General features: G+C 51.6%; 15 protein-coding genes across 15 annotated transcripts; 6 read left to right on the top strand and 9 right to left on the bottom strand.

The window, feature by feature from the left end:
• Positions 1 to 61,666: 61,666 nt before the first annotated feature.
• On the bottom strand, positions 61,667 to 63,282 carry MIND_00765100 (ATP-dependent DNA helicase; the record flags this gene model as incomplete). The annotated part of the gene is made up of 4 exons (XM_037364346.1): positions 61,667 to 61,670; positions 61,714 to 62,446; positions 62,495 to 62,557; positions 62,610 to 63,282. 4 exons carry the CDS (start codon positions 63,280 to 63,282, stop codon positions 61,667 to 61,669), a joined length of 1,473 nt encoding a protein of 490 aa, XP_037219990.1.
• A 16,482-nt stretch (positions 63,283 to 79,764) lies between these two features.
• On the bottom strand, positions 79,765 to 83,387 carry MIND_00765000 (Nuclear elongation and deformation protein 1; the record flags this gene model as incomplete). Its single annotated transcript, XM_037364345.1, has 8 exons — positions 79,765 to 80,920; positions 80,968 to 81,110; positions 81,158 to 81,340; positions 81,386 to 81,713; positions 81,762 to 82,488; positions 82,532 to 82,618; positions 82,666 to 83,128; positions 83,178 to 83,387. The coding sequence occupies 8 exons, from the start codon at positions 83,385 to 83,387 to the stop codon at positions 79,765 to 79,767; spliced, it is 3,297 nt and encodes a 1,098-aa protein (XP_037219989.1).
• Positions 83,388 to 83,617: 230 nt separating this feature from the next.
• On the bottom strand, positions 83,618 to 85,118 carry MIND_00764900 (Glycoside hydrolase family 18 protein; the record flags this gene model as incomplete). The annotated part of the gene is made up of 6 exons (XM_037364344.1): positions 83,618 to 83,794; positions 83,845 to 84,257; positions 84,308 to 84,606; positions 84,658 to 84,737; positions 84,787 to 84,874; positions 84,925 to 85,118. The coding sequence occupies 6 exons, from the start codon at positions 85,116 to 85,118 to the stop codon at positions 83,618 to 83,620; spliced, it is 1,251 nt and encodes a 416-aa protein (XP_037219988.1).
• Positions 85,119 to 85,780: 662 nt separating this feature from the next.
• On the top strand, positions 85,781 to 87,433 carry MIND_00764800 (Peptide hydrolase; the record flags this gene model as incomplete). Its single annotated transcript, XM_037364343.1, has 6 exons — positions 85,781 to 86,497; positions 86,546 to 86,858; positions 86,905 to 87,007; positions 87,054 to 87,211; positions 87,256 to 87,344; positions 87,389 to 87,433. The coding sequence occupies 6 exons, from the start codon at positions 85,781 to 85,783 to the stop codon at positions 87,431 to 87,433; spliced, it is 1,425 nt and encodes a 474-aa protein (XP_037219987.1).
• A 143-nt stretch (positions 87,434 to 87,576) lies between these two features.
• On the top strand, positions 87,577 to 88,663 carry MIND_00764700 (WD repeat-containing protein 61; the record flags this gene model as incomplete). Its single annotated transcript, XM_037364342.1, has 6 exons — positions 87,577 to 87,579; positions 87,629 to 87,665; positions 87,713 to 88,015; positions 88,071 to 88,225; positions 88,277 to 88,417; positions 88,469 to 88,663. 6 exons carry the CDS (start codon positions 87,577 to 87,579, stop codon positions 88,661 to 88,663), a joined length of 834 nt encoding a protein of 277 aa, XP_037219986.1.
• Positions 88,664 to 91,354: 2,691 nt separating this feature from the next.
• On the bottom strand, positions 91,355 to 92,783 carry MIND_00764600 (C2H2-type domain-containing protein; the record flags this gene model as incomplete). The annotated part of the gene is made up of 5 exons (XM_037364341.1): positions 91,355 to 91,538; positions 91,587 to 92,215; positions 92,268 to 92,318; positions 92,364 to 92,411; positions 92,451 to 92,783. 5 exons carry the CDS (start codon positions 92,781 to 92,783, stop codon positions 91,355 to 91,357), a joined length of 1,245 nt encoding a protein of 414 aa, XP_037219985.1.
• Positions 92,784 to 92,858: 75 nt separating this feature from the next.
• MIND_00764500 (Heat repeat containing protein) lies at positions 92,859 to 96,432 on the top strand (the record flags this gene model as incomplete). The annotated part of the gene is made up of 13 exons (XM_037364340.1): positions 92,859 to 92,862; positions 92,909 to 92,981; positions 93,030 to 93,351; positions 93,398 to 93,729; positions 93,776 to 94,077; positions 94,123 to 94,200; positions 94,247 to 94,914; positions 94,979 to 95,257; positions 95,309 to 95,413; positions 95,464 to 95,585; positions 95,631 to 95,710; positions 95,757 to 95,916; positions 95,967 to 96,432. The coding sequence occupies 13 exons, from the start codon at positions 92,859 to 92,861 to the stop codon at positions 96,430 to 96,432; spliced, it is 2,991 nt and encodes a 996-aa protein (XP_037219984.1).
• An 83-nt stretch (positions 96,433 to 96,515) lies between these two features.
• On the top strand, positions 96,516 to 98,546 carry MIND_00764400 (uncharacterized protein; the record flags this gene model as incomplete). The annotated part of the gene is made up of 8 exons (XM_037364339.1): positions 96,516 to 96,735; positions 96,785 to 96,852; positions 96,903 to 97,268; positions 97,314 to 97,433; positions 97,481 to 97,825; positions 97,878 to 98,349; positions 98,396 to 98,462; positions 98,507 to 98,546. 8 exons carry the CDS (start codon positions 96,516 to 96,518, stop codon positions 98,544 to 98,546), a joined length of 1,698 nt encoding a protein of 565 aa, XP_037219983.1.
• A 13-nt stretch (positions 98,547 to 98,559) lies between these two features.
• Positions 98,560 to 99,783, bottom strand: MIND_00764300 (TYR-PHOSPHATASE-2 domain-containing protein; the record flags this gene model as incomplete). The annotated part of the gene is made up of 8 exons (XM_037364338.1): positions 98,560 to 98,728; positions 98,776 to 98,927; positions 98,974 to 99,115; positions 99,168 to 99,181; positions 99,235 to 99,268; positions 99,323 to 99,414; positions 99,469 to 99,539; positions 99,594 to 99,783. The coding sequence occupies 8 exons, from the start codon at positions 99,781 to 99,783 to the stop codon at positions 98,560 to 98,562; spliced, it is 864 nt and encodes a 287-aa protein (XP_037219982.1).
• Positions 99,784 to 101,186: 1,403 nt separating this feature from the next.
• On the bottom strand, positions 101,187 to 101,938 carry MIND_00764200 (uncharacterized protein; the record flags this gene model as incomplete). Its single annotated transcript, XM_037364337.1, has 6 exons — positions 101,794 to 101,938; positions 101,728 to 101,745; positions 101,658 to 101,675; positions 101,529 to 101,604; positions 101,242 to 101,478; positions 101,187 to 101,193 (listed from the first exon to the last, which is right to left on the bottom strand). The coding sequence occupies exons 1-6, from the start codon at positions 101,873 to 101,875 to the stop codon at positions 101,187 to 101,189; spliced, it is 438 nt and encodes a 145-aa protein (XP_037219981.1). The 5' UTR covers positions 101,876 to 101,938.
• Positions 101,939 to 102,954: 1,016 nt separating this feature from the next.
• Positions 102,955 to 104,596, bottom strand: MIND_00764100 (uncharacterized protein; the record flags this gene model as incomplete). Its single annotated transcript, XM_037364336.1, has 10 exons — positions 102,955 to 103,000; positions 103,055 to 103,174; positions 103,224 to 103,341; positions 103,391 to 103,512; positions 103,560 to 103,636; positions 103,693 to 103,734; positions 103,784 to 104,009; positions 104,061 to 104,197; positions 104,255 to 104,482; positions 104,534 to 104,596. 10 exons carry the CDS (start codon positions 104,594 to 104,596, stop codon positions 102,955 to 102,957), a joined length of 1,179 nt encoding a protein of 392 aa, XP_037219980.1.
• A 4,245-nt stretch (positions 104,597 to 108,841) lies between these two features.
• Positions 108,842 to 111,769, top strand: MIND_00764000 (MFS domain-containing protein; the record flags this gene model as incomplete). Its single annotated transcript, XM_037364335.1, has 25 exons — positions 108,842 to 109,085; positions 109,133 to 109,157; positions 109,212 to 109,239; positions 109,291 to 109,344; positions 109,440 to 109,514; positions 109,564 to 109,591; positions 109,642 to 109,704; positions 109,755 to 109,782; positions 109,834 to 109,893; positions 109,944 to 109,951; positions 110,001 to 110,364; positions 110,419 to 110,460; positions 110,512 to 110,536; positions 110,585 to 110,598; positions 110,658 to 110,718; positions 110,766 to 110,793; positions 110,843 to 110,854; positions 110,905 to 110,932; positions 110,983 to 111,077; positions 111,128 to 111,149; positions 111,193 to 111,252; positions 111,305 to 111,408; positions 111,463 to 111,538; positions 111,588 to 111,612; positions 111,668 to 111,769. 25 exons carry the CDS (start codon positions 108,842 to 108,844, stop codon positions 111,767 to 111,769), a joined length of 1,671 nt encoding a protein of 556 aa, XP_037219979.1.
• Positions 111,770 to 117,775: 6,006 nt separating this feature from the next.
• On the bottom strand, positions 117,776 to 121,513 carry MIND_00763900 (HATPase-c domain-containing protein; the record flags this gene model as incomplete). The annotated part of the gene is made up of 11 exons (XM_037364334.1): positions 117,776 to 117,887; positions 117,941 to 118,121; positions 118,160 to 118,588; positions 118,636 to 118,753; positions 118,806 to 119,034; positions 119,073 to 119,473; positions 119,517 to 119,660; positions 119,695 to 119,890; positions 119,952 to 120,208; positions 120,258 to 120,990; positions 121,038 to 121,513. The coding sequence occupies 11 exons, from the start codon at positions 121,511 to 121,513 to the stop codon at positions 117,776 to 117,778; spliced, it is 3,276 nt and encodes a 1,091-aa protein (XP_037219978.1).
• Positions 121,514 to 124,552: 3,039 nt separating this feature from the next.
• Positions 124,553 to 128,835, bottom strand: MIND_00763800 (uncharacterized protein; the record flags this gene model as incomplete). Its single annotated transcript, XM_037364333.1, has 12 exons — positions 124,553 to 124,763; positions 124,806 to 125,389; positions 125,435 to 125,470; positions 125,516 to 125,902; positions 125,950 to 126,091; positions 126,151 to 126,428; positions 126,475 to 126,580; positions 126,742 to 126,794; positions 126,851 to 127,085; positions 127,131 to 127,357; positions 127,407 to 128,576; positions 128,623 to 128,835. The coding sequence occupies 12 exons, from the start codon at positions 128,833 to 128,835 to the stop codon at positions 124,553 to 124,555; spliced, it is 3,642 nt and encodes a 1,213-aa protein (XP_037219977.1).
• Positions 128,836 to 131,792: 2,957 nt separating this feature from the next.
• Positions 131,793 to 133,956, top strand: MIND_00763700 (HATPase-c domain-containing protein; the record flags this gene model as incomplete). The annotated part of the gene is made up of 9 exons (XM_037364332.1): positions 131,793 to 132,038; positions 132,073 to 132,312; positions 132,365 to 132,537; positions 132,611 to 132,649; positions 132,695 to 132,938; positions 132,979 to 133,070; positions 133,144 to 133,572; positions 133,630 to 133,791; positions 133,845 to 133,956. The coding sequence occupies 9 exons, from the start codon at positions 131,793 to 131,795 to the stop codon at positions 133,954 to 133,956; spliced, it is 1,737 nt and encodes a 578-aa protein (XP_037219976.1).
• Between the last annotated feature and the right edge of the window lie 6,073 nt (positions 133,957 to 140,029).

Below are 140,029 nucleotides of genomic sequence, written 5' to 3'. Positions count from 1 at the left end.
TCCTCGTAATCGAGCATATAGAGTCGAAGGGCGGCGCGCGCTGTCCATTGACAGAGTACCCGGAGAACAACGGCTTCACAGGGATGGGTATCACTTGGATATCGACCCAGGTAACGCAGAGCTCCACGCCACTTTAATCGAGCACCGTCATATGCTTGCTGTCGGATGCGAAAGATGTCTTTCTCGTCGCGATGACCGTGACCCTCGGCGATGAAGTCGTGAATTTGTTTGCGAAGCATGGCCTTGCTTTCATCTACTCCTCGCGAGTGGATAGCATGCAAGGCTACCTCGATGGCCTTTGTAGTATCGTTGGATGCTGTAGACGTGCAGTCCAGTCCGTTGTCATTTGTTTCGCATGGTATTGCATAGGGGAATCCAAGCCAAGGGAGGATTTCGTTATCCAGGCTCGACCTTCTGACCTCGATATCGAGGTCAATTGCATCGAACGGTCGCACAAAATCGTTCAGATAATAGAGGAAGCCAGGCTCGTCATACGGAATGGCAAAGACAGCCTGAGTTCGCAGCAGAGGTGGTAGCCTGAGTTCAGGTCCCAGTGGATGAGGCATCTTGCGTTTGTTTCGTAGGCTCGAATTAGCAGCAGTTACCAGTTGACCTCTACCTAAGAGCATCAGACAGTATTGAGAATTCAGAAGATATACGCACTGTACACTCTTGGCATACCTTTTTTGCTGCTCCTGACGCACCAGTTTACGCTCCTCGTCATTCTGGTATATACGTTTTGCGGGCATAATGAGAGAAAGTCGCAAGATGGAAGTGTGACCCAGACTCACATTGTAAGTCATAGCACGGCTTTGGTCGCTTCGAAGCAGCATGAGAAATCCAGCTCTGAAGTCATGCCAGATATATTCAGATTCTGAATGGGGCAGCTCGTCTGACTATGTGTGATAATTTATTGTATTTTATTTCCTTCATTTGGAGACTCCTTTTCGAGCTCTACTTTGTTATGACAGTTTCATGAAGGACGAAGCGCCCATTAAGCGCCCATTAAGCGCCCATTAAGCGCCCATTAAGCGCCCATTAAGCGCTGGTTAGGCACGCGGCAAAAGTCGTAAGCGCCCGTGAGACAGGGCCAAGCGCCCTTTCCATGCTTGTAAAATGAAGCGAAAACAAAGGCAAATGATACATTTTAGTGGTCAATACATGCGAGTATAGTAACACGATTCGAGCGACAAGGTACGAGAGGATACGAGTGACATCAGATACGAGCGATACGAGCAACGAGCAACGAGCAACGAGCAACGAGCAACAAAAACATAGCAATAAGCAAGGGGGGGGAGAGGGGGGAGTATAGCAATGAGCAAGGGGGCAATGAGTATAGCGATGAGCAAGGGGGGCAATGAGCAAAATGAGGGGGAGGCAAGACTCGCTATCCATCTACCAAGAAAAGTATGCGTCGGGCACACTGTCGATTAAGCATTCTTCATCGAGGGAGGCATCGTCGTGGAGCTTTTGCAAATTCTTCCGCTCCTCCTCCAAACTTTTGATGTGTTGTGCACATAGGCGTTTTTCCTCGTCGTCATTCGTGCACGTAGCTGCAATACGTGTGCGACGAATGAATAGAGCAATATCTTGTCGTTGTCGCATTGCATCCTTCTGACGTCGCCACGATTCCTTCAAGAGATAGGAATATGCTGTCCCAAGATCAGTCAGTTAACGCTCATCGCGGGCTCAAGACTTTACTCACTGTCATGCAAGATCTGCTCCACCTCCGTTTTTGCCTGGGGAATGTGGCGAGAAGACTGTCCCGCCCGTGTTTTCGGTGCCACGTCTAATGCAGCCAAGCGTCTCTGGGATGTCTGTGTCGTGCGTATCGGTCTCTCCGTGGCCGGGCTCCTTGTTTCGTCCAGTTCCTTCCTTTCGTTGCGAGCTCTGAGTCTCTGCGTTCGCCCTGAAGATACATGTAAGTAATGGGGGCTATATGGTCAACTCTGGACTGACCGGAGGCGCTCGACATGTTCCCCGTCGCTGCGAGGATGGAAGCGACAGGCGATGTCGTAGGAGTGGTGGAGTGCGTGGAGCCGAGGAATCGACTCGAGCTCTGATTTCGAGTAGACCTCCGTGGAGTGGTGGGGTTGAGATCTGCAGGACATGAGAGAAAGAGTTGTGGGCACTGCTGACGACGTACTCTTGTCCACCATCGGTTGCTGGCATGTGGTGGGAAGGGAAGAAAAAAGTGAAATGACTCATATCGATTTGATCGGCTTCTTGCGTCGCTGATTCATTATCACACGACTGCTTCTTTCAGTATGGCCCTCCTAACTCCTACCAACTCGCTTCAAAATCGCTTCCTTGACCCTGCCGCCATGGCCTACTTGCGCCTTAAACCCGCATCGCACTTCACCTTGTCCCCTCCAACGACCATGCGCGGCTACTTCGTCTGCATCCCCGAATTCTACTCCTCCTCCCCCGACGAAAAAGCCTCCCGCTGATCCCAATTCACTTCACTTCTTTGCCTTGGTCATTCGAGGCATTGTTGTCGGGGCCTTTGCTGATAGGTTCGTTATCCTGTCGACCTGACTTATTACCCGCTCACTGTCCGTCGGTCTTTGCAGCGCTCATGCACATCGCCTCAATATCAGCTCTCCCGACACATACCCGGAGAAGTATACTTAGATACCTTGCACGTCGTGGGCCGAGCTGCTTTTTGAATGGGCCCGCGTTTGTGTCCATGAACATGACCACGACTCCACTCCAGGAAGTCGTTTCCTTCTTGTCACCACTCGCACGCTAGAACCACCAGTTCCCTCCTCGCCATTGCCTTCCCCCACGCCGTCGGAATGCGACCAAATCACCTCTGCTACCATCGCAGAGCGGCCTAGCTCCCCCACACAGACCGACTTCTCCTCCTCATTCGATGTTTCCGGCTACTCGGAGGGGGACGAGGCTATCGCTCCTGAAGACTCTTCCAAGGACAAGGCGGTCAAGCCCGAGGCAATGGACGTCGAGTTGTCGCTCCAAAACACAAAGCCTCAGGCCGTGTACTGGTGCATCGAAGGTCTCGAGTGCATTTTTAGTACCATGTCAGTGGCCTCGTCACAACTGCGATACTACTCTTACATTCTTCTAGCGACGATCTCGCTTGTTTCGTGGAGCAAGAACGCGGCGGCTGGTCGTGAACATGGGGCCATGCGCATCCGTTCCTTGGCAGACGTTCACTACATCGCGTCAATTGCATGTGGCGATGGCCCTCGGAAATAGCTGGAAGTGCAGGCTTGTCGGAAGCGCGGGCATTGGTGGGCGAAAAAAAAGTGTATCATAAGCTTTGCTGTCTAGTGTTGTCGTTATCTTGCTTCCTCAATTTAGCATTTTAAAGTCTGAAGTGGATCGATATATTTGACGTGAACTATTGACGAGCAAGAACAAGCAAGAACAAGAAATAACGGGGACTACGACGAACTACCACCCTGTGCGACCGAACTACCAATACGGGCAAGGGAAAAGGTGTCTGCAGGAAGAGGCCCAGAAGGAACGACGCCCAAACCCCACCTATGAGTAAATAAGAAACTAGTTGAGTAATAAAAAAGAAGCGCACTGTTGCACAAAGTCATCGACCAACTCGATGTCGTCCTTTTCGAAGTTGAGAAGTTGTGTCGTCTGGAACGACATAGGCAGCTGCGCATCGTCTGCGTGCTTGACCACCACCAGTGTTCCCTCGACTGGGCAGTACCCATTGCTGTAGAGGGATGCGACGGCTGCGTTCCCGGTCTCGTCATTGAAGTCGTCGTCGCCTCTATTATGCTTGCAACACTCCACAATAGTGAACGTGAAATTTTTGTTTTCGCCACGTAGGGATGTTCGAGAGTAACGACACTTTTCGCAGTTGAAGCCATGCACGTCCCAACAGCCTTCGAGTAAGCCAGTAATACAGTAGACGTCGAATGGGCGGGCAATAACCGGGCGACTGGGACGGAGCATGAGGCGCCCACGTCGACCGTTGATATAATAAACGTAGACGTAAGCTCCGCGAGGCTGCGAAATGAATGATCAGCGAGGGAGTTGTGGGCGTGCACTGAGATGAGACTTACCCAGTCGTTGGGTTCGATGAGCGGGGCATTGGCCATGTGCTGCGAAGTGGCCATGGTGGTTGAGGGAGAAGAAAGAAAGGATGAATAAGCAAGGCGAATATGGCGGAGCAAGAAGGTCAGGTAAGGTGGCGGATATGGTGGAGCAGGAAGCTAAGTTAACGGGACACCCGTAGAGTTCGCTTCCTCTCTTCTTCCAGAATGGCTGGCACCAGCCGTGGTTCACAGTCGTTGTCGCCATCGCCGCCACCCGACCTCGACGATTCAGACGTTGAAACCAAGGAAGACGCTTCCAAGGGCCGAGGCAACAAGAAAAGAGGCAACCAGGGCAAGTTCCACGGAAGACGCCGCGAGTATCTGCAGGGTTTCTTGCCCACATACTTGGAATGGACGAAGAAGAAGAAGAAAGTCCGTCGAGGGTCTGGGAAAAGCATCTGGGATACCATTCTGCCTGGTTATTGGGAGATATCCCCGTGGCGAGCCGATTTGGCGAAAGAGCTCCCAAAAGACTCCGATGAGTTGGAAGAATTAGGTCGGGACCCAGTGGACGAGGACGAGCGAAAGTTGAAGGCCAAAACAATGGAGCAGACCGAGCAGGTGGGAACAGTATCGGTTTTGGAAGGCGCATTTGCTGATTATTGAAATAGTCGATAAAATCGTGGTTTGCTCGTCAAAAAACAGCCCACACAAAAACCAAATCCATTTCAGCCGCTGCTTCGATCTCTTCGAGGACCTATTGGGCCAGCCCCCCGCCCTCTCCGAGACCACGAGTTCTACATGAGCCACGACGACTTCAAGGGAAAAATTGACGACGAATTCAAAAGACGCGAGTATCATCTCGCCCCAGGAAAAGAACAGATAAATCTTCGTGTTACGTTGGCCAAACGTTTGCTGGCAAGTGAGCCCGACGAGGTCCAAGCGAGAGTGAAGAAGGAGGTGGAATGCGACCATAGCGAGACGTTGGCGGCTTATAACGAAGCAAAGGAAGGCGATGTCCCAATAAACGAAGAAGGCCGAGATGAGTATGCATTTCCACTGGTGTCCTTGCAGTTCTGAATCCATGCTCAGGGCTCGTCGTTGACTCTCCGAGGTAGTCCAGCCGTTATTGAATGGCCTCGAAGAATATACAGGCTGCAAGGTGTTGTTGATATTTGGTCGTCTGGTTGACGATGCATCAGGTTTAAACTGCTGGGTTCGAACGTGGGTCAACTCGGCTTAACTCGTCTGCGTGGAAGGTTAACAGGATATAGCGTACAATCTGGAGTGGATTCATTCACACTTGCTCATCGGGACTTTGCGAGGTGCGAGCCGGCATCGTACGTGGCAGCGATTGAAGCTTTTTCGAAGTTCTTGGCGAGTTCTCGTATGCGAAGCTCTTGCTGAGGAAAACAAATGGCGCTAATGATTTGGCAGGCGAGAAAGATATGGTGTTGTCCTCTGCGGCGCCTGTAGTCGTGCCTTACCCCCGTCAACGACGTGCTCGATACAAATCCCCCTGCTCCCTCCCCGAACACCAACATTACGCCCGTGGATGTAGATCTACAGTCGCAATTGGATAATGCCCGAGGTTGGGGTGGTGCCGACTTGGTCGTTGATGCCCGCGGTAAAAAACGGAAGCATCAGGTAGCTGTGGAGAATGTGGCTGGTACTGGGAATGGCGAAAGTGGGGATTCTGATATCGACGACCCACAGAGCAACAGCCACCGAAGGAGCCGGTGCCGAAGAAGAAAAAGAAGAAAGTTGTTGAGGAAAACAAGGAGGGGGCGTCGATATGGTTTGCTCCAGCGTTGGAGAGCGTCCAGTTATCTTCGAAGAACACGCAGCGCCTGGCGCTATGGCAGCGCTTGCTGTCGAAATGGGACGATTGGGAAGGTCTCCACCAGTATCTGAAGTTGGTTAGTGGATTCGGATGAAGGAGGAATATAGGACTAACCTATTGATAGTCCGGCTCACATGCGACAGCCAAGCGACCTGTTCAAATTGCACAATGGAACAAGGTCGCTCGAGCGGAGAGCTTCGATCCTGGTATTTCGAATGCTGCAAGATTTGGCGCGCAAGTGTCGGACTGGTGGCGTGCTATCAATCCACAGTGGCGTATCGAGGGTCGCAAGATGAGGAAGGATGTCGAAGGGGGCTGGTTGGCACTGGATGTCCCGGGGAAGAACGGCTTTTATAATGTTGTCATTTGCCTGAGATGGTGGGCCGATGCTGCAAAGGGGTCTCCGGCCCCAGAGTGGAGCGAGCTTGTGGAAGACGTTATTTGGGCTATCGAACAGCTTACACAGTCAGTACTGACGCACCCTGGTGTCAATAGGACTTACCTTGGAATAGGTGGAAAAAAGCGCGCCTGGCCGCGGTCACAAGCTCCGACGAAGTGGGCAGCGGAGAAGCAACCAGTGAGGACCATCAAGGGGGCAACCCGGGCGGAAGTAGAGGTAGAGGGTGTCACGGATAAGACCCGGCCCGTCCGCTCCGGGCGCTGGTGTCGGGCCATCGCGGGCCCGTAACACGCAGCACGTGACGACGGGGAACATGCGCCCCAGTAGGAGGAACACACATGTGGGAAGCACGTGACCGAGAACGACGCGTCGAGCCGTCGCCGAGCCCAACTCGACACCAGGGGACTGGGGAGGAGTGCTAGGAGGTCAGGAGTAGCGCCTGGCCCGCAAGGGATGTGCGATCGTCCCCTCTGCGGCCAGGAACGGGAGCGAGGAGGAGGAGGAGAGGCCAGGGTGTCCAATCACCCCCTTTGCGGGCCCGCGTATATAATGCGCGATAGTGTACCTTGTACTCTATCGCTTAGATCGTCTGAAGAACTACCTTACTCCGTGCGAGGAGACGCCATCGACTCATCGGGCCCGACACGACCCGATTCGAACCTTCGACCACCGACTACGGCAAGGGACCGAGTTCACGGGCCCTTTCGGTTTCGATCTACCCCGCCCGCCGTACTTGCGGGCCCGATTATCCGTCTGTTCTGTTCCGGGCGCGCGTTCTTAGGAGAAGTCCTTGCACGGCCCGACCCGCAGTCTGACAGAATCTAAGCGATCCCCCTACACCCGCAACAGAATGGACACTACCACCGTCATTGCGCTCCCGGCATGGGCCACGATAGTGGCTATCGTCATCGCCTCCCTTGCCTATCTATACGGGCGCACCCTCGAATCCCAGCCCGTGGTCTTCGACCGCGTTCTTTATGGGAGACACTGCGGGCAATGGAGCATATTCTGCCCTGGAATATGTTGAGAATATTATGAATATTACAGGGTGTATTCATTCCATTTTCTAGGCTGGAATATAACAGGAATATCCGTGGAATATTCTTAATTTTCTCACCATCTGCCATGTATATGACAGCCCGGAAAATGTTGGGCAGATCCGTGGAATATTCTTAATATGCCTCATGTTTTCATTCCATATTCCAGCCTGGAATATACCACATGTTCCAGGCTAGAATATTGTGATCAGATTCTGGGACTATCATTGATTGGGATTCTGATTAGGATTCTATATATGCTACTATTTAAATTCATCTCTCCATACTTGGACAAGTACAAACATTCTTTCATGTTACAGTCAAAGGCTACTGTCTACATAACCTACAGAGATAGCCAATGCAGCCCATGACAGCCCACCAAGACGTGCCGGGACTGCCCGCAGTTCTTTGCGGACGTGGCCGACGCACTCCGGGGGCATTGTCTGGCTGGGATGACAATCAATGCCTACGCCTCAAGCTAACACCTAGGGAGGTAGAGCGAGGGAAACCAAGAGGATGTATGCCAAGGCGAAGTCATCCTATGGACACAACCATTGCCTTATCTCCAAACAGCAACTCGGCGGAGACTGGGCAAATGAGCGCAAGGACAACAGCAGAAACATTCCAACTTACCATTCTCTTTCACTTCTGACCACGCGATATTGTTCTTCGGGACTCGATTGCGATACTGGCGCCTGGCTAACGACTCAAGTCCCACGATCTTTGCTTTCCATGCCATTGTTGCCGGATGACGACTGCAGCAACAACCAATGAGCAAGATCATGAGGAACACAAGGACACGACTCATCTTGTCCATTAATATTTGTGGCAATCAACAACACCCAGAGCACGTTCGACTGGAACGGTAAGGCGATGTCTGAAGGGAAAGGAGCCACAACTCACTCGCAAAAAGAACAAGGAGTACTAGTGCGCACTGCGGCCATTTGGGTCTCTCCTCTCCAACCTGCAACTCGACGTGGACTGGGTAAAGTGTCCCGAACGCGTCACCGCTCGCCCTAAGTATTTGAATGCTTGTGTCCCCGCGCTGGCCCGCCTGAGTACGTGCGTGGGCCGAAGAGTTGCTGGCGCCCGAACGCCACAACTTGCTCTCCAGCGCGGCTCGAGTGCATATCTGTGGCTGCTGTTGGGACGACCTGACAAGTGTCCAGGTCCCGCCTTCTTGGCCTGCAACACGCTCTTGGTCAACATGTCTGTGGATGCTGGGGCTAGCGAAGAATGGGCGTGTCAAACTGCCAAAGGACGTCAGAAGTTGAAGGGAGCGGGAGTCACGACTCAATGTGCAGCTCAAGAAGTCGCTGTTCCTCATGTTTTTGAAGGTGTCGAATACAGCGGCGAGCCGGGCCTGCGAGAAGGCCCCGAACCATGAATGCCAGCGCGGCGTTCCGTGTTCACAAGCTCTAGTAAACGTGAATGCTGGTTGACGACCGCAGGGACTGCCTCAATCGAGTCGATGGTGCCTTGAAATATGACACGGGCAAAGACACTTGCAAATATTGCTCGTTTCTTGAGGTCAGAGCCGTATGCCAGGGGCAAACACTGCTTGAAAGTTGAAACCATGCTCACCGTGGCAAGGGCGATCGTGGAACCGTCTGTGCGCGCCGAGATTTCATCTTCTGATCGTTGACATCGTAGTCCGCGGGCGGTTTCTGGTGCGCGAACGGAAGTAGACGCCTTAGAGAAGCGGTCTTGGCGATTTGAGGCCGGAAAGTAGCTAGGCTTGGGGAGGAACTCCCAGTCCACCGCACGTGCTATGGAGTATCATTAGATATACCACGTCTGAATAGCAAGCACGCACGATACGGTCGAGCACTTTCAAGTTGGGTGTCGCAAATGTTGATTCAGAGTTGCTGGGTTCAGCTGGCAACTGGTCGCTTGGATTCAAGCTGAGTGTAACTCGGGGGTCAAGTTCAACACCTAGAGTGATACGGCCGTCTGCATGGTGTATGTCCTGTTCTGGAATTGACAGCGCAAACCAGAGCGCGATGAGGGACGCTAAGTGGTGTCTTTCTGGGGGAGATGATGGAGCACAGCTGGCGACGTCCGACAGTAGGAGGGCGCGGTGGCCGAGGGCATCGCGATGCGCTAGTAAAAAAGGTCACGGGTGTATGCTGAATTGAACTGTGGACTTACTGTCTTCAGCGATACGGAAGAAAGGATAGGCAAAGAGAAGGCCGAACCGAATGTCGAAGTCAGCCCGGAACTTCAGTGGGCAGACGGGTTCCGAGACAAGGTGCTGCAGTAGCTCCATCTTGGTGGCGAGCTGGGAGAAGTGAGACAAGGGTTACGAGGCGAGGCTAGAAAATTGTAAGCCTGGGGCTCACATCATTGATGGGATCATTCTTCTTTCTTCACTTGCTTCCATCGTCTGTATCGATACATACCTCGAATCACCCACAGACGGGTTCTATCGTCTCTCGGTCCCCGCATCGACACATCCTTAGTGTTTCCGCCTACCCTAGTAGGCCAGTTTCCACTTTTTTGACGATATCAACCACTTCTGTGCCCCCACACACACTTCCACGCCTCAATTCTCACGCTTGAGCGTCTCGCCGTCTACCAACGGCCTCGCCAAGACCAAAGGAAGCTCGCCCGAGACCTACAAGGCTCACCGCGCTTCACACGCACGCCCTCACCGTTCCATACACCAGCGGGAGACGCCACCCCGCGGTAAACGCACGCATCACTTCACACACGTCATAGCGGCGGTCATTATACCGTCATCACCGCCGAGATCACTCCACTTGCCCAATTTGGCCCCGTAACGCCGGCCTCACGCCACGTATCTTCTTGCCTTCACTCCCTCACGCTTCACAACCCCATCCCTTTCTCCCGCGCCCCCTCACACACACACGACGCGAATATGACCTCCAATACCCTCCCACTCACGTCTTACAACCAAGTCCACTTTGCGCGGCTCGAAGACAACCGAGCGCCGAAGCTTGTGCCTCACCTAACTGGCGGACGACACACGCTCCCCGTCCTACGCGACTGGGCCATCGAATGCCGCGAGTATGGTGATTACAACAAGATTAAGGAGAAGGACTTGGTCGGCAAGGTGATGAATGGCCTCAAGGACACCTTTCTCTCTGCCTGGGTACGCACGCAAGGCGAAACTCTGCGAGCTCTCGAGTTTGACGAGTTCGTGGAGCTGGTGAAGCAACGCGCAATGGGCAACAACTGGGCCTCCGAGCAGATGCGCCGTGTCCGCAACACTCGCATGAGTGATCACGAAACTTGTGAACGCTTCGTCGTGCGCTTATGCGACGAAAACGACCCTCTTGCGCGGCCACCAACTCTGCATGGACGACGACGCTCTTCACGCCCACATCTTCACGAACATCGTCCACGACCTGCAAGCGATCCTCGACAAGAATAGCATAGAGCTCGCAGCAGTCGTCGAACTCGTTGACTGGCTCAAGCTGGTCTATAAGTACGACCACGAGCGAATTCAAGAGAAGGAGCGCATCACGGCCATCCTCCGTGCCCAGTACGGACCACCACCTCGCATTCACCTCACGAACAACGCCTCAAACAGGGTCGCGAACACCGTCCCGATGGGTCCGTCGACTAACGCCAACGGGAAGCGCCCGCGTTTTGACGACCCCAACGAGAGCCCACGCAAGCGTACCCATAATGCGGACTTCCCCTACTACGGACGCCAGCGCGTTGGCCCGCTCGACAAGACGCAAGGCGATCTCATTCGGGCAAACGCGGGCTGCATGAAGTGCCGCCGCGTTTTCGTTTGTCATACCGCCGGCGAGTGCCAAAACGGCTTCCCTGACCCCAACACCTATCGCATGGTCACGCAGGGCCTCATCGACCAAGAACGGAAGAAATTGTCTTCCTCAGACCTCGCTTCGCATCGACGCGTTCATGCGCACTCACGAACCGAAGCCTCTTTCGTCTGGCAACAACGCCAACCGTTACAATCAAGGAGGGAACGGCAACGATAGAGGAAAGGCACGCGCCGCGCACATTCCGGCTCGCGCTGTCGAGAACGTATTCGACTCTGACGATTCGGACGACGACTTGACCACGACGTCGGTGAGTAATTTCTCACCGTACATGCCCCGTATAGCGGCCACGATCAGTGAAACTGACGCTGTGTTATCAGCGCCAAGTTCCTCGCGCTCCGCCGCGCCGCCTGTCCCAGATCGAGAGTCCTACACCTCGGGTGGGGATCCCCTCATCTGGCCGTGTGTGATCGATGCGCCGAAGTATGAGTTCCCCGTTGTCATTGACGCACTGATTGACAATGGATCAGGACTCGATATGATTGACGCTGCTGTTGTTTCCCGCCTTTCATTACCCACATACACTCTTTCCAAGCCAGTTCCCTTTGGCCTCGCACTCAATAAAGACTCCGAATACTCCGCGACACATTATGTCAAATTACGATTACACTCCCGCGATAACTCTTATTCCTCTCGTTCCACGCGCCTCCTCATCGTTCCGAACCTGTGTAAACCATTGATACTAGGCTTGCCCTTCCTGGCTCGTAATAAAATTGTTGTAGACCATGACTTGCGACTTGTGATTGATAAAACTTGCGATTATGATTTGCTGGGAACTAAACCAAATGCTCGGGAATCAAATCCGAAACCAAAGAAAAAACTACGGGAAGTTTTTAATGAGGTGCAGGCAAATCGTAAACAAGTTGCCGCAGAGCTCCGTGGTGTTTGCGAGAAGCGTAGACTGGACCTTGAAGAGAAAAATCTCTTCGAGTATGTAAAGCCAGTGAATGTCGTTGCGGCAGTTCAGGAACGGGTTCAAGTATTGGCGGAATGGGAAAGACTGAAGCTGAAAGGGGAAACATTGAAGGGCGAGTATCGCAAGATCTTTGAACCAATCCCACATGTGGAGGAATTACCCGCCGATGTTCTGTGCGAAATCAGTGTCAAGGAGGCCACACAGACACTGACGAAACGATCTTATCCCAATCCACGGAAGTACAAAGAAGCTTGGGGTGTTTTGATAAAGAAACACCTGGATGCAGGGAGGATTCGCCCCTCGAACTCTTCCTTTGCATCCCCTGCCATGCTGATACCCAAGTCGGATTCAACTTCTTTACCACGATGGGTGAATGACTTCAGACAAATTAACTCAAACACGGTCACGGATTCCTTTCCCCTCCCACGGGTTGACGACATTTTAAATGACTGCGCGAAAGGCAAAATTTGGTCAAAAATAGACTTTACGGATTCCTTCTTTCAGACACGTATGCACCCAGACTCAGTTAAATACACAGCAGTCGCGACCCCACTAGGACTTTATGAATGGTTGGTGATGCCTCAAGGGTTACGCAATGCCCCTTCCATACAACAGCGTCGTGTGACTGCTGCTCTTAGAGATTATATTGGAAAATTTTGCCACGTTTACATTGATGATGTGATCATCTGGTCCCAGACTGAGGATGAACACACGGAGCACATACGCTTGATTTTTGCCGCATTACAGAAGGCTTCATTATACTGCAATGAAAAGAAAACCCAGTTATTTTGTTATGAAATTGATTTCCTTGGTCACCATATATCACAACGCGGGAATTGAACCAGATAAATCTAAAGTCGCAAGAATCGTCAACTGGCCTACGCCCAAATGCTCAACACATGTACGGGCATTCCTGGGAATAGTTCGTTTTGTGGCGCAGTTTTTACCGGACTTAGCTAGACATACCGAGGTATTGACAAAGCTGACACACAAGTCGGCGGACAAGGACTGGCCGGGTTGGGAATCCCATCACCAATCGGCCTTTGATGCCATTAAACAGCTGGTGGTTAGTGCCGATTGTTTGACAACGATTGATCACCAAAACATGGGAGACAACAAAGTGTTTGTAACTACGGATGCCAGTGATACCCGCACGGGAGGGATACTTTCATATGGTCCTTCCTGGGAAACTGCCCGCCCTGTGGCCTTTGAGTCAATGACACTAAAAGGCGCGGAACTTAACTATCCTGTCCACGAAAAAGGAATTACTGGCTATCATCAGGGCTTTCAAGCGCTGGAGGACTGACCTCATTGGGATTCCAGTACAGGTTTACACTGACCATCGCACTTTGGAGAATTTTGCTACGCAGAGGGACTTGTCTCGCTGTCAGGCCCGATGGATGGAATTACTGTCCCAATTCGACTTGAAGATCACGTACGTGCCGGGAGAGATCAACGAGGGTGCAGACGCGCTTTCCCGGACTGAGTTTACAGAGAGATTACCAGTGAACTTTGAGCAGCTCGATAGATCTGAGCGCGACCGGGTGGTTGCTGCTGTCTTTCCAGTCCTGCAGGCCTGCCAGTCAATGGCCAGCACGCGGCTGCGAGGACTTGAACATTTGACAAGATCAAGTGCCGTCTTGAACATATCTGCAGACAAGGACCTGCTGGACTCGATCAGGCAGGGTTACGTGGTGGATGAATGGACTGCAAGGTTGCAAACAAAAATTGGTTCTCTCCCTGGGCTACGTGAAGATAATGGTTTATTGTACATTGGGGACAGGTTGGTTATCCCACGGGCCAATAACCTCCAGGAGACATTGTATAGGCTGACCCACGACTCCATGGGACACTTCGGGTTTGACAAGTCTTATGCATCATTGCGGAATGCCTATTATTGGCCTCGGATGCGAGACGATCTGGAGAACAAGTATATCCCAGGGTGTGCAGACTGCCAGAGAAATAAATCTTCCACAAAACGCAAAGCAGGGCCTTTGCACCCACTTCCGGTTCCAGATGCTCGCTGTGATTCAGTGGCAATTGACTTTATTGGCCCTCTACCAGAGGACGCAGGCTACAACTGTATTGTGACGATGACAGATAGGCTAGGCTCAGATATCCGTATCTGCCCTACTCGTACTGACATAGAGGCAGAGGACTTTGCCTCATTGTTTTTTGACAATTGGTACTGTGAGAACGGGTTGCCTTTGAACATTGTTAGCGATCGTGATAGACTTTTTGTCTCAAAGTTCTGGAAGGCTCTATGCAGGTTGACAGGCGTGAAGCTGAAGATGTCTACTGCTTACCACCCCGAGACAGATGGTTCTAGTGAGCGGACAAACAAGACCTTGATACAGTGCCTCCGGTATCACGTGGATGCCAACCAGCGCGGTTGGGTTCGATCTCTGCCTAAAGTTCGATTCCATATCATGAACTCCTTGAACGCTTCAACGGGATTTACTCCCTTCCAGTTACGCTTTGGTAGGGCAGCTAGACTCATACCGCCCTTTCACATTGATGAAAGGGAGGATCAATGCAAGGAAGCTTTCGATGCTGAGCGGTTTGTGCAACAGCTGGCGGACGACGTTGCTCAGGCGAAAGATAACTTACTCCTCGCAAAGTCACAGCAGATTGATCAAGCTAACAAATACCGCACAGAGGACCCTGATTATGAGGTGGGCAATAGGGTACTGGTGGACACAGCCAAGAGAAGAAAACACTTCCTGGGTAGTGGACAGGGTCGGGTAGCAAAGTTTATGGTTCGCTCAGAGGGCCCATACAGGATCACAGATGTTCACAAGGAGGCCTCTACTGTTACGATTGAGCTACCGGAGGGTTCAAAGCTCCACCCAGTTTTGCACTCATCTCAAGTTAAGATGTTTGTAGAGAACGACGGAAGCTTGTTCCCTGAGAGGGAACTTCCAGAGCCGGAGCCTATCAGGTACTCAGACGGTGTGGATGTAAGGGCAACCCTGGAGACTCCGACGAAAGCCTAGCAGGGGAGGATCCAAAGCGTGAATAAAAGCTACGGGAAATACACGGAGGGACCGACCTAGCAGGGGAGGATCCAAAGAGAAGAAACTCTAAGGGTCCGCCTGCTAGGGCGCCAACTATATACTGGTCGTCCGTAACTGCCGACGTAGAGCGCAGAAGGCCTGAGCGGCGTCGCAGGCTCTGTCCCAGGGTGATCGTTGGGAGGGTCTTGACGGATCGGTGATTGTGCGGGCGAAGGAGGCCGTGGACGATGGTCGGGGTGGGTCGGAGCGTCCGAGGGGCGCCGGTCGGATGCGCCTCGGATGCGTTCGGAGGGTCCGAAGGAGGCCAAGGCGGGGGTTCCCCTGACATCACCCCCCCTTTGAATGCGGCGTCCCGACGCATAATACGGAAGGGCAGCGAGTCGAAGGTTGCTGAGGCGATGTGCCGTGGTTTACCCGGGTATCTCCGATAGAAGTCCGCAATCTTGTCTGGCGCAAAGACACGGTCGAACCGAACCCACGAGTCGTGTGAAGCATCGTAGCCTTTCCACCTGACGAAATAGTTAAGACGCTTATACCTTATCCTGGCATCCAAGATTTCCTCGACTTCCCATTCGGGAACTCCGTCCTCTAGTTCGGGGGCGGTTCGTCGTAGCCGGGTCGTCCGTCGAAGGGGGTCGTCCTGAGCGGGCTCGAGCTTAACAACGGGGAAGACGGGGTGGAGCTTGGAGTAACGCGGGGGGAGGTCTAGCTTGTAGGCACCTTTGCTAACCTCTGCGAGCACCTTGAACGGTCCAAGGCGCTTGTGGGAGAACTTCTCGGAGGGCCGAGTCGTTCTAATGTCAGAGGCGTCCAACCAAACCTTATCACCAACTTGAATCTTCGGAGCGTCCGAACGTTTCCGATCGTAGTACCGTTTATACTCGTCTTTGGCTTTAACGAGTGCGGCCTTTGCCTCGGAGACGCCGTTAGCTATCCGATCGCGAAACTCGTTTACCGACTCCAACTCTGAGCGGGCGCCTGGCTCGAAACCCATTCGGGAAGCCGGCCAGTGTCCGTCATAAAAGGTACCTGTTGAGTGGAGGAGTGAACGTGGTTGTTATAGGCGAACTCAGCGGCAGGGATAAGCTCGTCCCCAGTCGTCTTGTTGGTAGTTGGTGAAGATCCGGATGTACTGCTCGAGCTCTTGGTTAACGCGCTCGGTTTGTCCGTCGGTTTGCGGGTGGTAAGCCGTGGAGGTAGCCGGTTTGACGCCAATTAAGCGCCAGAGTTCGCGCGTGAAGTCAGCGATGAACTGCGAGCCACGGTCCGAAATGTACTTCTCGGGGGTTCCGTGGTGCCTCCAGACGTTCCGATAGTACAAGCGGGCAGCTCCGACCGCGTCTATTGTCGTATGGCACTCAGTGAAGTGGGCGCGCTTTCCGAGGGCGTCGACCACTACCATAACCGCGTCATACCCATGGGCCTCGGGCAGCTCGACAATGAAGTCTACAGTGACAGTGTGCCAACGTTCGGGCGGGACTTCGGTCGGATGGAGCTCTCCATGCGGAAGCCTTCGGAGGGCCTTCGTGGCGGCAGCATAAGTCGCAGGTCGCGACGTAGCGTCCGATATGGCGAGACATCTGCGGCCACCAGTAGTTGCGCGAAACCAACTCTAAGGTCTTGAACCGCCCGGCGTGTCCGGCGACTCGCGTATCGTGGCAGAGCTCGATGATGCGCCTCCTTAGGTCCTTGTCTTTAGGGACTACAACCTTGCCGCGGAAGTACAGGAGGTCGCCGGAGACGGCCCACTCGTCCGAACGTGATGAGCGGGGGCCCCGAACTTGACCTCGGACCTTCAAGAGTTGCCGGGCCGCAAGCGCGACGGGCTCCTCTAGGTCAGGCTCACCGGATAGCGCTTCCTTGATGTCGCGGACAAGTTCGGAGCCAGGCCCAGAGACGGTGACGGCCTCAAGCGCGAACGTGGAACAGTTCGGGCGTAAGAGGGTGACATCCGAGTTGTCGTCGGAGATACCGTGGTCGGGCCGGGCGAGAGAGAGCATCGGGACGGCCCATCTGGCGACCTGGGACGTGGTGCAGCGTAAAGTCAAACCTGGAAAGGTACAACGACCATCGGGCTTGCCGACGGTTAAGGTGCTGTGCCTTTCGGAAATACTCCAAATTCTTATGGTCAGTCCAGATCTCGACCGGATGCGCGGCGCCCCGGAAATGCCGATACTCCTCGAGTGCGCGGATGATCGCGAGCATCTCCTTGTCGTGAATCTCGTAGTTGCGCTGGACATCATTTAAGCTTTTGGAATAGAACGCTACAGGGTGCCACTTCCCGTCCGGGGCGGATTGTTGTGAAAGAACCGCCCCGTCGCATAATCTGAGCTGTCTGCTTCAAGTCGGAAAGGCCGGGAGTCGTCCGGGATCGCTAAGACGGGCTCTGAGACGACCGCGTCTTTGATAGCTTGAAAGGCGGCGGCTTCGGCATCTCCCCAGGTCCATTTCTGGTCTTTCTTGGTGAGCGAAGAGGGGTTGCGCTAGGGCCGAGAAATCCCGAATGAACCTGCGGTAGAAATTAGCAAACCCCAGGAACTGCTGGACGTCCTTCTTGTTCTCGGGCGGAGGCCATGCGGAGACTCCGGCAACCTTAACGGGATCCATTTCGACGTGGTTGTGAGAGATGATAACCCCCAGGTACTCGATTGACGATTTCTCGAAGTCGCACTTCTCCTTGCGAAGGTACAGCTTGTGCATTCGGAGTCGCCAAGGACTTCGCGGACGATCTCGCGGTGCTTACGGAGGTCCGAATGCGCGATAAGGATATCGTCGAGGTAGATCATGACGTCTCCTGAGAGAATGAGATCCTGGAAAATGTCATTCATCATCGTTTGGAAAGTCGCGGGGAGTTCGTCAGGCCAAAATACATCACCAAAGGTTCGAACAACCCTCGGTTGGTCCGAAGGCCGCCTTCCACTCGTCTCCTTCTTTAATCCGGACGTTATTAAAGCCCCAGCGAACGTCGAGTTTGGTGAAGTAACGGGCGCCCTTAAGCCTGTTGATAAGGTCATTAATCAACGGGAGGGGGTACCGGTTCTTAATCGTCATTGCGTTGAGGGCGCGGTAGTCCTGGACAAACCGAAGTCCTCCGTCCTTTTTCTTAACGAAGAAGACGGGGGAAGCCATCGGAGATTTCGAAGGGCGGATACGGCCTGTGGCAAGTCCCTCCTCGATGAACTCGTCAAGTTCGCTGTTCAAGGGGGGAGATCGGATACACCTTGCAATTAGCGGGCTTCGCGTCGGGGACGAGTTCGATAGCGTGGTCCCAAGCCCTCCGCTCTGGTAACGTGTCGAAGGACTCCTTGTCAAAGACGTCTTGGAACTCCTTGGCCCAGTCCGGAATCTCCGAAGGCGGGGGGGCCGAGTTACGGGCGAAGGCCTCTGCAAGGCGTTGGGACACGGTGCTCCCAGCGCGAATCTCCTCGATTGGGCGAAAGGAGGTGTAGAAGATGCGGTCGCCGTCTTCAAGATGCTCGTCGTCGTCAAGGTCTGGTGAGCGCTCCGGAGGGTCCGAAGGAGCTCCGAGTTCGTCGTCGGCATCGTCTGGGCCAGCGATATCGATAGCGCAAACGGTGGGGAAGGCGCCCGCAAGTAAGCGCGATTTAAGGAGTCGGAGGCGGCGAACCTCAGCGCGCTCGGTCCGTTCCTCGTCGCGGCAGGTGGAGCAGCTCGGGGCAGCGACTCATTTTCACCTCCTTTGTTTCCCAGTTGATCTCGGGGTTATGCTTTTTGAGCCAGGAGTACCCGAGTATCAAGTCCTGTTTCCCAAGGTGGGTTACAGCCAGCTGAACGCGCTTCGAGTGTCCGTTGTATCGTAGGACCAGGTCCGCGATTTGGCGAATAGACCCAGCATCATTGGGGGTGCCGTCGACATTGTAGACCGGTATGGGTACTGAGAGATTTCGGACTGGCACGTTGTTTCGGTTGACGTATTCTGTGTCGATAAAGTCCGAAGTGGCTCCGCAGTCGACCAGACCCGAGAGGGAGAGCTTGAGCGCGTTCGCAGTGGACTCAAGTTCAAGGGGGAGGTGCAGCGAGTTAACGCCAGGAGCGGCAGAGATGGTATAACTGCCAGGTAGCTTTTTCTCCCAGGCAAGTCGGCGTATCCGAACGGGGGGCTTCGGAGGGGGGCAGGGGGTGCGTCTTTCGTTTCAGGCTCGTTGTAAGGCAAGGGAGTTGATTCATCATACAAACAAGTGAAACGATTTATGGACGCGAACGAGGGCACACCAGTCACTCGTCGCGGGGGACAAAATCCTCTGCCGGAGCCTCCGAATGCGCTTCTGCTAAGGCCGCGGTGTCGGACAACCGCGCAAGTAGCTCTCCTAGCATCTCATCGCCAAGTTGCTGGATCACCTCGTCGAGGATGTCCATATGGCGAACATCGGCGGGGAGCGGACAGTCCCGAGCCAAGTGATTGGGGTCGCCGCATCTGAAGCAGGCTCGACGAGGGGCGCCCCGAGCCCTAGTACGATCCAACTCCATAGGGACGGGAGCCGGAGGTACCGGGACGGGGGCGCGGGCCGCGGGTGGCGCAGGTGCGGCCACCGGGCGGATGGGGAACGGAGTTGCCGAACGAGTGATGGGGAAGGCGCCGCGCGGAGCTCCCGAAGCGGTCCGCGGGGTAGCCGTTCCCTTAATGAGCTTCGCTCGCACCAGGGCTTCATATTGTCGGAAAGCCCGAGTGCGCCAGCCTAGATAGTCACGAAGGTCTGGGGGGTCGTTCGAAGAGGTGATGCCGTTGTTGATCAAGGGGTCAAGTCCGTGGCGGTACTTGGTTACCTTAACCAACGCGTCTTGAAAGCCAGCGAGGTCCATCAAGTCCTCGAAGTCGTCGGTATATCCGTAGACATCCCGCGTTCCCATGTGATAACCCGCGCTTTCCAACTTAGCGAGCGAGGTCCTGTTCGTTCTCCTCGACGAACCGAAGGCGAAACTCGGAGAGGAACTGGCTCCACCGAGGGAAGGGGAAGGGGTTTTTGCTCCCATGACGCTCTGCCCATTGCTGAGCAGGTCCCTCCGCCATATAGGACATGGCGTAGCGGACGGCCTTTTCTTCGCTCGGCTCTCCGTTAACTACGAAGGCCTCCGGGGCAAGCCGAGCGTAGGTTTTGACCGCGTATAGGAAGGCGCGGCCGCGTTTGCGATCTCCGTTAAACGCAAACGGGGGGTTTGGTCGTAAGACCAGTTTTGAGGCGACAGTAATGTCACCAAATAACGCATCCGCGTCGGGGGCATTCGGAGATGCCGGCGGTTCGGGAGCTGCCGGAGGTGGTGCGGCAGCGGAAGCCTGGGAAGCAAGGTGGGTGAGGATATTGGTGAGGTTGTCTAGTTTCGCCTCAAGTGCGTCCATGCGCGCGTCAGCGTCCCGGAGCAGCTCCGGTAGACATAGCGGGCGTAAAGACGACAAGAGCAGAGGAGGAGGGGTCAAGTGGCAGGGGTGGTGACGAGGGGGGTACGGACTCGTACTCCGAGCCTGAGTCAGCACCAAACCTGGCAATCTTGACCGGTTAATCCCGTAGAGAGTTTCTTCTGCTGTAAGGGCAACCCTGGAGACTCCGACGAAAGCCTAGCAGGGGAGGATCCAAAGCGTGAATAAAAGCTACGGGAAATACACGGAGGGACCGACCTAGCAGGGGAGGATCCAAAGAGAAGAAACTCTAAGGGTCCGCCTGCTAGGGCGCCAACTATATACTGGTCGTCCGTAACTGCCGACGTAGAGCGCAGAAGGCCTGAGCGGCGTCGCAGGCTCTGTCCCAGGGTGATCGTTGGGAGGGTCTTGACGGATCGGTGATTGTGCGGGCGAAGGAGGCCGTGGACGATGGTCGGGGTGGGTCGGAGCGTCCGAGGGGGCGCCGGTCGGATGCGCCTCGGATGCGTTCGGAGGGTCCGAAGGAGGCCGGAAGCGGGGGTTCCCCTGACAGTGGAGGAGTACTATGTCGGCCGCATTCTGGATAAGAGAACACGTTACAGAAGGCTGCAATATAAGGTAAGGTGGTACGGTTATGGTAGAGAGCACGACTCTTGGGTGGATGCCACAGAACTTGAAGATTCGGATCACGTGGCGGCGTTTGAGGCTGGACAACCTCAGGACGACATTACCTCGGATTTCTTGCGACAGGCGACCAACACCCCTCAAGAACTCCATGTCCTGGACTCGACTACACCTCAAGATATTTTGCAAAACCAAGTCTCTGACGACAAACCGAGGCAAGAGCGAAAAAGGCTTGTGATGCCTCCGAGGGAACTTCCGCTGCGCAACCGAGGGATCGATGGGAGGGTGTCCACGTCTGCCGCATAACCAACTTAGGTTGTATGTGAAGTGCCCGCAGTTGGTCAAGGGGGGGGATTTTTTTTCTAAGAGGGGGAGGGTGTAAGCCTGGGGCTCACATCATTGATGGGATCATTCTTCTTTCTTCACTTGCTTCCATCGTCTGTATCGATACATACCTCGAATCACCCACAGACGGGTTCTATCGTCTCTCGGTCCCCGCATCGACACATCCTTAGTGTTTCCGCCTACCCTAGTAGGCCGGTTTCCAAAAATACCTGTTCAAGCGCATTTTGTGTCTGCGGGTCCACTTGCAAAACATGATCCTGCATACCATTCACTTCTTTTATTACAGCTTCTTGGAGGACGCCCGGGGGAGGAACACCGCAGAAAACCCACTGATTGCGATATGGTCGGCTTTCAAAGTCAAATCTAGGTTTGCCCCAGACACTCCCCTCGGGAAATAGAAGCCATTGAAGGAGAACTCGGGATGGATGTCTCTCTAGAGCGTGAAAATGAAGCGTGTGATTTCGAGAGCTGCGATGGAAACGCCGTGGCTCGTATCAGGCCGGGTGGAGGGCAGGTCTTGCAAAAGGAAGGTGTACTGTGTCTGAACAAACTCGGAGAATTCTCCAAGGTTATTAATCGATATAAAGCGATCCAAGCGACGGAGGAGGTCTTCTTCGAGATGGGCATTGCGTCTGAAATGGGTGGGGACAGGGGGAGTAGGTGCAGTGAATAGAGAAGCTGAATATGCTTCTTTAGCATTGGGCCGCTCGGGGATTTGTGGAAGGTGAATCTTCTGCAGGTCCCTCCAATTTGAGAGTTGGAAATCGTCGTTGAGGTAAGACATATTTTGCCTCCTTGCTCTGCGTCACGCACATCTATTGCATGATTCAACGAGCTCTCAGATCGTTGTTGTTCGCTCACAATGTTGTCAGCGTTGCTTTGCGAGTCGAATTGAAAGGTAATAGGCGGCGTTTTCGGCGGAGCGATTATGTTCATGGTGGTTGGGAGTAGAAGACGCCAGCGTGGCATTTCCCACGGGCTCCGGCCGGCCGGTCCGAACACAGGACGCCAGCTTTGCCACAACTGGCGGATACCTTTGCCACAACCCAGCAGGTGCATGAAACAGGCCTTGAGCTGGTGGTTGGCTGAGGCGGTTGGTGGGGAGGTAGGAGAACTCGAGCGAGGTGGACCAACGGCCGCGGCGGACGACTGGCTTTTTGGTCACGCTTAGTCACGAAGATTGAAGCTGAGGCGCGTGCTTCAATGGCTACGCGAGAGCTGATGGTAGCAGAGTTTTTTTGAGGCTTTCTGGGTGGCCATAGTCGATTCGCGGGCCATTGGCGGCCTTGCGAGTGGCCCAGGTCATCAGAAACTCCCCGGCCAGGCCCAGGTGAAAGAGAGGACTCATCGGACGAAAGTGATCCGCATTCAGATGCCAAACGCATCAAGAATTTCAGGTATCCGAAGACTTCAAAGTATGAATTCTGACGATTGCTGACCATTTCTCGTGCGTGGTACTGCTTATCTCTTGTCCCTTCGGTACTTACTCCTTGTCATGCTAGAGTAAACCCCATACGTAAGGGTTAGTTCATGCTAGTGCCAGTGGGCACATAAGTTGTCTCATCAATGGCTCCTTCAAGTTCCTGGCGCGATTGAACCCGGGCCATTGAAGACGCCGAGTTCAGTCTTCTGGGAAGCTTGGGCAACCCTCAAGCTGTGGCTGCTGTCGTTGATACTGTCAACCCACCAGAGTGGATTCCGCAGGACGACAACAAAGGCAAGGGCATATGGCGGCGGTCTATCCGGTTTGACTCGACACTTTCGATTGCCTACACGCCAACCTACAGCACCCAGGTCATCCAGTGGCAGGCAAGTTAGCTAACTGAGCTGTTTGTAGTTTATTGACACTGTCCAGTATCAACTCCGTCTTCGCGTCGAAGTTTCCGGGTATCGGGAACAACTTCAAGAAGATTGCCAGAGATACCCATAACACTTGACTCGTCTACGGCAGTGTGCCCGCCTTCACCGCTCGGAATTGCTCGCTCCAGTCCGGTGGGCGGGCAGACTTATGCCGACTCCTTCCTGTCCGTCGATAGGCAACACGCAGGATGGCAAGATCTCGAATGTCGAATTTGTCCCGAAATCTAACCCCAAGCCACGCGGCAGGAAAATAACACGTGATATGCATCAACCCGCCTTCGTCCGCACCCCCCACCACGGGTGCGGATCGAGAAGAGAAAACGGCAAAGATTTGTGGCGCGCACGGACCATGCTGTGCCGCACGTACATCATTCCCTTCCTTCTTTCTCGACCTTGCTCGACCTTGGCTCGACCACTTCAGCACGGGCTCTGCTGGCCGCGAACGCACGGTTGCTTGATGGCCTGCCCGCCGCTGGTCACGGGTAGGATCGGGGAAGACCGGAGGAGCTGTTTGGTGGGACTTGGGGCGGCAGGGGAGGAAGCTTTGGACTGTGTGACGGTGCGTTCTTGGTCTTCATCGTTGCATGGGTTGTACTTAGCTCCTTATTGCAGGCTTTTCATTGCTGTAGAAACTCCCGCACTGCCGCTCGATCCTCACCAGCGCCGGTCTGCGTTCAAGTTGTGTCGTCGATATCGCATGAATGTAGAAGACTAAAGCTTACCCTCACATCCTACGTCTGAGAGCCACCACCAAGCGAGACACCACTTGATAGTCGCTCTATTTATTCGCTGCCTCAGCCGACGCTGTTCTCTCGGGTGGAACAAGGAGGTCGCAGCCGAATCCGCCTCCGGAGCATGTCCAGCGTTTCCTGCTTCTCGATACGGAGCGGTCAGTCTATAACGTCGCGGCTTACTTTTCTGAGTATGGCTCAGAGAACTCCAATCCTGGTACACGGCCCTGGACTGAAGTCGGCACCCTCTTCGCTACTCTCATGAGCGATGTGTGGTCGGGAGGCATCGCGTTCAGCTACTTCCCTGCTGACAGAAACTGGGGCAAGATTAACAGGATCGTGTTTTTTGACCGCCACACAAACCCCGGCCCGGACCTTCAGAAACATTGCTACGGATTGTAGGTTGTAAATCAATAAAATTCAGGGGGGTTGACTCTCTTTTGAATCTTGAGGTCATAATTGAAGTGTGGCTCTTGGAGAGCGTGCTGGGTTTCGTAGTCGCAAAAGAGTGACTTTTTTACCTGATTGAATTTGAGCTAGTTTCACGGTCTTGATTCAGTTGTGAATACATGACCCTTGGCCTTGGTCATGCTTAGTCAGAGTCTTCCTAGTTAGACTCTGACAAATCACTCTTCGGATCACAGCACCAGTCACACTTTCTACACCCACGACCTTGACACGAGCTTGACGACAAGCTAGGGAGAGAGGATGGCGGATGCAGCGATGCTCAATGGGATCATGTGTTTGTGCTGCTACTATGCTGTTGCTGTCTGCAACCGCTGTATGAGGTGTGTAATTGTGGGTTTGGAGTGTGGGTGGGGCTGATGAGAACTTGAAGGCCTTCAGAGGTTATCAGAGTTGTTCAATCCAGAAGCAGAGTCTCGTGTAGAAGTGCAAGCAGCAGGTGCACGCGCTGGAAGACCTTTCTCAGTGCTTTAGCAACATGTACTTCATTCAACCCTATCCAGACCACTGCCTGCTCGCATCCAGTGCTATTAGTGGCAAGGTATGCTCTCTTGGCTTGCTTTGTTGTTCTGACCCTCACTTGAAGTGTACATTTGGGACTTCCACTCACCCGCAAAGCTGTCAACTTAATGAAATGAGCAGCCTCAGCTGCCACTCATCATACACTGCTGCTTGTCATGTGCACCGCTGCTAGTCACATGCACTGCTGCTAGTCACGTGCACTGCCGCCCTGCACATCTCTGGCAGTAGAGTGGGCTGGGCTTGGCATGAGCAAGCAAGTCAGGGTGCATGCATTGAGGAGGAGGTATGCATGGGCAGTAGCCAGTCCTACTATTCCATACTGATCTTTCTGCCAGCACAAACTGTCCTTATCTTCATCACCAAGCCCGCCAGAGCACGGCCTCAAATAACCAGTGCTGATTGCTGCCCTCACTGCAGTAGTTGCACTCCGCTGCTGTTGTGGCTATCACCAAATCTGCTCTTCTGCATGATGTTGTGGTCAGAGCCTGAGGCTCCCTAGCACTGAGCCAGCCAGACCATGGCCTCTCTCTCTTGTCCTCCCGGGCCATGCTTAGTTAACTATCTGATAGTGAGTTGCACAATCAGCTCTTGATAAGCTAATGCTCATTTGACACTCCCTAGTGTCTGTGGCTTTCTTGCTGGTTGTAGAGGGCTTGCCTAAGCATGACCGACAGTCTGGTTGTATATGGACTGGCCTCAGCACGACCGCTCTTGCTGGTTGTAGAGGGCTTTTCCACAGCACGACCGACAGTCTGGTTATATCGGGCAACGTCTCAGCACGACCGCTCCGCTGGTTGTAGAGGGCTTTCCCCTAGCATGACCGACAGTCTGGTTGTATATGGACTGGCCTCAGCACGACCGCTCTTGCTGGTTGTAGAGGGCTTTTCCACAGCACGACCGACAGTCTGGTTATATCGGGCAACGTCTCAGCACGACCGCTCCACTGGTTGTAGAGGGCTTTCCCCTAGCATGACCGACAGTCTGGTTGTATATGGACTGGCCTCAGCACGACCGCTCTTGCTGGTTGTAGAGGGCTTTTCCACAGCACAACCGGCAGTCTGGTTATATCGGGTGATGCCTCAGCACGACCGCAATTGCCTCAGTACTCGATTATGTGTTGCAGATGGCCTGGTCTATTCAAACTTCTCTAACAAGTTTCTCAGCTTCATGAATTTCCTTGTCTGATTCACTTTTTAGCCCTTCCAACAATCAAGAGCTTTTTCCTGCAATGGATCATTGGTAGTCATAGATAACCACTTTATACCAATACTTTTGGCTGACTCACAAAAATAGATTTACTAATCTGTGCTCATCATGGCAGATGTGTTGGGCCTGAGCAACAACTCACAATCTGACCAGGGGTAACTTTCAAAATCTATGTCATGGATACACTAACTACAGAAGGGCTCATTCCGCGTGGCAGACGGGCTGGAACGCTGCAAACCACCAAAAACGAAGGTCGGGCCGTGCAGGGCTGGCCTGTTCCACCTGAGGATTTTAAGAAATGAAAAGCATATTACCTGAAAGCTTCAAGCGGAACTTGAACGCGCAGGCATATTTCAACGCGCAGGAAATGTGCCCCCCACCTTCGAGCTTCGGGGTAGACACGGCCGTCGGCCAATGTCAAACCTGGCGGATGCAGCCCGCCGCAGACACCTGGGACACGCCAAACACGTCGGAACAAGTCCCCCGGGTCTTCCTCGACGTGGCCGGACGTGCCTCTAACTTGACGGTCAACCAGCAACCATGGCGGAAAATTGAAGATCGATTGATGGCCCGGCCCACGTCACACATGTCACTTAACGTCACTTAACACCAACCTGGCAACCACGACCACGACCACGACTGCCGTGGCTTTGCTGCTACTCGGAGCGCGCTGCGAACACCTGCGCTGCCGCCCGGGACAGCCTGCCCCTTCCGACATAACACGGCCCGCGCTTCCCTTGGCGCCCACGCGAGTTGGCACCAACAACAACCCAGCTCATTCGCCACTAGCTGGCTCAGCACTCCACACCAAACCCCGCGCCAATGCCTGTGGAATCTCACGGCACGGCCGCGGCTGACAACCGCAGGAGACTCCGCCCGAAACGACGAACACGGTGGGGTTTGCTCAGGCCGGGCGCGTGGTTAGGGCCGCACGCGGCATCATGATCTTGTTGGGGAGCGGAAGTGCTGGGGAGACAGCGGGGTCCGGGTCAAGGTACGTAAAATCTGGCTGAGGTAACGCGCAAACTCACACTTTGAAGCAGCGCCCCCCAACCTGCAGCGGAACCCATGTGCGAAGCTGGTCAACCCGTATTTTCGGGGCAGAAAACGGGATCGCAGGGGTGCAAGGCGATCGAGGACTTGCTACACTGGCCAGTTCAGATCGTTTTCCCTAATCCACTTACTTGAGTAGGTTTTCGCAGCCACGCGAATCGGTGAAGTGCTGGGCTGGCTATGGCAGTGGCGGCGAGCTTCAGGCTGGTGTCAACAAACATTGATACAGTGCGTGCATCGTCCCAAAGTGATATTTGCTCTAACCTTATTCAGCAGCACACCTTCAGGAAACTTGCAAAACCACTCGAGCCACCGACTCCTTGCGCGTCTATCCTGGGTCTCGACCGACTTGCTCAAGAAAAATGTGCAGCTGCAGCTGATGGCAACTCGGAAAGGAGCCGCAAGCGGCCTCGTCTCGATAATGGCCCGGAGCCTGTTTTCAAAAGTGCGTCGGGCAAATACTGTTCAAATTTGACAAACCTAGTCTCATGGGTTATATAGTTCCCAATCTACCGATTCACAACGACAATCAGCCTCAACGAGGACCAGAAACACCTTCTCATTCCAGAGACGGTCAAATCGTGACCGAGATCGAGGCTGAGAGTCTGAAAATCGGCAACAACAATCACAAAACCGCGGACAGGACCCCACACGTCGTTCTGTTCGAGGAAATGGTGATGCGCCAAGTGTTCGCGTGTCAGTTTGCGTGTCAAATGTTGGCTGAGATTCGGTTGTTCAGGGGATGATGGGTCAGGCTGGGGTAGTGCAGCCAATTGACGTTGGGATGCAACACCATGAAATGTTCGCGAAGGAAGTCCCGATAATGCTATTGGGCTAGATGCACGTGAATGGGAGAAGGAGCAAATCCGACTGGACCGCGACTGGTATTCTGGTGCCGAGGAGGGTGGGATCGCTGGAGACGAAGAGCGCAACCCTTTGGCCCAATACGAGGATTTGAGTGCGTTAAAGAATGCGGAGATTCCACAAAACAAGTGGTGAGCCTGAACTGCACGATTGGTTCATGCCAGCTTACCCCTCTCCAGAAACGAATATCTGCAAAACAAGCGCAATATAAAGATTTTGAATCAGAATCGACTGTGCATGTGATGGTACACGACTTCAAGCCGCCATTCCTCGATGGGCGCACCGTTTATACAAAGCAACTCGCGCCAATAAACCCTATCCGCGACCCGACGAGTGATCTAGCTGTCTTTTCCCGGAAAGGCAGTGCGCTGGTCAAAGAGAAGCGGGAACAAGCCGAACGAGCAAAGGCGGCCGCCAAAATTGCTGCGATTGGTGGGACAGCACTGGGAAATATTATGGGTATTAAGGACGAGGAGGTGGAGGCTGTTGGTGAAGGCGGAGAGTTGATGGAGCTGTGCGCGGGTGTGGTGTCTTCGAGGACAGTTCCCGGCTGGCAGGTGGTGAGGGGCTCGTCGTCTGTAAATCTAGTTGCTTACCTTTGCAGACAAGATTAAAGGTCTGCTATCTCTCTGAAACCACTTGCTGTCCTGGTTCCTGCACTTTTGCTTCAACTGCCCACCATTTGATCTATTCCGACTCCATTCGCAGCCTTGGCTTTGGGCGTCAATGTAGCCGGTACTTGTGTTGAGTATTTTGCTTTGACTCTTGTTATTGGCGCTGACATACTTGGACAGCGTTTTGTGAGCGGGGACACAGGCGTCACGGATACATTGGGGAGACGGTCATTTTGAGGTGGAGTTGCTGCTTTGACTGTGAGTTTTCGTGTTTGCTTTGTGCTCACACGGATGTTATTGTCGCTGCAGATTGAGCTTCCGCGCGCAGGGCTACTCAGCGTCAGTCACCAATCCTCTTGGTCCCGCATTCTAACCTAACTTTTTTTCTCAGTCCTGCAATATCACAATCCGAGACTGTGAAACAGCGTGAAGTCTGCAACTGCGAGCTTCCTAGTTTCAGTGAGCTTGCAACGATCTACTTTCACTGTAGCTTACTTTTTGTTTTTTCTCAGTCTTTAGGTGTTGCAATTCGAGACAGCGAAGCTACTTGGCGCGACTTTGCTCGTGTAAGTTTACTATATCCACCAAATCTAGCTTACTTTTTCTCAGTTTTGCGTTGCTGCGATCCGAGAGAGCGATTGGCGAAGACACGCCTGCTGCATCAACAAGCGTTCTCGGCAAGTTCTCAATGGATCTTGTTGGATTTTGTTGGAGGTGGTAGAGGGAGTGGAAGGGGACACGGGGATGTCGAGCCGAGGTGAAGCCGGTGGACGTCCGAGAGGTGGACGAGGCGCGTTGTCATACATATGGCACTAAACAAGCTCCGCACACCGTCCAGCTTATATGGGGTGCAGGCCCCCACATTCCTCGTCTACACTTGCTCGCTTTCTGAACGTGAGCACAGTCATGGGGCTGGAATACACACCCTCACTCTCAAGCGCAACCAGCTCGAGTGGCTCTTCAATCCCCAAAGCGAGGAACGGGTTGCCATTGCGGAGAGATATGACCTGTGCATTATCCTGTTTGACGAGGATAGCAGAGCAAGCAGTCTGGCCGCGGTCGTGCTGTGAGAGATCAGACTGTTGAACGCAACAGAATATAGTGGGCGGCTTTCATGCATGGATAGAGGCTGATTTGCCAGGAGATAAGGGAGGATGAAGATGAAATACATATGGAGCTGTCTGTAATTCAGATACTGGGTTGAATGTTGCACCTGCGTCCGAGCCCTCAGGCACCTCCATGTTTGATAATTTGTTAGTAGTATATCACAGTTTTATGGAATCCTAATCAAAATCCCAATCAATGATAGTCTCAGAATTTGATCACAATATTCTAGCCTGGAACATGTGGTATATTCCAGGCTGGAATATTGAATGAAAACATGTGGCAGATTGAGAATATTCCACGGATCTGCCCAACATTTTCCGGGCTGTCATATACATGACAGATGGTGAGAAAATTGGGAATATTCCACGGATATTCCTGTCATATTCCAGCCTAGAAAATGGATTGAATACAGCCTGTAATATTCATAATATTCTCAACATATTCCAGGGCGGAATATGCTCCATTGCCCGCAGTGAGAAAGGAGCCTGCTCTGAAGTGGGGCACCCCTCGGTGGGTCTCCCTGGACGAACACCATCGGCACATGGAACACACCTGCCCGGCCCATGGTGCCGGGCCCGCTGCGAAACGCCGGCGCCTCAATAACTCACCGCCCCTCCCCGCGTACGGCCGGACCCCGATCCGAATCGTCTCGGACCGCCCCGCGCCACCGGCGCATTCTGCTTGAGGAAAAGGAGCACACCCATTTCACACAAGGGCCCTGGGGGCCATCCTTATCCCTCTCATAATCTGCTCTACTTTACTTTTGGTTGGGCCCTGGACCCCTAATAATAAATCCCCCTTTTACTCATCACACGACACACGGACGCAAGACGACGGGTGGATTGCAAAAGGAAATACAAAAAAAACAAAGAAAAGCAAGGAAAGATACGAGGGTAGTCCGGAACACAGCAAAAAAGTCCTACGGAACCAAGACAAAGGGGGGCCGAATCGGCGGGACGCACGAGCAACGGAGCAGGAGAAGGGCAGCGGCACCCGAGTAGACGGGGAAGTTCCGGCTGACTTCGCCGTTCGAAGACGACCAACAAGCCGCCGAAGCCTAATCCAGGTCCATCATGTCGAAGCTCAGGCCGTCCTGACGGCACACATCCGCATACACCTCTCGTTCGGCGGCCCGACGTTCCAAACCCTCCGGCGTTTCCCAGAACCCCGACCTCTCGCCCTCGGACCAGTGTATGGCCAAGAGAATGGCACCCAGATAGCGGCACACGTCGGCGACATCCCGCGATGCTGTCAAAGACTCCAGCGAGTTTACCAATCGGAGGTCTGCGTCTAGAGAACGCATCGACGACAACTCCGCGAGATCCCGGGTCCGAGTATCCGGAAAGTCCCCGTCGGCCGAATGAACCGCCGATTGTTGCAGCACGCCCAACGGGCGACAAGCGCTGATCGGCGGGCACCGACTGATCCCCGTGCAACCGGCGGGACTCGGCAATAGCCCGATCCAAGTCCCACTCGCTCCCGAACCACAGGGAGACTCGAGGGAACGATGGCACCTGGAAACCCATAGTGGGATAAGAAGAGGGGCGGGTCTTACCCGCAGGAACGTATGGCCGGGACGATGCTTCTCCTAACGAGCGATCCGCGACAGGGGAGGCCGGCCGGCGGAAGTTGGGGCGAGGCCTCGGCGGGGGCCGACTTGACGATAGTGGGGGAGACGGCGAGCGGGTGCGAACTCGTTTCCGCACAGGAGACGGGGAGGAGTCCCGAGAAGACCCTGACAACAGGACGACCGGGCGGCGACGACGGCCTGAAGAAGGCCCGACCGACGGGGTCGGGCTCCGCCCGAACCGATCCTCGTTCGAACGGGGCAAGTAGGAGAACAAGAAGGATCGGTACGGAACCAATGCGGACAGCCCGACTAGATCGGCGAAGCGGGGATCGGGGCGTAGTAGCGCGAACTCGCCATCCTCGACCTGACGCTCCCAAAACTCGAAGGAAAAGTCGCGCAGATCCACGGAACGAGCTTTGTACGCATCCGCGAAAGACCGCCAACGCAAGCAAGCACGATGGAGCAGGCTGCACGCGTCACAAGCACGACGCACGGGACCAGGTAGCTTCTGAGGGGAACTATCTGGGACGTCCCACACGGTGCATAAACGATCATGGGCGATGCAATACTCGCAGCGAGGGGAGAGGGATCGAATCACGGTTCCCGGACGACGGGGGGGCTCTCCCCGGAAAAGCGCCAGCTGTCCAGTGGATTCTAGACGAGGGGCCAAGGGGGTGCCGAAATCCCGGTGCAACGGGGTAGGCGACGAGGCCGGGGAGAAAGGAGGATCAAGTTCGTCCCCTGCCGACTCGTGTTCCCGAAGGGTCGATCCCCAGCGAGGACAAGCGACGGGGGCCGGCGATGACTTCCACATCCGAATCCGAGTCCGGATCAGAGGGGAGGAACAGTAGGGTCGAAACCGGCGGGGCACCGTCATGCTCTACGTCGATCTCCATAGGAGGGGAGGACCGCGCCCGAGCCATGGGCGTAGGGGACACGTGCTTCTTCATCGGGGCCGCCGCCTCGGCACCTTCCGGATCACTTTCAGGACTCGGGAATCGATCGTCCAACCAAGTCGCCAACGGGAGAAAGCTAAACGAAACACCCGCTTCCGCCTCGTCCAACGAAGGGCCACCCGAGAACACGAACTCGTCCCAAGGATCTTGCAAGGAGACGATCCGGACGAAGGAGGACCACCGGTCAGCGTGGAGAAATGGCGGAATGAGGGACGGGGGGAGAGGGCCCAATAGCCGGGTCAACGCATCGGGGCGAGGCAATGTTCTCTTGGGGAAAAACGCAGAAGGCGGCCACGTGGGCTAGGATGAGGAATCGATCCGATACAAAGGAGGGAAGGCCGGCCGAGGAGGCGCAAGACAAGGCATGCAGGATAAGGCGCTGGGCGAAGACCATAAGCGCACGGCCGGAAGCGAGCAAGGAAAGAGACATACCACCCAACGCCACAAGCGGGGAAAGAACGAAGCACTGGGGGAAGAAGGGTCGGCAGAGAGGAGGTGGGCAAGGAGGCCCCAGCCCAGCTGCCCGAACAAGGGTCGGATGTCCTGAAGGGAACCGTCCTCGCGACGCCAGATGAAGGAGGAGGGAAACGCATCGAACAAGACGCCAAAGTAAAGGTGGTGGGGCCCAAAGACAACCGGCTGCCACAGACCGGCCTTCATCAGGCGGTCGAACTCGCCTTGCCACAAGATTCGACGGGAAGACGATGGCAGCAGAGGCGCGGTCGGGGGAGCTGGGGAAGCGGGAGCTCGATGCGAACGGACTACAGGGGCCAACCGAGGAAGCAGCTTGGAGGAATAGTCGGCGGCTTGAGACGGAGGCAAGTCCTCCAACGGGTGGAGGGGCTCGAACGACTCCCGGTACGACGGGTCTCGCCCTCGCGCGATGGGCCAGGAGGCAGGAAACTCGACGAGAGACATAGAGGCGAAACGGACGAATAGACGACCAGGCTCCGAGGACGGGGGAACCATCTGAGAGCCGAGGAGGGGCAATAACCCGGAGCGGTACAAGTTGGGGGACGACATGAAGAGGATTAGAAGGGGAAGTCCCGGCTTATATGGGGGAACGAATGCGTTCTATATCGAACTCGACCAAGGCGCGCAGCACAGCCTACTCGCAAGCAATAGGAACAAAGGACGCGCAACTGAATTGAAAAACACCTACGACGCACCGCACGTGACCGCGGTGAAACACTTGATGGACAGGAAGAATCGATCTGCGGACGCCACGAGGCAACAGAAGCCGCGGGAGATTAAAATGCGCAGCCGAAGCTTAGCTTGAGCTTATGGGCTGGATGGAATTTGCGATTGGAAGGACGAGCTAGAGTCAAATTAACCCGAGAAACCGGGGCGACCGAGCCACGCCGACTCGAGACGAGTCGTTCCTAGGGAGGGGGTGATGTCACGGATAAGACCCGGCCCGTCCGCTCCAGCGCTGGTGTCGGGCCATCGCGGGCCCGTAACACGCAGCACGTGACGACGGGGAACATGCGCCCCAGTAGGAGGAACGCACATGTGGGAAGCACGTGACCGAGAACGACGCGTCGAGCCGTCGCCGAGCCCAACTCGACACCAGGGGACTGGGGAGGAGTGCTAGGAGGTCAGGAGTAGCGCCTGGCCCGCAAGGGATGTGCGATCGTCCCCTCTGCGGCCAGGAACGGGAGCGAGGAGGAGGAGGAGAGGCCAGGGTGTCCGATCACCCCCTTTGCGGGCCCGCGTATATAATGCGCGATAGTGTACCTTGTACTCTATCGCTTAGATCGTCTGAAGAACTACCTTACTCCGTGCGAGGAGACGCCATCGACTCATCGGGCCCGACACGACCCGATTCGAACCTTCGACCACCGACTACGGCAAGGGACCGAGTTCACGGGCCCTTTCGGTTTCGATCTACCCCGCCCGCCCGTACTTGCGGGCCCGATTATCCGTCTGTTCTGTTCCGGGCGCGCGTTCTTAGGAGAAGTCCTTGCACGGCCCGACCCGCAGTCTGACAGAGGGCACAGCGGCCGGCGCTGGCCAGTCGAAGTAGAATGAGGAGACTCTGCGTGATTGATGTGATGGTGATTAGTAATGTGATGGCGTCACAACACACGAATATTCCTGTCAGTGATGGGATCAATCTTTGGCCTGAGGTGCCGAAAGGTCCCTGGCTGGCTATCTAATGCATAAGATATGGCTCGGCCACCACTGCTGGGTGGGCAGCCATATTCTATGCATAACACTCTCTGGACCCCACCCATATTCTATGCATAGATATAGGTATATGAGCTGAACCACGTCGAAATGGACCCCGTCAAGGTCGCAGGCGTCTCCGCTTGGCCGACTCCGGAAAACAAGAAGGATGTTCAGCAGTTCCTTGGGTTCGCTAATTTCTACCGCAGGTTCATTCGGGACTTCTCGGCCCTCGCGCGTCCTCTCTTTGCGCTCACCAAGAAGAACCAGCAATGGACTTGGGGCGACGCGGAGGCCTCCGCGTTCCAAGCGATCAAGGACGCGGTCACCTCGGAACCGGTCCTGGCGATTCCGGATGACGCACGGCCTTTCCGACTTGAGGCGGACAGCTCTGATTATGCGACGGGGGCGGTTCTTTCACAATCCGCCCCGGACGGGAAGTGGCACCCTGTAGCATTCTATTCCAAAAGCTTAAATGATGTCCAGCGCAACTACGAAATCCACGACAAGGAGATGCTCGCGATCATCCGTGCACTCGAGGAGTATAGACACTTCCTCGAGGGCGCCGCGCATCCCGTCGAGATTTGGACTGACCATAAGAATTTGGAGTACTTCAGGAAAACGCAGCACCTCAACCGGAGACAGGCCCACTGGTCCCTCTACCTCTCCCGGTTCGACTTCACGCTGCACCACAAGCCTGGCCGCGACATAGGCCGACCTGACGCCCTCTCTCGGAGACCCGACCACGGAATCGATTCTGACAACTCCGACGTCGTCCTTCTGCGGCCCGAACTCTTCCACGTCCGCGCGCTCGAAGGCGTTTCCGTTTCCGGCCCTGGTTCTGAACTCCTTCGCAACATCCGCGATGCCCTCTCCGGTGAGCCTGACTTGGAAGAGCCCGTTGCACTAGCGGCCCGGCAACTCCTTAAGGTCCAAGGTCAAGCTCGAGGCCCCCGCTCCTTGCGTTCCGACGAGTGGGCCGTCTCCGGTGGTCTTCTCCACTTCCGTGGGAAGATCGTCGTACCAAAGGACAAGGACCTCCGGAGACGCATCATCGAGCTCTGCCATGACACTCGAGTCGCCGGACACGCCGGCCGCTTCAAGACCTTGGAGTTGGTCTCTCGGAACTACTGGTGGCCCCAGATGTCTCGCCATATTGGCCGGTACGTTGCGACCTGTGACTTGTGCTGTCGCACCAAGGCACTCCAGAGACTGCCCCACGGTGAGCTGCACCCGACGGAAACACCCCCGGAGTGCTGGCATACCGTCTCCGTCGACTTCATCGTCGAGCTTCTGGAGGCCTATGGGTACGACGCGATCATGGTCGTCGTCGACACCCTTGGGAAGCGTGCCCACTTCTCGGAGTGTCACACCACGGTCGACGCAGTAGGAGCAGCTCGCCTCTACTACCGGAATGTCTGGTGCCATCACGGGACTCCGGAGAAGTACGTCTCCGACCGTGGCTCGCAGTTCATTGCGGACTTCACCCGAGAACTCTGGCGTCTAATCGGCATCAAGCCAGCCACGTCCACCGCATACCACCCGCAGACAGACGGTCAAACAGAGCGCGTCAACCAGGAGCTGGAGCAGTACCTGCGGATCTTCACCAACTATCAGCAGGACGACTGGGATGAGCTGATTCCGGCCGCGGAGTTCGCCTACAACAACCATGTTCACTCCTCCACGCAACAAGTCCCCTTCATGACGGACATGGGACGACTCCCGCGCATGGGCTTCGAACCCGGAGTCCGTTCCGCTATGGAGTCCGTGAACGAGTTCCGCGACCGGATCGCCACTGGTGTTGCCGAAGCCAAAGCCGCGCTCACTAAGGCCAAGGAGGAATACAAGCGCTACTACGACCGGAGACGCACTCCGTCTCCGGAGTTTAAGGTTGGCGACCGTGTTTGGCTGGATGCCTCTGACATCAGGACGACTCGCCCCTCGGAGAAGTTCTCCCACCGCCGCCTCGGACCATTCAAGATAGTCGCGGAGATCAGCAAAGGTGCCTACAAGCTCGACCTCCCTCCGCGCTACTCGAAGCTCCACCCGGTCTTCCCCGTCGTCAAGCTCGAGCTCGCTCAAGACGACCCCTTCGATGGACGCCCCGGCTACGACCAGCCCCCTCCGGACCTCGAGGACGGAGTCCCGGAGTGGGAAGTAGAGGAAATCTTGGACGCAAGGGTGAGGTATAAACAGCTGAATTACTTCGTCAGATGGAAAGGCTACAACGTGTCGCACGACCAGTGGGTCCGCTTCGACCGCGTCTTCGCCCTGGAGAAAATCGCGGAGTTCTATCGTAAGTACCCTGGCAAACCACGGCATATCGCCTCCGCAACCTTCGACTCGATCCCTTTCCAGTCTATGCGTCGGGACGCCGCATTCAAAGGGGGGGGGGGGTGATGTCAGGGGAACCTCCCTTTCGGCCCCTCAGAGGCGATTCCGATTCCGGTCCGACTCCGGTTCCGACTCCGGTCCGGCCCTCCATCTCGCGCGCGCAATCATCGATCCGTCAACGCCCTCCCAACAGTCGCCCTGGGACCTTGCCTGGGCCCTGCGACGCCGCCCAGGCCTTCTGTGCCGCTCAGCGGCAGCTACGGACGAGCAGTATATAGTCAGCTCCCTAGCAGGCGGACCCTTAGAGTTTCTTCTCTTTGGATCCTCCCCTGCTAGGACCTTGATCTCAGGCCTCCGGGGTTGCCTTTACAGGAGTGTACGGACGAGGAGGGCGTGTACGCCTTATTGGAGATGGACTCGCGGTTTGCGGATCTTCAAGCGGTGTCGGAGAATTTCCTATACCGGCGCTTCTGCTTCCGTTTTCTGCCTCGCTCTAATACCTTGCGGGCGCAACATCGGCGTCGTTCGGAGGACAAGGGGCACTCTACCCGTCCTAACGTTCTGAACCGGCATGCGGGCCGCCAACCGTCCCCGCGACGCCCCCGGGCTCGGTCGCAGGGTCCCCGAACTGGGTCGTCGCGTCGGCGCTCCCGCTCCCCCCCTCCTCGGCGATCGGCCTCTCCGGTCCGTTGGCCAGCGCCACCTCCCTGCGCGCGATCTCCCGCGCCCCATCGTTCCGCACCGGTCACCCCGATCCGTCCCCCGCCCACTGGGCCGCGTAGGGACGCGGGCCGTCCTGAAGCGGGGACCAGTTCCGGTCGTGCGGGCTCCTCAGCGATGGCGGACATGCCTTTCCGCCCGGAGGATTACCCGGACGTGCTGCTCTGGTTCGGCGAGCCGTCGCCGGTTCGGGCCGCCGCCGAGGCGCACTGCCTGTTGGACGACCCGGATGTGGCCCAATCGTGCCGATTCTCCGCCGTGGGGGTGACGCTTCTGCACCAGTTGCTCACCCGACCCCAGGACAATCCTCTGTCCCTCGGTGTCTTGTGTTCGATCCTGTCACAAACAACACCAAATCAGAGGATGCCAGTTGGCCAGTGACAGCTAACGACAAAATCGTAGGCCGACCCAAAAAAAATCATGATATCTCGGCTATGCCATCCAAGTGGCTCCAAGTGGCTGTTGGAGCGCATTGAGGGTGGAGCTGTGGGCGTAGTCGCCTCTGCCGCAAGAGGTGTCAGATCTGCCATCGGGCAGCACCGTGGATATAACCCCCCTTGGGGTGATGGGCAACCGCCCTGCACGGCATGTGTCACCGGCAGAGTGACGGGCCTCGGCCTCCCGACTCGGACTCGCGATGAGCAATGACGGTCAATGTGTCGCACGACTTGCGCGCAACATGGGTTGCGACTCGCGGCAGGTAATCTTATGGTTCTCACATGTAGGGTGACACAATGGCAGCTTTGAATGCATGAAGAGCGGCTGGCCGGTCTGAGACGCGAGGGCAGAAATGTTTGGACAGTGTAAGTAGGGCGGATTCAAGGCGTTGTTGCGCGCCTTGATGCGCACTCGGGCGACAAGGCACGTGAAGTGAGGACATTGACGGGTTGAAGCTGGTCGTCGGCATTGCGTCGACAACCTGTCGTAAACAACCTGTGGAGCTACATCCCCTTTTGGGGGGGGGGGGGTTGTGAGACTGTGTTGCCCGATGGCAGATCTGACACCTCTTGCTCTGCCGTTCCTCGGCGCTGTCTCGCCTAAGCTTTTTGCTCCAATGTCTGGATTTTTTGGGTCAGCCTACGATTTTGTCGTTAGCTGGAAGGCAAGCAAGAAGCACCGTGAAAAGGGATCGTAAAGATGATGGAATTCGAAGACTGGGGTACAAGACGAAATCTACTCTACTTATATACACTACTACCATGTGTTTACCATGCCTAATACGAGAGGCAATGACATCATACTTTAGCCATGCCTTTACGTGCTGTTTGCCTCATGTCCAACTCCACGCTGTCAATCAACATCAGCATCGACATCTGATGATCCAATCACCATCTTATCGTCTATCTTATCTCCTCCTTGTCTTATCTTATCAACCAGGGCCAGAATAAATGGTTTAAAAGGCAAAGAAAAAGGTTTCTTGAACCCAGGGTTTGACATTACCCCCCCTTCAAGGTCGACGTCCTCGTCGACAGAGGGCATTAAAGCGCGTTCATCATCCACCCCCCCTTCAGCCTCCACAAAATGGCCAGTCTGATAATTAAAAAGTTTCCGGGACGGATATGGGAGCTTCTCTTGCGTCAGCTTATAACGTTTGACCAGGTAATCCCAATGACCCTGGGCAAGGACAGGCACGCTACGGGTCTTGACCACTAGGTTCTTCTGGTTGAACTCGTCTAACAATTCTTGAGAGTTCTCAAGCCTCTGCGCCGTCTCCCATGTATCCTCGCTATGCGGGTATCCCTTCCACTTCACCAGATACTGCCAACCACGACCACGCTTCCGCTTCTTCATAATCTCCTCAACCTCCCACTCCTCGTGATCATCCACGATGTCCGGTGGCGGCCTTTCTTCTCGCCGGTGGGGTGGTGGCTCGTGGTAGGGTGTCAGCTCTGTCTCGTTATAGACTGGATGAGCCTGACTAGAACCTGGCATCTTGAGTTCATATGCCGAAGGTCCAACCTTTGCCTCCACTTCGAATGGTCCAACTCGTCGATCATTGAGCTTCTCGGATGGTCGATTTTGTTGCACTTTTGACCCTTCAACGCACACCTTGTCTCCAACTTTGAAATCAGGTGCTGGTACACGTTTCTGGTCATAGTACTTCTTCATCCGCTCTTGGGCCTTCTTAATTGCCACCGTTGCATCCTCACGCACACGCTGCATCTTCTTCGCGAATTCTTCTGCTGCTTCGACCTTAGAATCATATGGTCCTTTGACGCCTTTCCAGGGATGGTACCCATGGTCTAAGAAGAATGGCGAGACCTTGGTTGAAGCATGAGCTTTATCGTTGTAGGCGAACTCGGCCAACGGTAACCATTCCGACCAGTCTGATTGGTGGTGGTTGACATAGATGCGGAGATAGTGTTCGATCTCTTTGTTCATCCGCTCAGTCTGACCGTCGGTTTGAGGATGGTATGCCGTGCTGGGGTTCATCTCTGTTCCCAGCAGTCGATTAAGCTCGCGCATGAAGTCGGATACGTAGCGGGGGTCTCGGTCTGAGATAATCTTCCGAGGAACCCCATGATATCGCACAATCCGGTCGCGTGTCAAGCGTGCGACTCCCGCCTGGGTGGATTCAGTGCCGAAGTCATATGGAGAGAGCAACGCTGGAACAATCAAGGCTTCAGAATGGCGAATTCTATCCACAATCTACCTCCCTATTGCCCTGGTCCTTCTTTGGGGCGACGAGCAAAAACAGCAAGCTCTCCTTGATCACACTATGGCACTCTTCACTGCTGTCATCCTTGTCTGTTGACATATGATGACACATGAACGAGCTGCCAAATATAGAGAGCTGCTCAAGTTTTGGGTTGATGGTCTACCAAAACTTCATCCCCATACGCAAGCTCATGCCCCACGACCCAACATCCATGTCGCATTCCATATATATGACTTCTTACTCCGTTTTGGACCTGTAGTGTCCTGGTGGACATTCCCCTTTGAACGTGTAATTGGATTTTTGCAGAAAATCAAGACCAATGACCATGTTGGAGGTCAGCTTGAAGCAACACTTACCCAATCATTTTTTCGCGGTGCAAATCTCCGCCGGTGGCTCCGTCGCCCTGATTGTCCGCGTGTTCTGCAGGAAATCAAAACCGTCTTTGAAGCGACTTTCCCATCCTACAATGCTCCCTTAGACTCTGCTCCACGAGCAGCTGATGGAGATTGTGCTCATTACACGCGCCATGGGGTTAATTTCTCCAGGGCTAATGTCCACTTGGGCAACAGTCTTGTTTTCTACTATCCGAACAGCTCAAACACACCTATTCCAGGCAGTATTGAGAATATATTGTCTACCAATGGCAATGTGAGCTTGATAATCCGTCGACAGGCACCATTGGCCCCAGGTGGGCGGGATCTCTTTGCTCGATACTATCCTTGGTTTCCAGCGCAAATGTACTCGTCTCAGATGCAGCGCTCAACTGACCGAGTACCAGTCGAATGTAAGGGCAACCCTGGAGACTCCGACGAAAGCCTAGCAGGGGAGGATCCAAAGCGTGAATAAGACTACAGGAAATACACGGAGGGACCGACCTAGCAGGGGAGGATCCAAAGAGAAGAAACTCTGAGGGTCCGCCTGCTAGGGCGCCAACTATATACTGGTCGTCCGTAACTGCCGACGTAGAGCGCAGAAGGCCTGAGCGGCGTCGCAGGCTCTGTCCCAAGGTGATCGTTGGGAGGGTCTTGACGGATCGGTGATTGTGCGGGCGAAGGAGGCCGTGGACGATGGTCGGGGTGGGTCGGAGCGTCCGAGGGGGCGCCGGTCGGATGCGCCTCGGATGCGTTCGGAGGGTCCGAAGGAGGCCGAGCGGGGGTTCCCCTGACATCACCCCCCTTTGAATGCGGCGTCCCGACGCATAGTTCGGAAGGGCAAGGAGTCGAAGGTCGCTGAGGCGATGTGCCGTGGTTTACCTGGGTACCTCCGATAGAAGTCCGCAATTTTGTCTGGCGCGAAGACACGGTCGAACCGAACCCACGAGTCGTGCGAAGCATCGTAGCCTTTCCACCTGACGAAGTAGTTAAGACGCTTATACCTTATCCTGGCATCCAAAATTTCCTCGACTTCCCACTCGGGGACTCCGTCCTCTAGTTCGGGGGCGGTTCGTCGTAGCCGGGTCGTCCATTGAAGGGGTCGTCCTGAGCGAGCTCGAGTTTAACAACGGGGAAGACGGGGTGGAGCTTGGAGTAACGGGGGGAGGTCGAGCTTGTAGGCACCTTTACTAACCTCTGCGAGCACCTTAAACGGTCCGAGGCGCTTGTGGGAGAACTTCTCGGAGGGCCGAGTTGTTCTGATGTCAGAGGCATCTAACCAAACCTTATCACCAACTTGAATATTCGGAGCGTCCGATCGTCTCCGATCGTAGTACCGTTTATACTCGTCTTTGGCTTTGACGAGCGGCCTTCGCCTCGGAGACGCCGTTCGCTATCCGATCGCGAAACTCGTTCACTGACTCCAACTCTGAGCGGGTGCCCGGCTCGAAACCCATTCGGGGGAGCCGGCCAGTGTCCGTCATAAAGGGTACCTGTTGAGTGGAGGAGTGAACGTGGTTGTTATAGGCGAACTCAGCGGCAGGGATAAGCTCGTCCCAGTCGTCTTGTTGGTAGTTGGTGAAGATTCGGATGTACTGCTCGAGCTCCTGGTTAACGCGTTCGGTTTGTCCGTCGGTCTGCGGATGGTAAGCCGTAGAGGTAGCCGGGCTTGACGCCAATTAAGCGCCAGAGTTCGCGCGTAAAGTCAGCGATGAACTGCGAACCGCGGTCCGAAATGTACTTCTCGGGGGTTCCGTGGTGTCTCCAGACGTTCCGATAGTACAAGCGGGCAGCTCCGACCGCGTCTATTGTCGTATGGCATTCGGTGAAGTGAGCGCGTTTCCCGAGGGCGTCAACCACTACCATAACCGCGTCATACCCATGGGCCTCGGGAGCTCGACGATGAAGTCCACAGTGACGGTGTGCCAGCGCTCGGGGGACTTCGGTTGGATGTAGCTCCCCGTGCGGAAGCCTTCGGAGGGCCTTCGTACGACAGCATAAGTCGCAGGTCGCGACGTAGCGTCCGATATGGCGGGACATCTGTGGCCACCAGTAGTTGCGCGAAACCAACTCCAGGGTCTTGAACCGCCCGGCATGTCCGGCGACACGCGTGTCGTGGCAGAGCTCTATAATGCGCCTCCTCAGGTCTTTGTCTTTGGGGACTACAACCTTGCCGCGGAAGTACAGGAGGTCGCCTGAGACGGCCCACTCGTCCGAACGCTGATGAGCGGGGGCCCCGAGCTTGACCTCGGACCTTCAAGAGTTGCCGAGCCGCAAGTGCGACGGGTTCCTCTAGGTCAGGCTCACCGGATAGCGCTTCCTTGATGTCGCGGACAAGTTCGGAGCCAGGCCCAGAGACAGTGACGGCCTCAAGCGCGAACGTGGAACAGTTCGGGGCGTAAGAGGGTGACATCCGAGTTGTCGTCGGAGATACCGTGGTCAGGCCGGGGGGAGAGAGCATCGGGACGGCCCATCTGGCGACCTGGGGCGTGGTGCAGCGTAAAGTCAAACCTGGAAAGGTACAACGACCATCGGGCTTGCCGACGATTAAGGTGTTGCGCCTTTCGGAAGTATTCCAAGTTCTTATGGTCAGTCCAGATCTCAACCGGATGCGCGGCGCCCTCGAGGAAATGCCGATACTCCTTGAGTGCGCGGATGATCGCGAGCATCTCCTTGTCGTGAATCTCGTAGTTGCGCTGGACATCATTTAAGCTTTTGGAATAGAACGCTACAGGGTGCCACTTCCCGTCCGGGGCGGATTGTTGTGAAAGAACCGCCCCGTCGCATAATCTGAGCTGTCTGCTTCAAGTCGGAAAGGCCGAGAGTCGTCCGGGATCGCTAAGACAGGTTCTGATACGACCGCGTCCTTGATGGCTTGAAAGGCGGCGGCCGGCGTCTCCCCAGGTCCATTTCTGGTCTTTCTTGGTGAGCGCAAAGAGAGGTTGCGCTAGGGCCGAGAAATCCCGAATGAACCTGCGGTAGAAATTAGCAAACCCCAGGAACTGCTGAACGTCCTTCTTGTTTTCGGGCGGAGGCCATGCAGAGACTCCGGCGACCTTAACGGGGTCCATTTCGACATGGTTGTGCGAGATAATGACCCCCAAGTACTCGATTGACGATTTCTCAAGTCGCACTTTTCCTTGCGAAGGTACAACTTGTGCATTCGAGCCGCCGAAGGACCTCCCGGACGATCTCGCGGTGCTTGCGGAGGTCCGAATGTGCAATAAGGATGTCGTCGAGGTAGATCATAACGTCGCCTGAAAGAATGAGATCCTGGAAAATGTCATTCATCATCGTTTGGAACGTCGCGGGGAGTTTGTCAGGCCGAAATACATCACCAAAGGTTCGAACAACCCTCGGTTAGTCCGAAAGGCCGCCTTCCACTCGTCTCCTTCTTTAATCCGGACGTTATTAAAACCCCAGCGAACGTCGAGTTTGGTGAAGTAACGAGCGCCCTTGAGCCTGTTGATAAGGTCGTTAATCAACGGAAGGGGGTACCGGTTCTTAATCGTCATTGCGTTGAGGGCGCGGTAGTCCTGGACAAACCGAAGCCCTCCGTCCTTTTTCTTAACGAAGAAGACGGGGAGGCCATCGGAGATTTCGAAGGGCGAATACGGCCTGTGGCAAGTCCTTCCTCGATGAACTCGTCAAGTTCGCTGTTCGAGGGGAGAGATCGGATACACCTTGCAGTTAGCGGGCTTTGCGTCAGGGACGAGTTCGATAGCGTGGTCCCAAGCCCTTCGTTCTGGTAACGTGTCAAAGGACTCCTTGTCGAAGACGTCTTGGAACTCCTTGGCCCAGTCCGGGATCTCCGAAGGCGGAGGGGCCGAGTTACGGGTGAAGGCCTCTGCAAGGCGTTGGGACACTGTACTGCCAGCGCGGATCTCCTCAACTGGGCGAAAGGAGGTGTAGAAGATGCGGTCGCCGTCTTCAAGATGCTCGTCGCCGCGAGATCTGGTGAGGGCTCCGGAGGGTCCGAAGCAGCTCCGAGCTCGTCGTCAGCATCATCTGGGCCAGCGATATCGATAGCAGCGCAACAGTGGGGAAGGCGCCCGCAAGTAGTCGTGATTTAAGGAGTCGGAGCCGCCGAACCTCGGCGCGTTCGGTCCGCTCTTCGTCACGGCAGGTAGAGCAGCTGCGGGGGCAACGACTCATTTTCACCTCCTTTGTTTCCCAGTTGATCTCGGGGTTATGCTTTTTGAGCCAGGAGTATCCGAGTATCAGGTCCTGTTTCCCAAGGTGGGTTACAGCCAGCTGAACGCGTTCGGAGTGTCCGTTGTACCGTAGAACGAGGTCCGCGATTTGGCGAATAGACCCAGCATCATTGGGGGTGCCGTCGACGTTGTAGACCGGGATGGGTACTGAGAGATTTCGGACTGGCACATTATTCCGGTTGACATATTCTGTGTCGATAAAGTCCGGGTAGCTCCGCAGTCGACCAGACCCGAGAGGGAGAGCTTGAGCGCGTTCGCAGTGGACTCAAGTTCAAGGGGGAGGTGCAGCGAGTTAACGCCAGGAGCGGCAGAGATGGTATAACTGCCAGGTAGCTTTTTCTCCCAGGCAAGTCGGCGAATCCGAACGGGGGCTTCGGAGGGGGCAGAGGGTGCGTCTTTCGTTTCGGGCTCGTTGTAGGGCAAGGGAGTTGATTCATCATACAAACAAGTGAAACGATTTATGGACGCGAACGAGGGCACACCAGTCACTCGTCGCGGGGACAAAATCCTCTGCCGGAGCCTCCGAATGCGCCTCCGCTAAGGCCGCAGTATCGGACAACCGCGCAAGCAGCTCTCCCAGCATCTCATCGCCAAGTTGCGGGATTACCTCGTCGAGGATGTCCACATGGCGGACGTCGGCGGGGAGCGGACAGTCCCGAGCCAAATGGTTGGGGTCGCCGCATCTGAAGCAGGCTCGACGAGGGGCACCCCGAGCCCTAGTACGATCCAGCTCCATAGGGACGGGAGCCGGAGGTACCGGGACGGGGCGCGGGCCGCGGGTGGCACAGGCGGGGCCACCGGGCGGATGGGGAACGGAGTTGCCGAACGAGTGATGGGGAAGGCGCCGCGGGGCTCCCGGCGGTCCGCGGGGTAGCCGTTCCCTTAATGAGGCTTCGCCGCACCAGGGCTTCATATTGTCGGAAAGCCCGAGTGCGCCAGCCCAGATAGTCACGGAGGTCTGGGGGTCGTTCGAAGAGGTGATGCCGTTGTTGATCAAGGGGTCAAGTCCGTGGCGGTACTTGGTTACCTTAACCAACGCGTCTTGAAGCCAGCGAGGTCCATCAAGTCCTCGAAGTCGTCGGTATATCCGGAGACATCCCGCGTTCCCATGTGATAACCCGCGCTTCCAACTTAGCGAGCGAGGTCCTGTTCGTTCTCCTCGACGAACCGAAGGCGAAACTCGGAGAGGAACTGGCTCCACCGAGGGAAAGGGAAGGGGTTTTTGCTCCCATGACGCTCTGCCCATTGCTGAGCAGGTCCCTCCGCCATATAGGACATGGCGTAGCGGACGGCCTTTTCTTCGCTCGGCTCTCCGTTAACTACGAAGGCCTCCGGGGCAAGCCGAGCGTAGGTTTTGACCGCGTATAGGAAGGGCGGCCGCGTTTGCGATCTCCGTTAAACGCAAACGGGGGGTTTGGTCGTAAGACCAGTTTTGAGGCGACAGTAATGTCACCAAATAACGCATCCGCGTCGGGGGGCATTCGGAGATGCCGGGCGGTTCGGGAGCTGCCGGAGGTGGTGCGGCAGCGGAAGCCTGGGAAGCAAGGTGGGTGAGGATATTGGTGAGGTTGTCTAGTTTCGCCTCAAGTGCGTCCATGCGCGTCAGCGTCCGGAGCAGCTCCGGTAGACATAGCGGGCGTAAAGACGACAAGAGCAGAGGAGGAGGGGTCAAGTGGCAGGGGCGGTGACGAGGGGGGTACGGACTCGTACTCCGAGCCTGAGTCAGCACCAAACCTGGCAATCTTGACCGGTTAATCCCGTAGAGAGTTTCTTCTGCTGTAAGGGCAACCCTGGAGACTCCGACGAAAGCCTAGCAGGGGAGGATCCAAAGCGTGAATAAGACTACAGGAAATACACGGAGGGACCGACCTAGCAGGGGAGGATCCAAAGAGAAGAAACTCTGAGGGTCCGCCTGCTAGGGCGCCAATTATATACTGGTCGTCCGTAACTGCCGACGTAGAGCGCAGAAGGCCTGAGCGGCGTCGCAGGCTCTGTCCCAAGGTGATCGTTGGGAGGGTCTTGACGGATCGGTGATTGTGCGGGCGAAGGAGGCCGTGGACGATGGTCGGGGTGGGTCGGAGCGTCCGAGGGGGCGCCGGTCGGATGCGCCTCGGATGCGTTCGGAGGGTCCGAAGGAGGCCGGAAGCGGGGGTTCCCCTGACATCGAAAATATCTTATCTCACTATGCTAGATATAATCTCCCGGATGGCCGTTGTGTAGTTCTTAATCTAGCTCGTACGTAGTAGGTAGTGGTAATAAATACAATCCCTTTGCAGATGCCTGTTGGCCGAGTTTCGGCCGAGTGTTGGCCGACAACTAAACGATGCCCCGCTACTCCGGATATCAGGGCCCATTTTTTTGGGCCCTGATATGTCACCTCAGGCTACCCCTACCTGGTACCTGTTAGGCTTAATCAGAACCACAGAACCCTGGGCCTAAGAGGTACCAAATGCATGGTATCACCCATGGGGGTGGTACTATCCACAAATTGTGGATGGTACCATGGGTGTCACACAACCCATGACCATGGTGCCATCCATGCGGCCTTGGGTGCATCCATGGCTGTGTGGATGGCACCATGGTGCTTTGCCTGCCATGCTCTTGCCTTGGCTTTTGGGTTGTCAGCTTAGCACTAGAAAAATGAGATATTTTTGCTCTTCAAGACAGGCCAAGTCTCATGAGATTTGCTGGGCAGACTATGGAGTTTTGAATATTTTTTCATTTTTCTGGCTTTTCATTAGTTGGCAGTTCAGGCATGATAGATGGGCAGTAGGCAGCCTAGAGTACATGGAAAGTGATGTACAGTATGTGTGGAGTATGGACTACATGCCCCCAACCAGTTGGCCATGCTCTCACCCCTTGGACTTTGCAGAGTATTGGGCGCTGGGGAGCCGATCGGCCATCACTGATGGCATCAAGCCGACCGGCATGTTCGATTTGGATGCATCCATGCTGCCAGGCAGATGGGGCCATGGATGCATCCATGGCTGGGCTTGATACCATGCATGGATGCATCCATGGGTGGTATCAATACCACTGTGGTCGCATCCATCTGGTCGCGTGGATCGTACCACGGTCACGGGGTGGACGCAACCACGGTCACGCGTGGGTGCATCCACGCGCCTTGGGAGCATCCATGCATGGGACGCGTGGTATCACCCACGAGTCGGCATGGACGCATCCATGGCGCGCATGGATGGTACCACGCGCTCCCTCCCGACGTGCCTGGATGCTACCACACTGGCCCCGCCCTCCCGCCATGGTACCATCCATGCCCGCCCTCCCGCCTCCATGGTACCATCCATGCCCGCCCTCCCGCCTCCATGGATGCATCCATGATCCGCTCCGCGGTCACATGCATCGCGTCGTGTCGCGTCCGTGTCTGGCTTGGCCCATCGTAAAGGCCTGCATGCACACGGCCATCAACGCATCGCGTTGTATTGTTTGATAAGTTTCTTGATAGTTGGCTCCCGTTTTTTGATGGCTGAAGACGCGTGTTCATTCTTCTTTTCTTCTGGACAAAGGTAAGCGCTGTCTGGCCACTAAAACCAAGGACGTACCACTGGTGGAGCGGCGCACAGACCGCTCGATTGGATCAAACTCCATCTTGCGCTGGGTTAATTTGCGGACCAACTGGTCCTTCGTGGTTCGGGCTTGGTAGCGAGCCGAGTAATAATCTCGATGCTTCATGATCTTGAGGGCTTTTTGCGTTCGTTGTGCCCAGTTGGCGATTGAGTCTGTCGCGAAGAAGGACCTCTTTCTGCTTTGCAGCAGTTAGAGTCTCAATTTTGTTGGTAAGCGCCAGTTTCTCCTCGGCAGATAGGTTGCGCTGAGCCAGCTGCTGCGTGGATGTTTCCAGGCGTTTCTCCAGCTGGAGGATCACGCGGTCGGCAGCAAAGACTGAGTCGATCGCTGTTCTGATAGCGGTCTTGGAGCGCCCTGTGATTCAAAGTCAGTATTATCTATAATCAATGGGAGAAACGAACTTGTAACGGGCCGAGTTTGATAGGCGACTTGAAGGTCCCATTCCTTTTGGAGTTCATCTTCTGAGAGGGTGCTCGCAGAAAGAACTGCTGTTGCTTCTTGGAACTGGCGCTGGTATAAGAACGACCGACGCCGAAGCCAGTCCGCGATGCCGTTGATCACCTCTTCAGCGTCCCGTCCAGCCTGCATGTCAATGACGAAGTGCCGTTGGTGATACTGAAACCAAATCAATATGCTGAGTGGAAAGCGAGACATAAATACATACACCACACACACGGAGATACGCAACCAGCCGGCTGAGCTTGAACCAGACTCGCTCGCTGCCCTCGCCGTTAGAGCCACCAAACCCAATGCACTTCTGGGGATGATAGATCAATTGGCACGCCCAGATATGGGCAAACGCGTGGAACACGGACACGGCCCAAACTAGCCGATGTTTGTACCGGGAGAGGAAGTCGAACTTGATGCATGATCGCTTCAGCGCGGCAAGCGATATCATACAGCGCGCCCACTATGATGTTGGGAGGGAGATGCTGGAACAACATCTCCAGGAGCGTAAAACGGGAGCCAACTATCAAGAAACTTATCAAACAATACAACGAGGCTCAGAAAATTATCAGCAAACTGATTCGAGAGAAGAAGGCGCCACCCAACGCCATTGCCCCCGTTAAACTCAACGCGGAAAAAATATTCGAGCTGGATATTGACGACATCATCTGGCTCGATGTGGGGCTTGATGATGCCGAGGGTGATGTGCCTCGCGCGTTGCTTGATGCGGAGCTCCGTGCTTCGATCCGAGCGATGCTGCAAAAGCAGCGTTCCGTGGAAGAGCTTCATCGCCTACGGCGGGAGCATGGCCATCTGTTGGCCCATCTGGAGGTCGAATGGCGCGCTGTCAAAACGGCCCTCGCCAGCTGCGATGATCCACCCCTCAAATACCAACTCGAACGCCGACACGAGAAGGTTTTGAACCTCCATGTCGTCTGGGGAGACGCGCTCACCAGTTTATCGCCACCTCCGGGTGCCGCGCGGCTGTCGGCACCTCAGCAATCAATTTCGGAAGCCCGGGTTCTACGGAGCTTCCCGGCATGGAGGGACACCGAGGAGGATAACTTATCAGACGTGTGGAGCGAAGGAGAAGAGGGCGAGGATGACGATCCAATGTTGATCCCAATCTTGAGCACATTAGAAGTGGCAGATAATCGGGTACATGAGGAGGAGAATGATGGTGAAGATGATGTGGATGATATGGACGATGTATTCTTGTAGCGTTCAACAGGGATTCACTAAGCCAGACGCACCTGCTTTTTTTTTTTAGCGTGTGTTTGATAGGTCACGTGACCGCGTCTGCCGAGGCCAACGACTTAAGTTCAATGTGCTGAGAAGAATATGTGTGATGACCAAAGCTAGACATGCCCGCGCGCGATGCGTTGATGGCCGTGTGCATGCAGGCCTTTACGATGGGCCAAGCCAGACACGGACGCGACGCGACGCGATGCATGTGACCGCAGAGCGGATCATGGATGCATCCATGGAGGCGGGAGGGCGGGCATGGATGGTACTATGGAGGCGGGAGGGCGGGCATGGATGGTACCATGGCGGGAGGGCGGGGCCAGTGGATGGTACCACAGGGCGGGAAGGCGGGCATGGATGCTACCACGCGCCTGTGGTAGCATCCATGCACGTCGGGAGGGAGCGCGTGGTACCATCCATGCGCGCCATGGATGCGTCCATGCCGACTCGTGGGTGATACCACGCGTCCCATGCATGGATGCTCCCAAGGCGCGTGGATGCACCCACGCGTGACCGTGGTTGCGTCCACCCCGTGACCGTGGTACGATCCACGCGACCAGATGGATGCGACCACAGTGGTATTGATACCACCCATGGATGCATCCATGCTGGGACAATACCACCCATGGATGCATCCATGCATGGTATCAAGCCCAGCCATGGATGCATCCATGGCCCCATCTGCCTGGCAGCATGGATGCATCCAAATCGAACATGCCGGTCGGCTTGATGCCATCAGTGATGGCCGATCGGCTCCCCAGCGCCCAATACTCTGCAAAGTCCAAGGGGTGAGAGCATGGCCAACTGGTTGGGGGGCATGTAGTCCATACTCCACACATACTGTACATCACTTTCCATGTACTCTAGGCTGCCTACTGCCCATCTATCATGCCTGAACTGCCAACTAATGAAAAGCCAGAAAAATGAAAAAATATTCAAAACTCCATAGTCTGCCCAGCAAATCTCATGAGACTTGGCCTGTCTTGAAGAGCAAAAATATCTCATTTTTCTAGTGCTAAGCTGACAACCCAAAAGCCAAGGCAAGAGCATGGCAGGCAAAGCACCATAGTGCCATCCACACAGCCATGGATGCACCCAAGGCCGCATGGATGGCACCATGGTCATGGGTTGTGTGACACCCATGGTACCATCCACAATTTGTGGATAGTACCACCCCCATGGGTGATACCATGCATTTGGTACCTCTTAGGCCCAGGGTTCCGTGGTTCCGATTAAGCCTAACAGGTACCAGGTAGGGGTAGCCTGAGGTGGATATGTGTCATACAAGTGAATATTTTTTGGTCCTCGTTTTGGTGCAAAAACCGGTCTAAAAAAGGGCGTTTGATATGCCCTAAAATGGGTGACAAAAACTGAGTCCGTTTTGGCTTGATTATGGAGCAAGAAAAGGGGGGCTTTTTTTTATCTAATCGGCTGCTGATCCGGTCCCCGTTTGTCGTGCCCATTTCTCATATAAGCAGGTAAATTTGGGACAAATTTTTTGGACGCAAATAGAGGTATAAAAAAAATTATATTTTTTGGTACATTGATTAGAGGCGTATAATCAATCGAAAGGGGCCCCGTTTATTCCGGAACTCCCGCAGTGTATATGACCGGAGTTTGCCTGCAAGCAGGGCCAACGCACGCAGGTTGCCTGTTCATATCTCGTCCAATTCGAGAGTCGCATCAAAGCAGGCAGGAGTCGGCCCACCTCCCATCCACGCTGGTACCTCCATCATCATCCTACACCACCCAACGCGCCTCGCAGCGGATCTGGAGGGAGAACAACGACTTAATGCATCAGCTGTTGGGATCTCTCTTCAGAGTTGTTGAGCCTATTAGAGGAACGTGTTGAGGATGGAAGTGGAGAGATAGGGCGCAGAGGAGCAGATGGGGAGAAGAAGAGTATGAATTTTGGTAGCTAATACATGTCTTTATATATTGTAGGTATGTTGTTCTAGATGGTTCTCCAAGCAGGAGGAAGAATGAATCAGTGGAAGGTAGAAGAAACTCGGGGAAGGTCCGGAGCGGCCGGGCTGAATAAGCGCCGGCCGGTGATGCCATTCCCAACACTCCCCCTCAAGCGCGAGTCCCATCGAGGCGGCGGCGTGACGTTGAGGCGGGTCGCGATTGGAAGGTAGTGATGGAGAAAAGTTGAGTCCGTGAATAGGGGGGCATATGGTGGAGATAACAACTGAATCTTCATTTAGAAGACTGCGTTGCCCGATGGAGTCGCCGGTGAGTGCGGATGTTGGTGTGTTTAACGCGAGGTTGCCGGGTGGAAGGGAATACTCCCCCTGGAGCGAAGTCGGGGGTGTCCGGAGCGTGAGAGCGGTCGCGAACGATGCGAGCGCGATAGATCGTGTCGTCCGCGTAGCGTTTGGTGCCAAAGATCCAGCGGCATCCGGGCGGAAGGCATGTGGAGTTCGGCGCGATGAACCCGGTGGCTTGCGCGTGAGCGATTTCCGCGTTTATGGCAGCATGCCATTTAGGCCAATCTGGCCGGTGTCTGGCCTCGGCGTAAGTAAGCGGGTCGGCGAGCGGCGCCGTGGCAAGCTCAGCGACATGTTTTGGCGAGGTGGAAAGCTCCCCCTTGAGCTGGTACGGCGGCGCGGGAAGGTCGGCAATGGGAATGAGAGGCGGCAGGGGTGGACTGACGGCGAGCACGTAGAGGCCATTTGTGTTGGTGCCATGCAATATTTCGCGCTGATTGGGTGCTGGTGTGAAAATCCGGACATGCGGGCCGGCGAATTGGGCGGTGAAGCCAGCGTTGGTGAGCCGTGGGATGGAAAGCAGGTTGAACGGTGCGTCCGGGACGTGTCGGACATCGGTCAGAGTGACCGGGCAGTCGGGTTGGGAGTCAGTGGTAAGCGGGACAGTGCCGCGGCCGTGGCTGGTAGTGGTTCCGAGGCCGGTGATGGTCTCGGCGCGTGGAGTGTAATGGGAGAAAGCCTCCCGGTCGTTGGTGATGTGCTGTGTTGTGCCGGCACCCTCTATAGCTCATTCTACACAAAAGATGTGGGCAAGTACCCAAGGGGCCAATGCAAAAGATGTTGAGTGTAATGCAAAAGATGTTGAACCTAGTAAAATTATTGAATTTCTCATTGGATTTGAAGTATATGACTAAGCTAATTACATAATCAGTAATAGGAATCACCTTTTCTTCAGGGCGAATATGCGGTATGTAATATTATGGTCCTAATGACACAAAAACAAGGAAATCAATAATCACTTACATAACATTGATCTAGCTGTACACAGTGATCAAACTTACTGATGGCCATCAGATATCGTTCCACATTAGTCAACTTAGCTAGATGCCATCAATCCAATCACTGATACCACTCTACAGAGCTTAGAATTAAAGAAATATCATTAAAGAAAATACTTGTTGGGCCATTGCCCTCATCTTTTGCATTACCCCTCTGGGCACTGGCCCACATCTTTTGCATAGATACAGCTATATGAGCTGGTGCCGGAGTCGGCGATCCAAGCGTTGGCGGGTATGGCCGCGGTAGTGTCGAGTGCCGTGAAGGCGTAGTTGGCAGTTTCTGCAAAGTTAGCCTGGTCATTAGTGCTATCACGCGGGCTGATTGTCGCGGTTGTCGTTGTTGGGTTGGTAAGAACGAGGACGGCTGTTGCGCTCGTTACGGTCTTTCTCGGCCTGGGTAAATGTGATGCCGCGGCGGGTGTCGTTGCAGTCAGGCTTGATGTGGCCATGGCGGCCGCATCCAAAGCAGGTGACGTTGGGATTGAATGGCTTATGAGGCGGCTGTTTGTTCAAGTTGTTGCGGGCAGCTAACGCGACCTCATCAGAGTTCGGCTTAGCGGTACGGGCGGCGATTCTGTTCGAGGATGCGGGCGATGAGTTTGGTCGATGACGTGAGCGCGGCGGTGTCGATCCCGGAGATAAAAGTGTCCCAGGAGTCGGGTAGCGATGTGAGCAGGGTGATGGAGAACTCGTTGTCAGTGAGTTGCGAGTTCTGAGCGGCGAGGCGTGTGCGAAGATTGGTAAGTTTGCGGATGTGTTCCTCTATGCTGCCGCCTTCAGGGCAGGACAGGCGGAACAGCTGGCGGCGGAGCAATACGATGGCGATGACGCCTTTCGGCTGGTAGGTGTCAGCGAGGGTTTGCCAGGCTTCGGCGGCGGTAGTAGCGGCGGTGACATAGACGAGCGGATCGTCAGTGATCCGGAGGCGGATTTGGGACAGGGCCTTGCAGTCCTTCACGTCCCAGGCGGCGATGGCGGCGGCAGTAGTGCCGCGAGGGTCAACAACTTTCCCCTCAGTATCGAAGGTATGTTCGGGGCGCGGCGCGGTCCCCAGCGCATGTTCAAGGTAGCCGAAGTCGGTGAGAATGTCCGTCATCTTGACGGCCCATGTGGCGTAGTTATCCTCACCAGTCAGGTGATGGATGCGGTAGGCGGAAGCGGCGTCGGAGGCAGACATGATGGTGATGGCAGCAGGTGGTTAGGCAGTAGCGGGTGCGCGGCAAGCGGTGCGCGAGAGAGGCAAGTAAGGCAGCAGGTGTGCGGCAATGCACGGTAGCGGTAAGGCAGTCGTAGGCGGTTGTGCGGCAGTGCACGGCAGTAGTGAGACAGTAGGCAGTTGCGCGGCAGGCGTGCGTGGTGGCAGAGAGCTTGGCGTGTGAATAGATCGCAGTAGTGGCAGATGTGATAGAAAGCAAGTAAGTTCCGGCGGCGTGTGATACTCGGGCAATTCAGTTATGGCCGGGGCCCATAACCTGTTGAGGATGGAAGTGGAGAGATAGGGCGCAGAGGAGCAGATGGGGAGAAGAAGAGTATGAATTTTGGTAGCTAATACATGTCTTTATATATTGTAGGTATTTTGTTCTAGATGGTTCTCCAAGCAGGAGGAAGAATTACCTTGCTTTAGTAAGGTCCTGCATGTGAGTAATGTTCTCTAACAACTGTAAACAAGAAAACCAAATAAATGTAAATAATGTTAAACATGTACAAATCTTTCAACGGTGGTTTTCGGACCAACTACCTTGCTTCAAGCTCTGTGTTGCACGGCATAATGATGATATAGGAAACCAGCTTTGTGTCCAATGAGTACCATCTTTGCCCAATACCGTTGCGTTCACTATTTCTGCAGTCTCTTTCGATTCCACCAACGCGTAAAGACCTATGAATCGAAGGCTGTGTGTTGTATCTTCACCGATGATTAGAACGGTACTGGGGTGTTCGATGGTAGTCGTATGCATGTGTGGTTTGTTGATTGGTAGAAGCCATTCAGGCGCTATTGGAACTCGAAATGGCTCTTCTTCGAACTCGATGATTAATGTCTCGTCGAAATTATGTTCGGTAATGACGGAAGATAAGTGAAAAAACCCTTCTCTTCCTGCAGCTTCGGCTTGAACTTGTGAGATCCTCCCTCTTGTGATCGGCTTAATCAGGACATCCATATGTTTCCCTAGGAGTTGTTTTTGTGCGAGCCAGTGTGTTTTGACATCGACTTTTGGCAAACTTGTAGGATTTATGGTCATAGCGCGCGTATTGAAGTTGCAGAATTGAGTTGGTAGGTGGATCTGAGGTTAGTGTTGAGTGGGTTCTAATCGCGGGAATGATACGAACGATAGTTTTGTTGTTTTTCTATTCGGGTTTAGTGTGGATTGAACGAAACCGTTGTTGTATTACTCACCAACATCAATTCGAGACCACCGGGAGGGAACTGCACTTCGTCATCGGGTAGATTTTTGAGGGCGTATGTGGCCATGACATATGCTTGGCTTCTGGTGTAGTGGCCGTAAATAATGGTGACAGGGTCCCCAGGAAGAAATAGTCTGGCCACGTTGCGCATTGGGATGTTCGGAAGAGTTACTCTTCTGTCGACCATCGTAAGTAAGACGGGTAATCGATATTTGTGGATCCTATCGACGATTCCTATTCTTGACCGCAGTTGACCTTGCAGGACGACAACTCTGTCCCCACAGGTTATTTGTACAGTTCCCCATATGAAGTGAGGTCTAAGCGCACTTCTTTCAATCGCAACTTCGTCTCCTTCGGCAGAGTAACTTAAAAGGTCGTCTGAAATTGTTGGGGAGGCGAAGTCGAGAGTTTCTCCGTCTTTGGCTATTCGGACACGACATAGACCATTAGCTCGCGACTTCGATTATCATGCCGTTCACTGTGGCCTCGTGAAGGTTGTGGCTCGTTGGGATACTAACACGACAACCTGCAACAAGCATGGGTCCTTCGGAATTGACGTGAATGTCTGAGAGACATTGTCTATCGACTTGCTCCCAGATGTGGATTTCTTCTTCAGTCAGAGTAGGATTTAAGTCGACAGCTTTTTCGTTTAGATGTGAATGGACGCAGTGGAGTCGACAAGTTGGTAGAGGTATCTCTAAATGGAGATCACAGTGAGGCCGTATGCTGGAGTTGGTGATAAGTCGAAGGTTTGACGTGTGCCAGATTTCTCCATTCGTGAGCAGCACTAATTGGCCCGCACTGAGACATAGTACGTTCTCAAGGCAGTCGTCCCCACCAAAATGTCGCTTCCTTCTGTAATGGAAGGGATGAATATGACAAAGGTCCTGCAAGATAGATGATGTTTTGCGCACCGTTGACGGGAATGACAATGAGTGGTTATTGAATTTGGGTGTTCGAAGCATATAGTAGGTGTAGGTAGTTCGAGTAGGTTCAATATAAGATTCCGCACGGAGGTAGGTGACCACTCAAAGCTTGCATGGGAAGAGGACGACGGCGCGTTGAGGCCACGTACTCGGGTCATGATGGAGCGGTATCAACTTATATAATGTCCATTTTCAGAAAAGGAATCACAGCTCACATAATTAGACCGAAAACGGCAATATAAATCGTATAAATCGGGAAAATACATGTTTCTTCGACGTAGTTGTGTTTAATCTCGGCTAGGGAGAGTGATTGTACATCCCGTCATCATGAAAACGTACAATTCAACTGCCCGATGCAATGAGAAATTCACTAGATAAAGAGCATTGTAAGTTGTGGTCCTCGAGGGCTGGTGTTAAGTTTCTTACCTTCTCCATCAACCACCGCGGTCTTGAAGTTCTTTTCAAACAATGTAGCAAAGTAAGTCGAGGTGGGTTTGTTCGAGGACCAACCCATGAGTTCCGAGGGGAGAATCGACTTCAAAGTGGTCTCGAACATGGTACAAACGACCCGCGAAGACACAACGACCCTGAGAGTATCATTGGTTTTTTGCATGGCGTTGAAATCAGCAAAGAAATCATGTTGGCGTTGATGGTCAATGATCTCGGTGGGTAAGAGTGTCGAGAACAGAGTGTCGCTATACATTCCCGTCAAGGAAACCTGATATTTTGGTTAATACGTGCATTCCACGGCTTATTCTGCTTCACTCTGAACGCCGTCTTCCTTGTTTTCTTGGTTTGTTGTGCAACAGGGTCCAATACAATAGCGAAGCTATATTTCGTTTAATTAAGTCGATATTCATGAGTGACCTTGGACTTACAAGTGTGTTTTCAAGTAGTCTTCGTTGTGGTTTTGCGAGGTCGGCACAAAAGAGACCCCAATGGGAAAAAGAACTTCGCCACTTGTCGATGTAGCGAGAGAAAAACTGGACGATGTTTGCGACGCTAGGGTCCCCGATCTCTTCGAGACTGCGAGAGTGCTCGGTACAAGCTGTTTTATGGGCGTTCCAGTCCTTCTTTTGACAGTCGCGATCGCAGTATCGAGTTACTTTGCACCCGGCGCAGCAACTTTTCGGGTCAGGACTGCCGCAGGCGCTGCAACGAGTAGTCCACTTGGTGACCAGGGTGGCTCGAGACATCTTCGACGACGGGGGTGATAGCGAAATGAGGCTTCATAAATAGGCGCTTCGAGACATCAAAATTACACGGTGTCGTAGATTATTGATGGTTTGCATTCCCTAAGTTGCTTGTAAATTTCTCGCGGGTGATATCGGTGAGGATTCGAAGTCGTTCATCTTCTACTTTTAGTTTCTCCGATGGATGGGTCGTGAAAATTTTGGGGTCGAACCCGCGTAAGATCCGGATAGTGTCACGGCCACGACTACGTGAGAGAGCAACATACGCGTTGAAGGGATTGAGCGAGCCATGCGGTGGACTCTCTAGATCGACGATAACATAAGGAATTGTCTGCCCTTGGGATTTGTAGTCCGTAAATGCGTACCCGGGGGTCAAGGCATATTGTCGCCGACGAAGAGATATGGATTCACCAGACTCTTTTTTGATGGTGAATGTCGAAGAAGTAGGAGTGAGAGGAAGAACACCAGGTTCAAAAGATTCGAATTGGGAGAAGGTGAAGTGGTCGACTTTGATCAAAACCATAGAGGGAGGATATCTCAGGCAATATCTTCCCTGCTTATCGCGCAAGAGTGGAGTCGACTCTCTGGAATCAATGAAAATATCAGTGATAGTTCCACGCGTTCCATTGGCGAGGTCTGCTTCAGTCGATATGTTCCACAGGACCATCGCTTTCATACCCACGGATATCTCCACGAACTCTGGGAGTTTTCCACTTTTTTTGTCGTTTAATCCCGCCACAAGAAACTGCTCTTCGGTTGTTAGTGTTCTGACCGGCTTCGTTGTAAGATCTTCCGCTTTGCAGTAATATATACTATTTGCAGAGACTCCGCGATGTCGGCGTAATGCTGCTGAATTCCATTCCATTCTTGCTGAATGTCGCGGGGTTACTAGGACTGCATCGCACCAAGGTTGTTCTTGCCACATAAGGCGCGGCTGGTTGCAAGTAATCACAAGGCTTTGAAGCATGGTTATATCGTCTGCGGTGCAGGCCCCGTGACGAAGACGTCTCAAGAACAAAGTCCAGGTCGGGTCCGTGACTCGATTTTGTTCCATTAGCGTGATTACGGTGTCGAATTGACGATAGAACATAAGTCCTAGTTGAGACAAAAGGGAGGTGTCGCAGTCTGAGTTGAACAACGCTGCTTTGGGATTTCCAACGGGAGGAAATTGGTGTGGATCGCCCACAAGAATGACGTTTATGTTGCCAAAGGGTTTGTTTGACAGAGCTTCCCCTATTGTTGCTTTTACTTGTCCGATGATTTGAGATAGTTGCGCCAGCGTTTTTTTCGTGAGCATTGAGTACTCGTCGATAACTAGATATTGGACAGGTAGGATATTGCGTTTCCTCCTGTCTTGTATCTTTTGACTTGCTTCTGATGATTGTTAAAATACTCCAAGTGAATTTTGTTTCCTACTCACTCGTTATCCAATTTTCTTTTTCCGACGCCCGAATGGGTATACCTCCCCATTGATGTAGAGTTTGCCCTTCTATCAATGTCGCTGAGATTCCTGTCATCCCTGTCTTAGCCAGGAGGTGGCTTGATTGCCAGAAGTCGAAAGTATGGCTGATCGCGTTCAGAAGGACCGTTTTGCCTGTTCCCCCTTCCCCTTGAACAATCATCAACAATTGCTGTTGCTGGGACCCGTTGAGATGGTTGCGAAGATGTTGTTCGACAATGAGATGGGCCCTTCGCTGTTCAGTGTTAAGTATATTGAGCGCTTGTTGTTGTTGTGGGGTTCTCGTCCTTGTCTGATCATTGTGAAGGGAGATAACCCTTGCGATTGTGAGCGAGTTTGGAGGGGGAATGCCAGTTAAAACAGCTGGTCTTGAATCAGAAGGTTCGGTGACATCGTGTCGTTGAATGTCTTGAGTGTGGCGGGTTATTGCAGCAATTCTACTTTCCCAAGATTTGAAGGTCGCTTCGTCTTCTTGTGTGGCCTGTTTCACAATTGGTTTCTCTTGGGATTGCGACGAAGATTCCTCTAGAAAGATGCCTGATGATGTGGCTATCTCCAGAGCACGTAAACCGTATTGGCGTTCAGCGTTTGTTATCTTGTGGATTCGAGCTCGTTGTATGTCCTCTTCGGTATATATACTCTCTCCACCAGAGGCAACAAAGTTGCTGTTTTCGCTTATCGATATCATTTCTAAGTCGTCGTCTACCTCCGTTGAAGAATCAGGGGAACGCCTTCGTTTGGCACTCGAAAGACACTCGTGATAGTATTCGAGATTTTCGATTAAGCGGAGGATTTCGGGTTTGGCTTGTTGTATGAACTGTTCGCGAGCTTGGGTAAAGGAGCTGAAGTCGCCAAGAAGGTCTGGAAGTTGTCTCCAAGGTTTTAAGAGCAAAAGCAATTGTGCTGAGTAATTTTCGCCGTTCGGATCATCTCGGCTAGGTAACCACCGACCAACAATGTGCAAAGCGGTTTCTTGCTTTTCGCCTCGGATAACTCTAGCTCCCTTGCGGTCGGAGGACTCCAAATAAGGAAAACGTTGTTTCGGTGGACGACCTCTACGTTTTTGACCGGGGGGTAATTCGGGCTGAGAGTCTTCGGTGGGTTGTTTACTATGGCCGTCATGGTATGTGGTCAGAAAAAAATCATATAGATTTAGGTGCAGAAGTTCTTCTGCTCGTTCAGAGTACTGTCCTAGTTGGTCGTGAAGCATGAATTTTCCGTTTTCCAGTACCAATCGAGTGGTCTAAAGGCGTCACGAGATTGATTGATTAATAATAAACACGCTCACGTGTGATGCTGTCGACCTGTCAAGGTGTCAACCTAAGGGCGTAGAGTTAGGGGATTACGCACTTAGAAGACAAGTTGGGAAAAGCGTGATGCAGGGAGTGTACAATTGCGTCCCAATAAAGTTTGACAAAAGTATGGGAGATATATCTATCTCCCCACCCCATCAAGTAACTAACGACTTCGGGACCACTCAACTCATATTGTCGACTAAGAGTGTTCGCGCATTGTTGAAGTAGTCTCTTGTTGATCTTTTGGATCGGGTTATCTAGAGTAATCTTTGAAGGTTCGCTCAGAAAAAAATTGCAATTGGCTAGTAAGGCTGAAGCATTTGCGGCTTGAACTTGTTTTTTGGCGATATAAAGCGTAATATAAAAAGCAATGTCTTTCGTCTCCCAGCAGTTAGTGAGGAGTTTGATATCCATGTTAGATCTGGTGACCGCGAATATAGCCGGGTTCCACGGGTTTAAGAAGCTATACCGTCGTTTGGGACCCCAGTTTCCGAGATTGTCAACCCAGTCTTCGGAATATGTTGCCCAGGGATGCCCTCGTTTGCACAAGAGCCTACCGTTATTGCCTTTCAGACAGTAATAGATCGTGCAGACGTGAGATTGAACTATGGTTGCTGCGTGATTTTCCATTTTTTCACGCCGCCCGACGTAATCGGGAGTGCGTGGGTCCTCTGGTCGAGAGAATGCGACGCTGGACTTTCCAACGCTTCGTCTCCTTGTTTCGGGTTGAATGTCTTGTGTAACGTCAGCGCGGATGTTTTGGCGAATGAAGTTTTTGATTTTGTTGCGAAACTCTTCTGATTGGAGAGCCGTTTGCATCTCTTGCGCCGTGGGTGCTCCTTGAAGCCAAAAGAGGATATGCAGATGAAGTGACCCTCGCGCCTGAGCTTCAACAGTACCTATGTACCCGTTGACCACTCCAAGAACCCCAGTTTGTCGATTGATTGCTCCTTGTGTACCCGATTTGAGTCCTATCATCTCCTCCAGTATGAGTTTCACGATAAGATGGAAGTATTCTGCAGCTGCATAGGGATCCGACCCGATTACCTGCGAACGTTGGGTAGCAGAGGGACCGGATTTGGCGACAAACTTGTCCAAATCAATTTCAACACCCGCCAGAACTTGTGCGATTGGATCGCTTGTATCAGCGAGGTTAATCGTCATCCAAATCGATGGTGGATTGAATTTCAATGACATTCCCCAGATTTGAGAGCGAATAGATACTCTGTTTTCGTCTGTACCTGGGACTTTGGCTCGGACAGTTGATATATACCGGCGCAAGAGTCGGATGGTCGGATTCGAAATCGTAACCTTGTGATTCTCTTCTTCGCTGGCTTCTAACAAGTCTTTGGGCCTCAATTTCATGAAGTCCTCCTGATTGGCGACAAATGCATCATGGTCGATCAGGAGAGAGGTAGATCGGCATACTTGGCGCTTCCAGAGAACGCCAAAGACTTGAAAGATAAAAGATGTGTGGCGCCGGAATCGGCCCGACTCGTGTTGGAGGGCCCACCTAACGTGCTCTTCATAGGTGACCTTGACCTTTCGATCCACTTCAAAACCTCCGCGTCCGTACGGGAAAAGCATGGGAAACGCTCCCAAGAGGTGATTTGGATTCGATGGACCACCGTCAAATCGCTCCTCGTTTTCGTCCCTTCGTGCGAACTCGTTTACAAAAGCATTCCCTTTCCGCACCCCGTAGTCTTGCGCGAAGGTGGCGGGAATGGAGTTTTCCACTGCGTGAGCAAACAAAGTTGCATCAGGTATATTCTCCCCGCCCACGTCGATTACGCCATGTGTTTGCAGAGGAAATACATTTCGATCTGACAAAAGAATTGATCTAGTGAACATATCCGAGGGACGCAACGCACCTTCTGTAAATTCGGCGATATTTTCTTGACCCTCCACATCGTCTTCGACTCCCAAAACATCTGCTTCACCTTGTGTTATTTCTTTGGTTGCCAGTGAGGCTTAAAACTGACGCACAATCCAACTGAGCGATGACACTCTCGATCTCGTCAGAATTATAGCGCCTTGATAGTTCTTCCTGTTCTTCGATAGTCATTTCACCCATGGCAAGCTCATCACTTTCGTTGAATTCCTCCGGTTCCCCTTCTTCTTCCTCCTCCATTGGGACATATCCGGCATGCTCTCTCCCAACCGCGTCCACGTCGCCTGAATACCGCACCGATTGCATGATTTCCTCTGGTACTCCATTCTCAGGTAATTGTTTCAATCTCTCTTGCGAAATGATGACTTCGCTGTATAGAGGATTATTTTCTTTGAGCCACATGAGTGCCTCGAAAACGCGCTGTCGTCGAACTCGAAAGAGACCGGGCATGCAACCCAGAGCAGTCGAACCTGCACCCACGAAAGTGACACCGATTGTGGCTGCTAAGAGCATTGACGGTTGAGGTACAAGATTTCCCGCCACCATCTCTGCAATCTCGGATGTAGGGAGTTTGAATGTCGACACATTACCCCGCAGTTTTTCGTTAGATACCGTTGCACCGGTCCCTTCTACAGAAGTCTGCGGGGAACTTTTGACGTTTTTCGGGTAGATTTTGATAATGTAGGCTGATGGGAAATATAGTGAAACGAGCAGTTGCTCTGGAAGGGTGAGTATGCTGAGCTGAAACGGGACATCCCCAATCCACATGTTGTTCGACAGCGAAAGCTTAGGTTTGTCGCAGCGCTGAAGGCTTCGTAAGCAACTGAGGCAGATGTCGTTTGTGCCATGGATGGATACCGTATCGTGAAAGAGGCTTCCGTTCACCAAGGTGTGTTTGTTATGAGGGTGGGTTGGGCGTAACAAGTGTTTGTTGGGTAACTCTCTCAAAGTGAGACGCTCCGTTTGGGACGAGAAGACTTTCCGGGCACACACCACGCAAACCCTTTTCTCCAGAGCTGCATTACTCGTTCGATCAATAAACCTGTAGAGTTTAGCACAAATTGCGGTTCTAGTACAGAACACTCACCGTGAGATGCAAGCTTCTATTACCGTTGGACTCGGGACTTCTAAGAAATTGTCCTTTATCGAGGAGCTATTGGTGTTGTTCCGAGTCACGTCTGTTTCCACATTTTGAGGTGTTAATCGCGGGCGCTTTCTCCGGCTTGGTTCACGTTGAGCCGCAGAGGATGCTTTCCTTTTGGATCCAACTCTCGCTCCCATGAAATTCTTGATACGATCCTGAAGCTCTTGCTCGAGAGTGGCCAGAAATGTGAATAAAGCTTTCCACGATGTCTTCGCTCTCGGTGGGATGTGGCAAAACTCGTCGAGGAGTTGGAAAGCTTCTCTCAGAGTGTGAGTCTTGAATAAATCATCCATTGTGCACCGAAGGCCGGAGGTGAACTGAGTGTCAACGTGGAAAACGTGCATGAAGAGTGCTGCACAATAGACTGCAAAAAAAAACTTCGAGCAGCTGGTAGCACGAGTGTCAAAGCATTACCCTTTATATACCGCCAACTTGAAATCCAACCCATAACATGCTTGACCCTTCTCATCCCGTTTCCCTGCTCACCGGACTAATCGACATGGAAATCAGTCGTCGTCTTCATCCTACTGTGCAGCAATTGACCCCGGACTGTTCTCTCAAGCCTATTCACCTCATCACGGCGCTGGAGGGACATGGACATAACTTTATCGCAAACGCTCACTACGGCCATGATTTTCACCCACCTTGTGAACCAAACACCAATGAATTCTCCTTCGTAGCCAAATCGGATGGTTCAACGACTTCGGATGTGTTCACCTGCGTTCTCATGGGGGAAATCGCCAGTCTACCAGAAAGCCTTCGATACGATGAAGGTTTCCAGATGGACTTGATGATGCCGAACTGGGTGAATTCGGGATGGGACGTCTTTGCTTTTGCCGAGATTTGGAACGCCCAGCTCCACACCCTTAACAGCGCTGTAATGTTAGACAAGCAATTGAATACTCCTGGATCATTGGTTTGTCTCTAACATTGCTCTTGTCGCGCTGGCTTAAAGTATTTGTGATTTAGAACGCACGCAGTTGGTCAACAAACGATAAGATTATTGTTAGCGTTCTTCCCAACGACAAATTCGCGCGGCTGTTGATTCCAGTTAACGATTGGGAGTATGATTTTTTCTGCCCACCTACTCGACCAGCCCTCTTTCCTTTGGTGGTTGGAGACACCGTGGTTGTGGAATGCGAGATGACTAGAAAACCAGAAGTTGTGACAACCCAAAATGTGGTTCGTACTGAAGAAGTGAGTAATTTATCAACCACCTTGTACCGGGAAGCTTACCGAGAGCAAAGGTGTACAAGATCATAGCCAAGAAGATAAAGGTTATTAAACCTCGGACTAAAGAATTGAGTTGGGTGTGTGGTTTCCTTCGACACTGTGCGCAACCAACTCTTACCTTCGTCAGTCAGATTCCGAGAGCGACGAAGACGATGATATTGGGTTGAGGGTGCTTTCGATTGGAGACGAAGAGGAGGATGTACCGGAGCTGCAGTCTCCCTCGCTTGGTCGTTCTCTGCTAGATGAAGATGAGTATGACGAAGAAGAAGAAGACGAGGATTCCAGTTCCGATTAGTTTCGAGTGTATGATGTTTGAAACAGTTTCCCTTGCGAGCAAAGACGAGCAAAGACGCCGAATTCAACATGGCCCAATTCGTGTCAGTGAGAGTGAAAAGAACGTGACATGATTTGTCAGCTATGATTTGTCAAAGGTAACACCATCTCTTGCCTTTCAAGATATCAGATCCCCTCAAACTCGACCTACCGCGTACCATGCAAAAGACTGCCGTGGAAACCATTCCCAGCTCACCAACGGGTAACAGTACACCCGCCCTTGGCTATGTCAGTGCCTTCAAACTATAAATGAAAGTAACTAACAACAAATGGGAGGCCGGCCTGCACCAGTGTTTTCTGCTTCTTGTGCAGCATGAGTGCGTTGAAAGACGCACCCGTATACACCGCGCACATAATCAAGAACGTCACCCAGACTTTGTACAGAATTCGTGACGCTGAGGTGAGTCTATAACTACTTTTTTTTTTCATGAACCTCACCGTATTTTATAGACGGACAGCTCGTTAAAATTTCAATTCTACACTGGGCTACTTTTTGCGACAGGCCATACCGACCCGATGCATGTCGTTGTACCCGCAAAAATAAACAGGCCACACGCCGAGTCTCCTCGAGACTTGGATGTATATTGGTGGATTCCTCCTACCTCCTTTCGCCACGCTTCTGTCGTCGATATTCCCTCGTCCATGGCCACTGTCAGAAATTGGCCGATGGATGACCCAGACCCCCTCGATTATGCGTACACTGTCTTTTGTTTGCCCCAACCAGACGATCCATTGGGTTCCCCACTCGACTCTCAACCTTCAAACGATACCATCCGGTCCTTGTTACCATCCTACCCTTTCCCTTGGTTTGGAAATATTTTGGTGGTTCGGTCGCTGCGCAATGATGGAAATCAACCTGAGAACGATGGGGTGGGACACATGGATCGGGAAGACACTCTTTTGGCGAAGGCGATAGTGAAAATGTGAGCTTCTCAGTGGGAAATCTCCAAAAAGGTACTGAAATCATTTGTAGGATGATTCGAGAGCGACTGATTGGTCGAGACATCCTTTCCTCGTAGAGTATTAAAGTTGTTGTTGTATCAGAATCGAAACAGTCTTCCCCCATGCCCGCCCAGCCTGCTTCACAGCGGGTATTTGAGTCTCCAAACTGCGTCGACACCCTTCTGCGACACTGTCAATGGCCAGAATTTCACGCCCTAGCTGGCTGCAATCGAGTCCTCGCTGACAACGCGAAGGACATATTCCTTGAACGAGTGGCTTCCAAACTGGGCTCTTTTTTCCAGAGCGTTCCAAATCGCTCCATTGTCACAGATGCCTCATTCACTCAACATTTTTTGGATTTGTTGGACGCCACAGAATCTGTTGTTGTCTCTGCCCTGCCTTTGGCACTTGTCTCCTTTTCCTTCTTCGAAGATATCACGGTCAACATCAACTCACTGGAAATTCTATGCGCCAAAAGCGCTATAGACGCGTGGCGTGCTTTCTTAGAAATCCGGCTAGGTTTCCGCAGGTCAGTTTCGCTATCATACTTGGCATTACCAACTTACAAAATTGAGGTTAGATATGTTCAAAGTTCTTGCACTCAACAATACAAGAACCGAGTGAGTAGATGCTACACCTTCGCTCACCCAAAACACGTGAGTTCACTTTCTGCTGCTCGTTTTGAATCTAATAATTCCTCCAATCAGCCTTTTGTCATCTACTTAATGGTCACGGGCTCAAAAAGCACCCTTCCCATCGTTTTTTCGGCCCAATTTACCTCTCAAATGAACTTTATCGCGGGTTACACGGTCGTTTGTCCTTACCCTCGACTAACACGTGACCGTGTTTCGTTAGCGGGCTGGGGAGACGTAGAACAATGGATTTGGTTCACAAACAGCGTGAACCACCATATTGGCCCTCTATTTCCTTGGATCTCCCTACTTCCCTCTACAATGACTTTTCAGCGCAGCTGCGGAATCGAATGCCCGCGCATCACACGCACATGGCGATGGAAGAAGGGTGTGGAGATTTATCGCTTTAGCTCACGGTGTCAAGGTCGGCTTCTTCGACAAGACGCTGACTTCGATTGGATGTTGTCGGGTGTTTGCACCAATAGGACCTGCCGGTACCGAGGGCAGATAACGCGGGGATATACAATTATAGCATAGGCTTCTTCATTTGATGGTTTTGAACGAGAAAGAAGTGTGACGAACGCGTGCCGTTATGTTGTTTAAACTTTGGGCCCTGTTATCTCCCCATTCTCGTTCTTTCCCTCTCATTCCACGCCTCCATGTCAAACCCCGCCAGTCTCTGGACCCAACTAGAGGCCCAATTCCTTAACCTTCCGTCCTCCAACACCCAAACAGCGAACGCAGGCGTAACCGGCGCCAATAGAAGCAGAGTCCGCTTCGAGGTACCATTGTGCGACCACAAGCTGTGGGAACAACACTTGAAGGCACGACAAGGTACCGCGGGAGAGCCGGACGTTAACGCGGTTGGGAATGGTGTGAATGTGGATGAAGAATCCGATGAGAAGTGCCCCATATGTCTCGCAAATCGCCACGAGACCACAGTGGGAACTGTCAGCGAAACAGCTTTCCGCAGCCCACCCTCGGAACCTGTCCAGCTCTCCCTCGACCCTACGATGACTCTCATTGACCCGAACGGGCCAGGCAAACGTTGAACCACTGTGGGTACGCCGAGAGGTGCGAAGATTCAATTGTTGGTGCTTTGATTTAAAGAAACTGACCGGCATCGTTCAGCAGCTGTTCTCCTTTCGCAACTCATCTTCATTCCACTTCCACTCACGGCCAATGAACCACGATCTCTACCCTGACTCGATTGCCGTTTCTCAAAAACAACAACAAACTCGCGAGGCACTCGACAGTCCACAAAAGCTTACCGGGGACGAGGATGTAGTCGGGACTGACGAAGAAATGAACGCCATGGACGATTTGCTAATCAACCAAAGTAACCTACCAGGTAGTCCTGTATAATGTACCATATGTAGCACACGCTGACCCAACAATTTTGATTGCTTTGAAGACGAAGTTCCAATGCTGCAACCCACCGAGGAATATAACGGCCAAGAGGGAGAACCCTCCGAAGGTTTCCTAGAGCTTCGCTACCCAGAGAACGACGACCATAGTCTCAATAGCGGTTTCTCGTCCTAACGACCCCCCCTCACCTTGGTCGTTCGACACCTTTGACACCGAAAACAGGGCGGGTGGGGTTGTGTTTGACGAAGCTGAGTAACCGCCTTTTCACCTACGTCCGTGAAGAGGGCGAATTAAGAGCAGTTCCGCTGGACGACGATAGACTCACCCCATCTCCAATCTTAGTGGAAGGTTAGTTCTCCACATGCGAACACCTCAATCCCTGATATATCTTCAGACCCCAGTAGCTTTACTGACAGACTTTTTGGTTGAAGGTGTTTACTTTGGTGAATAGACGTCATTACTAACCAAATCCTAGAAACGGAGTTACCCGCAAACTCACCCGATGAATTGAAACCGCCTTCAACTCCCACTGTCGACGCTGGGCTTCCTTTAGAGCTCTGGCGAATGATATACAAAGATCTCTGCTTCATGGACTTGCTCAACCTGTCGACCCGCTCTTCTTTTTTCCGGGTGTCGATTAAGGTATATATTCGAGACAGAATCTTCTTCTTGCTTCGTGATAATTTCTTTGGCGACAACACCTCAGCGATTATCGACACTATTAGTCGCTTCAACGGAGGTTTCATTGGGTCTATGGGCATGTTGTTGATGATGGCGGAAAACGCAGGCAACGAAACCTGGTACCTCCAAAATATCAATATAGCAGTGGGAAAAGGGGGTTTAGACGCTTTAACACCTCTGCTGGAGGAGCTAGGACTCGTACCGGATATCATCGATGGCTGGATTCCGCACGTGCACTCGATAGACAGCAACGTTTTTGTTCCTGCCTATGGTGACAATTGGGCGGGCACTCACAGACGATTCCATTTCACCTCTTCTACCCCCACTCCGCCTTCATCTCCCAATCCTCTCCAACCCTCTCCTGACATCGAACCTTCCGTTGACTCTAACGAGCCAACTTCCCTTCACGAATCCCAGTCCACCGAGTCTTCGGAGACAACGTCTGATGAAGATTGGAGACCTTTTGTGGTTTTGTCAAGAGATTCCTCACCTGGCCTTGACCTTGATGTGGACTACTCACGTCCACCACTTGACGTTGTGGTCATGGTCAGTGAAAGTACCCAGGTCCACCCCCTAGCCTTATGGATTTCCACTCTGCTTCACTCCATGCAAGGAATTTTCGTCAGTCCTTCTGCGCTCATCCTTCAGTACCCGTTAGACGTTCGGGACAAGGTCACCTACGTTCGCGATGGAGCACCGATAGCGTGTCGGCGATTTGATGTCAAGTTTTTGAGAAGCGAGATGGCAAGACGAGGGTATACAACTGCTTGTTCTGTCAGCAGACAAGTGGGGAGACCCACGACTCCGTGTCGTCCACGTTTGTGTACCATGCAGTTCCGAAACATGCAAGGCGACAGTCGCCAATTCGTGTTTCGTTTTCCTTCCCTCGCCAACACTCCAGACTGGATCAGCGACCAAGCAAGCGAAAGATTTCCCCACACCACAATGGCTTTTCATACGACACTGGATCGTTGCGGATTCAGTAGGTGCCCCAACGCCCAACTCTTGCGGCACCGATCGGAGATGGACAACAGAAACCTGTGGTGGACTTCTAACAGGCAAGAGACGAGAATTGTCGGTTTATGTGGCAACACAACCGTGTTGCTGGGGAAAGTGAGTCTAATTAGCCAATCTTTGAAACTGTTGACGCGCCTTTCAAGTGTTATGACAACCGCTTCACCGCGGCGCTATTGTACTCGCCAGGGGGGACAACCTCCTACCTCGTACGAGTACCTTTGCGACAACGATCTCCTCACACAAACAACTCATTTTCTGACCTTGTCCCTGATGTTTGGCTCCAGAGGTGGTCTGGAAACAACGACTTCAATAAAACCTCTCTGCATGGACCTCACCTAAAATTTTTAGGTGCAGTCACCTACGACTGCCACATTCTCAAGACCATCCCAACTGTGGACAACAACGGCAATCCAACTGGAGTTGTGTTCGGCGTGTACTTCAACTCTGACGACCAGAACCACTCTCGCAATGTCCTGTTAATGGATAAAGAGAGTTGGTTAGGTATGAAAGCAGGACCTCCGTTTATAACTGGCGACGTCCTTATTGTCGCCATGGAGAATGGCTCCTTCATGGACCCCAGAGAACTTGTCGAACGCCCCGAGGATATAGAGAACCTTGTCAAAAAGTGAGCCTTCTCATATATACCGAAACTTTTGGTTGATAGTTACCAGCTGGTGGCAGGCTAACTGGAACACCGTCGTCAAAACCAACTTGGTTCTCCCGTAATCGGCTCTGTCACGTCATTTTGTTGTAGTCATTACTTTCTTTTTTTGGAAAATACACGTGCTTGGATTGGCCAGTGACGCCTTGAGACAACTCATTCTCATGTCCCTTTCTGGCCACCACGTTTGACTCTTCAGTGTCTCCACGACACTCATATAAGAACCCACCTCGTAAGCAACACACCAGACATGGCTCATTACCTTCCTCGTCTTACTATTCAAGAAGAATTTTACTTGGGTCCACCCGTCCACGTGGAGCTTGGTGTATTCAAAAAAACCTACCAAACACGTCTAGACCGCACCCCTCTGCATATTGTCTTCACTGGACGTGTACTTGACGTCAAGGAACATGAAAAGCACTGTTTTGTGGGCGATATCACCTTCCTCGTCAACGTTTTTCACAATCCACTTAGACCATTGTTCTTCAATCTCCTGGACCTGACGCTCTAGTGTTGCATGATCTCTTCAAAAAGACCCTCAATTCCTTGAAATTTATCATGAAATGGGAGCGCTCTCCTGACCTTGTGAGAAAACGTCAAACCAACACTTAATACTTCATTGATATTCTTCGAAGTTGCATACATCGGTTGAGCAATGGTGCAACGATAGCGCTGGACTTGAAATCATCATTCTCCACTGCAACCTCAATACGGTATGGGTGCGTTGACTTCTTAGAAACATTTTCTCCAACTTAGAAATCTAAACAAAAAAAGGATACCGTGGATTGGAACTCGCACGAGGAGCTGCGGGCACGGTCCACTGATGACCTCCTTATCCCCAATGGGCCATCGGGAGATTTCTTCCTGCGTCCAGGTTCCATGCTCGTGGCAGTCGCAAATCTTCATCGAGAAGAACTGGTGAACGAGGCCCTCGGATTCGGTAATCACTTGTGGCGGATCGTGGGTTATTTTCTTTGTTTCACTCACTCGTAACTAACCACTTTCTCAGCACTGGAAAATCGAAGGAAAGCGTGTCTCGATCGTGAACAAAGCCACCGACCTGTGAAAAGACCAAGATTTGGTACCGACTCCTTTTGTAAAGAATGTCACATGAAATTTATTCTCGGCACTCGACGATTTCCACCAATGAACTATTGAGCTTGGACCGAAACTTGGCTTCCCGCATTACAGGCACATGACTTGATTTTTTTTGCATAAAAAGGCAAGGGCTGTAGTAAAATTACTCAACATCCGCTTCAGGTTGTGAAGACGCAACAATGGGTACGACGACCACCTACTGCAATCCCAATCTGACTTCTTTCATAGCTCTTATTGACTTGCACAACGCTTTGACCTCTTCCTCGCTGTACCTTGGTTCCAAAAAATTACACTATGCCTGGAAGAGAAAGGACAACGGCCACGTCGTGTGTGTGGTGGACGAGAATGGAAAACGAGGCAAGGTTGCGGTGCTCTCTGCCGTTGGAAAGGTTTCCGACTCCCATGCTAATGTCGACGGAGTCGGAGGGTGGAAGCCTTCTTTCAAAGATAACATCGACAAAACGAAATTTACGTTCTTGTTGGAGAAGCCAGGTACTACCTCTCCAACACCGTGAGCCTGACTGACGCGCCATTACAGAAGACACCGTCTTTGCCAAAGACTGGGACCGTCAAGTGGACAATGCATCCAGAGTACAATCAGGAATATGCGACAACAGCAAATCACGACACTTTATCTTATCTGATCAATCAGGTAGTGTCTTGCGGTTCACCAAACCAGTTTTTGAGCGCAAGCGTCCTGGACAAAAAGGTGCCGTTATTTGACCTTGTTATCGTATTGCTTACCAAAAAAATCACCAGAAACCGTGTATCCCGGCGAATGGACCGTTCCCGAAGAGGTTCAGGTCGCCTTCAATGAAGCATGTAAAACCCATTATATTCGACCACTTCAAGTCTTCGATGAGGAAAACGATATAGTAGGTGGAGACGAAGTGCGCAATTTGCTAGTAGGGAGTCTGGTCGAAGTGAGCTTCATTTTGAAGCATTTCACCTTGAGGGATTTGAACGCCGACCCGGTTACCATCTACGATGGTTTTTCGGGTGAGTATCTTATCCTCCTTCCCAATATAAATTCATTCGAATTTTGCAGCTGTTGTTATGGCAGTTACCGTCCTTCAAAACTCTTTACCCGACGATATCTGCACTTTCGTGACGGCTCGGGATATCAGAAATGCAACAAAAGATGAAATTGCATCTCAGTCGAGTGTTAACGAAACAAACGACGAAGGCCACGCCCAAGAAGAGAACAATCCTCCTGGTCACCTTGGGCGATCTACCTCTGAGGAAACAATGAGTGAAGGAAACTACAATGTAGCGCCTGAAACTCCCTCTGAATCAGAGGACGACCAACATCCCGGTATCTCATTTGACGATATTTAACTAAGAGTTGTACTTATTACCTTACAGCTAAACGATCCAAGACATCTGGAAAAGCAAAGCAGAAAAGCACTGATATCGAGAGTAACACATCTACCCAACAAGAGGATTTCGAACTTGTGGACGCAGAAGATCAGTCGGAGTAACTCTTCAAAGACCGTAGTTTAACTTGTAGCGTGAGCCTGCCTATGCCAACAAATTTCATTCTCGAGTAATCAACTTTTGTTTCGTTTGTCGCCTATCGGGAGCTTCGGATCGCAATCACCGGTGACTTAAATATTTCGGGCTTTCGGATCATAAATCGTTGACATCATCAAATAATGTCACCACTTCCTTCACCGTGATTCTTCAACTTCACCTTCACCTATACCTCACCCTCCACTCGCTCACTCTCATAAGACCTGTGTGTTACAGCGACAAGTGCTCTCGACTTTACTTCTAATATGAATCATATTCGTGGACCATGAACTTTCATTCAAAACATTAACTAGAACCAGTTTCCTACTACTCAGAAGCCATGCTCAAGCTTCCACTTCAATCTCGACCCCGCGAGAAGGGATTCGCGGAACAATGAAACGAGGAATTACATGTGGGGCCACACGAGGAAACCTTGTTCGAGAACTAATGTCTTCCGTTTCTCCAGGGGTTACTCGATGAAGACGAACGACTCTTTCCGCTCCAAGAATCCAAGCCTAGAAACGGTAAACTCCCAATCCACATGGGAAGTCACAGACATTGACTGACTGTGTTCCAAACCCGTCCTCCGAGATCGGGAGTATCCTCTCGAAAACAAGTCACCGAACACCGAAGGAGCGCACCAGGGACCAAAACTTCACAATCCATCGGTGCAAATGGTATATCGTTGTCGATGTCAGGGAAGGCAGTTCCTATTCCCCACAAGGTGCGACGCTGAAAACAACGAATTAGATGGAATCGCTTTGCATAAGGACGACAAACTTGGATGGTCTGCCCATCGACATGCACAACGATGTAGTCCTTCCCGCCCACAGAGTCATATTGAACGCAACAGTAAGTTTGCAAGGGCGCCTGCTCATAATTTTAGAAAAACCTATACCAATTTAACTGGGTAAAGCAGCTCACACGAAAGACGTGCTTGAACGAGGTTTGGATATCATCCAAAAAAATCACAGTTCGACGAAAAGACGCCTTCAAGAACCCTGGAGGCGAGCTTAACAACAAACTCTGCGTTCTAGGTCAGTACATCAAACATTCTCTGAAAGATGGAGACTTACCCTATACAATCCCACTTCGTTGAAAACAACTTCTAGGGTGGCGAAAAATTCTAACACGAAGGCTCCTTCGTCATTCTCGATACGTCGGAGCTCGCTTCCATTTGCCGAAGTTAACAACAAACGTCCAAGACTCAGCTCGCGTTCGTCACCAAAAGTGCGGGGGTCGTATTCGCTGAGGAAAGTCGCCATGACACAACTCATTGGTCTCTTCGTGCTTACAACTTATATAGGAAACTTCCAGATCACCGCTGAGCTTCTTGGATTACCACATACTACATCAATACACACCCTTGACGTTCGAGAGAAACTTTTACAACAAACACCGAAACTCCTGTGCGCTTAAGACTTCTTGGGTTCCTTCGAACAGTACAGCCTGCGAATGAGTTTCGCTCGCAATAACCAAACCTGTTGCTTCGTCAGCTGCTACTGCGACACCGTCTGCTGATCTTACTGTCTCCCATGCAAGAGCTCCCATGATTAGCCGATCCTCCCTAAGAACCAATGCTTCGATGTGTACAAGAGCATCCTTTTCCACCACAGGACACTCCGACCGGGCAATTGGAATGACATTTGAGTGGTTATAATCGACTTTGGTCTATGCAAAACCGTATGATTTCTCGGGTCACCGTAAATGGAAGGGGATCTCACTTTTAACACCTCGTTGTCATCGTATACCACGATGGCCTTGCCCACATCAGCGATTTCGGGAATATAAAACAATCGAACGGCTTGACTAGGCTATAAAAGATAAGGCCTATCAACAAAAGAAATACCTATGTGACATTCACCTTGATAAAGGTCTCAGCGCTTTCGACGACATCTTGAAGAGCAAACAAAGTTCTTTCGAACGCATCGTCAAAGGGAGAGCTAGGCTGAGCCAACACGATGATCTTATATCGATCAGAAATGCAGCATCAACCAACAAAACATCGATACCTTGAGGTCGGAGTCCCCTAGATAGTTGTTCTCCATATAACATATTCTCCCCACGAAACTCAAGAGGAATGGCTCCGACAACGGAGAGTGTTCGTCCACAATATATCGAAGCTCCGATTTTTTCCGAGCGAACGACGGCGTACTCGTCCAAAACAAGCTGAGGGTGAGTGTTATGCTGTAGAGGGGGAAGGGGATCCCCAAAAGACAGAGTTGGGTCCATGGGTGCCTAACGAGACACGACACCTCGCTTTTAAATAAACAGAAATCACCACATCAGTTTCTTCTCTATAGTAGTACTGAAAGAAAGAACAAGATTCCAAGTAATCCTTCGGGAAAAAAATCACTCTACAAGGAAAACAGCAAACGCTACTCAAAACACGGTACTCCAATCAATGACTGCCGAGTATTCACACGAGCGAAAGTCGTGTACCGAAGAGGACTCGAAAGCGGTACGATCCGCGCAATTCATGAGCCCACAGTTGTCATCCGCCGAAACATAGTTCGATATAGGGAGAAAACTTCCGACTTCTCCCAGCAATTGAAGCGAGCGCGTGTCAGGATACCCTGGAGGCGGGTCCTCATCTGTATATCCGGACATCCAACGCAACTGAAAAACAATCACAATAGTTCCGATATCTTATAATGATGGTCACCTCAACATCATCCAATGCCATGTCCGCAGGCTCGACAAACACCGACAAGCAATCCGGCACAAAGTTTAGCTCCACTTGTCCTTGATCAAGGACTGGGTACGATTCCTTGGAATTAAGCGACATTTATTAAAAGCATAAAACCGATGCTGTCACTGAAACACGCACCTTGAGATTCACAGACACTGAATCTCCAAATCGAGAAGTCACACCTAACTCCACCAAATTATCGTCCGTGGCGATCCCAGAACTCTAAATCGCATCATGATTAGTCACACTAAAATCATCGATTATAACACCTGCCTTCGGATCAGCAACATTAAGGACGTCCAGGACACCTTGGATCTGGGGGTGCGGAGGAGGGAACCAACAAACAACATCTGCGAATGGCTGCTGATGAAAGACGACCAAATACAAGCAAAGAATATCGCATGACCCAACCTAGACAACTAGACTTAGAAAAAACAACCGACTTGCTTAACACGCACCGCAAAACTCGATCTTGAAATTGTCTTTGCAGACGCTTTGGGATCGTAGGGGCCTTGTAACACCAAAGAAATTGCCCGTCATTTGAAACTCTCGCTCCATCAGCCATAAAATTCAGACTCGACGTGACGACGTCGTTGTAGTCGGGTCTATCTCCTCGGTTGATCTCGAGACTTGCGACCTCGAGCCGTATCGGCGATAAAATCCGGATTCCCATCTCAGCGAACAAGGAACTGACTCTCATATTGACCTTCCCATCGTCCACCAAAAACAAATACTCCTCGTCCTTGTCAGTCGGTGTTGCTTCCGAAAAATGTACAACAAAAGCCTTCGTTTGGTAGGTACCCAGACCTAGCGTTGGCCATGGCACAACGCCGTTGGTTTGAGGACGAATAAAATTCAGCAACCATTTGGGAATGGAATTTTGTTGGTGCGTTGCACTTGACTCTGTTGCTTGGTTCCCATTCAAGATAGCATTCACTACGACAAAAAAGTCAGTATCTAACGAAAACCCAAACAGAGACAAAGTGCTGACGCCAATGAGCCCTTGCAGTTACTTTGAGCTGCCGTATTAAAAACGATATTTCACGGCAATTCCGGACTTCGTTGAGAGAACTGAACATAAAATTCGAAATGAATTGATTGCGCGTAATCCGAAACCAGCCACCGCCAACGGCATAGCAAGCACGCATCTCCAGATGTGCGATTAAGCCTGACCAGTCAGAAAAACGACGACAAGAAATAAGTTGCTCACCGTGTATAAGGCCAACGATGCTGTCATTTGAAACCGTCAGAACGAGCAAGCGGGTGTGTAGCAAAACAACGAAACGATAGAAGAGACCATGGCGACAAACCCTCGCTCGTAAGAGTAACTATCGCATGAGAACCCCAGCCACAAGCATCGAAAATTTCGCGAGCCTATGCAAACCAACAAGTTAGCAAGTAACTAACAGAATTGCATAGCAACATACCTGGTCAGGGGAAAAGAACAGCCCACAGTCGCGTGAAGTAGTAAGGACACCCGATACACCAGGTAAAGACATAGTAACCCCAGATGGACGTAGTAGGAGTTGAGAAGAGAGCCACATAACAGGACACGTAATTGCCTTCCTTAACTGTAAGATGATGAAGGTCTTCGGTCACCCTGAGTCCACTTGATGTCACAAGAAAAAAAAAAAAAAACCAGATTTTGAAGAATATATCGAAAAACCTTGAAATGCACAAAAAACCTTCAAAAATGACGCAGAATAGCCAAACTTACCTTTGCGCCACAAAAAAGACACCACATCTCGCCATAGAACCTGAGGAAAATCAAAGTTACGACGTCGAGGACGTGAATGAAAACAAAAGCTTTGTTCATTAGATAAGCCACGCCGAGTCACGACCGGTCACCAAGAAATGTCACTCAAAACGGAGTCAGACATCGATGTCACACTTGTTACAGTTGAAGACTAAAGCAAGGTTATCAGGCTCAGGCGCCCCCGCGCCAGAGACCCTTGTGAATCAGTGGAAGGTAGAAGAAACTCGGGGAAGGTCCGGAGGCGGCCGGGCTGAATAAGCGCCGGCCGGTGATGCCATTCCCAACAGAACGGGGGTCTCGGTTTGTGCTACCCAGGCTTGACGATTATCGAAATCGACTGTAATCGCCGCGACGTTTTCCAACTGTAAAGCGGTGAATAACTGGACGAAAGTGAGCGAGCTGGGACTCACTACAACAAAACCAGCCAGAAGAGGACCAAGAAGGATCCGCACTGGAACGAACGCAGACGTCGCGGCTCACCACCAGCCTTTCGTACCCGCATAACCTCGGTGGACTTCATCGCGCAAACAGGTCTTATATGACCGAGGTTTTCCTGCGAGCAGGTTGCCCGTTTGCATCTCGTCCAGCTCGAGAGCCGCATTGAGCAGGTAGGAGTCGGCCTACCTCCCGATCATGCTGACGCCGCCATCACTGTCTCGCTCCACCCAAGTCATATAACAGGTCGGGTGGGAGATACAGGACTTGATGCGCCAGCCGTCGGGGTCTCTCTCCAGAGGTGTTAGGACTATTGAGGAGGTGGGGCCTCGGTCTACGCTGCCCATGGCTTCACCAGTGGCGATTGGTGGGGTGAATCGTTGGACGGGTTTGAGGTTTTCGATAAGCATTGTCGTCAAAATTTCTTCGGCAAGATGGCCAACGATAACTTGGAAGAATGAAGTAATATTCGACGACGAGAGGATGGGCCGAAAGAAACCCAGAGTTAGGACTCGTCACACAGGTGAAGTCACATAAATACGAGTTTCTGCAAAGTGCTATAACTCCATATCTCCCATCATCATCATCCTGGCCCTGTCCTCCCTCTACGCTACCTCACCCCCAGTGACAACCGTACCAGCCTACGTTACTCACTGGGAAAGGCCGTAGAGGCAGCAGTCTACCAGTGAAACCATAGATGTGTCCCAAATCCGTAACCCATACCACCACTTTCTCAAGAAATGCACTACCCTGCTCTATAAGCGATCTCACAGTATGCACAACCATATCCGAAACCTACATACCATACACGCTGCTCTCCTAGCGTAACTTTGGAGTGAGAGTAACTGAGTTACAAGCTCAAAAGTACCTGTTACCATATCCTTTGCCGCGAGTCATATCATGCCGCAAAGCCACTGGTACCTGCTCTGATTTCTGCATATTGTATATAGTACATGTTATGAGTCACTGCGATGTGGGCTACTTCAGCCATGGGCTTGTTCCAGCACCACTACCTTTTTTCAGTGCGTGTGACAGTGAGGTCACACCTACCCAGCCGATGACTAACTCACCACGTGCTGCTGAAATCTGAGTCACTGCATGCTTGTCATACAATCAAGAATAAAACTCCGAAGGCCAGCTCAGTTATTGTAGCTGTAGGGAGAAGGTGTCAATGCTTTCTCTCCCTATGATGTATATTATGCTACATAATAACCACAATAACCACTCTATAGAAATTAGTCCTGCATAACTGTTATACAGTTTTTTTTTAAAAAAAAACCTCATTCCAAAGACGGTTCATGTGCACAGGCAGTCAAAAACAATGCTGCACTGAAGTCTTGCATATCTAGAATTACTTAAATTTACCACTGATTAGGACTAACTTCACTGATTCTGGCTTCAGGCACAGACTGAGTTCTACAGCGCTTGGGAGACTGGGCGTGAGCTCGACTCGGAAACTGTTTGGAGTCCCGGGACGAAGAGATACAGAATACTATACTGGCTATGTATTATGTACCTCAGGGCACTCCCCGGAAACCGGCGTTCCTCAGTGGGACCGTGCCGTGTAATCCTATCCTATCCTATCCTGAAACCGGAGCTTACATAAAGGCGATGGATGTTTGAGCGAGTTTTCATAACAAAATCAGCATCCCGCTAAAAACTTTGCCTATGATACACTAGGTACAGCGATTAATTATTGACTAGTTATAATTATGCTACACCTGAAGCTTGAAGACCCATAACAGTTCACAAAAACGGCACATTCTTCATTTCTCCCGCAGCCAACAGATCCTCGTCAAGCGCGTCTTCCTCGTCTTGCCCTGATTCGTAATGTCCATTCTCTGCATACTCTCCGGGCTCGTCATCGTCCATGTCGAACTGCAGCTCGTCGTCAAGCGAGCCAGGCATGCTCGTCATACTTCGTCTCCGGTCCCGCTTGCGCCGATTGCCAATTGGATCAAGCTCTTCCTCGTCATCTGACTCAGCAAAGGTGTATGAAGAAGACGATTCGGGGCTGGCACTGCGTCTGCTTCGGTCTGGTGATGGTGAAGCATGTCGAGAGGAGCTAGCGCCGAATGAACTGGACAGCGTGTTGCTCAACCGCTCAAAAGAGGACATTTGCCGAAGCTCCTCGCCACGATAGGGAATGGGCGAGGTCTCACGCGAATGGGCCACGCCATTAACCTTGTTGAGAGCAGCTTGACGCATAGTGGACGATTGCCTGCTTCCGACGAGACTGAAGTTGCGCAATCTTGAAAGAGCACTTTGGTTTGACGTGTCTGAGCGAGCGCTCAAGGCGGGAGATGGTGGCGAAAGGTCAGGAAGGGGGAACTCCTGCACTGGGGCCTTCCAGAAATTGAAGTCGGTGTATTCTGGTGTCCATTTCCGGTGGATGGGAGGGAACATTTGATCGACAAGATCGGTCATGTGGATGTATGATGACTTGTATCCCGCAAGTTCAAGTAACTCAAGTTTGACCTCTCCAGTCGAGTCAATGGTAAAGATACGCGAGCTGGGCACGTTAACACTGCGGTAAGACAACGCATCGGTGATGCGGTTGCCGAACCCAGCATAAAACGGGTTCCGTCCTTCGCCAAATAGTCTTTGGATGTCGCGCAAACATGCCATCTTGAACACCTCTGGCTTGCGCATAATGACTTCTCGATGGAGAGAAGCCATGAGCCGGTCAGGACTCATGATAACAGGTCCTTCGGGGAGTTGGTAGTCGTTCTGCTTGATCCCTTTGAGGTAGTCACGTGTAGCATCTGCTTGTCCAATGGCTCGAGAGGTGAGATACATAATTTTGTACCCGTTTCGCGAGATGTCAGTGTACAATTTGGCAACTCCGAGATGAGTCCAGTCGCGCCCAATCATCGCGAAAACGTGACCTAAACCGTCAGATCTGTTTTCCGGAATAAGTTCAAGCAAGAGAGTTGTGTGTTTACTGACTTGGTTATAGTGCCATCGATATCAGAGACCAAGACGTGATCAGTTGAGTCCCATACAAAGATTCGAGCCGTGCATGCAATGACTCCGGACGCCGACAGCGAAAAAGTGATTGAATTTGCCCCAGGCTTCAAATTCAGGGATTTCTGCAAAGCCATCAGTGGCTGGAAAAGTTATTCAAAAGTTCACAGACGAGCTGATCAGAAGTCAAACGAAGGGTTTTGGCAAATTTTCGGCCACTTGACTCGTCTACTGGTGGTTTCGGAGGAGTTTTGACAGGTTGTTGAACAGGCGTCGATGGGACTGGGGCAGAGTCCGCTGGGGGTACATCCGATACCACTCGTTTGGGTACAGGCAGGGGTGAATCGCGGGGCGTCTGTGGCCTATTATTTCGCTGTAAAATGTAGAATGAGAGACTCACTGGAGCGGATGCAGTCCAAGGTAATGGTGGGCGGTCGTCTTTCGCGGGAGCGCTTTCCCGTTTACTTCGATTCCACCACTGTACCCAAGACGTTGATGTCGGTCGTTCTTTGGGTGCTGGCTCAGGCGGCTCTGATTTAGCTCGAAGATGTCGCCTTTCGGCTTCGGCTTCATCGTCTGTCGGGGTACCAGGAGGACTGCTATCATCTTCTGAGGCATCAGGAGATGTTGGTCGAATAGGGATGCCAGCTTCGGTTTGCAGAACCAGTACATTCCGCCAAAGAACAAGCGCGTCCATGAGTGGCGAGCCATCAGACCGGGTAATATATCTACAACGAGTGAGATGAAACGACCGATACCGAAGACAAAAAACGCACTGGTCTTCTGCCCAACGTATTACAAGTCGCGGATCTGTGACAACAGATGAATCCTCCATAAGCCGCTCGAGCCCAAGTTGCCCTTTTCTGAATAGGCGCGCGGCATCAACCTCATCTTTGCGATTGAAGATAACTTGTCCACCACTTGAGCCATTACGAGCGCGTCTGCCGCGTACCTCGTCTTCATTATCAGACATTTCATCCTCCACCAAGCTAAGCTCGAAGGGAATCTTCTTGCCCTCGATTGCAACAGTGAACTGGGTAGAATCGGACTCGTTAGCTGATATTCGGCCTCCAGCGCCAAATCCAGTCCCAATTTCCTCAATCACGGCGTCCAGAGTTGATTGGTCAAAGCCCGTTTCGTTATCTTCGTATTCGAGTGGTCTTCTTCTCGAACGTGATGGTGATCCTTCCAACGTTGGTGGAACGCTACGACTTCGCCCTGATGGTTCAACTTCGTCGTCTTCCTCAGGAAGGACATCATCCACAACCATTTCTTCCCTTCTTGAAGTTTTTGCGCGAGCACTGGCCCGACTCCAGGTTGCCGGAGAATCTTTACCGCTCCCAGAAGCGGCTTCGACACGTCCCCCAGGCCCGAATGTTGCCTTCATCGGTGATGGCTGCGGAAATGCCCCCCATTCCCACGAGTACTCCACATCGAGCTTCGGAGGTGGTGCTGAATGCGACTTCTCCGGGGCACGCGTTGTGGGCGACGGAGTTGGTGACCCTGCACAAGATTAGCAAAGAGAAGAAACGAGCTCTGGACTAACGATATGTTCCATCGTCGTCTGCAGTAATGGTCCGCTCCCTATCGTGTTTGCGATTTGAGTGGTAGCCGTCGGCATCGAGCGCAATGTCTGGATAGAAGTAAGCAAGTGATGAGAGAGATAGACAGCAAGTATACCTTGTTTGTAGTCGACTTCCGGTGTGGGCGGTTTAATGGAAGCGAGAACTTGGTCCGCCCGTTGGTCCTGCGACTCCTCAATATTGAGCAGAGATGCCGGAGTTGCAGAAGGTGTGCCTGGGGTTGCTGAAACTCGTTCCGATGATGGGAACGTCAATTGTGAGGGTCGTTTGCGGTCAGTAGGACGCGGAGGCGATGTAGCATTGAGGTCAAGGAATTCGGGTTCTTCAACTGGGGTTGGGTCGTCTTGGACGATCTGGTTGTGAGTTTCCGGATCTTGCTTGGCGCCAAAACGATCTGTGGGCACATCCGCCGTCTCTTCGGGGCGAGTTGGTTGGAGGATAGGGCTCGTTATGAGGTCCGCAGGCACATCGTCTTCAGTTTCAAACACGAAGAACGCCTCGCCTGCCTCTCCGACCTTCATGTCAAAGGGAATTGGATGCCCATTCACGGAGACTTTGACCTAAGACAAGGCTGAGCTTCTTGTAAAGCGTTGCGGGTCAACAACGCACCTTCTTTTCGCCAGGACGAAGGACTTGCCACTTTCCGAAACGAACGTGGAACGGAGAGCATACCAACTCAGTGGCTCCGGAGTCGGTTGGTCGTTGAATGACAATGACATCGATAGCGCCGGTGAGTGTCGCAGGGTTAATTGGAGGGAGGTCCTTGTAGTATTGGTAGGGAGCGCTGATAGCATTGACTGCGCCCCGAATGTAGTTCATCGAGGAAGCAAGTCGAAAGCTTTTGGCGCGTGATTATATGACACTTCGCTTGTTTGTTCCGCCCCACCACAGCGAACGTTTCCCCAAACCCCATTAGATCCTGGTTGGGATGGTTCACAAACTTCATTCGACGCGTGAAACACTTCAAGCGTAAATAGAAACGTTTTGGATCCGACGAATAGCCAAGATCCGCTGAACATTCAAGACTGACATAAAAAATGCATTGATTCTCAAAACCCAGCGGCAGTACGGATGGAATCCAGTAAAATATCATTTGGATCTCCTCCTGCCTCCCATATCGCAAAACCAGCAAGCCCAGCAGACTTGATCCAGGCACCTTTAGCCGCAAATGACCTTGCATCGTCATAGGAAATCATGACCTTGGTGGTCGTATTATAAACAAACGGCTGTGATACCTGGTTAAAAGTGCTTTCAGTGTTTATAATTGTGAACTCACTGTTTGCGTGCAGGTGTCGTACATGTATGGAACACTGGCTTTGGGGGTGCCATCAGGATTGAGATATCCTTGCGCGATTAGACCCCAGAAGTTAATCACTCCTCCCTGGCTCTGAAAGTTACCGCACTCATCAACACCTGCTGCGTCATCCCATGCATCGCCTGCAGGAGCCACGGAAGCGTTGAACGGAGCGTACAACGCTAATTGAGTTTTTTTCGAATCGGTGAAGGCGTCTTTTTCTGCGACAACAAAAGAGTGGCCATACGAAGCGACGCCCAGGACGATCTTACTCGTCGGGAAACCTGCCTGGGACCAAGCGGAAACAAAATCAACCGCAGAACCGGATTGGAAGTTGTCGGGGGCACAAGTGTCATTAAGCGGCGCATTTGGTCCTACTGCAGCTGACCAAGGTCCTAAACTTGCATCAGATAGGGCTCCAGAAGCAAGGTGATTGCATTTTTACCATTCACATCATAGTTCATAACCTGAACATGGTCTAGGACTTCGGCAAACGCAGAAACATCGGACATTGGATCGCCATTTGAGCCAATGAATGGGCCAACGACCGCAGCTGATACAACAAGTGTTGCACCAACTGGATCCTTACGCAATGCTTTGAGGAAGGAAAGCAGATGGCTAGAGTCTTGTTTGTTGATCGTGTTGCAGCCAATGCCTTGGTTATTTGGGTATTCCCAGTCAATATTGACACCATCAAGATTGTACTTTTGGACGAAATCGATGATGGTTTTGACAAATGCAGTTCTTGCAAATTGAGATCAATTATCTTTTGGGAGTTATTTAACATCTTCCTACCTATTCGCGGCCGTCGCGATATCTGTCGAAAAGAATCTGCTTCCCGTCCAGCCTCCCACAGATATCATCGCTTTGACGCCCTGTGTGCTGATGAGTCTCCGAACGATGCAGCCTGGGTGACAACACAACATTTTGATGCGCGGTTTTGACGAAGACAGGCAGAATCGTTGGCTCAGAACCACTCAAATCTAGAGTTTGGACATTCGAGGTAGTTTCACTGTCATAAGTTGAGATCAAATAGTTAACCAGTTTGTTAACTGAACGCACGCAAACGAGTAAATTAAGTGGGTGTACTTGTCCCAGCTAACATCGGCCACCGCAAAGGCCGGCTTAATATCGGCAGCGTGCCAGCCCGTGAACCATGCGCTTGAGATAGAAGGCTTGTTCTTGAATTGCTGAATTTGGCCCGCAATGGCCAGTGAAATGAATGAGGGGACGACGACGAGAAGAGGGTAGTACATGTGCAGATGCCAGAGCTCCACCGTCTTTGCGTGTTCTTCTTATATCCCGGGGGTTGCGATCGCCTTCCTTCATCACAGAAGCCGGAAGTTGTGGACGAAAATAAGTGATTGATTGCATGTGCACAGGTTTGTTGGCCGATCAAACGGATCGTCGGTGCCGAGGACGAGTCTCTTTGGATGAGCCAAACGAAGTAGCACTGTGCTCAAAACACATTCCTTGAACCACTTCAGAGTCGGAATCCATAACCCCATGTATCATGTATGCATAATCTAACCCGCACGAATGTAGATTGGGAAAGATGCAAATAGCAGGGGAAGCCAAGCGAAAACTTGAAGTTGGAGACGGAAGAACGTTGTTCAAGTTTCGCGCAGTGAGAGAATGAAGGTGATGAGGCAATGAATGTCGCACCAAACTTTGCTGGTAGATTGAAGTATGGAGTGTTGATACTTCTGGAGTCTGAATTCGAAAGTAAGTAAGCAGGAGTTTTGAGATAATAGCACGAGTTGACACGACGCGGTGTTGAGATAGCAGCATTTGATGTGGTTCCATGGCGAGCAAGACTCTGGACCGGATTGCAGTACTGAGAAGTTATTGGTGGTGAACTTCGCAAGCCAAGCCAAATGACGATTATGTAAGCACCATCGGCTCATCCTCTGCGTCAATGTGGCTCAACAGCGCGCCGGGTGCTCTTCTCCTCGTTACGCCTCTGACCCGGTCCCTCTTCGAGCATTCATGTCTCGCAAACAACTACTATGGCCAAGTCCTCGATGGCAACCAAGTGAAGACGGTCTTCATCCCATCCGAGGCCTGCTTCGACGCTGTCGCATCAGAGGCGTTCACAGATACGGCTGCACTCATGCAAGCTTCACATCCTATCCAACAACTCGTCTGGGTGGAGCAAGCCGCCGTAGACCCCGGCTTACTAGAGACCGCAGGCTACTTCGAATTCGACAATTTCATGGATCGGTTGAAGACAGTGGCCTTGGCTAAACGACAGCAAGAGCCCATTATTCCACCTTCTTCACCTATGGATACGGGATACGAAGTGTTATACCTCTCACAGACGGCCGCGTTGCTGTCTGTGAGTAGCGCTACTGCAATGACGATCGACACGCTTTTGCCGCGATTCTGGAAGTCCACCCTACTCCCCACCTCCCCCGTAGACTTTATAGAAGTACCAGAGGAGGCGTTAAAGCACGTCAAGAGCGTCTTAGCCACCCTCACCTTCAATCCTGAAGTCGCCTCGATTGTGGAGAGCATTTCGGTTCCCCAGTTGATCAACGATATTCGCTTTCTTACGGGAGAAGACGAGGTTTCTGGAATTGTTTCCAGGCATTCATTCTCGGAAGGTTCGCGTGTTGCCGCCAAGTGGCTAAAGGTGAGTCTCCGCGTGTCTTAGGCATCTGCTCATCATACTCGATAACAGGCTCGTTTTGAGGACACTGGGGCGAGTTGCGAGTTACAGCCTTTCCTCTCTGGTTTCACTCCCAATGTCGTCTGCTCGTATCCTTCTGCTGTTGAGAGCAACAGCACGATTATCTACAGCGCCCATTACGACAGCCGAGGCTCGTTTGGGAGTGTCCGTGCTCCAGGTGGGGATGATGACGGTTCGGGAACCATTGCTATTCTCGCACTAGCGCGCACAATTGCGAGAAGAGGAATCAAATTCCATAGCAATGTTCAGCTCGTCGCATTTGGGGGCGAAGAGCAGGGTTTATTGGGTTCGCGAGCTTATGCCCGTGAGTCCTTTGCAGTCGTGCATATCTTTTGGCTAACTCAACACAGGTAAATTGCGGGAGGCCAACACGAATGTTACTTTAATGATTCAGGCTGACATGTTAGGGTACCATGCTCAAGACGAGCCTCCCCAAATTGGCCTCCCTGCCAGGTATGAAGAATTATTATCCAGCGAGCGTTTATCGACGAGATGACAGCATCGGAACTCCTGAGGTCGCCCAACTTGTTGCAAACATCTCTACTTTGTACAGTCCCGAGTTACGAGTGGGTTATACAGCTGCGTGCTGCAGTGACCATCAGTCGTTCCATGAGCAAGGCTTCCCTGCTACCCAGGTTTTCGAACGTGCCGGTCCAAGTAAGCATTACTCTTCTGACGAAGTTTTTTCTGATTGGTGCTAGTCGTGGACCCGATGTACCACAATAGCGGCGACTTGAGCGACCGTGAAGGTTACGATTTTGGTCAAATCAAATCCATTGCGAAGGTTCAGGTGAGTGTTAGAAGTCGTGTGCTTCGCCTTACTCACCTCTGCAGCTTGCTTCCCTTCTACACACTGCTGGATACGAGGTTTCGGAATAGATGATATGGATGGACTTGTAGACACCACACTACTAACCTTGCACCTTCTGTAATACCACAGCGCTGATGTAAACGAGTGGTCACATGATTCTTCATCACTTCCATATTCTTTGCCTTCGCCTCTACCGTTTCAGCCCAACGCAATGGTGCGTGTAATTCGCTCTTAAATTTCTTCTCAACTTACACCATCCGCAGAGTCTTGCGTTTGTACACGCGCACGATTGCTCTGACCGTAATTCATCGACCACCACCTCTTGCGATAATGACCCAGCTTCTCAGCGCACACTGAAGCCGTGTGGGGTATATCCTGGACAGCAAACGACACCATAGTCTCCGTCTCTGCCGATGGTTCGGTAAAACAGTTTGTCGCTGCCTCAGGCCAGCCGTCAACAGCATCGATGCCCCCTCCACACACCCTAGGCCAGGTTTCTCTGTCTGTCACGCGGGACGGCAGTCGCGCACTGTGCAATACTGTTGAAGGGGTCACTTCCTTGGTGGACTTGGGCACGGGTGAAGTGCTGGGCAAGCATGAGAGTTATGTGCGGGACCAGAGCGGTACTTCGGACGAGGATGGCGGGCCTTGTTGCGTGCCCTCTCTTTTCTGCTTGCCACTTGTCATTGATCTTGGTCTCTCCAGCGTGGTCGGTTTCTTTACATCCCGATGGGACAACGTACGCTGCTAGTGGGAGCGGGGGCAAGGTGGTGATCTACTCCGCTCAAGCAGACTCGTTTGGCAAGCAAGTAGCAAAATTCTCGACGGGGAGGAGTAAATATGGGATGTTCTGCCAATATGTTGCGTGTTTTATTTCGTCTTCCATCCCCCTTCTCAAACAATAATTACAGAGTCCCGACGGGAAACGCGTTGCTCTTGCCTCAGAAACGGGGCAGATATACGTGTTCGACGTGGAGCAAGCTGCCTTGAGTGCGACTTTCACCTCACACGCGCTTGCAGTCCGCTCTTTAGTCTGGTCTGCTGACTCCAATGTCCGTTTTCTCCCCTTGAGATAGCGTTTGTGTTGACGAGAACCCACCCAGTTACTGCTGAGCGCATCAGAAGATAAAAGACTTGCATTGCATGACGTTCGGGATACTGGCGGCCCGTCTGGTGGTGCCTTTGCAACATTTATCGGCCATTCTTCTTGGGCGTTGAGCGTTGACATCTCGCAAGACTCAAGACTCGCGCTCTCTGGGCAAGCTTTTCACCCTCCTTCGATAGTCACGCATCACTAACTTGTAATTTCCTTTCAGATCTGCTGACAAAACCATTAAAGTATGGGACATTGGTGCAAGGGCGGCTGTTTCGACTGTACAAGACGCTGGTGAGGTATGGGCTGTCTCTTGGCGGCCGAAGCCATCCGCTGGAGGAGCTGGTGCATTTGTTAGTGGGGGAGAGGATGGAATGGTGAGGTGGTGGCGTGGTGCAGGTGTCACCGTATAAACATGCTTTGGAAACGGCAATTTATTCGCGTTGGTAAGTCACCTGTAAACAAAAACTCGGACAAGATTACAAGCGAAAGATGGAAAACAGCAGTGCTCAGTATGGCCATGACGCATACTGTTGTTAGACCAACCTTCTACATCCTCGGGGAGATTGTAGACCATGAATTCACATCTCGTTCCACACTCGAGCTAGACGGCGTTTTCAACCACTTGACTCAATATATGATTCAGGTGGGAAACTTGGACGGCCGAAAATGCCGACGGACTATAAAAGACGGACAGCAGTGGGAACCTCAGGCTCAGGATTCAGCATTGAACTTGCACATGGCTACCGGACATCTGCAAGTTGAGAAGCCCCAGACAGAGTCAGTACACAGATCTGGACTCTACTCATTCGCACTTACTATGATAACGCAGACCGTTCCCTAACACTCTCCCCATTGACCAGCCACCGGCCCTCCATGGCACACGTCAAGCGGCGAATGGGCGCGGGCCTGTCACGCCACGATACATCTTGGGCTGGGTCGTGCCTCTGAAGCATCTATGGTCGCTCAAATTCGACGGCCTCGAATACCACCTACCGGCAAGTACTTTTATGGCAGCTGTTGTTAGGCCACATTTCCGCGCCGCATTCCCGCAAGCCTTTGTTCTCATTCACCATGACATTCAATTTACTGTGTCTGTCAGGAATGCAAGACTTGCTCCCACATCGTTGGGCCAAAATACAGAGCCAGAATTGGTGGAAATCATCCATCTTGCCTTCAATAATAGAAGCCGCACGTGGCTGGACGGCATGCTGAACCAGATCGTGGAGTTTGTGAAAAAGACTCTCCAGCTGCCCAATGACCATGAGCCACTTTGGATTCGGTCGCCTTGGCATGAAACCATGATGCCTATTTACAAGAGATTATGGCCCCACGCCGATAAAATAAAGTATGAGCAGGTAGGCGCTCATCTTCCAGGGACCGCCGAGTTGGCTTTGAAGTTGAAAAGCATGCGTGTCACTGAGTGGGAAGCGAAGATGTCGGACTCGGAGTTTTGGGATGGAGAGACTTCAGAGACTTCCGAAGCTTCAGAGAGGAGGCTTTTCAGCAGCGTCCGTTATAAAAAATAGACGTGTGGCCGTTGCACTTGCGGACATTCAATATGATGATAATATAATAATCTTGTCTATGAAAACAGCTTATATAACTTGAATGCGGGCATTCTAAACGCGATGGTCTCTCAACTGCTTGCGGTGGCTGGTTTTTTGGTGAGATTTACATTCATATCATGAGGTTTATTTATTTTACAAAAGGACCGCCATATAATAATAATAACTGTCACCGGGCCGAGAATTCCGCTGGACTATAAGAGACCACTCGGAATTCGAATCGAGATCGGAAGATCAGAATTCACAAATACCTGACATGACAATCCAACATTCTGAAGAGAAGCCCAGAACAGAGCCAGTTCTCACCAATACCAGGTTCGTTTGCTCTCTCTCTCTCAGACTCTCTGCATGGAATTGCATGATACTCAACTTGAACCAGTCCGAGTCCATTTCCTCCCACTCTTTCTCTGAGCGACCCACCAGCCTTCTATGGCACAATTCGACCCTCAGATGGAGCTATCACACCATCCTATATTCTTGGTTGGGTTGTGCCTCTCAATCATCTATAGTCGCTCAAATTTGATGGTCTTGAGTACCACTATCCAGCGAGTACTTTTATGGCACGTCTCATAAGGCCTCAGTTTTGCAAGACATTTCCGCAAGTTTTCTCCCCCCCCTTGCGATGCTGTTTAATCCACCCACTAGGAATGCCAAACTCGCTCCGACATCGCCGAGCCACGCGAGGGATCCAGGATCGGTTGTTATCATAGAGCTTGCCATGAATGATCTAGGCCGCAGATGGCTGGACGGGATGCTGCCCGAAATCGTGGAGTTTGTAAACAAAGCCTTGCAGCTTCCTACTGGTCACGAGCCGCAGTGGTTCCGTTGGCCTTGGGACGAAACTATGAAGCCTGTTTACAAAAAATTGTGGCCCAAGGCGGATGAGATCAAGTACGAACAGGAAGGCAGTTGGTTTCCTCGTGAAGGCATGCACGCTGAAATGGAGGCGGAAATGGAGGCGGAAGCCTCGGAGACTTTGAATGCTTCAGATTCCGAAGATACTACGGATATTGTGTATGCTTCCGAGTCAGATAGTTCGGAGGGGAGTGACCTCAGCTCGGTCTGATGTTTGTATTTCCACATGATGTTATTGGTAACTGGATATGGAGAGCTCTCCAAAACGAGGCTGAGTCTTGTGGCATGATAACGGTGAAGGGCGCCCATATCCACACTTTAACGTTTAATCACAACCCATGCACACGCACTGCAAAGCTCTGATCAATAATCTCATTCAAACCAACGACATCGAGAAACACACTAGACCATGAGAAAATTCACCACTGTGGACGGCTTCAACAGGAAAAAATCGGTGGTTGACACATAGAACCCTATTGAGCCTTTGGTGGTATTAGTCTGATTCGATAAGGTTTATTTGTTTGCGGGTCGAGTGGTGGCGCCGCAACTGTAGGGATGGCTTCCGTGATGTCATTAGTTTCTTTCGGTGGTGGGGAAGGGGGTCTTTGAACTGGTTCCGGGATATAGATGGGCTCAATGAGGATTTCAGATCTCGGACTAAGACAATCGGTTAGCTGCTTAGGCGACGAAAAGCGGCAAGCCTACCCGATGTATCCACGCATCAAGTTGTTAAGTGCTATCTCCTTCTCGCTTTTATAATACCTGAGCTCGTCTCGTATCGAATTGAGTTCGGATTTAAGTTGTTCTTGGTGTTGTAGCGCATATCGATGTTTGGCTTTGAGAATCAGATACATGACTTTGGGAGCAGAGTACTGCCCATCAATTTGACCATCGACAGGGTCAACACGGGCTCTAATGTGTGGTGGAAGGTTTTCGATAGAAAATCTCAAGTCATCATCTTCGTTGTCTTCTTCTAGACGAGGGGGCGTGGTGGGAGACTTAGGTGAATACGGACGTTCAGGTTCAGACTCATAATCCCATTCGTGAGGTTGTCTTGGCGGTGGGATAATAAGTTTGACCGGAGCTGGTGGAGGTGGTGGTGGGGCAAGTACTGGTCCCTTGGGTTTCCGCATCCCACCTCGACGTGGTTTTTTTGTGACTTGAGATGCGGTAGTTGTGGCTGGTTCGGAGGTAGGTTGGACAGGTTGCATTTCGAGCTCTTCCATTGCACGCTTGCGTTTATTGGAACGGCCTGGGAGGGACGCTGCGACTCCGTGTTGCTGCCGCATGTGGCTTTGCAAGAGCGTCAGAGCGTGCAAATGCCTTGTCGCATTCTGTATGATTGGTTTAAAGCTGAACATGAAGAGCCAGATAATCAGGAGGGACCTGCATGGGAGCAAACGTATGGCCTTTCTCCGGTATGAGACCGCACATGAGCTAGGACGGCAAATCGAGATGTCTGAGGAAGGCCACGACGCGCACAGCTCGCCCATTCGCAAGTATAAGACGATTTGTTGGAGCCAATATGAGCTGTGCCGGTTAAGCAATGCAACAAGTAGCTAGAAGAACTTTACTGTTTTGGATATGGTCAATGAATGTTGGGAGATGTCCGAATACAATGCCACAGTCGTTCCATTCGCAATTCACAGTGTCAACAGTGCCGCGAAATTCATGCAGTTTGGGTTGAGAGACTGCCGGCAAAACCTCTTCGTCGTTAGCAATACGACGAGTGCGCAGCGCGTAGGGAGAAGTTGTTGGACGAGATTCAGAACCAGAAGCAAGGGGTTCGGGTGGCGGCACAGGTATATCTCCTTCCAGCTCGGACAGTGGTGAGAGCGAGCGTGAAGTCGGTGGTAATGCAACAGTATGAACGAAGACCAGCTCAGGGTCGTTTGACGCCATGAGTTTGGAAATAGAGTTGGTGAGACTTCCTTTTTGGGAGTGGCCATGATCTGACGCGCCTTGCATGCGACAGCCATGGGTCAGTTCCATTTCGCCTATTTCCGCATGTTCTTACACGCAAATAGAGTCCGCAATCGCCAAACAACTCGTGGACAAGATCTATGAGAAGCGGAAGGCCGCAGCGCTTGACCTCGAAAAGTAGGCTATGCGGCGTAACTCAACCAGCCGCTGACTGACTTTTCATAGGCAAATCCGAGAATGTCACCAACAAGGAGACCAACGAAGAATAAGCCAGATAATTGACCAGCTGGTCGACATGTTTAGCAACACTCACAACGCGCTCCACATCCGCAATGGTGGTCTCATCGGGCTTGCAGGCACTGCAATTGCCCTCGGCGTCGATGTCGCGCCGTATATGGACAAGTTTGTCTACCCGCTGCTCGACTGTTTCGTCGATTCGGAGAATAGGATACGCTACTTTTCTGCCGAATGTCTCTACAATATCGCCAAAGTTTCGAAGGGAGAAGTGCTGGTATACTTCAACGAGATATTCGATGCGCTCAGCAAGGTGTGTCGTTACACGCGTTCAAAATCAATACTGACCCTTTACTCAGCTTGCTGCAGACTCTGAGCTCTCCGTGAAAAACGGCGCGGAGCTACTCGATCGACTCCTCAAAGACATTGTAGCAGAATCGGCGTCTGTTTACATCCCCCTTTACCCAGAAACCGAGAAGGTTCGCGATGAAGTACAGGGAGTTCTCGTACCATATCAAGAGGGGGAACGCAAAGCTTTCTCCCTTGCACACTTCATTCCTCTACTTCGCGACCGAATATATGTCGTCAGCCCCTTCACTCGCAGCTATTTGGTCTCGTGGATCAACGTGCTGGATTCGGTTCCCGAACTCGAGCTCATTTCATATCTGCCGGAATTTTTGGATGGTCTGCTGTGAGCAATCAGGCTTGTTATAGAACTTTTATCAATTGTTTAACAGCAAATATCTGTCCGACCCCACGGAGGATGTTCGTGTTGCGACGGAGACATTGCTAGCCGACTTTGTCCGCGAAATACGCGAAATCACCGTTGTCCGTCGACGCACGGAGGAGAAAGCAAAGTCTCAACGTGATACCTCGTCAATCCGACAGTCTGATCATGGCGGTGACGATCGACTACCAGACTTCAGTGTTGATCCTTCTGAACGGGCGGTCTTTCTTCCGGAAAACGACGAGCCGATTACCTATGGCGAAGAAGTCAAAGAGGAAGTCGCAAACGACCTGGACTATAGGGACACTGGAGGTTGTTCAATATAACTGGCATAGATTTCAGTTGACCCTTTTATAGCTTGGGTACCTGGTCAAGGAGTGAAGATTGACTATGATGCTATCATCGAGATATTGATTCAGCAGTTGGATGGCGAACGTGGGGAATCTTATCAAAGCTTTGCGGTTTTCTCACCCACTATCAGATGATGAGATCCAGCAGTCAACTGCGTTACGATGGCTTGCCGAATTCCTCAATTTCACGAGCGAAGTCATGGTCCCATTCACTCCACGTCTTATTCCTGCCATCCTGCCCAATCTTGCCCACCATGTTGCTATGATCCAATCTGCGGCGATCCACACTAACAAGTCGCTATTCAACGTCATTCAAGCGCTTCCTTCCCCCGCTGAACCCCCAACACGCGCTCCTCAACCTGCGCTACCGCGTTTACCTGGTTCACCGACTCCAACTGCATCCACTTCCAAACAATCAACCACTGGACGAGATCAGGATGCACCCAGCCCAGAGTCTGTTACGGAAGCTACATCTCCAACAACCGCCTCGTCCTCCCCCGTCCTTTCACGTTCCCGGACCAACCTTAATGCCCTCGATCCGAGTCAAACGCCACGGCTAAGCGATATGGGTCCACCGCCACTTCCCATAAGTCGACCCCATTCTCCTGTATCGTTCACCAGCCAAACTGGTCAGAACAGCATTAATATGCCATACACGCTCCCGCCAGAAGAAGTCGATCTATTCGACTACCAAGCGACAGTAAACGAGCTCACCATCCAGTTCTTGAGCGAATTTGAGGAAACTCGTGTTGCTGCACTCAAATGGCTTATCATGTTACATCAGAAGGCACCGAAGAAGGTATTGGCTTCGTTTTTAAACGTGTCACCAGCGAAACTGACGTTCTTTCTCCACTTGTGTGTAGATTTTGGCTATGGACGATGGAACGTTTCCTGCTCTGCTTAAGACGTTGTCCGACAGTTCAGAAGAAGTCATCAAACATGACTTACAACTTCTGGCGCAGATTTCTTCGAGTTCGGAAGAAACTTACTTCAAAGCATTCATGATGAACCTCTTGGAGCTCTTTAGCACGGACAGACGACTTCTGGAAACACGAGGCAGCCTGATTATAAGGCAGCTATGTCTCAACCTCAACACGGAGAGGATATACCGCACCTTTGCGGAGATTTTGGAGAAGGAGGATGTATGCGGTTTATTCTCATTTCGGTTCGAAATGTTCTAACGAATCACAAAGGATCTTGAATTTGCCAGTGTCATCGTGCAAAAGCTCAATATCATCCTCATAACGTCTCCCGAACTCGCGGATTTCCGCAAGCGGTTAAAAAGCCTCGAAACTCGCGTATGTTTCTTTGGTCCTATAGTTGTTCCTGTCTAAAAAAATTGCCATAGCAAGACGGACAAGCGTTGTTTACGACATTGTATCGCTCCTGGTGCCACAACGCTGTTGCCGTCTTCTCACTATGTCTTTTGGCCCAGGCATATGAACACGCATCAAACTTGCTGCATATATTGTATGGCAATTTCTCAGTGGTCATTTCTTTTCTTATCGGATTCAGTGCCGACCTAGAAATAACTGTACCGATGCTGGTGCAAGTAGACAAGCTCGTGCAGCTGATAGAATCACCCGTTTTTACATGTCGGTGTTGCTTCGACATGCTGACTAAAACTGACTATTTTCATAGATATCCGCCTCCAACTTTTGGAGCCCGAACGATACCCTTACCTTTTTAAATGCCTCTATGGCTTGCTAATGCTCCTTCCTCAAAGTTCCGCTTTCATATCCCTTCGAAATCGACTAAACGCCGTCAACTCAGCCGGATTCTTGCATATTGCGCCTAAAGCGTAAGCTGCGTCCGAATTGCTCCGGCACCGTCTAATCATCGCCCTCACAGTTCCGTTGCTTCGACTATGTCTTCAACACGCTCAAAGATTGGCCGAGATGAGATTAAGTGGCAGGAGCTGCTGCTTCATTTCCGCTCGGTGCAATCGAAGCACGAGAAGGCGCGACGGCAAGCGCTCGGAACAGATGGTCTCTTTTCGTCGGCACTGTCGGACTCGGATCGGATGGAAGAGAGTGGCCGGACGGGCCGCAGTTCCAGCTCAAGACCTGGTGTGAGGCGGAAAGTGACTGGGGAAATGACCATGCCGCCAACGGCAACACCTACACTAGCGTTTTCACGCAGTGGGGTGTTGTCTCCGTTGAATCCAAGAGCACGATCAACAGGGTTGTTGGCTGGAGCAGTTATGGCGCAGACGGGGACTGGCCCTGGACCGATGCCAACTAGTCCTGTCACTTTACTGTCGCAGCAGGCACAGAAGCAGAGGAGAGCGACGATTGGACTGGGTAGGAAGGTTTAGTAGTCTACAGGATAATGAAGATTTTCGATGTGATCACGTGCTCAACGCATCCTCTCCCTCCACTATGTCGCGCACTTGAAGCGATGCCTGACGCGTCTTCCATACTACCCCTTCATCCCGATTCTTCTCCTTTGAAGCAAATGCGCTTAATAGACTTGACTGTGCATATACCCTCTTCCCGCAAGGTCAGCGAAGGCCCGGACCAACCAGCTCGATGGAGAACACTGGAATTCCGAATCTATGCACTCATAGTGCTCATGGCCGTAGCCGTAATGGCGTGGCTCCCTATGACCCTGAGCATAGGTGCGTAGTGCTTGCATACAAGCATTATTATATGCTTATAGGTTTCCAGCAACACACCCCAACTACCCACGGTTCCGCCACAAACTGTCGCCGGGCTGGATGTTAGGTCGCCCGGTTGTGAGAAATTCGAATTGCTTGGTTAATTAGCTCCCGCTGAGACTCTGTAGGACAACAGCGACGCGCAGTACCGCGGTTTCCGGGACAACTTCCTCCCCTTGACACTAGGAGCAAGCGTTTTCCTGCTTGCGAAACTCATTCGCAGACGGATACATGGCCAGCAAAAATCAACCGACGACACCTACCTCCTCCGATTCAACTTTTTCGCGGCGTTGGTTATGGTCGCGGCGTTGCACGGAACCAGCGCCCTCAAGATCCTCCCTATTCTCGGCGGGAACTACCTCATCACCAAAGCTTTCGGGGGCTCCAAGTCAGGCCCGATTTTGAGCTGGATGTACAATCTCGTGGTGTTGTTTATGAATGACTGGTTTCGAGGGTATAAGTTCGGCAAGATTGTCGGCGCTTTGGCATTTCTGGTGCGTCTCCAGGTCGCATAGCGGTTTCCCAACTGAATAATGCAGGATTCCTACGAAGGAATATATCCACGCTGGCACGTTTCGTTCAATATCACAATGCTGCGACTCCTTTCGTTCAGCATGGACTACTATTGGGCCTGCCGGACTGCTGCAAGTCCTTGGGAGGTGTGCTTATTTCTGTGTGTTCTATTGATCCATTTGACATACTTTAGGGCATGGCTGAACTCAACGACCGCGATCGCCAGACGAAGATCCATCCTGTCAGTATGTACTCTTTCACCAACTACATCTCCTACGCACTCTACCCACCCCTCTATCTTGCCGGACCAATCATGACGTTCAACGACTATCTCTGGCAACATCGAAAACCTTTGAATATCACGGGTCGCACATTGACAGGCTATGCGCTCCGGGTGGCCGTTTCCCTCCTCACCATGGAGTTCGTTCTACATTTCATGTATGTTGTTGCCATCAAGGACACCAAGGCATGGCACGGCGACACTGCTGCGCAGATTGGCATGATCGGATTCTGGAATCTCATTCTTGTGTGGCTGAAGGTTTGTGTTTGACGACCGTCTTAGCAGAGGTGTTCATTCATCCTTTCTCTAGTTGATGAATATATGGCGTTTCTTCCGTCTATGGGCCATGGTCGATGGAATTGATGCCCCAGAGAACATGATCCGTTGCATGGCGAATAACTACTCGACCTCTGGTTTCTGGCGGAGCTGGCATCGCAGCTATAACCTCTGGCTCCTGCGGTACATTTATATTCCCATGGGCGGCGCGCGCAACGTTGTGATCAACATGATCCTCGTCTTTACCTTTGTCGCACTGTGGCACGATCTGACTTTCAAGCTGCTTGCCTGGGGCTGGCTCGCGAGTTTGTTCGTCCTGCCAGAGGTAGTTGCGCGGTATCTTTTGCCAGAGGGCAAGTATGGCGCCGAGTCGTGGTATCGCCACGCCTGTGCTGTTGGCGCTGTGTTTAACATCTTGATGCTCATGGCGGCAAACCTGGTGGGGTTCGTCATTGGCCTGGATGGAATGAAATTCTTCCTGGAGCGGTTATTTGGGACAACAGAAGGTATGTGTTCAATTACTCCATGATAAACACCGCTGAGTCCGTGTAGGGTGGGGTTTCCTAGCAATAACCGCCGTCTGTCTGTTCTCTGCAGCACATCTAATGTTTGAATATCGGTAGGCCTTTCTTTGTCCCAATCCCTTAGGTAACCTCCTTCCAGAGAAGACGAAAAACGACACGGTATAATACGAAGGTGTTAGCTATGGACATCAGTTATACCATGCTTCGAAGTGCAGGTGTCTCCTCAGTGGCTAGGACCAGGATATTTTGCCGGATGGTAGCAATATCGTCGTCCGTCAGTCCGATGAAGCGTTTGACATATCCCTCTACTCCCGAATACCGACTGTCCACCATGTCCAAAAAGGCCATCATAGTTTCGTGCCTGTGCTGTGGGTTGGGAGATAGTCAAATGAACTTGGGTTTGCGTACCGACAAGTAAACATGTTCAAAGCAGCTTCATTATTGGACGCAAATAATGGCTCCTTGGAGAGTCTTTCAATGATTTTTGCACGAGCAGGCTCGCGTCCAATACGGGTGAGCGCATAATCGTGTGCTATTCTGTCGTTGTCCACTCCTGCGAGCTTCCGACAGTCAGTGGTCAAATCCGTTGAAGAAATTGTGGCGTACTTTGAGAAGAATAGCAGCAATGACACCCGTTCGGTCTTTACCAGCGGTACAATGAAATACACAGCCCTCGTTTGGTCGGTCGCGGACGTGTCGGAGGATGGCGCCAAATGCCGTACCACCATGGTCGAGAATTTGAGAGTATCTGCAGTGATGGTTAGGCATCTACCTCCCGGGTCACGATGAGCTCAGCTCACAGCTCCATGAATGCCTAGCGAGATTCAAGTTAGACTTGGCCAATGGAAAGCGAAGAGTTGGGCGTGCCTCGGTCTTCCCACTCGCATACAACTGATAGCGTCTATGTTCTTAGTTAATGAGCCGACAAGCCAGCAGAACTGCCAAATTTGCGCACTTCGCCATCATCTCGGGGCTATAGTCCTCTGTTCGGAAGACAGGAATGTGGTTTACAGAGACTCCATCGATGGTGGGCACCGGGGTGTTGTACTTGTCCGTAGGTTAGCATGCGATGAATGATAACGCGAACGGGGGCAGCCTCACCTTCACGATCTCAGTGTCCGATCTCAGGTCGAATACATGGGAGATGCCGAGCGAGCGCAGCTGGGCCTTGCCTAATCACCTCGTTTAGCTAGCCGCAAATGGTACATTGGACTGGATGTACTTGCCCTCGTCTGTTATTCCTGATAACTCGGCAGAACGGTAGAGCAGACGCGGTTTGGTGATGAGATTTGGGTACAGTTGAGATGGGAGGAGGCCAAGGTCGCGGACGTTTATGACGCCGTCAATCTTGACGAAGGGTAGACGCGAAAGGTGCTGCTCTACGACTAATGGATCAAGCGCGTCAAGGTCGCTCATCGGAAGCAAGCCTAAGCGAGTCACAACCGTGACACCTCAAAATTCCTCAGCTTATAGGCTTGTCCCACAACTCGCATTTTTCGGTCTACTATACTGTCCTGCTGTATAGAGGCTTGGATTGGATTGATCCACGGCACTGTCCGACTGACGAACGCTAACTCGATAAATCTCACTATCTCTTCAACAAAATATCTACGAGAACCAGGAGAACCTGCAGCGGCCCAGGAACTATGAAAAGTGCGAGCTTAAGCTGCTTAATTGGCTGCGCAACATTCAAAAGTGATCCAATAAAAGAGCTTTTCCTCAACCCCAAGGGCCAACACTCTACGCTCATCACTTCTTCGCATTAAGCACGAGAAAAGTACAAATGACAAGTCAAATATCGACCCCTTAGATCCCGGTTATCCTTAGCACCAACATCCTGGACCTTCAAGCACTTGTAAATGCCAGTGAGTAACAACCCGCCATTCCGGACTACGATAGCTCACTTACGGAGCAAGTGTGGGGTAGAAATTGAACCTTCCCTTTGTAACTGTGCGCTTGTCAGCTGCATGAGTAGCTTCGCTGCATTCAAGTTCCCCAACGGATTCAGCACCTATCCGACGAATATTCAGCCACATGGACTCACGGAGCGACAGTCCTGGTCAGCTCAGGGTACGCCTCGTACATATCCAACGACACTGCTGCCCCCAGACGCGCGTCCACAGCAGGTGCTAGTTTGCTGAATGTTAACATCGACGATGGTCAAGAGTGATTGGGTACCGCGATGATCTACGGAAACGCGGCGCATTCGACTTGAGGGAGTCTACCAATTGCTGATTGAATGCCTTACCGACTGCAACTCCGACGACTAGCAGCACGAAGTCAGCCAACGAGCTTGTCTGTGGTCATGGGAACCTACCTGTGCCAACCAGGATGAAAATTGGGACCAGGGCGGATGCAAACTTCATGGCTATGGCCTGTGTGCGTCCAGATGCAGGAGACGATATGCCTCATTCCTTTTTATTCTACGCTAGCCTGAGCCGTACGACGAAACTCTTCTAGTAGAACCTGCCAGTCTACAGCAGATACATGATTGGATAGTGCATAAAAGGCCCATCTACTGGTGGGTGATAGAGCTGCTGGCTTATTGCTGCCGTGACGTGCATGTGGACCTACGATGACGATGACAATAAATGAGGGTTCTTGGGCACATGGTTCTCGAAGGTTCAGACTTGTAGTCTCATTGAGAACGGGAGACGATCTGAGACGCTTTGGTCGTAAGTTCAAGCCAAAAACCCGCTGATACCAATATAATTTTACAACCATTCTATCCAATGACAATAAGTATTGACCTCATCTCATACAAAGAACGGGCTCATGACAACTTGAATTTTCTGCCGCTCCACACACTTCCGCGAAAATCAAGCACTATTATGTTGAGCGATCAAGTATTTCGTCAAGCTGGCGAACACTGACGAAACAAGGGTGGGGTAGAAATTGAAGAGCTTGATTTTTGACGAGAAGACTGACGCAGTGCTGGATACCGGCGGTGGCTTGCTGGATACCGAAGTAGTCTTGCTAGACGCAGGCGTGCCCTTACTGGACACCGACGTGGTTTTGCTAGACACCGAAGAGGTTTTGCTTGACACAGTGACCGAAGTCTTACTAGACACTGGCACGCTCTTGCTTAAGCTGGATAGCAGGGTTGCTTCCCTAGGCATATGTCAGGAGGCGGAACCTAAAGCACCGATAGATATACTCACGGAGCCAGAGTCGGGTAAAAGTTAAACATTCCTTTCCGACTTGAAGAAATCGGGCCAGCACCAAGCGGCTCAATTGCTAGAGTGGCTAAGTGAGTTGCAAATGGTACGTTGAATAAGGCGCAATCGCACCTCGGTGTTCTGTGACAACTTGAATGAACAACATGTTACCGAGGGTTCACGATTATTGCACAGATACTACCAATTTCCATTCCAGATGCTGAGAGGATAGTGAATAGAAAACGCTTCGAATTGAATGGGCATATACCTATAGCGCTCGTGATGCTGATATGGAGGAGCGCGTTTGCAAGCTTTATTGGTTTGGGGGCTAGCTGTTTGTGTTCGCTCATATGGCCTGCTTTTATACCGATGCTGAGATTTAACTGGTAAGGCGGCCCAACAGCATCACGGATGCGGTAACTTGAAGACCAGAAATTCTGAGCTGAACGTCAAATCTTTTCTGGTTCGGATGAGTTAGTGGGGTAGCTGAGACTTTGAGCGGAAGCGAGATCACATCCGAGAGCTGCCCCTGTGCCATCGAGTTAAATAATCGGTTTGAACATCAAGAGCTCACCGGTTCTCCCTCATTTGGAGACCATCCCTCGACATCGATGAATGGTAAACCAGTTCCCCACAGCTTCGATGTTTATTTCAAATGCTAATCGTCTTTGCCGTGTGGATCGTAGACTTCGAGCTGTCGAAGTACATGTAAGTGACTTCAAAACCTTGTCTTCTTCCACTCATGTCGATTTAGTTCTGGTGACGACTGGATCCTTGTTGTGAGGGCTCTTGCGGCCCGCCGGGTGTAGCGGATGTCTGGAGGGAGATGTTCCGGTGGGTTTGACTGATGAGATGTATTGATCGCCGTGTGGGGAATTGGGGCCGCGCGTCAAGACACGTCGCTTTGACCGGCGGCGTCCTGCGGGGTCAATCATAAGAGCTGCAGAGGCGAGAGCATCTTCATCACACCATTCTCGCGCGGGAACAATCTCAAAATGCTCCCAAGGTGACTGCGACTTGTCGCAGTCGTCGTTGATGACGGGAAAGCCATGTACGCACGTGCCGTCCGTCCAAGTTTAATTGCCCTTGCAGCAGGGCTCTCCAGTCCAAACCTTCACCATCGCAACTACTGCGAGCCCGTTACTAGGATGGAGCAGAGGAATGAAGGGAGCGGCCGGTGTTGGTCGAGGGATTTTTGTTGTCGAAACAAATTTTGTAGTGGGAGAGTCTCGGAGGACGACGCGCCCCCTTGACGCCGGGCTCCGGGCTTACGGCGATTTACTTCGTCCACCAAGTGCGCGTCGTAGCTATGTAGTTCACAAATAATTTGGGATAGACTGTACATGTTCTGTAAAGCGTAAACAACAAGAGCTGTATGAGGGAAGATAACTTCGCACCTAATACAAGAAGAGAAGAGTTACGATCATGCCTAATCAACGCTCTCAGATGGCACACGCCTGGGATAGTCTGGATGTCTGGAGAGAGAGAAAAAAGTAAGTCCGGAGAACAAATAGCAATGAAAGACGCACTTGGTGCGACGATGATCTGAAAGGCCTTTCTCTGTAAACACCCGACCCGAGTTTGGGCATTCAAAACAAGCAAGTTTACCGGACGGGGTAGACAAACGAACTTTGTTGATGTCATTGTGTCTGAAGAAAGGTCAGTACCAAGGTCAAATCGAAGCGCTGGAAGATTGACTTCGCAACAACATGAATATGCAATCCATCGATATGGATCGAACGCTTGCAGTACGGACAGGCAATCTTGAAGCTCGGCTTGAGTTCTGTCATAACCGCCGAACAATGGTGTTGCCAAACTGCGGAGAAGCTGAATTCATAAAACAGCGGGCTTTGTCTGATAATTACCGGTCAGAGTGATGTCTTCCAGGTCTCTGTTGAACGCAGAGAATATGGGCCCGAAGACTTCGGATTTGATGACCTGGCTGGCGCTGATTTTCGGGTCCGCCAGCTTTACAACCCGTTGTAGACTGTCTCGTAGTGACACGGGTTGACGGAAGCCCAGGAGCAAACATACAACTTCAAATTGCGGTAGTAAACTCTTCTTTGCTCATCACAGTATTCTGCTGCCCACAAGTTGAGCTGTTCGGCATTCTAGTGACGCGTTAGATGAGCAAATTCGGGTTTGTGAGATTAAAAATGGTGCAAACCTGTGTCAATATGGGAACTGATTTCTCGCGCTTGATGTATTCCTAGTAAAAGTCACGGGTGTTGATCATGGTGGTAATTGTGGAAGGGTACCTCCTCGAGTTGATGCCTCATTCGTGAACGAAACGATATTGGGTGGGTCGGAGCTGCGCCGCAGGTTCTAGCAATAGCTTCGTCATGCTCCTGCCTAGCAAGTTGGATAGCCTTCCAGTCGAATGCGTAATAGACGACGCCTGCGACCACTTGGTATGGAATCTTCGGAAGCGAACGTCCCCACGGCGTGGTATCTTGGATTTGGATCCAATCCACAGCCAAATTCCTGTTGCTCGCTAAACTATAAAACCAGTGGAAAAGACAAATCATAACGGACGAGATGATATCGAGCTTGCATCTACGCTGAGAGGAGTGAGGAGTTGAATGTGGTAGAAGGCTAGGCGTAGCTACCGAGCAAGCTCTCGAGCGAAACAAGAATATGCAAGGGAGGCGCGCAGTTGGTTTTGTGCATTGCTAGTAAAGGGGAGTCTGGTCAAGCGATGAGCAATTGGAAGAGTGACATCTGCGTACGGTGCACATTCCTCCGCCAAAGAGAAAAGTTGCGTAGGCTGTTTCGGAAAAGTTGCCGGACGCTGGGACTTGAGGACAAGGGGGAAGAGTAAGAGAGATTCCACTGCGTTCAAGATTGGCTCTGGCCCTATTCCAAAGATAGACGTGTTTCAAAAGTATCATGTTGCGAAGGCGTTTCGATGTCGCGGAGAGCTGAACGAGATCGTATGGCGAGCATTGCTCTAAAACCTATAGGCCAAAAGTTCATAGGTAGTAGCATGTTGGTTCTGCGAGCCAGACCAAGATGCCAATATCGCGAGGAAGGTCGTTGAAGGGGAAAAGGGAGGGAAAAGGGCGTTGCATCTCTGAAGTGGTACTCGTTGTAGGGAAGAAAAAGAGGTGATGTGACCAAATGGGCGGCGGACCTTGAGCCGAGCATTCTGCACTATGGGCCCATGTCGACACTCCGTCGTGGCTTTCGAACAACTCTCAACAGTCAAAAAAATCGACTGGTCGAAGAACTTAGAAATGTTAATGGGCCGAGTGTTCATGTGATAAGCATCGACACGACATGTCATAAGACACGTTCAAGACTCGAGATCTTCGCGACTTCGTTCATTGACTTCATAGGAGAAGCACACATAGTCGTTAGCGACCTAGATTTATATATGGGTGGTAGTCTGTCTCGTCATTTAAGTACTTTGTTTTCAGCTTTCTTCGGTGTGACATGCGTGACATCTGCGTTCTGAATCATGGACAACACCACAACCATCTCAGACGCGTTTGTTCTGCAAGCCCTCTTGGACCCACGCAAATACATTGATACAGCAAATAACGAATTTATCTCCCTCGCGCAACAAATCACTGCTGAAGAGAACGATATGATCTGGAATTCGACCAAAAGTACACGAGAGAGACGCCGAGCCGAACTAGCCACCCTTGAGACAAGGGAAATTGGAGCTTCCGGTGCGGTCTCTCCAATTAGTCATTGGGCTCAAACTGAAAGCAGGCAAGTGTCAATGGCCAAATTCGCTGCCACTGAGCACAATCACACGGAGACACGCAAACGTCGCTTGCACGCTATCGAGGAAGAGGAGGGTCATGGTTTGTTGACTGAGTGCCCTTGATGCTGTTATTCATCACATATCCAGAGCCAGAAGACTCGGTCCATAAGAAATTGCGCGCCGATAGTACCTTCACAGGTAGAAGTGGCAAAACGATGCAGACCAAATCTACGGCCAATATTACCTCGACTACGACTACCGCGTCAACTTCACTCCCAGACCCTTCGATCCTGTTTAATCTGTCTCCTTCTCCTCCTCAAAGTCTTCCACTGCACGCAAAAAAACCTGCTCCGCCTCCTTCTTACGCTTACACTGGGCAACTCTTGGCTTTCGACCACATCCCGGTTCCAAACAACTTCACCTCGCACTCGCAGCCTTCCGCTTCTTCCCCACTTCTCATGTCCCCGGCTCCAACCCAATTTTCTCTCCCTCCCGCGAACCGGCCTAGACAACCCCAGCAGGACGATGCGCCGGATGACAAAACTATCGTTAACCTTACTGCCTTGGGTTTTCCCCCAGCCGATCCTATCCAAGACTATCAGAAAACCATCGCAGATTCTCCTGTCACCAATTACTTCGCTCAAGCTGATACTTCTATTCACGCTATCGGCCACGACCTATCCAAAGCGAGCAAGAAGTTCGCAAAATACTTCGCCAGTGGCAGAGAGTTTGTATCCAAAGTGGAAAGTGTTTGCCTGCGTCATCGAATCCAGCTGCAAGTCCTCCAGACCACTCGGCGTAACGACGTAATGTTTGACGCACAATATGATGGTCTTTGGGAGGCACGTACTCGAAAATTGGCCGACACCATGCGTCAGCTTAACGACATCGCGACTCCGGCACAGATGGCGCAGTATAATGCAACTTACGGAGAGGGAATAGACGGGACCGTCAAGGCTCGCCCAACATGGCCAGTAGGTATGGAAGGATTAACGACTTTGCAACTCAAGCAACGCATTCATCACCCTGCTCATGACTTGGATGAACGTACGTCTCAAGGCGATCCGAAGACGGTCACCTCCAACGGCACAAAGGTTGTCAGCGGGTCCAGTGTCAAAGAAGATGATTGAGAGATTTCGGTCCAGTGTAGCTCGTTTCAGATGTGTATAATCATCGTCAATTGTTGATATCTGTACTTCGCGCATAGAGTAAATTACATAAGCATTTTCTCACCGAACCTTTTGATGTTCGTCATGTGTCACTTTCACTCGCCATAGCTGCCTGGATCACAAGAACAAAGAAATCACGACATTTTATGTTTGGTGGCCGGACTAGCAATTACGCAGATTGAAGCCCAAAGTAGAATAAGCTTCCGTAGAAAGTCTGATCGAGTAGTTGAAACCAGTCAAGTTGGAGGTCTCAGCTGAAACCGAAAGCGAGATCACATCCGCATGTCGCAGCCCATCCGGTTAAATAGGTGGTCAATAACAGTAGGATTTACTGGTCTCGCTCCACCATCTGCGTCGAACAATTGTCAATTCCCAACTGCTTGTCGCTTTCCGCTCTGACTTTCGTCTTCAGAAAGGCTACAGTCTATATCAGACCCGAAGTGTTGGAAGTAAGTGACTACAAGCCTTGGCTTCTTCCTGCGCTCACTCTTGTTAAGTCGGTGACGACTGGGTCCTTTCTGCAAGATCTAGAACTCTTGCCGGCCTGCCGAGTGTGTCGGATGTCTGACGGGAGAGTTCCAGCGGGGTTTGCTTGATGAGATGCATAGACGCTCAGCGGCATAGACCACTGTGGCGGAGTATCTCGTCATACCATCCCCGGGAAGGAACAGGCGAGAAATGCTCCTTAGGTGACCGCGATTTATCGAGGTCATCGTTGACAACGGGAATGCCATGCACACAGACGCGGTCCGTCAAGTTTCTTCCTACAGCAAGGCGTCCAAGTCCAAACCCTCACCAACGTCTTAAGACGGGGTGACGACTGGATCCTTTTTGCGAGGGCTCTTGCAGGCGGCCGGGTGTAGCGGACATCTGGAGGGAGATGTTTCGGTGGGGTTTGGCTGATGAGTTGCATTTAGAACGCTCGGCGGGGAATTGGGGCCCTGTGTCATTTATCAGGGTCAGTCATACGAGCCGTCTGTGGCGAGAGTGACTTCATCACACCATCCTCGCGCGGAAACAATCAGCAAATGCTCCTTAGGTGGTCGAGATTCGTCGAAGCCATCGTTGATGACGGGAATGCCATGTACACAGCATTCTGTTCAACTAATCCTTGCGGGAAGGCCATGCAGATCCGAACTCTCGCTGTTGCAACCTTTGCAACTCGGTTACCGGGACGGAGTAGAGGGATGAAGGGAGCGGCCGACGTTGGCTTGGGAGGAAACAAAATCATGTTGTTCGATTCATCTTGTGTGAAGATCTCGGAGGATGGCGCGCCCCCTTGACGTTGGGCTCCGGGCTTACGCGATTTACTTCGTCAACTAAGCGCGCGTCGTATTTTGTCCAGGAAAGATTCTTGTAGGAGCAGTTTATGAAAAAAAGTCAATAGTGGGCGTTGCGGTTTGTTGAAAGTGTCAGTCCGGAGTTGCACTCTACTGGCTGATGAGTGAGTTAAAGGAACGTTGCGCGGGAATCGAGCTGCGAACCTAATTGCAGCAAAACAACTCATGTCGACGTTGTTCCCAGAAAATAATGCCTGCAGCAAAGTGTGGATGAAAAGCGATGCTCCACAAGCGTAGGGAATATACAAGTTCAAGTTCCTTCAAAGATTCTGAAGACAATATCGGCTTGAGTCGGCTTGCCGCAAGGTCATCTTTACTTTGATTTGACGACACCTGGCGGTTCTCGGCCACGATACTACTAGTACGCACACTTTCCTCGGGTTGCGCAGGCACCTTGAGAACAGTTTCCTGACGCGGAGACTTGGGTCAAGCAAAAAGCCTCGAAGGTCATCAAAGTGCCTGGTGGTGTCCAAGCAAAGAGAAGTGATTAGTCATGAACGCTACTTCTTCCGAGTTCTTCGTCAACCTCCAACTTTGAAATCTCACCAAGAAATGCTTTCCTTTCCAGTGACTTGTGGCTCTGACGCGCTTAAGAGGTGCCCGAGGCCAATAATTCCACGAACGTCGACCGGAGTGAAAAAAATAAATTACAGTGGGCTTCTACGGACCGGTCGAGTTGGTCAGATGCGCAAGTGGATTCAACGCGGTCTGGCGGACATTTTTCGGCGCGTTCTTTGGTACACCCTTACTAGATTACGAAGCTCATAGCTCCCAGCAGGACGGATCGTGGTTCGAGTCAAAGCATGCCTGTCCCCAAATTCAAACTCAAATCCGTCAAAATATCACCTACACAGCGGTTAGAAAGGCACACGCATAGTCCCTCAGCACGACAATTTGGTCTGCATACGCTCAGTTGAACCCAGTTCATGCCTGGCCAGCGCCAGACGGCTTCTATCTGTTCGAAGACTCGAATTTTCTGTGGCATTTCTAGACCATATATCCGTTTTTAACCCAGCCTCCGACGTCTCTCCGCACTCGGGGTACTTATAGGCACCTTACATTGCTTTGCGACGAGCTTGTCCTATTTCGCCGGCCATGTCTGCTCACACGTCGGAAAAGGATGTTCATGTCGTTGACGAGAAAACGTCTCGGCCAGCAGAAATCGCTGCAGAAGACGCTCCGGAGAACGCGAAGATAGTAGAAGCAGCAAATACAGATCTTGCTTTGGCTTTGGCAACTAGTCAACCGCTGAACCCACTCGGCGCAAGATCACTACAACTATACGCCATTCTGCTAGTGGCCTTCATGGGTAGTCTGGCGAATGGTTTTGACGGATCTGGTTTGTTGCGTGTGTTCCAACTTTCTTCGGGCTCAACTACATGCTAGTTATGTCTGCGGTCAATGGGATGGAGTGCGTTTTAGCTTCTAGTGTCGTGTTAGGGATCCGCTGATGATTTTACTACAGACAATACTTGTCGTACTTCAACATCTCGGTATGATCAGCTCGAACCCGCCATTTAGGCCAGCATTTATATCGACTCCAGGGAGACGACGCGGGCGGCGGTGTGGGAACGACGACGGCTATCATCTTGTGCGCCGTTGTGAACCGCTGACGCATCTTGTGCTGACATTTCTCACAGCGGGATTGTAGGGCAAATAATTTGTCGGCAATCATGTGTTGACTTCGCTTCAGTACAGCATTGGCAGTATTGTCGCGGTCCCCATCGCAGGTCCGGTCACAGATAGGCTTGGTCGTCGCGGTGGAATGGTGGGCTCCGGGTACTCTTACTTTCGTTCACTGAATAGATTCCCACTAGTTCGTCGGCGCCGTCATTATCCTCATTGGTAGCTATTATTCTCGTGCCGAAACCTCGTTTGCTTATCTTCCACTATAGGATCCGTCGCTGTCACCACCGCTACACGTGTCGGGGCTTTGCTAGGTGGTCGATTTGTGCTCGGTATTTCTCAGCATTACATTTCACCTGGAGATGCAAACTTTTTTGACTAGGTCTTGGTGTCAGTATTGTTCAGACAGCGTAAGGATGACGTTCGCACGCTCAACCACATAATTGAAGCGATATCTCCAGTGCACCATCCTATGTAGTTGAAATGGCTCCCCCACAATGGCGCGGTCGGCTTACTGGATTGTGAGTCGAGTTTGTTATCACTGCGGCATAACTTGACGTCACTCTTCCAGATTCAACAGTAATGCACTAATGGGTCTCCATTTGCATTGACTGACCCAAAAATACAGCATTCTATTACGCCGGGTCCATTCTATGCACTGGTATTACCGTCGCGACGGGCCGTCTCGCCAACAGCACGCGCTCTTGGCGCGCTCCGCTTGCTATCCAGGTCGTCGCGGCTGGTATTTTGACCATCTTCGCGTGGATATTGCCCGAATCACCTCGTTGGCTGATTTCGGTTGGCCGCAAAGACGATGCTCTCGCAGTCCTTGCTCGGTACCACGGCAACGATGACCCGAACTCCCCGCTCGTCCAGCTCGAACTCCGCGAATTCGAAGAGGCCATCAAAATCGACGCGTCCGACAAGCGCTGGTGGGATTATTCGGACTTGTTCAACACCCCGAACGCTAGATATCGGACTTTTATGATGGCGTAAGTCGGACTTTCTCGGTGCTATCACGTAGAAGTGTGTAACATGTTATGTAGGCTCATGGGCGTTTTCGGTCAATGGAGCGGGAACGGATTAGGGTTCGTTCACTGACATTGGCGAGTTAAACTCTTGATACTAAGCGCCTGCAGGTACTTCTTGACGATCTTATTCCAGGTCAGTCTTTCTTCGCGTCTAGTCGCACATACTGATGCTTTTGTGCAGAATGCTGGTGTGAAGTGGGTGATTTTTTCAACATTGGCCGAATTGAACATTTATCACGTGCGGAATCGATCAGTTCCCAGAATGATCGACTCACGTTGAACTTTGTGAACACTGTCGTCTCGGCTTGTGGCGCGGTAAGCTATGCGCTTGTCCATTCATCTCGGTTTCTTACACTCCCTAGCTTATCGCGACGGCGCTCACAGATAAAAGTTAGTCCTTAATCTAATGCTCGTGGACGGACATTGACACCATGCATAGTTGGAAGACGAAGTATGTTACTAGCCTCGATCCCTTTCGCAAGCTTTGACATCGATGTCAAGAAATGTGGTTCTGGGGAACATTTGTCAGGTACGAATGGTCAAACATGCGCCAAGTCGACAGAATTCAAGTTCACATAGTGCATGCACGCTCGCAATTGTTACTGGATGCACCGCAAAATTCGGGAGCGTCGGGAGCAACAAAGCGGGTGCAAACGCTGCGATCGCGTTTATCTGTAAGTCATCCCTTTTACTCGCTTCAATTGGTTAACAACCATCCATTTAGTCCTCTTTGGATTCTTCTACAGGTATTTTAGGCGCTAATATTGAACAACGTTAACATTCCTTTAGCCTTGCGTACACTCCCCTCCAGGCTCTCTACCCAGCAGAAGTGCTCGCCTATAATACACGGTAGATTCTTCAATCTCTCTCGAATACTATTGCTACTTAGACGGTTTTGCAGAGCCAAAGGTATGGCGCTGTACGCCCTCATCGTCAGCTGTGCATCCTTTGTCAACACCTACGCCGGCCCGATCGGATTACAACGCATTACCTGGAGGTTTTACAGTATGTCCAACCGTTTTTTGGGGCCCTGGGGCTGATATTTACGGCACATTATAGTTGTCTATGTCGTGTGGGATCTGTTTGAATGTGTCGTGATCTATTTCTGTGTCGTCGAGACGAAAGGCCGTACATTGTGAGTCGCTCGAGCTTCGTGATCTCACCAGTGGCTGAATGAAATCAAGGGAGGAACTTGAAGAAATATTCAATGTGAGTTCTCTTGGGTGGCTAGCTTGGAAAAATCAATACTAACGACTCCCTGTAGGATCCGCATCCAGTACGAGCTTCGCTACACAAGCGAAAAGTCGCAGTCGTCGAAGAGAAAGGTGGCGTCCAGGCCGTTGCGGTCAAGGAGGATGTCGTTTGACCAATCTGAGAGCGCATCAGCACTTTGTACCGATAGGTTTCGCGATTTGTACTAGGGGCCTCCGGCACATGTGCCTTAGGCTGGGACCTTGCTTTCATACAGCCTTCTTCCATATATATCTGGATAGAATCTGGGAAAAGAACGAAAACCAGCAGAATTCAACACAATAATCTTATATATGAAAACACAACGGTGCCGGCATTGACAGAAAGTCATGCGGACGCACGTGAAACACGTGATATTCACGTGCCACCCCTCGGATACCGCCCGCCGGTCACGAGCGGCCGTGTGGGCACTGGAAATTCCTTTTCTTATTACTGTAGTCCATGCCACAGGCACGGACGTTTATACTTGTGTCACTGAAAACAACAGTATCATCACCAAATTAGGCTTGATCTTATGACTCTGTTGCGACTGACCTATAAGCATCTTACAACCTCTAAAATCTGCTGTAACCAGTCACACCCCTTTTAACTGGTTTGTAGACGCCTTGAAAGGGCCTCTTCAAATTCACAAACCCTTGTAATATGACTAGTACCCTTTCTTTTGCTATTATGGTTTCATAAACCTACAGGCTGTCATGTCCTTCTTCAAGGCCAACAAACTGTCTGATCATTTTGGTTGCTTTCAAGGTGCTATGAACATACCATCTACTCACTACTATTGACTTGCTCAACAGTCCATCATAATGATCTAGTTTGTTTCCAAATCCTAATAAGATACTTGTAGCTCTTGTGAGATTTTCTATTTCTTATTGCCATTAGTTTTACAAAGTGTACCTAATATCAGAGCTAACAACCTTTCTAATCTAACAACGACTAATCGGGCTGATAAGTAGTTGTTCATCTATAGAACGGTGATCTGACAGGGTTATGCCAGGCAGCCATGGCGAAATATTGTCTGCGCCTTACGATGATTTCGAGTAAACAAACCATGATTGCTTGTTGTTGGTAGTCATGACAAATACAAAGCGCTACGAGTAGTACGAGGCTACCAACACATCTACAAACCAACCATACAGATACCAGTGACGATGACGATAAAACGGCCCAAGAAAGACATTTCAGGAAGGAGCACTGGTTGCGATTCGCTGGGCAGCGCGGTTTCGACATTCCAGAAATGCCTCATCCTCCGAATCCTCTTCCCCGTCCCCCGAATGTGATTCCGCCTCGACAACACTCCCGAAGGTACGCCTGAAGAGAATGAGAATGGTTAACGAGAAAAAAGGGACATACTGCGTCAACCATTCGAGGGTGTTCACACCCCAATCTGGCAGATCTGGGTTGGTATCGTCGTCGAAAGCAGCAAGCACCTTGTTGTATAGATCCAGGAATTTATACTTGCGGCCCTCTGAGTTTGTCCAATGCGGGACGTTGCTGATCGCGACACGGATCTGCATGAAGTCAGGAACCATAACAGTTGAAAAAGAGAAGAAAAATGTACTTGTACGACAACATAAGCGACAATATGTGCAGTGACTTGATGGACGTTGTGGATTGCTGCGAGGCAACCAGGAGTCAGCTCATCGTCTGGTTCGTGGGTCGCATCTGCTCTGGTGATGAATAACATCCGGATACCCTGTCATCGTCAGATGGAGGAAGATCAAGGTCCAACAACATTGAGCACCCACTCGAACAATGGCCACGTTTCTCAAAAAAGGTTGCGCTGGTATGCGGTCGAATCCCACCCGTCATCCGGATAGCAAAAAGAAGGAAAACGTCTTGAGGAGGGTTGGTAGGTTTTGGAGGCGATCTGGCTTAAGATTCTGGAGGTTGATAAAAATTCGGTTTGAATAGATAGAGAAGGAGCAGCTTACACTGTGGCCTTCTCCGAAAGTACTGGAGCATCGAGTCTATGGTTGTAAGAAATATTGTCTCGAGTGAACGAACATATCTTACTCGAGGGGCTTTCCATACGAGATGGGGGGGGAACACCACGCGATCGTTCCAAGGCATGAGCAACATCCGTAGTTGGGGGTGTGCCAGTCCGCGCTGAGCTTTGTTCATTCCGGGTTCGATAGATGGAAAGAACTGGTCTTGGCCCGGCACAGGAAGAAGGATCCGAAGTCCATTCTTGAATGTACTTGTATCTTGTGTCCGAGCGTCTCGTGCAGCTTTGGCCAACTGACAATGTCGGATATGAATGTCCGCTCACAGATAAGTGAAGGAACGCACTTTTTCGCCGAGCGACTTCCACGGACCGGGTTTTGTTTTTGATTCGAGATACATGAACTGGATTACTGGCAACAACTTGGTTCGACAACTTGAGATCATCGTATTGAAGACGGCGGCATGATGAAGGGCACGTTCGCTCGAGTACGATTAGCGAAGGTCGGCGAAAGTAAGGAACAAGAATGCCTTGAAGGTAGCGTCAGGAAACTCTCTTGCGCCGTTGTAGAGTCAAGCGAGTTGACGCAACCATATTCCAAGATCCGTCGCATGTCCCAGAAGGCGTCAGCCCCTCGAGGTATAAATTTGGCAGCGTCCACGAGTTGCTGGAAGGCTGACCTATGGTATCTGAAAACGGTTCAGCTCTGAGCTGATGAACGGGTAATTCATACGCGTTTCGAGGCGGTCCCTTCCGTCTTCCGAGTAGAGATGGTGGATCTGAGCTCTCTGTGAGGGGAAGCTGTCCGAGATGTCGAAGAATGTCGTCTAATTGCACTTGTTGCTCCTGGGATAAAACAGGGAGAGCAGGAGTCGTCGGTACGCTGTCGGTCATGTCAGTGTTGGAAAGGAACGAATCAGGGTCCTACTCTTACGACCAGCGCAGCTCTTATGCTCGTCGTTAAACCCTAACAACTTCAACGAAGGTGATGAGTTGATAGGAAGGAAAGGAGGCAATACAGTGCCTGATGTCACAGGGTGACAAATGATCACATCATGATCGTTGGCTCAAGCAACTTCAGAGGGGTCAACCATAAGTTGGCATTGTTCTACGAGCAGCGGTAGGGAGTAGTAGTAGTAGTAGTAGTAATTCTAGGACGAAGCAATCAAAGCAGTGAGCACAAAGCAAGCAGCAGTCAACAAAGCGGTGAACGAAGCGGTATGAGTAGTCCATGGGGTAAATAGAACGAAGTAGGGATACTTTGCGTAGATGTTTGGCGGTTTGGCGGTCTGGCGAAATTGTTGTTACAAGTGGGTCAATACGTAGCGGAAGACGAGCAGCCATTTAGTTGGGATACCTGCCAGTCATGAGTGAACAATTCACAAGCGAATTCAAGCAATTACTTGATGTTCTTGACTAATCCCAGCGAACGGCTCAAAAGTTGTGGACCTTGAACGGTATCCTTCATCATCTTCTTGACGTCGCCGAGGATGCGATGATACACTGGACGAGCGTTGGAAACAGTCCATCGGCTCTTCTGGCGCCAATGACAAATCACATAATCCATCTATGAAATGTGAGGACGGAAGCGAGGAAAAAAGACACCAGACATACGAGGGTTCCCACATATGCATAGACAGCAAACGGAATCTGATATTCGAATAGAGTGGGCTGAAGAAATGCGCCATAGCTTTCATGATTGAGAAACCACATGATAATCTCAGTCGTCGCAGGGTGGGCCAAAAAGGACTCGTCCGCAGTCAATCGCTGCGATGAGATCAGAGGTCAGATAACAAAGCGAGAAAGAGCGCACAGTCCGATAATCCTCGAGAAAGGCGAACCGTTCGCTCCACTGTTCGACCTGATCATCGATGTATTGCTCGCATTCAGCTTGTGTCCACGGTGCCTTGGTGGTAGGATTCGCTGTCCCGACGGTAGGTACGTTCATGTTTCGCAGGATGATAGCCTTGATGGCCTTGCACTGGTGACCACGCTCTCTCGACGCTTGGTCAGAAATCTGAAAAGCGTCGTCAAATGATATCGTTGAGCGATACGAGAGATGCTCACGTAAGAGGTCAGTTTGGCATCGTAAAGCTCCAGGAAATCTGTCGATAGTGAGGTTGGTTGTGGTGTGGATGGATGTTAAAAACCTTCAGATAAATGGATGGACGACGTTGCGTTGATATTATTTCTGGCTTCTTCCAGAGCATCGGAAAAACGATTGAAGCTTCTTCGGGGATGACTGAAGCCAGAAGAAGTCCAAACATCGAACTCGGTGGTGAAGCGAGCCATCTGCACGCAGGGGACCCATTGAGGATGTTCTCGCCGGAACTGATCATAGAATTGCGCCTTCACGAGATCACTCTTGGCAAGATGCTCCGACCATTCGTGAGCTTCGTCGTCCAACTGATCCTCGTCGACGAATGGCTCGGAGTATAGCTGTAAGGGGGGTAAGAATAGGTATTGACGTTGCGCAAAACCCCTTACACTATTTGCACTAGATGGAAGCGACAGTCCCGAAAGAGAAACACTTGGTGGTGGGCTGTTCGGCGTCCCCACGGTTGACTATGAGTCAAGATTCAGTGTGATTTATGCGCAATACAAGCATTGATTACCATGATGTCGCGTTCAATGCCGTTCACCGTTGACTGGGAGGGAAGCATTTTTCGGGGATCGTACAATGAATTGAGGACGTTAGGATCATATTGGAAGACAAGCGGTGGGCGTGGTGGCGGGGGAAAGTAGGACAACGCCCCAGCTGGAAGTGTCGCTGCCTTCTCATTAGTGTTTGACTTGTTACCGTTGTTGGAGAATTGAGTGAGAAGAAGTTTCGTGAAGTTCGCGTGACATTGGATGACCTAGACAAATAGACAACATCAGTCAGTCGCAAGGAGAAACGGTGTATAAAGTTACCATCTGCAGTGTATTTGGATTGTTGAGAGTATTCTGGGACTGGGGCATAGTAGATGCATATTCTAGGCATAGATTGAGACAGATTAGTTGTAGGGAGAAAAACCGACCAGCAAGATCGGGCGCGGGGCCTGAAATTGGAGAGAAAGGTCGATTCTCCTCCATAAGGGAGGCAAGTTGGTCGTTGCCGATTGCGTTTGAAGACATGTGAGATCACAGTGGGTGGTGGAATGAGTCAAAGAGAGAGCCAGTGCGAGTCACACATTGATGGTTGATATATATGATTGCGTGACCGAATTGTCACAGGAACTGTCACGTTTTCACCTTAGCCTGAGATCCTTCAAGTTGCGAAGTCTCCTCCAACTCATTACGGTGAGCCTGTCGGCCACGGTATCGCCAGCAGCTGAAGGGGGAATCATAGCAGTCCGAAGTCGACACAGTCGAACTAATTATCTATGGACTCAGTGTCCCATCCATCCGCCTCACCAGTGCCAGGCAACCCTGCAGACGCGTCAACTCCTCTTCTTCACTCTGTGTTATCGGAAGGAAGAAGCGTTATTGTAAGTGTTTGAATCTACTTCTGTCTCAAAACCCAAGACATGCAGAAATTAAACTTGCGAAATACAACGTTATCTTTCCCCCACACCGAAGAAGGGGCCGACCGTATTCTTCATCTCCTCCAAGCCAAGAAACAACGGTACATATCGGAGGAGAAAATGGTTGAAATACGAATTCACGAAGTCCTGCAATACCTCGACATTTTGCAGAGAGAATTGAAGGAAGTCAAGAGCGACCTTGTAACTGCCAAAGATGACATCGCTCGCTCACCTGGCCATTCGCTCTTTGGGCCTTCCGGTTGGCGTAGCCGACGGGATATCTGAAACCTGCACGAACTGTATTTCGGAGGATTAACCTTCGCAAACACAGAGCACCCTCTGTAATTAGAGTTGTTTGTTCTCTCACTCGTCTCTCTCATCTGTTTATTTCTCCCTCCTCCGAATCTTGTTGACTGCCAGTGTACCAGTATTTCATCTGTCGTAGTGTAACCGGCGATAACTCATATTTCATCCTTGTATCTCCCCTACGCTCGTGCCTACTGTAAGAGGTGTCGACACTAATTTGTTTGTTTTATCTTCCGAGACGCATTTCGGCGCGCCAGTGCGCGGTTCGTTGATACATTTCAGTTTGTGTGCAGAGGAATCAAAAACAAATGCAGCAGATGTAGTAGTAGTAGACGTAAGCTAAGCAAAGCACCCCCAAAGACCCTGTTTAGTCGATCTCCTCCACAGCAGATGTGGTTTCCGTGGCGGCAGCCGTTGGTTGGGCGGTCGAGGTTTCTGTTGTCTCTTCCTCCTCTTCCTCATCAACATCGAGACCAAGTCTGTTTGTAGCATGTTAGACCAGTAAAAATGAAAAAAAAATAGGAAAACTAACGCAATCATTCGGTGGATACGCTTAGCGAAAGATGTCGGTTCATCGAGAGCAAAGCCAGAAGTGAGCAGCGCTGTCTCGAAGAGCAGATAGGTCAAGTCGCGAACAGACTTGTCGCCCTTGTCCTCCGCAACCTTACGCTTGAGCTCCTTGACGATGGGGTTGCTCGGGTTCAGTTCGAGGTCTTTTTCGAGGCCATATACGACGACATGGATGAGTCACGAAGTGCCTGCGCCTTCATGATACGCTCCATGTTGGATGACCAACCGAATTGGCCAGTGACAAGAACGCAAGGAGAGTCGGTGATGCGGTTGGAGATGACGACCTTCTCGACCTTGTCGCCAAGAGCATCCTTGACAGTGGTGCAAAGGTCGCTGAAGGCAGCAACCTCAGCCTCACGTGCTGCCTTCTCCTCTTCCGTCTCCTCAAGCTCCAGACCCTCTTTCGACACACAGATGAGCTTCAAGTTCTTGCCATCGAACTCCTTCAGTTGTGTGATGGCGTACTCGTCAATGGGGTCAACGAGCAGCAGAACTTCGAAGCCCTTCTTCTTGAGGACCTCAAGGAATGGTGAGTCGCGGGTGGCCGCCAAAGATTCGCCGGTGAGGTAGTAGATGGATTTTTGGATTTCGGGCATGCGGGTAATATAGTCTGCAAAGATTATTAGATGAGTTCATAAGCAAGAAAGGAAAATATACCTTTGAGCGAGGTCTGCTCCTCAGACGACTTGGTCGAGAAGAAACGCAGGAACTCGGCGAGTTTGCTTCGGTTTTGGGCATCTTCGTGGATACCAAGCTTGAGGTTCTTGCCGAAAGCCTCGTAGAAATTTGGTGAAGTTGTCCTTGTCCTCCGTAATTTCAGCCAGAACCTCCATGCACTTCTTCACAATGTTCTTGCGAATGACCTTGAGGATCTTGTTCTGCTGCAACGTCCCACGGGAGATGTTGAGGGGCAGATCCTCTGAGTTGACGATACCCTTGACGAAGTTGAGGTATTCGGGAATAAGCTCCTCGCAGTCGTCCATGATGAAGACACGGCGGACGTAGAGCTTGATGTTGTTGCGCTTCTTCTTGGACTCGAAGAGATCGAAGGGTGCCCTGAACATGGTCAACAGGGAAGCAACAGATTGAATAACGACTTACCGCTTGGGAATGAAGAGAATGGCCTTGAATTCGAGTTGACCTTCAACGAGAAGTGCTTGACAGCAAGATGATCCTCCCAATCGTTGGTTAAGCTCTTGTAGAACGACCCGTACTCTTCAGTCGTGATTTCTGACGGGTTGCGAGTCCAGATGGGCTTGGTTTTGTTGAGCTCCTCGGTAGTGATCTTTTGCTCCTTAACCTTCTTCTTCTTATTGTCTTTCGGCGCATCATCTTCATCCTCGACCGCCTCGATCGGCATCAGCCTCCTCCTCCTCGTCATCCTCAACTTCCTATAGATCACGTTAGAACAGATGTAGGAGAGGGGAAAAAGACTACTAACCTTCTCGACCTCCTTCGTGACAGCGAGTTTGATTGAGTAAAAAATGAACTCGGACTTTTTCGCGACAATCTCCTTGATCTTCTTCTCCTCGAGGTACTCGAGTTGGTCCCTCCTTCGGGTACAAACGGATTTCAGAACCACGTCCGATTGGGGGGTTGACGGTGTCGAGGGTAATAGTGAAGGTCCCACCAGCGGCAGACTCCCAAATGTATGGCTCGTCATCGTTGTGTTTGGAAACAACCTGAACAGACGAGGTAGGCAGAGTAGAAACCGACACCGAATTGACCAATCATGGAGATGTCGGCGCTAGAAGAGAGGGCCTTGATGAAGCCTCTTGTGCCAGAGTTGGCGATGGTACCGAGATTGTTCACCACATCAGCCTTGGTCTGGCCAATACCCGTGTCGTGAATGACCAGCAGCGTTTCTCCTTCCCACTCACTCTCCATCGCGTTGTTGAGCTTGCGCCAGACTCTGTTTAGTAGCCGAAACAGCTTTATTACTGCTTGCGATCTTGGTCCCTTGGTCCCTGAACCGCTTGAGCAGGGTAGCATGTTCGCCCTCAAGCACCTTGCTGCGATCCCGAATCACCCGAACCTCCTTCAACTCCTCGTTGTCCGCTTGCCCAACAAAATGAGACTTGTGAGCATTCTGATCTGGGCAGACGTATGTGGAGATCATCCCAATGCCTGCTGAGACGCAAGCTGGTCGTGTTGTTTTTGCAGCGACACAACCGATTGTAATGCGGTTTCCTTGTCCCGTGCCGCAAATTTGAAGCTCCAACGCATCAACCTGTACGAATAAAGTCAACCTAGCGAAACAATGCGAAGGAAAAACCCACCTTGGCTTTCAAAGTCGCTCTCTCGCTTGAAACCTCCCTCGCCCCTTTCTCCAGTTCTTGGATTCTCTCTTGGTTGGCTTGATGTGTCGCGTCGCAGGCTTGCAGCCTTGCCAATGCTTTTGCCAGCGCATCTTCCAATTCCACGTTTCGTGCTTCGACCACACTCAACGTTGCAGCCTTCTCGCGGCCTCCACTTGAGCCCCATTGAGTTTCGCCCGCATCCGGTCTCGTCCCCCTTCCACAATCGACAGCTTCTCCACGAGCACCTCCTTCTCCACACGCACTTGTCCATGGGCACCCCCTCGCTTTGGCCATCTGTACCTGGAACTCGGTGTTGTTCCGCCTCAGCTCGTCCATCTCCGAGTCGCGCTTGTTCGCATCTCTCGTCAACGCAAATTCCGCATGGGCTCCGTGTAAGATGTTGGGAGCAGCGGCAAATGTTTCGGGTAACGCACCGACCTGTTCAAGGACTTCATTTCGCAAGGCGAGAAGCTCGCGAGCATTCGAGCCAAGGGACTTCTGTCCGCCAGCAAGGTTATTAACGGCTGTCTTGATAGCGAGGACATGCTCGTTGGAAGGTCTGGGTGTGAGGGCACGTGACCATTGGCAGGTGGCTGCTGTGGCTCTGCTGGTGATCAACAGGGGCATTGTCTTCTTCCGAATCAGAAGCGATACTGAGACGTTGTCGCTTTTCTCGGCCTTGTGTTTTGAACGGTGTTGATTCCGCTGTTGGCTGCTCTTGGATGAGAGGTTGGGGCTCGGGGAAGTCAATAGTGGCACTCCTGCTGGTAGCTTGAATGTGAATGCGCCAGGTTTGAACTCGGGGCCGCGGTATTCAAGCCAAATGAAGGCTTGGACTCCATCGCAGCAGGATTTAGCGGAGTCCCCAATGAAGGCAGGCGAGAGTGTGTGATCAACGGCGCTTTCGGAGGAGGGGGCGCGCCAAAGACAAATGGCGGAACAGGATCAGCGAAGACAAACGGCTTTGCATGCAGGTTTGAGGCGTAGGACTGCAGGTTGTCGGAAGGAAAGACAAGAATGCGCTTGAGCGGGATTATGTGTTGTGAAGTTGCCCGAAGTCGCTCGAGAATGTGGCGGGAGAGAAAGACCTTGAGGGTGAGCTGGTGTAGTATTGATGCATCGCCTCTTCCTCGCTTGGATTGGAAATCATGTCGTCGTCGAGACGTGATTGTATTGTCGGGCGGACGAGGGAAGTGAGGAACCCGTCTCGGTTGGTCAGCCAACCTCATGTCCATCGTTGTAAACGTCGTTCAGCCCGCTCTTGCCGAGCCCGCTCCTAATCTGAGGGGTTCGAAAAGTCGCACAAACTCTAGAAGAATGGTCAGAAAAAGATTCAGGTTCAATCGGGCACTGACCTCGTCCTCAGAAGACTCTGCAACCCGATACTGATGACCACCGTCGTCAGAACCCGTCCATTCGTCCACGTCAACCTGGTCTAATTCCATATCCTGTGACTCATCTCCAGATGCAATTGGCTCTGCATCAATCCGCTCATGTATCCGTCCACCATTAATATTATTGCCCACAATGCCGCCAACGGACTGCAGCGATAATGCCGCCGAAAGCCTTGAAACATGGCGCGAATGACGAGCGGTTTGTACACCATCATCCGTCCTCGTCGCAGTTTGTTCTGCCTGATCGTTGGTGACAAAGCTGTCCTCTTCCGTTTCGTCCCTCCTTTCGTAGCACCCAACCCCAACCCGCGCATGAAATCAGGTCTGCTCTCCCTGCTTTCTGGTCGAGAAGTGGCTCGAGGTGCAGTAAGTGACGGCATGGACATCGGGACTCGTCCTTGTGGTGCGTGAATTTCAAGTTGCGCGCAAGAGGCGCATCGTTATTAGAGTCGCTTAATGGGTGTTGGTCCGCCAGCAATAATGCATCTGGCCCGATTACTCGTCGATATATTGGTAGACGTTGGCGGTTGCGCAAGAGATATGCTGTAGCCATGACGATTCGTCGTGAATCTTGGAGGTTGAAAGCGGGGGCCCGGGGAGGGCGGAAGACCAGTAAATGGCAGCTGTGGTCGAGGAGGAATTGATGGTGCGAAGGTGCGAGAGAGCCTGTGGCTTGAGCTTGCTACAGCTTGTTCAGTTTGAAGAAGAGAAAAGCAGAATCGGCTAGAGAGGAGATCTGCCTTTGTGTGAAATCTAGACACGTAGACAAAATGGAGTGGAGACTGACCGTGTTTGCTGACGGCTACACCTAGAACTGCTTTCGGGGGCGCCTATACTGGGTCGTCGTGTATTCCTTCCAGAGAAGGGAGTGCCCTGGACAGGTAAAGGAGGCGGGACGAACTGCTGGCCACCCAGCAGCGAAGGTATTGAAAAGTGACCATGCTGCATTGCGGAGGGAGTGAATGCGGCAATGCTGGCGCTGCCTCGGTGTGGGGTTGGGCAAATTGGGTTCGGAGGGGAAACATCCCTCCCTGCAAAGCAGTTGGGAGCGCCATGGATGGGCGGCTTGTTGTTGTGGGGGTAGATTCGGCCAACTTGAAGCCAAAACGGCGCACGAGAAAGTAGGTATTGCGAATCGCTGGAGAGGAATATAACTGAAAGGGTGTTAGTTGACGGCGCAATGAACTCAGAACGGAGGACGAGCCTGAGCGAGAGCAAACGAGAGTGAGGTCACCAGCCAAGATGACAAGATCACATCACGAAGTGCATGTGAGCGATTTTGGTGAATGCAGAAGCCAAATTCTACTTCCAGTTCGAATAGGACAACTTGAAGGTTAACTCAAGCAACAACTATTAGTTTTGGCGGAGAATAGACTTCGAGGCGTGTTTACTACAATGGTTCTCTGTCTACTAGTAGTTATGCCTCGAGACTGCGTTCGCGTTGTTCCTCCGAGTCGGAATGGTCCGAGGATACCTCTACAATCTCCATCGAAACGTCGTCAACTTGAACCGCTCCGATAGCTCTGTCGAGAGCACGAACGGCAACCCGCAAAGAGACCAGGAGGCCACGAGCTTGGGATCGCGCAGTGGTGAGGGCACCTTCCGCTGCGAGAAGTAGTTGACGGTCTGTGGCGTGCTGGCGGGTCAGAACGCCCACTTGGGTTTCGAGCTGGACAACTTGGTTGAGCGTGGACTCGCGGCTACGGATAACTTCGGTGATAGTGGCCCTGAGCGACGTAATCTTCTTGCGTTTTGTGAGAATATCGTTGTCGAGGTAGTGGATGTGCTTTTGACGAGCGGCAGCATCGATTTCCAGGAGTTTTGTCCGTCGCTTCTCCTGATCCAACTCTGTCTCCAACACCACAACCTTCAGCTTCTCTGCTTCGATCTTCTTTGTAAGACGAATGCGAATGTCTTTAGTCTCGTGTTCGGCCGCTTGTCGTGCGTCACGAAGGGAGTTTTCGGTTTGACTGAGAGTTTTCGAGAGGGCGGCGTGAGAGGTGAGTAGGGCAGTGTGATCGGCTAAGATAGCTTTGTGAACCTTCTCCAACTTCTCGTAGCCCTTGACTGGAACATTGTCAGTCATTGCGTAGAAACGAGCTGAATGATATTACCTTTTCCCTCGGCTGACTCCTGAGTTGTAGAGCTTCTTCCACCACTGGCGGCTATGCTGCGGCTTGTGTCAGTAGAAGAATAGTGGGCGGAGAACAGGGATGAACATACAGACGAGGAAGCAACGAGGGGATAGGCGCTGCCGTTGACGTTCGTCTGAGCCGTGACAACACCAGTGTCGTTGGGAGTGAAGAGGCTCTGACCCTGGCTTTGACCGTCGTTCGAAGACTCGGAACCTGGTGTCGTTGACTTGCCAGTGGCTGCACTGGCAGGGGTCTTGTTGGGAGAAGGACGGTAACGGAAAGCCGCATACTCAGACACGTTGTCAGAGCTTCGATCGTAGTAATTCATGGTAGTCACGGTTGGGTGCGGAAGGGATTCTGGAGGATTTCGGCTCCAGAGTAAGGCATTTAAAAGGAATCGGCTCTATTGAAGGATGAGCGGTTCCATCAACCCTCAATGTAGCCATCAATAATGCCAGACCAACCGTAAATTCGCCAACAGATCGATGTATTAACATTCTAAAGCACTTGGAATTGACCGGCATATTATTGACGACATCGCATCCAGGGAGGCATACACAGTTCAAGTAAGTTATTAGCACGAACGGAGAACTTCAAAAAACTTGAACAACAACAACGAAGTCAACTACTATTGTCAAAGCCAAGGCTAACGCGTATAGCTTCATTGCCATGTAAAGAAGCGTCATCATCACTACCTTGAGTTGAATCCGACTCGGAGTCTGAACCGCTTTGCCCATCCACGTACTCAAGATCGGCACCCTCCTCTCCCTCCCGTATCATCATCCTCCATTGAGGGCGCTTCAAGTTGCCTTTCTTCATTGATGTCCTCCATCTCGACATCCTCAGCTGCAGCGGTCGCTTCGAGATCGTCACTTTCGTCTCGGAACCTAGCAGCAACCTTCCGATGGCCGATGGCGTTGGTATGGTATCGCATGAGCATATCTCGATCAACGACCCTAGAAAGAAATAAGTGAGCTGATCATAGTCGCAGAACGAACTCACATATTAGCATAATAGTATTTCCAATCTTCGTCATGCTCTGTCCTTCGGAGAATCGCAGATTTTGGAAGATAGTCGCGTGTCCGTCCATGGTGAAACGCGGGTATGAGATGAGCACCTCGAACGACATCGGATCGAGAAAGCCGAAAGCATCAGGACTTTGGAAAGGCATGTAGGAGAGACGTGGCAAACGTTTTTCCCGGAAGCCACATGGATAGCTAATGTCTCTTTGCAACCATCGGACCCATAGGAATTCCATACGTTCAGCCTTTCGTGGCTGGTCGGCCAGAACGGCATAACAATGGAATATGCCCAGTAACTCGCCATACCAGTATCGGTGATGGTCCTCGGGGTCTTGTGCGTGAACGATAAGAAATTTGCGTGTCCGGGGATTGAGAACATCTTGATCACGTTGAACATCGTACGTGGTGTAGTTGACACGCATAGTTGCGTGGGTGTAGATGAGGTCCCCTTGGATTACAACGCTGATAAGTTCCTCGTCGTTGAATTGTGTGTCGATGTCATTGTCCTCAAGGTTCAGAAGGCGCTGGCGGAGATGCGACTTGAGATGGCGGACAAAATCCTACCATTCATTAGAGGGAGGACGAGAATGAGAAAGATGGCAGACCTTGAGAACAGGGTCCTGTTCTGGGGGATCAATTTCCTGTAGACAGTCAGTATCCAAAAGAGTTCGCGTGGTTTAACAGACCATGCGATTGATGGGCGGGCCATCGCCTTCATCTTCGCTCTCGGTGGAATCACCCATAATGTCTGCTAGGTGCCAAAACGTTCGCGTTGAATTGGAGATGTAATGATGCTGCTCTGGGGGAATGTAAGCAGAATACCGGGGGTTAGCCTCTGGATGCAATGCCACTTGGAGCCTTCGTTGACGCTTGGAACGTGCCCGCAAAATGTGTTTGACGGTTGTTGCCGCTGGCGCGACTGGTTTGCTTCCTGCTGATTTGAAGCGTTTTCTGTTCTCCCACATCGTTCGCATCAGTCTCCTCCGTCGTTCATGAGCAGCAATTTGACCGACATGGTTGCGTTTGTTGGTGCGCTTGTAGAAATGCTTCACCAGCCGATGAGCCAGCTCACCCTAGGTAAACTGTCAAATCTTCCCATGAGAATGTGGCAACTATTCACGTTCTGTGTCGAGGTAGAGTCGGTGGTTCCGAAGCGCAGAATGGCATCAGGATAGTCGGGAAGGGCGTGTAGTTTATAGGTAATCAGATTGAAGGGCTTTTCGAGCTTTTTAGTTCTCTGCTTCCCGGGCCTCTCTTGGTTGCTGGAGGACGGGTTGATGAAGGCACTGTTGATGACTGCGTCGACACCCCAGCGGCTGACCCGTCAACCACATGTGTTGGGCTGGTGGATGGGGCTTTCTTTTTTGTTCTCCGGCGTTCTTCTCGGGGTAGCTCAAAAGTTTTGATGTCGGCTGTTTCCCGAGCAAAGCGTCGAATAGTCGAACAGAGAGTCGTAGTAGCAGCGCGAAAAGATTCGATTGACGAGGTCGTGTGCATGCAGAGCTTGGCGTAACCATGCCAGAGTGCAAGCTCGAAGCACAACTGATCGACCAGGCTTTGATGCGACGGGAAAAGTCCTTCAAGAACCGGCAGAATACACTGAAACAGTCAATACTGCATAGCAGAAGTGATTCCAACAACTGACTTGAAGGATGTCTTCGTAGTCACGGGCGGCAGCGTATTTGAGTTCTGACACATTATGGCTGAACGAGCGAATGGTAGCACGACCGAAGGTAGGAATTTGGCGAAACCTATTCAACATGAGAAAGATGGAGCCGATAGATTTGAATTGAAACAAACCGCTGATCAAATTCGTCTGTCTTTTTAAAAAGAGTGGAGCATGCGAATAAAATGCACAATAATACTTTTAGCAACACCTAGTTCAATTTCATGTAAAAGGTCTGGAACGAACATGCTGAAGAGGTTGAAGGGAGTTTTCGGCGTGTCTAGTTTCGAGAAAGCGTTCTAGTAAGAAATGAGAGATGCATTGGGGGTGCATGGAGAAACGAACACGTAGGGACCCAAGAGTCTTTCTTCAAGATAGCATTGAGGCTGGAGCCAATAAGAGAGTTGCCGTTGCTGAACATAGCTTTTCTTGCGTCCTCGATGGTGGCACGTCTCGGATGATTATCGATACGGACATGCTTCCTGCGCTTCATGTCATTGACTGTTCCAGTTTCGGATATTTTCTTCTTTTCTACGAAACAGCGAGGGCAAGGCTTTCCACCAAGACTCCTAATAGTCGCAAGAAGAACCCTGTTTTCTGGTAAGTGAGAGATATTTGAACAGGGAAAATTTTACTTCTCAGGGTAGTCGGCGCCATAGATGAAAAAGCGAGGGAAAACAAGTCGAATGATACCATCCCAACACTTGATTTTGATACCATTGTCGTACGCGTCCATGAAGTTGTCGGAGAGGAGGAGGTTCCAGATTTCATGGATCAGCTCCCGCTTGAGGTGGGTGTATACCTCATCAGGCATGTCACATCCATATTGCTGTCTGTAAGAATCACGGACAGAGTCAGGAAGCTACGAATCGTGGATAAGGCTGTATAAAGGAGAAGTCAGAGCATCTTACTGATGCGAAGTACGCTTGATGAAAGCCCGCTTTGGATGTCGGCTTGCCACGAAAGTCTTTAGGATGATTACCGAAGAAAGTGTAAGCAGGCCACAGCGAGGCCGTGCCAAATTGAGCCAAATGAGTTGCGTCTGACCATTCCATGAGAGCCAGAACGATGCTCTCAACAGGATCATCAGCAGTTTGCGGCGGTGGAGGTTGAGGGATTGCATGATATGCCTCGAGCATTGCGGCCGACGTATAGATTTCGCCGAAAACCTCCTCGTGGTTTTTAGGAAGGGGGGGCAGTCCATGTTCATCGACGATAGTAGGCAGCTCCTCTGTGACAAAGTTGGGCATCGTTTCAGGCATCGTTCCATTCTGCGGGCCCGGGGCTGCTCTCAGGGAGAAAGGTGTCGTGTGCAACTGCTGGAAGAGAGGGCCTTGAAGTACTTCTTGGATAGGATCCAGAAGTGGGCGATAATAGATATTGTCGACGATGAAGACTGGCGCGTTACTTTCTGCCTGGTGGACGCCGACGCATGGTAGTTTGAGCATAACTGCTCCGCGACTCCATTTGTCGTTGATGCCCAGTGGTTCGACGCCGTGCTTATCGAGCTTATCCAGAAACTTCTGGGTTGAAAACGGTGTAGGGAGCTCGCTTAATGAGACCCCATCGGATTGAGCTTCTGCGTTTGGAAGGAGGATGCTTTGAATAAAGCGGTCAAAACCCGCAATAGATTGGGGGTTTTCCTCTTCGACATGATATTTGATAAGGTGGGCGACAGACGGGTTGGGAAAAGGATAAAACCAAGGCTCCGTTGGGAGTGGTATGCTTTCGGAAGATCGTTCGTCGTGCTGGGCGACCCGATACAAATCCTTGGGTTGAACGAAAGCGTCAGGATCATGCGTGGGTCGGCGGGGATATACTTTATAGAGTCCAAACTCGTTTGGCTCCGTCTGTAGCCACTGTTGAGACGGTGCTGCTGGTGGTGCTGCATCGATTTCTGGTTGAGATTGAGACGGAGGGAGAGAAACCGGCCCAACGCCGGGATTTGTGAGAGCTGAACGCAAACGTCGTAACCTCGGAGCTGGCGGAGGCGCTGCATCGTTGAATTTCGCGGGAACACGCGTCCGTCGCGCAGGTAAGCCACTCTTGCGTTTTACGGGAGGAGCGTCATCGATGGGAATCTATTGCATGTGTGAGAGGGACAAAGACTCCGCGAGAGACACCTACAACTTGAGCTGGCCCAGGAGGCGCGGGAGGAGGGGAGGCTGAGACATCATGATGTGTTTTTGCTCTTGCAGCAAAATCTTCTTGGACCCGAGAAACGTGCATCAAATGCAGCCTTTTGAACCCAGAACACGCTCTGTCATGGTTGGTTTTGGCTTCACCGAGGTTTCGGAGCGGACGCTGACAGAGTTCGCATGCGTATCGTTGTTTGGGCATGGTTTGAACTTGAAAGCCTGAGCTGACAAAGCCGTCGCCCGGCCGGCGCCGCGTGACCTGAATTTTCGGATCGGCCTTCGGTACCGTCTGCAGCGAACTATAATTAGTTAATGTAATCCATCAGTAGAAGAAGGTCGTTATTGCCTTCCGTGTCGAACTCAATGTTATTCACCCCCAAACACCGCTGCAAGACTTTACTATAAGAGCGACAACGAAAACTATTGCCACCATCTATAATCCCCTAATGTCCTATACGCCTGCCGGTCACCACTCTTCCAATGGCCCGCCGCCAGCGGCCCTGGGCCAGCCACGGTGCGTGACCGTCGTCGATGCCTCATTACTATGCTAATACCACAGTAGCAACTTGCCAGTGACTCTTGTGCATGTCCACCAAAGACTTCTCGGCGACTACCATGCCCTCCACGAACAACATATGCTGCTCTCATCCGACTTCCACTTCCTCCAACTCGTCTACAATGAGCTCCTCACCTACTCCATCGATCTGCACGAGGATCATTGTCGCCTGACCGACATCGCCAACGGCCAATTCATCAACATCTTCGACCTTCACAACGAGTTGGGGCGTACTCGAGCGTATATCAACGAGCTGGAGGACAAAATACGCCGCCTCACCCGCCAGTTAGATGAAGAAATAGCGCGGTCCAATGACGAGATACAATCTCGGAAGGCGGAGGTGCTGCGTCTCAATCGTCTGTTGGCTCAACAAGACGCGGACATGCTGGGAGGTGGCGAGATGGACTCGGAGAGCGTCAACCCTGAGGAACTGATGCAGATGTATGTTGGGGAGAGCCTTGGCCGCCAACTCGACTAAGAACACCATCCTTTTGGACTTTTTCACTACATTCATTCACTTAGCTAGTTAGCTGTACTCAAGCTGTACCGCTATTATCGACTCGGACAAATGTTTTTCAAGTTGTGACTCGGATGTGCCAATCAAACAAATCTTCCTCTTCCTTCCACTCTGACTCCTCCAACAGCAAGCCGCGTCTGGTTCGACCTCCCCGGGGAATGGGCGAATGACTCTGCGATCGACATGGTTGAATTTTGCACTGGCAGAACTTGAAGACACTCAGACTGTTACGTCTATCCGAGTCCAAGTGAGTCAATTGACGAGCCTTCAAGTTTGAACTCAATCGACGACAACTGCTGTGGTTAGCTTTAGACGTTCATCGTCTTACGGCTCTCGCCCCTCGACCGTCAACACCCCCTGTTTCCGATACATCTGCAGGCTCTTCGAAGGACATGTCGAGTATTGCACAAGTCGCTGCAATCAAGTGCTCAGCTCTACCGTTCGCTGACAAGGAGAAGAAGAAGAAGAGTGTGCGATGGGAGCCGTAGTGGTAGTATTTAGGCTAAAACCAGTAGGTGTACTTAGGAAATCCATTGCCTAGCCCCCTAGCTATAGCCAGGAGGCTGCATATACCTAGTTATTTAGCCTAGCGCTCCTCCCTGGGCCAAAGCATTATTTTTAGAGAAAATATATTATTATGCTTTATCTGGTATCTTGTGACTGATGGTAACACACCCTTTTAAATAATGTTTTTAATGTGGAACCATTTTTGATTGCCATCAGTACTTTTGATGGCTATATCAGGATACATCATTTTTGTCCAAATTAGGATTGTTATTGATACAGGCTATCCCAACTACATACCGGGTCATCGGCCTGAAGAAAAGGAGTTTAAAGTATTATATATACCTAAATGATAAATAATATGTATTAGATAACAATTTGTTTCGTCATTGATGCTATTGATTAAGAGACTCCCTGCATTGGATTAGCCTAGATAGCGAGGTACACCCAGGCTGTGTGCAGCTAGTGGGCTAGACAATGGATATCCTAGGTGCACCTTGGAGGCTAGGCTAAATCTTACAGCTACGGGTGGCGATGGAGGGACGAGGCCGGACTGAATGCCATTTCGTTCATTCCGGCAGATATATCCTCATCGTGGTTCATGGTCGACAGCTCTTTGCCGCAACGCAGCACGTCTTTAGACGCACTCCGAGTCGCTCCCCGGGTACGCCATTCGATTGGCCACCGCTTATCTGGCGTTGTTTGTCTTGGCAGGAGGAGGAACATGACCCACAATTCGAGCCTGTGATCAAACTCACAGAATAAGTCGGCGATAGCAAAACCCACGAAGAGGATGAGGGTGTGCTTTTCAAGATGTCGGTCTACTTTCACGCGATCTTGGCCCCTCTGACTTTTGTAGGCGCGCCAAATTGTTTCGATTCGACAGTGATGTAGGCTACGAATGGAAAGAGCATGGCACTAGAGATGTCCGTCTCCTCGAGCACAAGGAGACCCACAAGGTCAGGCTGGTGATGCGGCTGGATAAGACTCTCAAAGTCTGCGACAACTATGTTAGTGAGCATAAACCCCATTTTACGTCTTCAGAAAATGGCTTATAGCCCCGCTCAGGCTGCTTTTGTTGTCGACATTCTTACTCAATGACGCTGCATCTCACTGTGCTAGAGCGCAAAAATTTCCCTCGTATGGTCTTGGCTGTCGCAGCGCGTGGTAACTGCCACAACCAGTTCAAGGATACAACTCAGTCATCGAAAGCTCCCTGATCTCCATACTCGAGCAATAATCCGCCACCCTACTTTCTTCTCTCCCTCACTCATCTCATTTCACTGCATCGTGCGAGAGCCGTCCAAAGTCGATGCGTGATTAGTGCCGTCCTTGCTCCAGCACCACCTCCACCGAAAGCTTTGGATTCCAAGCTGAAATCAGCCAGTTGCAACCTCATTATCGGTACGTGCATCCACAAAGGAAAACGTGGTGGGATTCTGACGTGACTATCTAGACACTATCGACTCAACTAAGCTTTGGACCACCGCGTCGCCTGTACCGCACTCGGCCTTTCGCCAGCACAGTTTCGCCACCACGGACAACGAGATTTTCCTTCGTGAATCTACTTTCAACGCCTCGGATGCCCGATAAAATTTGCTACGCCTCTCTCACCGACCCTTCCGTTTCTCGACACCGAGATGGATCTCTCCATCTTCATCCCCAACAAAGAGAAGAGCTGCTGATCATTCACGACACGGGTATTGGCCAGACCAAGGCTGACCTGGTCAATGATCTAGGTACCATCGCCAACTTGAAGTCTGGCACAAAAGGCTTTATTGAGGCCCTCTCTTCTGGCGCCGACATCTCCATGATTGGTCAATTCGGTGTCGGTTTCTACTCTGCCTACCTCGTCTGTTCAGGTTGTTTCCAAACACAACGATGACGAGCCATACATTTGGGAGTCTACCGCTGGTGGGACCTTCACTATTACCCTCGACACCGTCAACCCCCCAATCGGACGTGGTTCTGAAATCCGTTTGTACCCGAAGGAGGACCAACTCGAGTACCTCGAGGAGAAGAAGATCAAGGAGATTGTCGCGAAAAAGTCCGAGTTCATTTTTTACTCAATCAAACTCGCTGTCACGAAGGAGGTCGAGAAGGTTAGTAGTCTTTTTCCCTCTCCTACATCTGTTCTAACGGATCTATAGGAAGTTGAGGATGACGAGGAGGAGGAGGCTGATGCCGATCGAGGCGGTCGAGGATGAAGATGATGCGCCGAAAGACAATAAGAAGAAGAAGGTTAAGGAGCAAAAGATCACTACCGAGGAGCTCAACAAAACCAAGCCCATCTGGACTCGCAACCCGTCAGAAATCACGACTGAAGAGTACGGGTCGTTCTACAAGAGCTTAACCAACGATTGGGAGGATCATCTTGCTGTCAAGCACTTCTCGTTGAAGGTCAACTCAATTCAAGGCCATTCTCTTCATTCCCAAGCGGTAAGTCGTTATTCAATCTGTTGCTTCCCTGTTGACCATGTTCAGGGCACCCTTCGATCTCTTCGAGTCCAAGAAGAAGCGCAACAACATCAAGCTCTACGTCCGCCGTGTCTTCATCATGGACGACTGCGAGGAGCTTATTCCCGAATACCTCAACTTCGTCAAGGGTATCGTCGACTCAGAGGATCTGCCCCTCAACATCTCCCGTGAGACGTTGCAGCAGAACAAGATCCTCAAGGTCATTCGCAAGAACATTGTGAAGAAGTGCATGGAGGTTCTGGCTGAAATTGTGCGGAGGACAAGGACAACACTTCACCAAATTCTACGAGGCTTTCGGCAAGAACCTCAAGCTTGGTATCCACGAAGATGCCCAAAACCGAAGCAAACTCGCCGAGTTCCTGCGTTTCTTCTCGACCAAGTCGTCTGAGGAGCAGACCTCGCTCAAAGGTATATTTTCCTTTCTTGCTTATGAACTCATCTAATAATCTTTGCAGACTATATTACCCGCATGCCCGAAATCCAAAAATCCATCTACTACCTCACCGGCGAATCTTTGGCGGCCACCCTGACTCACCATTCCTTGAGGTCCTCAAGAAGAAGGGCTTCGAAGTTCTGCTGCTCGTTGACCCCATTGACGAGTACGCCATCACACAACTGAAGGAGTTCGATGGCAAGAACTTGAAGCTCATCTGTGTGTCGAAAGAGGGTCTGGAGCTTGAGGAGACGGAAGAGGAGAAGGCGGCACGTGAGGCTGAGGTTGCTGCCTTCAGCGACCTTTGCACCACTGTCAAGGATGCTCTTGGCGACAAGGTCGAGAAGGTCGTCATCTCCAACCGCATCACCGACTCTCCTTGCGTTCTTGTCACTGGCCAATTCGGTTGGTCATCCAACATGGAGCGTATCATGAAGGCGCAGGCACTTCCGTGACTCATCCATGTCGTCGTATATGGCCTCGAAAAAGACCTCGAACTGAACCCGAGCAACCCCATCGTCAAGGAGCTCAAGCGTAAGGTTGCGGAGGACAAGGGCGACAAGTCTGTTCGCGACTTGACCTATCTGCTCTTCGAGACAGCGCTGCTCACTTCTGGCTTTGCTCTCGATGAACCGACATCTTTCGCTAAGCGTATCCACCGAATGATTGCGTTAGTTTTCCTATTTTTTTTTCATTTTTACTGGTCTAACATGCTACAAACAGACTTGGTCTCGATGTTGATGAGGAAGAGGAGGAAGAGACAACAGAAACCTCGACCGCCCAACCAACGGCTGCCGCCACGGAAACCACGTCTGCTGTGGAGGAGATCGACTAAACAGGGTCTTTGGGGGTGCTTTGCTTAGCTTACGTCTACTACTACTACATCTGCTGCATTTGTTTTTGATTCCTCTGCACACAAACTGAAATGTATCAACGAACCGCGCACTGGCGCGCCGAAATGCGTCTCGGAATTGTACCAAGTAGTGATGACTGCTCATTAGAGTCTCCGAAGCGATAGTCGTCAGCGTCACGAAGCAGCGGCGGCGTGACTTCCCAGGAGACAGTCCTCCTCCCGCGCTTCCACGTTCACCAACTTCTCCCTCCCCCAACCAGATGAATTTTGCGCCGGTTCAGACTCACTGCTCTCCACTCAACTTGAACTTGTAAGCTGTGCCAAGGCATTGACTCAGGCTCAATTAACCTTCAGCTTCACGTGCGGCAGTGAAGCAATACAATTGAAGTTTTGCTGCGCAACCTTCTTCCTTCCATCCCCCACTCGAAAACCTTCTGGGCCTCTTGAATCTTTCACTGAGCCTTGGGGCGATTACACTCTGGTGCCGCCAGCCCCGCACCATCAACAACAACTCGAAGGAAACCTCGGACTCAATGCCACCGAAACGGCCGAAAAAACTTGGCTCGGAGACCTGCAGTCAAGTCCACTCGCCCTTGGTCAGTGACCATCTTTTACCATTTGTTTCCCTTACCAACTTTTCTATAGCAAGAGACGCAAAAAAGCCCGAGTTCATGAAGATGATTTCGAATTAGCTGGCCTCAATCGAAGAGACCGAGCCATCAGCCGCTATCTCCAGCAACATGGCCGCACCCTACTTTCTATCGCGCAGTACCTTGGCTACGACTCTTCCAAAACGGCCACCATCTTTCGATGTCGCCAGAACAAAAATTCCACAATCGACACTGTCGCAGCAGACGCCGCTTGGTTAGCAGACTGGGACTCTCAAGCTGCTCTGGATATCACTGAGCAGTATATGAATCAAGCCGAATCGGTATGTTCTATTTGTTCATCTTGACCTATCTGACTTCGTGTAGAGAGGCGAAGCATCGAATGAGGTCGAAACTGAGCGTGAGAGCGAGAGCGAGAGCGAGAGCAAGGGATCAAACGAGAATGAAGACAAAATCGAGAGTGAAGATGAATCGAATGAGCAAATTGACAGCAACAATGAAGTCCAGCGCGACCCTGGCACAACGGTGCAGATCGCGCTTCCTGCCAACCAAGAGAACAACTCGCAATCGACAAATGGGCAGCCGAAGTGCGAGGAAACGCGCTGCTGCAAGAAGGAGGAGGCTGTTGACGTGGTTCTCATTGACGTGGGGGTGGATAGAGCCTCGGATACAGTCGCAACTCGGACGGCGATCACCTCTTCAACGGGGCAGCTAGCTCCCACACACTACAACAACGACAACCATCTTCGTCCAACTTCGGAGTCCGCTATTATGCCGCATGTTGCAACAACCACTCAATTCAGCCACATCCTCAACGACATTCCTACACCGACCTATGCGCCAACTTCTTCTAGTCCTGCACTAAGCAGTGGCCCTGCGCCAACCAACAAAGCTCAGGATGCACCAACCTATGATCTGGGTGTGCTGACCCGCGACCATGCAACAGCCCATAGCCCGACGCCTGCCAAAAGCTCGATGCCTGCTAAAAAACGTGATGCCTGTCAACAACGCTGCGCTGACCAACAACCCTGCGCCACATGGCCCCCGCCCTTCGCAAACCCATGACTCTGCGCCGGCCCACGACACTGTCACGGTGCCGACCAATACTGCTACAACTAGTCTAGCACCCCTCAGCGACTCCGAGTCAGGTCCTCCAACATTGTCAGCATTCCTGACCAATATCCAACCCGATCTCTCCTCGTACCTCGATCTTCTCAATAACTGTGAAATTCATCAAGTGGTTGATCTTGTTTCTCTGAGGGGTCGGGATTTGATGGAGACTCGCATTTACGTGGAGCGTTTGTTGCGCCTTCCGTTCCAAGCAGGGCTGGAAAAACTGGCGGGAGAATTTGTCGGCACAGTCACGTTCATGACCAGTGTAGAATGTCTGGCCCTTGCGCAGGCAATTCTTGCCTCGTCTTTCACAAAAGCCACGCAAAGAAATACAACCGTCATCGGGAAAGTCGGCTCTTTCGAAGGCTTTGCATCAAATCCATCCCAAATTGGCACGTTATGTTCCACTGCTCCACCACTGCGGCATAAACCAACCATCCGACATGTATATGTTGGTCGCAAGGGACTTCGCCAGTACGTACTATCAAAGATATGTGTATTGAGGTACTGGTACGACTGGTACGACGAGAGAAGGGTTAGGAAACATGTATGTGAGATAAGTAAGAGGGGTCATACCTGGTACGACGAGAGAAGGGTTAGGAGCCTCTCCCGTCGTCCAGGTTTCGTATACTGTGATCGACTGTAGATTGGGAGATAAGATAAAAGATTAGATGATGGCAGCGTCACTGTCTGACACCCCCCCTTGACGCGCGTCCAGTCGTAGTAGCTTTACCCAGCGTGCGTGCATTACACGATGCAGTGGTTTTGTGAAGAGATCGGCGATGTTGTCGTTGCCCGCCACATGCATCACATTGATCAGTCGCCTCAGAACGCAATCGCGGATGAAGTGTTCTCGAATTGCGATGTGTTTCATCTTCGAGTGAGCGTGTGGGTCGTGGGTACAAGCTACTGTCCCTTGATTGTCGCAGAATAGAGAGGTTGGTTGTCGTTGAGGGAATCCCAGTTCGTGCAGTATATTCCGAAACCATAGGATATCTCTCGCGCAGTGAGTCGTGGCAAGGTACTCGGCCTCGCAAGAAGATAGAGCCACCACCGCTTGTTGTTTGGAGCTCCAGGATACCGGAGAGTCGCCGATAAGTATCACAAAGCCAGATATAGACTTCCTGTCATTCCCCATGCCCCAGTCCGAGTCGCTCAAGGCGGTTAGAGTTGGTTCCAGTTCGTCTTTGCCCCCGAGTAGGATCCCGTGATTTGAAGTCCCGCGAAGATACCGCAGGAGATGTTTCGCTGCTGTGACGTGTGTTGGTCCGTGTCTGGCCATGAACCGGGCGAGTTCCCGCACTGTGTAGGATATGTCGGGCCGCGTGCAAGTCGAAAGGTACATGCATCTGCCAACAACTGCCGCATATGGGTAGTCCTTTGCTTTCTCTACCTCTTCGTCAGTTGCAGGGGCCAGTCGCGTGCTTGGATCCATCGGGGTTTTGCACCGTATTACTCTTGTCGAAGCCGAAGTCGCGAAGGATGGATTCCGTGAATGACTTTTGATGGAGGCGAATAGTTCGGTTTGCGCGATCACGTTCGACTGAGCACCCCAGATGGAGCTTGGGTTCGCCATTGTCAGTGATTTCGAATTGCGCAGACAGTGATGAGACAACCGCGTCCGATTCGACCTGGCTCGACGAGGCAATGAGCATATCGTCAACGCTCGTGGTGATGATTGTGTAGTCGTTGTCCTTCTTTCGGATATAAACACTCCAGTCCGACTCGACCCGTTTGAAACCTATGGTCTCGAGTCTCGCGTTCAGTTCGAGATACCATTGGCGTCCAGCTTGCTTGAGACCGTAAAGTCCCTTCAATAATCGCCAATAACCAGAGCCTGCGATCTCGGGTTTTCGCATATATATCTCTTCATCGAGCGGTCCATTGAGGAATGCGGTTTTCACATCGACTTGTCGTAAGATCATGTCGTGTGCGGCAGCAAGGGTGAGTACGAAGCGGATAGACTCCCATCGTGCGACTGGAGCGAATGTGTAGGTGTAGTCTTGCCCAGGTATTTGGGTAAACCCTTTCGCGACAAGACGAGCTTTGAATCTCGAAATTCGTCCATCTCTATCCCGTTTGATGTGAAGCACCCATTTGCAGGCTACAGCCTTTCGACCTGGCGGTATTTCTTCGACCTCAACATAGACACCTTTAGCTCTTAGCGATTCGAGTTCTTCGAAGATGGCGATAAGCCATTGTGGCCAGTAAATTGAGGCCTTAGCTTCTGGAATCGAGTTGGGATCTTTTGCATCGGGGTCGTCAATGGGTTCGGTGAGCGTTGAGTACACAGACTCCGCTTGCTCTAGAGCTTGAGCAATGTCGACTAGTTCTTCGAGTTCGCATTCGATCTCGAGCTCGTCGCCCGACAGGAGGACGGAGAGAAGGTAGTCTTCGGATATGACAAAGTCCTTCCCCCCTTCGTCCAATGTCGCGTGGTTGATAATATGGCGGGCTGGAATACGTCGAACGCGTGGAGTTTTCCGTTGCGCCAGTGGTGTGTCATCAATTTCGTCCGCGTTCGGCATGGGGATGTCTTCGTCGAATAATCTGGTAGATGATTAGGGTATTCCACAGGAATCCCAGTGTGTCAACGCACGGAGTAGCTCTCGGCTTAGATAATATATCCTCCATTACTTCGTCTAGAAGACGTTGCACGGGTCTATCGTTCGTCAGCGAATAGATCTCCATGAGTGATAAAACACACTCTGGAGTCGCACTGCGATCTGGTTCGTTTTGTGTCACTTCCGTCTCGGAAGGATGCCTGGTTAACAGGTAAGTAAGTTGTGTAGTCGTTAACGACAATACACACTTGTTTAGCTCAGAGGCTGGGTTATGCTCGGTGGCAGTGGTTTGCTCGATGGCAGAGGTTTGCTCAGAGGCAAGCGGTGCAGAATTAGATGCCGCGTTGGTCGTTGTGGAAGGCCGTATTGGTGCAATCGTGTCCTTGTCTTTGAAATGTTCTTCTATTTCGGAAGGCACGTCCTCCCAGAGATTTTCGGAGTGAGTGGGTGAAGGTGTTATTTCGGGAAAGCCGTGGAATTCGATGTCTCGTCTCGGTCTGATGATTCTCGTGGCTGGGAACCAGATGAGGTAACCCTTTGAGTCTCGCGCGTATCCGACAAATTTGCCTTCCTCTCCTCTCGCCGCGAATTTCATCTGGTCCGTCGAGTTCGGTTTCCTAGCTGTTACCAGAGCACCGAAAGGTCGCAAGTGCGTGAGGTCTGGTTGGTGTTTGAACCAGCTTTCGAAGGGAGTAGATCCATCGGCGTTGGCGGAATGAGGGACTCGGGTTTTGATATGGACGCAGGCTTGCACGGCGAGAGGCCAGAACCAAGTTGTTAAGGATGCGTCAATTAGCATGGCCCGCGTCATGCTTTCGATGGTTTGGTTGAGGCGTTCTGCAACACCGTTCTGCTGTGAGGCGTCGGGGACAGTCTTTTCGTAGGCGATTCCATTCTCGCTGCAGTAATCGCTGAACTTGCCCTGAACGAGCTCGGGTGCGTTGTCAACTCGCAGGTACACGATTTTCGCGTTTAGAAGTTTCTCTGCTCCAGTGCGGAAGTCGTGAAAACATTTGAGGGCTTCGTCCTTTGTCTTGAGAAAGTAGACTGATGCATAGCGTCGGAAGTCGTCGGAGAATGTAATGAAGTACTTGAAGCCCCCGTACCCGACGGGGAAAGGGCCACATATGTCGGAATGGATGCGATATAGTGGGCGCTCAGCGCGATTTGAAGCTTTAGAGGGGAATTTCAGTCGTTTAATGTTGGCTAGGGCACATACTCTGCAGTTCTTGAGTTTGACAGAGTCCACGGTCTCAGGCAGACCGCGGGTGGCGCTCTGGAGGCCTTTAACGTCTAGGTGCCCCATTAGACGGTGCCAAAAACCTCCTGCTTCGATGCCTCGTCAGCATCGGGACCAAGGACCGCCACGGTGTTTGGTGTCGTTGTGTTGATGAGATCTGCACTAAAATCAGCTTCCGCGGAAATACTTGTCGAGTTGGTGAGATTTTGGGTCGAATTTGCCTCCGGATTTTCGCTTTTGATGATCTTGACCCCCATTTTGTACAGTCCTCCGACTATCTCTCCTGACGCAAACGGAAGCCCTTCGGCGTTGTAGTAGTCAATGCGGCCTCCCCCCGTTTCCGTTTGGACGCCCTTCAAGTCCAGTTGGGTGCCGGAGATGAGGTTGCAACGGGCTGTCGGGATATGGAGGGCGTTTGTGAGCGCGAAATTGACATCTGTCGAGTGAGTTGCTTGCAAGAATACCTTTCCTTTCCCTAATGCCTGCGTAGACAAGTTGGCGCCAAAGCCATGTACGTTCACGGGCTCTCG

This window comes from Mycena indigotica (genome assembly GCF_014461135.1).
Source record: "Mycena indigotica strain 171206Taipei chromosome Unknown Mind.scaff0006, whole genome shotgun sequence".
NCBI lineage: Eukaryota > Fungi > Basidiomycota > Agaricomycetes > Agaricales > Mycenaceae > Mycena > Mycena indigotica.
Note: the sequence above shows the minus strand (reverse complement) of the source record. Positions and strands in the feature narration are given on the sequence as shown.